This window comes from Sparus aurata, chromosome 4 (genome assembly GCF_900880675.1).
Source record: "Sparus aurata chromosome 4, fSpaAur1.1, whole genome shotgun sequence".
In the NCBI taxonomy this organism is placed as follows: domain Eukaryota; kingdom Metazoa; phylum Chordata; class Actinopteri; order Spariformes; family Sparidae; genus Sparus; species Sparus aurata.
Window position 1 is genome coordinate 29,713,449 of NC_044190.1, and position 109,237 is coordinate 29,822,685.

Here is a 109,237-nt window from a genome sequence, read left to right on the forward strand (position 1 = left end):
AAAGGGAAGTGTCTGTGCTAATCAAAGAGCAGGATGAGGTGACATGTACCTGCTGAAGAGCTATCAGCATTTTTACTGGGCTGTTTCCCCCAACCACACAGAGGCAGTAGTGTGTGTATGTGTGTGTGTGTGTGTGTGTGTGTGTGTGCGTGTGTGTGTGTGTGTTTGAGTGTGTGTGTGTGCGTGCGTGCATCAGGCGCCTCACCATTACAAATTTCCAAGTGTATCATCAGGATGCAAAATTACCACTGTCGCCATTGTCACTATGGTCTCAGCAGCTGGATCTCTGCCTGGATGCAAATTGAGGACATTTTTTTGCAGTCCATTGTCCCTTACCGCATCCGCCTGCCCACCAATATCTACTGTGTCTCCTGCTAATCTGAATCATAACCCTGTAGTTACTGTGAATATGGAAACACTTTAAATGCCACTATGGAATTCGAGAAATTCCAGTCCTCTCTCGCTGTAACAACCAACCTGCTTTTAGCTGAATGACAATGGCTCTGGGGTGTGACAAGAAGGAGAAGTATTACAGCACTATACAGCATCAGAAGTTTATCTCTTTCTCACAATTGTCTCTGGAGATCACATTCCCAGAAAACTTTAAATAAAAAAGCTTTCCTCATTGCTTCATCCAAAAACTAGATTATATATTGGGGACCGATGTGCTCAGCAAAGCGTATGTTTCTCATCTGTATGACCTGATATACAGAATTCACACCGTCTCCACATCTGTAAGACAGCAGTAAGAGACTGATTTAGACTGTGATTCTTTGGATGATAAGTGGGGTGAAGTTTTTGGACAGAATGCATCAGCGATCGTCTCAGCCAGCATCCAACATGAGCTTGCTCTCCAGATATGCTGGCCTAAATTCAGGCTGTCTAAAGATAAAACTGATGTTGATCCACTATGTGATAGATGCAAGCAGGCTCCAGCTAGGTCTAGAAAAGGAAGAAGAATATGTGGAACAAATGAAGATATATCTCTGGCTCTGCTGTATTGATATTGATAATTTCATTAAACTGGCCATAATGAGTCCAAGAGTGTTAAACAGCACTAGACCAGCGCACTAGTTTTTAAAACCTGGCGCCTATATTATCCACAAAGCAACTTAGACGCTGAGTGACATCACTTGATTTAACAGATCACATGCAGCTTCTCCTGCAGCCACAAAAGGCTTTCTACTACTTTTTTTTACACATATGCTGTAATACTCCCCAAGACCTGAAAACACACTGTAATATGTCAAATCTGAGGCGTTACTCTCTGTGTGTGTTGTAGTACTGCTCACACTGAAGTGCTCGGTCTGCAGTCTCATTTGGTAACTCTTCAACACATAACGTAGTCTTCTAAATTCCCCCAAATGTGCCCATGTGTCCACTCGGAAAAGGATGACCTGGCAACACATCTTTTCACTGTGATCAAAGAGTTTCCAGTCGGGCATTTACAGCCGCGGCTGTGATTTACACAGAGGAAGACGCCACCGTGGTGTGACAGACTTTTAAAGGCCAGTTAAACTGCAGCTTTTTTCCATTTTTTCCTCTCTGACAATAATGCATTTTAAATCACGCACCATATGTGTCACTGAGCACAATTTTCACAATCCAGCTAGCTTGAATTGTTGCCATGTGGACAAACTGGCAACATAAATTAGACAGCGCTGTAGTCAGATAATGGGAGTCTTCTGAGACAATCTACAGAAACATTTTATTTGAAAAAGAAAAAATGCACACACACACACACGCACGCAAACCATCTGTCTCAGCTTATTCTCTATGAACTCTGTGTGTATATGCTATGGATGGTATTTTGTGTTGTCCTTTATTCATAGATTCATAGACTGACTTGTGTATTCAAAGCAGTTAACGTCTTTTACTGAGTTGCTCCTGTTGCACAGAAAACCAGCTGTTGCTCACAGTGTGGCAATAACATGGTGGAAACTGGTCATTTCTCTGTACATGTCATAGTCACAAATGTTGCATGTGGAAGTTAAAAAGGAGTCATCACCAGCAGAGAGTCCCCTGTCCCCCGTTGAAGGAGAAACACTGGACGAGCTGCAGATGAAAGCGTGTTCCTGAAGCAATCATCCCACAGGAGCACGAGTGTCCCTGCATTGAGCTCTGGGATTTCCCTGTTATCCTGACCTTTGACCATGACCCCCTATCCCCACCTCCCGAAACCTGCCTGCTAGTTAACCTGGTCGTCATGCGTGTGACCCGTCAGCACTTCAGAGGAAGTCCCCACACACAGTCATCTGCGGCGGGTTAAACCGTTACGCGGAGAGGGAGAGAGAGAGAATGATGCGAATGAGAGTGAAGGAAAGGAAGAAAGAGATGCAGCGAGTCAAAGTGTCATGATTCATGCATTAACACAGGAATGCCATTGAGAAGTGGAACAGGCACAGTAGTTTCCAGCAGCAGGGGGGACGCCATGGGCATGCAACTGATGGTCTAGTTAAAGGGAGAATCCAGAGCAAAACAAAACCCATGTGTGCTGTTGTTCCTCTGATCTTGTAGGGCTCAGGAAAATAGAAATTAGTGATGTGACCATATTGCAGGACATTGACAACACTTCTAATGCCAAAAGATGTCAAAGTTTTGTATACGTTAGATTTTGGAAAACACAGAAAAACAGATAGCTCCATCCACATCTGTATACGGATCTACTGTTGAGTTTAAATGAGCCTTAAGTCAGCTGATCCATTGTTGCTATAAAGATACTGATTGAAGCAGCTGTCAAAGAGCCCAAGTACCAAAAGTTCCATACCTTTTGACACTTAAGCAACTTTCCTATTCAAATCAAAATGTTGAATTTGGGCCCTGATATTATATATTAAGTTATTTTTCCTCCTTGCTTCATCCAAAAACTCTCCTAGATTATATATTGGGGACCGATTTGCTCAACAAAGCAGATGTTTCTCATCTGTATGACCTGATCATAGAATTCACATCATCTCCACATCTGTAAGACAGCAGCAAGAGACTGATTTAGACTGTGATTTTCCGGATGATAAGTAAGGTGAAGTTTTTGGACAGAATGCATTCCTCCTCCATCAGCGACCGTCACAGCTGGCATCCAACGTGAGCTTGCTCTCCAGATATAATGGCCTAAGGTCAGGCTGTCTAAAGTTAAAACTGATGTTGATCCACAACGCGACGGATGCGAGCAGGCTCCAGCTAGGTCTAGAAAAGGAAGAAGAATATGTGGAACAAAAGACGCAATATATCTGGTTCTGCTGTATCGCCTGGCCATAATAAGTCTGACAGTGTTGAACAGTACTAGACCAGTGGACTGCTTTTACTTTTACCTGTCACCTATATTACCCAAAATGCAACTTAGCCCCTGACTGACATCACTGGAGGCAAGTTATCAGATAACATGCAGCTTCCTCTGGAGCCACAATAGGCTTTGTAGTACTTTTTACACATGTGCTGTAATACTCCCCAAGACCTGTAAGCACACGGTAATGTGTAAAATCTGTGGCATGACTCTTTAAGTGTGTCATAGTTCTGCTCACACTGAAGTATTCAGTCTGCAGTCTTATTTGATAACTCTTCAACGCATACAGTTCATTCCAAATTCAGTTCAGACTTTGGGAACAAGAAATCCCAAAATACCCCGAGAACAAAGACTGTGATTTCCATATTTCATGAGCAAAAGAGAAGTAAATATGAAGAGTTTCAAGAAAGCCTTTGTAAGCCCAACGCATGCTGCTAATATAATACGCATAACCCTTATGTGCTCTCACTTATTGTGGATTACAATTGTGGGAGCAAAAAAACCCACAGATGTCTGCGGAGATGACTGTCTTACAGTGAGAGACAATACAATGCGTTTTATTTTTTCATCATCAGGGTGAACAGAAAACAGCTGCAGATGGAAGCAGTCACTGTGTCAACATGCGCCGCACGCACACTGTGGCTCACCGTTTTTTCAGAAAAACTAAGTAAACACAATTTGAACTGCTGTGAAGTGTGCGTAGAGATTCAGACTGCACGGTGTGTGTGTGTGTGTGTGAATGTTTAAACACGTGTGTTTAAGACCTAATGGGTTTCTGTGGAAGTCCAACTAATAATATCCCAACAGACAGGTACACACAGACAAACATTCCTTTCGTGACCCGGTGGAGAATAAATTATCTCAACCTCTTTGCTCAGAGCAGAACGAAAGACTTATATTTATAGTTGCAGTGAGGAAGGACAGATGTCTCTGCACAGTTGTTAGGACTGTACAACTGCGCGGAATTCCACAAAACCCCACACACAGATCAACTTAATAAAGACGGGGGAGAGAAACGTCGAACGAAGAGGAGGAAGCTAAAGAAGAGAGAGAAAGTGGCGAGGCTGATCTCAGGAAAGAGCAAACAAAACAAAGGAAGACCTCAAGATGAAAAGAGAGAAATAAACAACACAGTCAGAAAGTGGTCTGAGGCTACAAGAGTCTGCAGCGAAAACGCTCTCGATCACACACAACCAGATGTGCTGCGCAGCTATAGCTCGCATGCTTTCGTACAGAATGCAGAGAGACGTCTCGGTGAACCATAACTAGTTGATGATACTGTGGTCAGTTATGCTGTGTTTGCTGAATAGTTTCTATGATTCAATTGTTGTTGCACAATTCTCTAACCCCCCCCCCCAGATACACAGAGATATATGGTCTTCATCATCATCGTCATCATCATCTGTCAACCAAGATAACTTCACAACTGCTCAAGACAGGGCCAAGAAACGGAATCTGGAAAAAAAACGGAATTAAAAAATGAATCTGCAGTGTGTATAGAAACACTTCATGATATTATACATAAAAATATATGTAATCAATATATATAATTTAATAAAATCCCTTATTGCACAGGCTAACTGTGTGAGTTTGCCACTAAGTACAGGAGTTCAAAGATGAATGAGGATATGGGTCTGTGATGCTTGGTGCTCACATGCAGTCAAAGTTGATGGATGGTGTTAACCATGAGCTGCACTTTTAATGTGAAGATGGATATTATCACCACCATCTCTTTGCTTACATTACATTTACATTTATTGCATTTAGCAGACGCTTTTGTCCAAAGCGACTTACAGTAAGTACATTTGTCACAAGAAAGAAGCCACAACATATCACTGTCGATAAAGTAAAAAAGAAAAAGTAGAAACAATTTTCAAGCCCTCATCTGAGCATCGTAGCTGCAATTTATCAAGGATACCTTAAGTGCATAAGTGCTAAAATATAAGGGCAAAGGATAATAACATACAAGTGCATAGACATTTTTCTTTTTTGCTGCTTCTGCTTTTGACATAGACCAGGGTGCTAATTCAACAAATGCACTAAATGTTTGTGTATGTATATAAATGCGTTATGTGTTCATGAAGCATGAAGTTTAATTTTGTTATGCAACCGTGCAATGTGTTGTATAATGATCGATAAATTACCTCGAGCACATTACTTTACATCGTCGATGTCATATTAATATTATCAGTGTTACCGAAATCCTTTGAATAAGATGTTGTATTACTTTGTTGCTGCTAAAAGTAGCTGGCAATGATAGGGGGCTGGTGATGGATGTGTAGGTAGAGGTTCCATTGAAAAAGAATAACTAGGAGCAGACTCTCTGTGTCAGATGTGTTCTCACTTACTTGATAAATACTCTGTTTGGTAGAGCAAGCAGGAGGAGGAGGACAATCACTGTTTCTGCATTAATATCAATACTATATGACAGGTATATAATGCATTAGCTGATTATCATTCAACCTTTTAAAAAGCAGATCATTTCTGTTGCTTGGTTATTTGGGTGAACTCACCCTTTAGTGAATAACTGAAAACTTAGCCATATGTCCTGTTTTTTTATCCACCTACTGAGATTTAAGGGTGATCACACAGGACGTTTGTACAAGTGAACCCTGCTTCCCACACACACACATACAAATACACACACACGTACAAATACACACACACACACACACACAGTCACACACACAGTCACATACCCACAAACAGGCACACAGATGTCAAGCAGACGGACTAAAATGCACAGACACTGAACATGTCTTTTGAATCAGGAAAAAAACCTGACTCTTGTCTTGTGGGATGAGCAAAACACCACTAGTCAACATTAACACTAATAACAAAAGCATTACTTATGGGAAACGTAACTGTATATCTGAAGCTCGTCTGATAGTGGAGACAGTGGTGAGAGACCAACAAAATGGGAAAGAATTTAGGTGGTTGACATCGAACCAAGATCATAATTTGGGCTAAAACTCAAAACACATCAACATGGAATGAGTCTCGGCCTCTCGCTGCCAAACAACCAGGAGGCTCCACTCAGACCCACACTGTTGTAATGGAGGGGATCCCTCTGTGATTAAAAAAAATACAGAGTACATTACTATGTCTTCAGTCTCAACATACACAGTTTTTATGCTTTAATATGTCCATAAAACATCTTCTGACGGACTTTTAGACATGTTTGAAGTTTGTCTATAACTTTTAATAAGACTCATCTAAACCTCATGCTATCCCAGCATGATCACAAACATGATTACGCCTATCGAGTTGTGTTTACGTACAGAGCTGATGTATGTATGTATCATCCACCCGTCCATTTGTGGTCTTACTCTCCGGATCTGGGTCGCAGTGGCAGCAAGCCATGCAAGGTGGCCCATCTGTCCTTCTCTTTAGCCACATTCTGCAGCTCTTTGTAAAGGATGCAGAGGAGTTCCCAGGCCAGATGGGATATGTAATCCCTCAAACGTGTTCTGGGTCAGCCTCTCCTTTCCACACGCACAGAATACCTTCACAGGAAGGCATCCTACTCAGATGCTTGAAGCGCTGACTCCTTGACACGAAGAAAACAGCGATTGTACTCTGAGCTACATCCAAATGTCCAGATGTCCGGCCTCTCACCCTGCCTTTGAGCCTGCCCCTTTAGAACAACTAGAAACAAAACTGTGTTCGGAAGACAATGCATCTTAAGAATGAGTTCTGATCAAGTATACCCCAGCGCTCAGACACAAACACGACTGTGCTTTTGCCATCAGGGGCTTTGGAAACAATCTGCCTGAGGAGATGAGGCCAACCAGATCAATATCTTCCTTAAAAATCACTTCTTTGAACTCATTCTAATAGACTTGCTTTAATGTGAAATAGCTTTTTTTCCCTAAATTCATTTCAGTCTTTCTATCCTTTTATCTGTTTTTAATACCGGGACCCCGGGAAGACTAGAGGCACGTCCATGTGTTTCTAATGGGGATCTTTAAATAAACACACCACATTCTCCTCATGTGATGTTGTCCTTTTTTATCATCTTTTTTATTATCGCCTGTATTCTTTCTGTTTGTAGTCGTTTTATGCGATGTCACCCGTTTTACTGTTTCTATTCCTTTGATTTGTGGTCTTTCAGATCAATATTTTGTGTTGTGCATTATGTGTTAATTGATTTCTTGTTTTAACTTCTCCTGGTTCTGGGCTTGTTTTTTTCTGCCTGTCAAAGCAGTTTGTAAACTATGTTTTATGAGGTGATTTATAAAAGAATATTATTATTGTTTCGCACATATTGAATTATTAAAAAAGAACAACAGAGTGATGGACTTAATCATTCCTTCAAGTTCATGGTGTACAAATGAGCTGGGCCCTTTTAATGCTATGTTCAAAGCCATAGCTGTCCTAGCACATAGTATAGCACACAAAGCACGGAGGATTAACCCTCCTGTAAACTGTGTTTAACAGCAGAGAAAACACCTTAAATGTTGTTTTTTTTAACTTGAAATTTTATGACATTTACTAATGTGATCCCAACATTAGAAAAAGGGAAATATTGCATTTATTCATATTTCCATGGAAGCTGTACACCACTTGGGTACAAAGATTGTCTTCGGGTCTATTTTGACCCGGCGCTTAAAATCCCAGTCACAGAGTCAGTTACAGACTACAACACACACACACACACACACACTGATCTCAGAACTAAAACTTTCTCATGCAGGTGCATCATCACCTTTCCACGACCCCATACACAACTTTCAACGATCAAAGTTCAAACTGTTTCAGAAACAACCATCAAGGCCCTGTTTACTAACACTTCTACATTCAGAGTGTAAACGTGCTGCAGGTGACAGAACCCTCAGTTCTCTCTGTGCTGCAGAACACAGGTCTGGGATCAGTGGGTGAAGGAGCTGCTTGTTCTCCTGTAGTGGTCGTGGTCGCCCTCTCAGATTGTCTTGTTGGTTTATGTTGTTCACATTTGACTATTTTTAGAGGTGCCTTCAGTGAATTGCATTCAAAACTACTTTCTGTGCATTTGTGATACTTTCTTGGGGATAAACAAGTACTATCTCTTGATAAAATAAATATAACAATAATAATAATAATTCAAAAAAAGAAAACATATATCACAGCTGTGTTGAAATAAAAACAAGTGTTGTCCACTGAATGAATGCAGTCTTCCTGCACTTTAAAAAGGGAAAACTCTGATGTTCACACAGTTTGTGATGAATGACAGGTTGTGTCTTCATGCAAAATAGATTTGGCATTTAAAATGAAATGAAATTGCTTTATTTTAGATCTTCAGTGAGGGTGAGTCATTTTTGACCCGGAGGACAAGCAGTGTATACAGAATGTAAAGACAACAGAAGGGCTAAATGAATTTTGACAGTTGCGTCGGGTTCACCTTCTGGAACACTACCCACATGTCAGATTGCACTTGTCTTCAGAAATTTGTGAGTGTTGGTGGGAAGATTTCTTCTATCCTGTGCTGTTTTTTTAGGTTTTTTTCTGCCCTGGAACCTAACAAGCCACAGGAGCCTGCTGTATCCAGCAGGTTCACAAACAAACCTGTCCACTGTTTTTACTTCTAAAGCTCGCAGCAGAAAAACTGTCACATTTATGTGTTATTGCAAAAGCACATCAGCGATTTATAGTTCACGCATGTTACGCACCAACTCGTTTTACCATGTTACTATTTACCTCTTCACCTGCCTGTGACGCCCCCTCCCTCCTCCTCACATTCCTCGAGACGGTAGAGATAGTGAGAAAGATGGAAAACACATTACAGCACACACTCATACAAACAGACACACATACAAACACACAGGCACACAAACATACATATACAAAAGAACTAGGGGTCCCTGGAGAGGTATCGCAGAAGAGATGGGCTGACATATGGCCAGCAGACCACTACACTGGGTGGAGATGTGTGTGTGTGTGTGTGTGTGTGTGTGTGTGTGTGTGTGTGTGTGTGTGTGTGTGTGTGTGTGTGTAGTGGGTAGGTGGGGCCAGAGTGTGTTTGTGTGTGTGTGAGGGTGGGGCTGCTGAATGGTCTGAGGGTGCAGATGAATAGACCAGTGGTTAGAGACAGTTGAAACTCAATATTCATTTTCACTGTTGCCCTGCTGCCGTGTGTGTGTGTGTGTGTGTGTGTGTGTGTGTGTGTGTGTGTGTGTTTAAGCACAGGATATGCATGTCTGTTTCTGCAATTTCAAAATCAATCATGTGAATAATTCCAATTCAATCTTTAAACATCTTTAATGTTGCCCAAAACTATTATTCTCTCATTTTTGATGTGATTGAACTGAAGGAAACTCGCTTAAAGTCTTTGGATAATTATACTTTTCTTGAGCTTTCCAGATTAACAATAAGTGCAATGACTTTCTCCATATGACCACAACAAAGCCAATACACAATAAAGGAAAACGCCCTGACAACGGACATGAAAATCAACAAAACAGACAAACAACAGACAAACATCTTTTTCTTCAAACCTTAATAACTGCAAATATATATATATATATATATTTTTTTTTTTTTGTCTTTTTCAAGCGATTGTAATTGTATCCTGGTTTTGTAAATGATCTGGCTGGGTTGGACTGCCTCCTCAAGTCAACAGCTACAGTATAAAAACAAATCGAAATTGATTGAATAAATGGCATAACGTAGGAGCAGGTCATCTCCGAGGGTCAGCCTCATTGCATCAACATGTGGGAATTCCTCCACTCTGCCAGTCAATTCCTAAACATGAACACATACAAACACACACACACACACACACACACACACACACGCACACACACAGAGCCAGGGGTTGTTTGACGGGCTATTTGACTGAATGGCCTATTGCCATGGTTACAGCAGCACTCCATCAGTCCATTCAAGGAACAGATGGCCGATGTGCAACAGGAGGCATATGTTTCAATGAACACACACACACACACACACACACATACACACACACACACACACGTATTCACACACATAAACACACACCCACGACACTCTCTGTCACACACACACACACACACACACACACACACACACATGCATGGATGCGCCCCCGCTCAGAGGGAGGGTATTGAACAACCAGCAGCATATGTTCCACTAGTCAGAGAGCATTCATTCACAGACAGACAGAGAGAGGAGAGGAGGAGGGGGAGGAGGGGGGGAGGAGGAGGAAGAGGAGGGAAGGTTTGCGGATGGGAGAGCGATGGAGATAGGCAAAAGGCAAAAGTGCGAGGGAGGGATGGGTGGAGGTGAAGAGAGATAAAGGAGCTGATTGGAGGAGAAGAAGGGAGGGAGTGGCAGAGGGAGCCGACCCACCGCTGGAGCCAAACACAGCACTGGCTGAGTGTGCTGATGCTGACATGGTGGTGAGGAGAAAGGCCACGCCCCCTTTTGTTGCTGTCCAGTAAAAGCCCCTAAACGACTAGTTTGGGTATGATTTCTGAATTTTAACTAATAAATGCGTGGGGTATTAGCATTTACCTGGGTTTGATTTGAGTCTTTCTTTCAGGGAAATGTTTTTTTTTTTAATTATGTGGTAAAACAAAGTCTTAAGGATATTCATCTTTCACACAAAGCATTTACATGAGCTCCAACTACATGAACAGCTTCCTGTTTACACGCTCCAGCACTCCATCATCATCAGTCTAGATCTTCTATATCGATCGAATGATGTCTTTCCATCTACTCTGGATTTTGTTGAACTGCAGACAGAGCTACGCTAGCTGTTTCCTTAGTTCCAACAGGCTAATGATCCCAAACACACATCAAAAGTGGCAAAGGAATGGCTAAATCAGGCTAGAATTGAGGTTTTGGGAATGGCCTTCCCCATCGAGAAAATGTGGACTGGGCTGCAGAAACAAATCCGTGCCAGGAAGTCAACAAACTTAGCTGAACTTCACCGATTCTGTAAACAGGAGCGGTTAAAAATGTAGCCAGAAGCTTGTGGATGGATATCAGAATCATCTAATTGAGGTGAAAATGGCAGAGACATTTGACCAAATATTAGAATTACTATATGTATCTTTAGCAAGCAGACTGTTCATACACAGACCTATAATTACAATTCATAACTGAACCAAACGTCTTGAATGTTCTTATGATAAAGCAGTTTGTGTTCCACTCATTCCATCACAGAGAAATGAGAGCTGTTGAAATCACTGGAAGTGAAGACTGCCATGATGTCCATGTTCTTTACAAGGCCATGTAAACTTTCGACCAGGACTGTATGTAAGTTGAAAGTTACCGGTCACATGAGCCATCCCTCTTTCCTTTACCATTATCCAAATCAAGGTAATCTCCTCCAAAGCTGCAGCGTTTTCAGTTATAATTTCTCTCTTCTGGTTTCAACAGACGGAGGTGTACATCCATGACAGTTGTTGTGCGTGTATTTGGTGCAGTGACAAAACACCTGTTTTGGATGTTGGAGTAGCAATAGTGGAGGAAGTCGCTTCAAGGACAGGATGAAAAGGATGAACGACTTACTGCAAATAAAAACACTTTCAACATACATGAGACATTTGAATATTATATTAAAATAGACTAAAATTGAAAAAAAATATATATAAACAAATCCTTTGACAGGATGACTTCAGTCACTCTTATAGTGGTGAGGAAGTAGAAAATGAAAAAAATATCAAAACATCATTTTAATAGTATTGTTTTCTGCTGATGAATGTTTGGTACATCTTATAAAGTCTCAGTTGTCATTACAAACGGACAAAGAATCAAGTGAATGGAAGTTAATCCTTCACGATCAGCTGCGGACATGGTTGGTGTTTTAGTAAAGGAGGCGAGAGAACAAACACATTTTTAGATTACGGCGGTAAAGCGGAAGTCAGTCCTGCTGTTTTCTCCGCGTTTGTTCAGTTTTCTCTTTTTTTCCCCATCACATTTCTTCCTTTCTTTTAATCCCCTCCTCTCCTTTTTCTCTGTCAGATTCCACTAAGTACTACATTAAGCAGGACGCAGACACACACACACACACACACATACAGAGAGAGAGAGAGAGAGAGGTAGAGAGAGCAGTTTGGGAGTTGTTCGCTCTGTGTTTTGGCCTCAGCTAAAGAAAGGAGTTTATATTTATAGACCCCCGCTGTAAATACAGCCGGGTTATATTTGGTCACTATGGCCGGTCGTATTTTTGGACGCCTGTGTCTGTACGGTGCGAGCCTCTGTAAAATCGACTAAAACAACTACAAAATAACAGAGCCATTTCTGTCGCCGGGGTTCTTTCTCTGTGTTTGTATACAGGCGCACACACACACACACACGCAGATAAATAAAGCGGTTCATTTAAAAAAAGATCCCCTGAGAATGATTTGCAACCAAATGTACTTCTAAATGTGTTTGATGAGTCTCCCTCTGCGATCCTGAAGCTCACTCTGTGTGTGTACGAAGGTGAAAACACCAATTGGGAGGTTTGTACATAACAACACTTTAATCTGAAGGTACTTGTTAACTCACGAGAACACATGTTATTCGACATATAATAATAACAATTAGCCTGTACAACAGCGTGTTTGGTGGCACTCTGCTCATGTGTTAACCAGCGGTGTTGTGGTGCAGCTAAATCTGTGTCTCCTCTCACATTTTCTCCCGAAACGCTGTGATTGGACGCTGCTCAGAATCTGAACAAACAAGGGAGCATCATCTGCCTCGTACATCACTTACTGACAGCCCTCCTCCTCCTCCTCCTCCTCCTCCTCCTCCCTGACAGTCAACAGCCCTGCTAGTTTCTCTGCGAGGCTGAACTCAAGCTAAGTGGTGCTGTCAGCTAAATGTCAAGGTCAGCACGCAATGCTAAGACACGGATGCTGAGCAGGCATAATGTCTGTCGTGTTCACCGTCAGTGTCAGCACGGTCACATGTGCTAATTAGTGATGAACACAACGTACAACGGAGGCTGATAGGAACTTCAGTTTTGCAAGTATTTGTTCATTAAACACTGTCCGAGAAGGTAATGGACGAATAACATTTTTGGCCAGATGACAAGAGAATGCACACTGTAAGGCCATGAGCCACAGAACGGAGCACTGACTGGTAGCTGGAGAGGAGCCAGCTCAACACCTGGGCACTGCCGAGGTGCCCTTAAGCAAAGCAGTGAACCCCTTACCGCCCGGGGTGCACTGCAATGTGTCTGATGGTCCTGTTTGTGCATGTCTGCAGTTCAGTGAAGTGAGTTGGGGTCATGACGGGATCCATTCAGGTGCCAGCCTTTGTGGAACCACTGGACACCATAAATCAAATCCCATTGGTCCAGTTGGGTCACACAAATGGGTGCACCAGTTCGGCGGATTTGTCAAGACGAAAGCCAAGTAAAACTTAGATAAGACGGAACGATTGCGTTGAATGACTGCCACCGGAGAGGAAAGGGGCCTGAGCCAATCCCTGGGAGGAGGCCTCCAAAAGGGGGTTTGACTGTTTGTCTCCCTGTTGCTGGAGGGACCACGCCCAGACCTCCACCGCACACACACACACACACACACACACACACACACACACACACACACACACACACACACAGGCACCGACGCAGGAAGCTGATCTGTCAGGCGGCCAGCAGGGTTTCCTGTGGTTGGGGCAAGACTACCGACTCAAATTGCTTGTGCTATTAACTCTTCAGTCTTACCCTTTTCCTCTCCTCTAAATCCACCTCCTCCTCTTCTCTCCACTCTCATCCTGTTCTCTGTTGTTTTCTCTATTCTTAGCCCTTCCACCTCTCCGTCCCTCCACTCCTCTGATGTGTTTCCCCCGCTCCTCGCCTTCTCCGTTTCCCTCCTCTCCGTGTTTACTTATCCTCTCTCCTTTACACTCCTCCATTTCCGTCTTCCATTTTGTTTTTTTCCCCCCTTCCTCTCTTTTTAACCTTCCATCTCTCGCTTCCTCCTCACCACAGAAAACATCCCTCCTCCTGTTATTGTTATTATGTAGACAGGGGGCAACTGGACCAGAGTCGTGGATGTGTGTGGCGTGCCCCACCCTTGTCGCCCCTCCTCACGTATACACACCCACACCCACTCCGCTCCGCTCAACCACAGCTACTAACCCAAAACACACACACACACTTCTTCTGAGGGTCTACTGCCGCTGGATTGAGAGCAAAGACAGGGAGTGGACGTTTTGGTCACAACCCCTCACAAATGTTTTACATGTGATACTAATAATCACTTAGATGCTCAGTTCGTCGTCCCTTTGAAAGGTTCAGGCTGGCTGGACCAAATGGTGAGCTCTCTATACGTTAGAAAAAACAGCGATAACAACACATAAAACACCACTTGAGGGGTTACAATTTGTGTGACCCGCCAGCAACGAACTCTACCACCTGGTTATACATTTTCACTGTGATCCGACATTACAGTGGAGATGTTAGCCGACATGGATATAACAGGGCGCAACTTTCCATCTTTAGTTTCCGTCTGACTAAGAGACAAGTGTTTGAAATCATTCATGTAAAAATTACATACAAATTACAACTTGGAAAGCAGAACGTGGCTCCTGCAACTTTGATCTGAAATACACCAGGCAGAAATACACAGAAATCTTCCTGTAACAAATACATCAGACACAAGATTATGATATTCATTGACACAGAAATGTGCTTTAAAATATCATTATTAATCAGCGTTTGGATTGGTTCCCATTAAACCCCTCTTTCACTATGCAATTTTGTCAATTTTGGGCGAAATCTCCTGGATCAATGTAAGTGGTATCCAGTCAGGCAGAGAGCCAGCCAACCATTCCTGTCTGCTTCCGTGTCTCCATTGTGGACTAAATAAATTAATAAACTCATGTTTGGTCCCGTTACTGGTAAATTGCAACCCAGGAAAATGGAAATGATCCTGTTGTCTTCGCAGCAGTGGCGCCAACAGTAATAGCGCTTGGAAACGCTAGAGGGGCAGCAGTTGTCTGTTTTTCCCTTTAAATGTCTAATATGTATTTTATGTTGTTGTTCCTATCTTGTTTTTTTTTTTGTTTTTTTTTAAAAACTATTTTCATCTTAAATCTTTTTTTTATTTTTTTTTAATTATTATTATTTATCTTCGATACTATTTTATTTTATTTATTATTATCTTATGCATTTTATCCTTTTAACTGTTCACTTCATTTAACTATCTTTTGTCAGGGTTTTTATCCTATCTTATGTTTTTAGTTTTTAAGGGTTAACTCCAGAGTTTTCTCAGGGGGGTCCTCCACACTGGGAGCTGTGTCTGGGCTGCTGCTGGGGGTGCTGTCCCTGGGTCCCTTTGGCCCAGCCAGTCGTTGTCTGTCAGGGTCGGGGGGCCTGGGCACTGGTGCCCCCCGTGGCACAGCCTGTGATTCCTCCCAGTGTGGACGGCCCCAAAGGTGGCGTTTCCTCAATCCTCAGTGCCTTGCCATGTCTCCTTATTTCCTGTAGTAAGAGTGTGTGTGTGTGTGTGTGTGTGTGTGTGTGTGTGTGTGTGTATGTGTGTGTACGTATGTGTGCATGTATATAGTACGGAGGGTGGGAGGGCTTTCTTTATTATTGTTTTATGTTTCCTGTGTAAAGCACTTTGTGCTACATACTCATGTATGAAAAGTGCTTTATAAATAAAGTTGATTGATTGAATAAGCCTCAACGCTCAACTTTAACTTCTCTGTTGGTGCTGCCACTGGAATGAAAACAAAACCCCTCGGCCTTACATAATGCCAGAAGTTTCACGTTTGGCAATGACCGAGGAGGGGGAATCAAACAGAAAGATCACTGTTAAGTATTTAGACTAATCGATTTATTACATACAAAATTATATTTTGGTCCGTACAGTTTGATGAAGATAATAGGGACTGTTGGCTACCGAGTGCCATCTAGTTCTTTCTATTGTCTCCAAGATCTTCATTCCTGCAGCTTGTATGTTTGTATCACTGTGTCATGAGTTGACTACAGGGGGCAAGCCAATAGACTGTCACCTCAGTCGTCATGATTTTCTACAATTTCTTCCCTCATTTGTTTTCATTTGATGAGAAATTCACTGACATTTCATTTCTGCTCTGTTTACAGGCAAAGAGAAACACACACGCACACACACACACACACACAGGAATGGCAGCACTTAGGCTGTGGAACTTTCTCTGCATCCTTTTCCTCTCTGGTGGGTTTTACGACGTTCACGTTGCTACAGGAAGACAGTCAGCATGACTGTACAGACTATACATTCCTCATCGACACACTTGCATGAAAGGTTGTTCACATACATAAAAAATTATGTGCCAACATTCAGAGTTTTTGAGTTTACCAACAAGACCTAGAGGAGGCTGGATTATTGTGATATTTACTTATCAGTCCTTGTTACTGGAGTTATGTGATGTGTTATATTTTCTTTTCCTGTCGTTTCAACCACAGGAATTAAATTCTATTACATCAAATTTAAATATTTGCAACTAGAGGCCTCTATAAGTAGAGTTAGCGTTGTATAGGACAGCTCAGTATCAAGACAATTTATTTGTGGGCAGTAGAAAAGAGTTACAAATATAATCCTCTTGTTTTTATTAGTTTCCATTACATTACAGCTCATGTTCAAAAGCAGGAACTCGTGTTGCTTCACTTTCTTCACAAATGGCTCTTGGAATCAGTTTATAGAAGTGTGTTAATCTCTCATACTGATGCCCGACTCTTTCAGCTGAAACCCGATACCAGCATTACAGTTTCTCCAGTCCTTTAAAAGGATTATGCCACTGGATACACTCGGCTTTTAAGATCTTTGCTCTTTTTATTGTCACAGATAAGAGGTAAAAACAGGCTTGAGGATTAAGCATTAATCCACTTCTCAGTGCATGATTGAAGAGGCTCATTTCTGTTTGTTTTGTGAGTGCTCACACACATTCTCCATTTGTATTTACAGTAAGACAGGTAAGTTGCCCTGAGACGAAGGAGAGGCTTTAAATTGTTTCAAAGTATGTCCAAAAAAACCATCAACTTAAAGTTAAACTGGTAAATTAAATGATGTTTCGCTAATCTCTTCACTCTGCCTCCTCATGATCCCCATTTCTCTACTCACAGCATCCTTTGGACAAACATTCCTGACGGTTAATTCACTAATCAGTTTGTTCAGAGAAATTTGATTCCTTCGCTCCTTTCATCATGTCTTTCCCATCCTCTTAACTCTTCAAATCCTCCCCTCTAATCCTCCTCTTCTCTCCTCTTAAGTCCCTGGTGCAGGAGGCTGCGACCATCTGAGAGGAGAGGAGAGGAGAGGAGAGGAGAGGAGAGGAGAGGATAAATTATACAACAGTGAAACAGAAGCAACATGAGAGAAGAAGACATTTTAGTTTCGTGCTGGTGTTACCTCGGAGCCAGCCGATATCTCCCTCTTCTGTGGTGCGATCGACCTCCTGACTGTTTTGGAGGACGGCTCGTGTTTGGCGGTTCTCCATCGTAGAAGTCAGGATATGAATGAGGGTGAAAATGTTGTCCTCCTCCCTCCCACGGTCTCCCCCTGTCTTTATATTCACTTTGGTCTTGTTTCGCCTCCCCTCTTCCCCACCATCCTCCTCTGTGTCGAGGGCTTTGTGTCATTTCTCCTCTTTCCCTCCAGCTGTCACCGCCACCTGAAAGTGAGAAATGTCATATTTAAAGGAAAGGAGAACTTGAACACATGAACATGATATTTTGTGCCTTAGTTGAAATAATTTGGGTTATATCACATACAAGAGTTCAACTACTATCAATCAAAACTGACCACTGGAAGTCAAGTCTGAGTGAACAGCACCAAGATAAAGTAGATATCTGAGGTTTGGCGATTTAAAACTATTTTCTCCACTCAGCGTTTATTTTAATTGTTGCTTATTTAGTCATAAAAATTCAGAAAAACAGAGAAGAGATTTGCTGCTTTAAACAGCAAAAGGCTGCAGAGACAGATTGCAAAAACAATTCTGACATATCATCTAATCTTAAGTTATATAAGAGAAACCTGTTGGCAAATAGTCTCCTTTTTCCATCTACTTTCAAAAGAAGAACTTAAATATGACACTTCACATACTTAACTTGTGAAGTTTTCTTCTATCGTGTCGAGTCAGTGTGAATAAATTACATAACTTTTATCTGATCAAATTAAATCAACTATTTAGTAATGCGGATGACCCCTTTCACATTTGACGTAATTGTATGATCCCTGTTATTATACACATTGACTGGTGCTGCTCTACTTTGCTTGTTGCTTATGTAGTAATAAATATGAGAAAACATGTCAGATTTGAACCAAGTGTTCACAAGCTTTAAGGATAACATTCTGCTAGATTCACTTTGTTGTTTCTTACACTCTGGACAAAGTCGTCAGCAGTCACCCATTAGATTTTAGTTCTTACTGCTGAAGTTTGACTCGATACGAGCCTGAATTCTTCAATGAGTCTGGGAAAGACTAACAGAACTTTTAGAATTCAACAGTCTGAGTAAATCCTGGTTAAATGTAGGGCAGCAAAGAATTAAGCAATGATTGGTCCAAAAAGAAGTTAGTACTAATTTAAATAATTGTTTCAGCCATTTTTAAGCAAATATGTCAAATATTTGCTGGTTTAATCTTCTGAAATAGGAGGGTTTTCTGCATTTCTTTTTAATGTATGACAGTAAATAAAGAGACTTTGGGTTTGGGGCTGTAGTTGATAAAAGAAGCCATTATAAGATGTTGTAACAAGAATTTTCACACATTTTTAAGGCATTTTAAGGACTAAACGATTACTCAGTAAGAGAGATAAATCAATAAGTTGTCAACTACAACATTAATCTCCAACAAATTGGTTTGAGAAATTGTCAAGGAAAAAAGTCTCTCTGATTCCAGCATCTTAAATTTTAATATTTGATTTTTTTTTTTATCCCATTTTTAAATCACTAATCTAAATATCTTTGGGCTGTGGACAAAACAAGACACTTGAAGACTTCATCTTGGGCTCTGGGAATATCTGATCCATTTTTTTTCCTGCTATTTTATAGACAAAACTGCTAACTGAACCTTGACATCTTTGAAATAATCGACAATTAAATAATCATTTGTTCATCACTAACTAAATGCCCAACTCTCTACAAAAAGTACCATTGTTTCTCTCTCGCTTAAACACATATACACACAAACACACACACACACACACACACACACACACACACACACAAAACATGCCTTTAAAGTCTGTCCTCAATTATTTCAAGGCTACCCACAGAAAAGAAATAAACAATGAAAACAAATCCTATATCGCAGCAGACGTACACACTCAGCAAGTCTGACAAACGCTGGCAGTTAGAGCAAAATTATTCAAAGAAAGAGAAAACTTTTGTGAAGCTGAATGCTTACAGATCTCCATGTCAACAGTCATCTGACAAAATAAAGAAAACCTCAACTAAGATGAAACATATTTCTATTCATGGTAATACGTAACCTTTGCTCTACTATTTGTTACAAAATTGACTGAAAGAAAAAGCTAAACGTTTCCCTCCTCTTGTTTAGCTATTGTTAAAATCTGTCCACATATTCAGAGATGCTTGTGACAGATGCGGCTGATTCGAGTGCTTGAAATGGAACACCAATTCCAACTTTAGACCCCACCAAATGGGAGCTGCTGCCTGCTCGACCAGATCAGGCTGCCGTTCTCCCATCAATCCACTCACTGGGTGTGAAAGTGCAGGGAAATGAGCATGTGAAATGCCATGCATAAGTGGATGCGTCAGTCAGGCCACAAGCACCAAAACGATTTAAAGCTCGATTGCTGTCGTCGGCATGTCTTTCTGAGACAATTTCACAGATTGAGATTCCAACTGAGGGAGACAAATAAGATCAGAGGTAGATGAGCTAGAATGTGTTGTACTCCAGAACAAATCTAAGATGAGGTTGTTTTTCATTGACTTTTTGTCTTTTTGAGGAGACGTGGGAGAGCAGCTAAACTGGATTCCCTGTTGGAGTGTAATTGCAAGGGCAGGCGGGCAAGGGAGATATTTGCTGAGAAGACTAAACATCAGGCCTGATTCCAAACAAAAACCAAACCGGGCCCTCAACGATACCACATAGCGCCACCACTGCTCTCACGCACACACATACTCTCTGTCTCTCTCTCTTCCCCCCTCCCCTCCCCTCTCTCTCTCTCTCTCTCTCTCTCTCTCTCTCTCTCTCTCTCACACACACACACACACACACACTCCATATCCCCCAAGTTCTGTAGTAATGATTGGTGTCTGCGTCTGGCAGAAATGAAACACTGAGGTATAAAGAGTGTATAGCCTTCCATCTATAAAACCAGAAACATCCTCATGAGACCCACAAGGGTTGACTTGGGCAAAAAGCAGACAGTTCGGCGCAATTCGGAGACTCTGCGCCAACATGGCACGCAGAGAAAATGCTCCCAAAAGGTTTATAAGTCACAGGGTTGAGTAGAAACTATGGGTTCACATTTCACAAGCTGCTGCTGAGTCGTCTTCGGAGACTGACCGCTGAGCCGGACGGGAGTCTGTGAACCACAGATGAGCCTTGTACCAACAGGGCACACAAGAGTGACGGAGCATCAAATACAAAGAGGTCACATGAACGCTGATCGAAGCGTGTAAGAGGCTAAATGTGTTTGAAAATGGTCAGGAGATTGTGACGGCTCGGCATTCAGTGCCAGAGAGAGAACAACAGAGAGAAGTAAGAAAAAGAAACAGAGAGAGGGAGAAGAAAAGGAGAGAGGAAAAATAAATACAGTGGGGGGACGACTGTGGGGAAGGGGAGCAAAACGAGGGGAGAGACAGAAGAAAGAAGTCTGTAATCAGTTCGTCTTGTTGTGTGTCTTAAAATAGAGCTCTCTCAGCCTATAAACAGAAACCTACTATTACTAGTGCACTGACAAAGCAAGTCTCCGTGCACGTGTGTGTGTGTGTGTGTGTGCGTGCATGCGTGTGAAGGCCGCAGCACACATGGAGCTTGTTACAGCACGGCCCTCTGGGTAATGTGGTACTGCGAGGGGCACCAGAGAACTACAACCACAGATCGACTGTCAGATTAAAGTGCTGCTTCTTTGTTTGGCTCCATGAAAAATGTCATCAGTTTTTCATACGAGCGTCAGTGTTTTTCTATCGCTGTGATCACTGCAGGCCTGAGTAGTTTTTGGTTCTCTAGACGGTGATTGGAAACGAAGACTGAAAAACATGAATTCTGGACCAGTGGAGGCTTAAAAATAATACAGACATGATAAAATCACTTTTATGTTTTGTCTTTGGCATTTTTTGTCTATTCATTGGCAGGTTTACTGTCTAAATGCAGACGGGACACATGTCAACAAAGCTCCCTGGGCAGATCTGTACTGAGGACTTTGTGGTTACATGGTATGCTTCCTAACCACTAGGCCACCAGCGCACCCTAGAAACACCATAACATTTCTTAATTCAGGTCAAAAACATTTTTCTCTCTCTGACCTTTGTTTAACCAGGATGGTCTCGAGATCAAAAACTTTTTCCAGGCCAGAATGGCAGCATAATTATGTTAAATGAAACGACACAGAAACAACATCCACAGGCAGAGTGCAGAGCAAGAAAGGACGAAACATAAATCACTGTTAAAACACACAGCATCTCAATAAATATAGAGCTTTTAATCAAAACTGGCTCATTTCAGTACTTAAAATACCCATGATTTAGTTTTATTTGAAACTATGGGTGAATTTAGCTCAGACACTCATGCACGTGTGCTGGTGTCTTTGGCTGGAACAGAACTGTGAAAATGAATTTCCCCTCGGAGACAATAAATCATGAATCTGAATCTGATTTAAAAGACACACATGACACTTTGATCACGCAACATGGTTTCCATTAACAATGTAACAGTTGAGTCATTTTTAAATGTTTTATATATAGACTGTCCCTTCATTTTCAGTCATAAGGTTACAATTTATGTTTAATGTGGTGGTCTGACCAATTTGATGTTTCTGCTGCGCTTGTGTTTTTACATGCTTTCCAAATCTACCATACAGCGACAAATCAACACAGGTCAGACTAACTGCTACTTTTGAGTGGCCCAACATTTATATAAGGTCTCCAACCTGGTGTTGGCAAAGAATGTTGTGACAAATGAGATGTGCATGAACTGAACAAAACGCAGTTAAGTTGTATGTCAATTGGTACGCAATGCAGGGATTTCCTACATTTAAGCTATTATAAACAAACAGTGTGATTGGTTGTATATAGCAACAAAGTCTCACCTGTGTGTCTTCCTCTGAATCCAGCTCCTGATGCAGTTTTATGACTTTGTTCTGGCATCATGGATCTGGACTGCAGGACTCTGCCCCGCTTCCTGCAGGTTTCTATAAGTTTCTCTCTCAGGCAGAGAAACTGAGACAAACAGGATGACTGGAAAAAAAGATAACACAATTTGAATTACACATGCATTTTAGATATGTGTAAAGGAACCGTTAAACCATCAATGGAAATTGAGTCATGACTCACCCCCATGCAGATGGAAGGTCGATAAAGTGGTAAAGTTTCGAAGACCACATAACATAACAGAATTGCAGCATTCTCCTAAACAACTGAAGTAGATAGAAACTTTATACTATACATTTCTATTAGCCAGGCCAAAATGGAAACTAAAAACACAGCTCGCCTAATGTGATCTATGTATCCAGAAGCCCCAAGATCCCAAACTCATTTAAATGTGCCACAAAGCCTTTTTTAAGCTAAAATCTTCTTCACTAGCTGATAAGCTTATATTGTTTGCACACAATCCATCTAAAGTGGGTGCACAATCGACTGTGTATCAAGTGCGTAAATAACCTATTTTCCTGGGGCTTCCAGAGACTTAGATTGGACCAATTTACCTGTTTTATGTTTCTTTTTGATGTTTTTTGATATTTTTATATTTTATATGTTATAGTTGAAAAATTCCTTGTGTACTTCAGCTGTTTAAGAGAATGCTGCAACCCTGGTTTGCTGCAAACCTCCAAACAAGTTTTATTAATGAAAAACAACTTTATCCGGCCTTCCATCAGTGCGCAGAAAATTACTGAATTTTTATTTTAGGGTGAACTTATCCAAGGCACGTATCTAAAAAGCATGTTGTTTATATGTGGTAAGAAAACAATACGGATCAAATCACACAAGTACTTAGTTGTAACAGAAAACAACTTTTTTTTCCCTTTTTTCTCTCTCCTCAAAATCTTGCCACACACACACACACACACACACACACACACAAATTCCCCTTTTTGTTTGTCTGTCTCCACTCACATCGCCTTCCAACAACACAGTTTTCTCCACGCCGCTATGTGCCAGCAGGTACTTTGAGTGGAACAGCCGTCCATCGAAGCTGTGCCAAGGCATCAGGGCGGCGCTGGGCAGCGGGCAGCCGCTGGCACAGTTAGCACCCAGCAGGTGGCTCAGTCCTCGGACGTAGAGGGATCCCAGCTGCACCGCACGACTGGAGAGGAAAGGCAGCTGAGAGCAGGGGAAGGAAAACGTTTGGTTTTACATTTGGTTGGTAGTACATTTTAAACCGCACCGCCATGAATGAAGCAGCAGCATCTCTCTCTCTGAGCTGCCATCAGGTCATACTTGACCTCACCAAATGTGATAATAAATTCCTTTAGCTAGAAGTTCATACAAAGCAAACACAGGTCATCAGCCCCCCACAGTGGCTGACCACACAGCAGATCACTCCACCACACATGATGAAAGACATGAGGCCTGTTCCATTCAGTAAGATCATTAATAAATAATTAATTAACACATCTAACTGTCTTTCTCATCAGTGTGTCCTTATCATTGTTCTACATACAAGTCATTTTGGTTCATTCACCTCAGACACATATTAACAACATATTTATCATGACATTCACATTAATAAAGCCTGTAAAACTTAACTTAATCAAGAAGTGGAGGTCGAGGCATCCTTAACGACGCTGATAACATGTTCTTGTACCGTATCATTATCTGAACAGTCCTGTTGTAAAGAGACATCTGTTTCTTCAATATTCTTAGTGACACCACCCGCAACACATTTCTCCCACTTTTGCTCACAGCTGCTAAAATAATTAAGTGTTTCCCAACCCCAATTTGCGCAACCTTATCTGCTCGATCCTGACACATAAACCACACAATTACATTCCACTCAGACCACCCACTTCTCTGTCACTATCGTTTTAGATTGGTATGTTAAGGTGACAAAGTTGATTGGGTGTGGTGGTTGCTATATGTGACAGTAAAAAATAAGGCAATATATAACAGATTTTTCGGAGTATTTTTTAAGATTAAATGATGCACAACAAATTGTTTCAAGTGAGATGAGAGGTGGAAAGGTGAGGGGGAAAAAATCGTTTTGGTTAAATATTTATCTGAATGTAAATTTCCACGAGTTCAAGGAAAAAAGTAAGTTTTATTATTTATTATGTTAATATTTTGTAAAAGTAACAATAGTTATCCCTACTTGTCACTTATTGATTGAGGTATTTGGTAAATAATAACGTGATATTTGAGTATGTCACCCACTCCAAGAATTTATCAAATGGATCTAATTTAGCACTCCAAAGTGCTTTTGATGGGATTTTAGAATATAAAAATAAATATTGTGCATCACATGTGTCACCAAATGGCAGACTAATCAGACCCATGATCAATATCTGATAAATGAATGAGAAAATGCAATAATCATCACAGAACATTGTTTTTTGTTTTTTCTCCTGCTAGTCGCAGCTATAAACTTTAGGTACAGCTAATCCAGTTAATAGAGCGATTGGTAACTGGGGAAGAGATATGTGGGAATTTGTATGGAGGAGAACAAGGCTCGCTCGAAAAGAAGGAAAGTTGACAAAGAAAATAGAACTTGAATGGACAGACCAACATATGTTAATTCAGGCAGACTGTGCTAAACTGCTGTGTCTCCTAAGTTGTGAAACAGTGGTGTTGATCAAAAGTGGGAATGTTGAGCAGCACAAGAAGACCAAACATGGATCCCTGGAGGAAATATATCTATATATAAGATGTGGTGAGAGCGCGCAAAATGACCGAGCTGAGAGGTGTTGATTTTATTTTATAGACATAGGGGTCGGCTAATGGATTCAATTTAGACTTTCTGAGCTTTGGATCTTTGCTGGGAAGAAATTTGGGCAACTGGGCATTTAATTTTCATTAAAGACCTCTTGTGTACAGGGATAAAGCCTAAAATTAACCCAATATGATTTTCAGGCCATATCATCCAGCCCCCACTGAATGATAACATCTAATCTCTAAATAACTGACCATAAAAGTCAGCAGCAGAGAGTAAGAAGAAAGAAACTGGAGGAAAATAAAGGAAAAAGATGCTGATAAAGAGGCAGAGAGCATACTAACAGTAACGACAGCAGGCAGATATTCTGTGTGTGTGTGTGTGTGTGTGTGTGCTTTCAGCTCGCACCTGTCCTCTGGCAGATAGCACTGATAACAGTGATTAGGTGTACACACACACACACGCACACACACAGCCCTGCCTGCCACCTGCTTCCAGTCAAACACAGCTTCACCTTCTGAAGACAATGAACCACTGGACAGAAACACAAAAGCCCGAAGGCGCACACAAACACACACACACACAAAGAGAGAGAGAAAGAAAAGAGATAAAGAGCAACATGAAGAAAGACAGAAAAAAAAGAAAGTGGTTGAGAGCAAAAAGTAGAAGAACATGAGAACACGCAAAGTGAGAGGGACAAAGACAGAAACGTGTGTGTGTGTGTGTGTGTGTGTGTGTGTCCAGCGGGGCGGAGTGTGCTTGGTGTAAATAGCTCCATGTGGTGAGCGTCAGCCAGGACAGACAGGCGGCTGTCGCCAGCACACTCTCTCTGTCACACACACACACACACACACACACACGCCACAATCACGGTCCCATGGGGAGGAATGTTGCAACGAAACCAACACATCCCGAAACCTACCCACAACCCCTTTCCCCCCTAAATACACACACACACACACACACACACACACACACACACACAGTCTGACTCATTTTTTTTACTCAGCTGAATATACTAATCATTTTTTTATTTTAAAAAGATCTTTTATGGGGAGGGATGAGGGGTGGGGAAATAAAGAGAATAGATTTCAATTTTAGCTTATATCTCACAGGCACACACACACACACACACACACAATCAAATATCAAAAACTGTGTGAACCACACACATCTGGGTGTAAATGTGAGTATACTCAAGCGGTATGTTTGTGTGTTTGTGTGTGTGTGTGTGTGTGTGTGTGCGGAGTTAACCCATACACTAGTAACTCAGTTAACCTCCCTCCTGCAGCTCTGAACCTCTCCCAGACAGCATATTCAAATCAACGCCCATCCCTAATTATTGTGTAGAAAACAGACGAGCAGCAAAAATACAAATTACTAGACACAAGTATGGTAATTAAGCAGTAAAAATAAATGGGGCTACAACAAGGCAGCAAACAGCAAGGCCATTTCCCCAGAGAATGGAAAAGCACAGCTGAATCTCAAATTCTCGCATCTGTAAGATCAACCGAGCTCACTGAGGACTGTGAGAAGAATGAACGTTGCTGATTTGACACTTAGGATCACAACTATTGAGTGTTGCCACTATCGATTAATTCATGAATTATTGTTATCATTCATTCAGACCAAGTCATCACCAAAACCAGGGTGTATCGAGACCGGTTCTAGCCGCACAATACACAATAAAATGTGGAACACGCAAACCATGGGCACTCCTAAAATTGATCTGGTCTGATCTTGGAGTAAATTCCAAAGTGCGCTTTGTCTGAGACCAAGAACAGACTTTGTAAGAATACGGTCGGTTCAGATACAAGACTAAGAACTTTAAATCGTAATCTTGAGACTAAGACCAATCTCAAGTACTATAACACCACTCAACAGTTTAAAACCAAAAGATGGTCAATTAAGGGTGATGAAACACAGAAAAAAAAGAATAAAATCCTCACATGTAAAGAAGAAGAAAACGCATTCTCAGCATTTGTGTTTGATCAACAACTCGACTTTGGTTTGCCATTATTTGATCATCAGCAATAACAAGCTTACAAGCTATCGCAGAGAAATAACTTGACCTACTTCAGCTGTGGCAGCAAGAACATAATAAACCATCAACCCTTATGTTGTGTCTGCAAAAATATGTGTATTTATAATCTTTTGATTTATTCTTGAAAAACTTCATAAATCAATTTTTGTAAACCTGGAAATGTCTTCAAAATGACCATTTGCAACTGCAATACAACTGCAGTTTAAACATTTGCCTGCTTTTCTGGAGACTCAATCAGCACTTTATTTGTATTTTCTCCCCGTTTGTGTCCTCACTTTCTATTACTGGAAACATTGTCTGAGCTGTGTTTGCCACAGGAGGACCTTGTTTACTGTAAACTACGGGGGACATTGTGCTCTTGCAACAGCAGACTCGAAAACTTTCAGGGCTTTTTCAGTGAAAGTAAGAAAACAGATCTGTTCCTTTACACAAAAAAAGGCTATTTTTGGTTGAAAATCTGTTAAAAAATCTAGGGTGGGTGTGTGAGTTTGTATTTGTATCTAACCTCGATCTGTTGAAGCTCCCGAGAGGATTTTAGTCTCAGACACACAGCCTGACTCAGGTAAGCATCCAAGTCCTCTTCAGACAAAGTTTGCACCTGAAAACACACACACACACACACACACACACACACACACACACACACACACACACACACACCAATACAGAGATAAATATATGGTTAACCAGTCCAATCACATCTCAGTGTGTCTTCTGCACTGTGGGTCAGTTTGTTTTGTCTGCTCTCTGTGCAACAACTCAACAGAGAGAAACAATGCGGGATGCAGAAACGAGGCTGCCCAGTTGTGTGTACAAAACAAACAAACAAACCCCGAAGCTATTTAAATAGAGGACGGACGGGGGAATGTGAATGCAGCAGTGATCAGACAACAACAGCTACTGTTGTCTGCTCAACTTTGATTGTCCACCCATCTACAAGTCCATCTAACGAGCTGCTCTTCTGTCTGTCTGTTGGTCCTTCATTCAGTCTGTTTACCCAAACCTTTGGAGGGCTGCCTGCTGATCTTTGTTTCTTAAACATACTATTTATCTGGTTTAGTAAAACTTTAATGATGGTATGTTTAACAATAACCCAGTTAGATACTAGTTAAAGTATGTCGGGCTATCAATTCTAAAAAAAAAAAACTAGTTTGTGCCAGATAATGAAAAGGAAGAAGAATATATGTAATTAAATCATATTTCTGGCTCTGGTGCATCCATCCTCATGCTTTTTACCTGTCCAAAAATTCTTAAACTGTGCACAGTCAGTCAGATTAAATAAGCACATTTAAAAGAGCGAAGACAACATTTAAGGTTAATTTCTTTGAAGATATAGCTTTGTTAAGGAGACATTAAAGGGTGACACTTGTTTCGAACGGTTGATAAATGAGTCTTAAGTACCATTTTAGTTTGGCTTCTGTGCCTGTATCCGTGTGATGTGAGCCTGTGATCTCTGTTGTGTTTAAAGCTCAATCAAATGACGTCAATGCAGAATGTACAAACCAAAAACACAAATCCCTGCGCTCTCTCACTGAAAACAAGGCATTACAAGATTACAACAGTACAAAAGTTGATAGTGTAAAATTTACAACCAAAATAAGGGCACGATTGTAGTGAGGTGAATTAAGAAATGTCTCTTAAGATATTCGAAGCCCCTGGATGGTTATCAGAGCACTTGTTGACGTCAGAGCGCAAGTTACAAAGACCGCTGTCTTTGGCTAGACCGGGCACTCAGTGGGTGATAGTGGCTACAATCAAGCCACGACAAAGCAACGCAGAAAACACCGTCAACAAGGGATGTTTGACTTCAAATCACAAGTTGACAAAAGAGCGAAATTACTGTATATGTTATCGATCTAAATCCCAAATCAAAAGCTGACTTGTGTGTTTAATTGTTTCCAAATACATTTGGCCTTTATTTTCTGTTTACATAAATCACCAGGTGTAGCTTTACTACCCTGCCACTGGCATTATCTTGTCTGAAATGCCTAAATACAAACTGATTCCTTTGTGCTTGACTGTTTCATTTAACAACTTAACTTATCCATCACAGGCTAAGCCAAATATGCAGCCCAACCAATGAAAGCCAAAACAGTCATATCGTCTACAGTGGAGATGCTGGAACACCCAACATGACTCAAGAGAAGGCTGTAGTGGACTCAATGCTAGTATCAAATCAGAGATAGTCACTTACATGTATTTACAATTAAAATAAAACACATTTGTGATTGATTACAGACATAAATACTGGCTAATACACGTGGATGATTTATGAGATATGAGATGTTAATAGCTCATTAATCAAATAATTAGACTGCACAGAACAAATCTTTGATTGGGGTCTTTGGTTTCCTTATCCCTATGTCTTTCTCCTTCTTTCTCTCTACTCTGTTGTCATTTACTCACTGGAAACTTGTAAAAAAAACTTCAAATAATGTACATTACCTGTAGGACTATGTAAGTGACCAGGCAGAGAGCAGCCAGCAGAGAGTCTTCAACAGCTCCGTACAACTCAGAGTACTCCCGGCTGTCAAAAATTGAAAGGAAGCACTTCAGGCGAAGAGCAGACACTTCAGGACCAGTGCTGAACCATAACAAGTCCAGACTGGGCTGATCACCTACACAGTCAGAGAGAGAGAGAGAAAATATTATGCAACTTTGCAAAATCACTGTATTTCTTGTGACAAATGACTTTGATGACAACAACCAGAGGCCAAAATTCAACTTTCAGTCATTCTTATGACCAATGATTCCTTAGAGTAATGCAACTGATTTAATTGCAGCAGGAAACATATTTCTAAAGAAACACTGGAAAACATCTCAAACCACAAAAGTCATTTTTGTTTCTTATCTGGAGCACTGCAATTTTTAAGTGCATTACCGAAGAGCGAAACGGTGACTCATCGTCTTGGTGAAAAAAAAAATCAATAGTACTAAGAAAAACACTCTGAACTTGCACCGGCTTGTTTAATTACACTGAAATCAGGATTTGTCTTAAACCAAGCAAAAGAATACAGAGACTGGTGTAAAAAAGAAACTAGAGGGTACAGTACATGGGAGGCTGACAGGGACAGGCTGGACCATGTCAGGTTCCTGCAGAGGGTTTCCAGGAAAGACAAACCATTCTCTGATTGCTGGAAGGTCTACGCTGTTGCCTGAAAACACACAAATGGGTCAAGGTTAGACTTCGGCTGAAACACACAGCTGTCTTGAGAAGACAAGAAAGCATTCATGTCTTTATTCTTTTAACTACAGTATACACAAGAAGACTGTACTTCTTCTGCGGTGTGTTTACAATGTGTGTATGTCTATCCATATACAGTCAGCATACTATGCTAAGGTCTCCGCTCAACAAGTTGTGTTCAAGTGCATTTTTTTTTCTTTTTTTGATTTTTGTGTCCGGGCCCTTTGATATCTGGTGTTTCCAGAGGGCATGAGTATCTGTGCATGTGTGTTTATGATGTTCATGTGAATTTTCCAGTAAGTTGGCTGTCCTACCATCATGCCCCTGGAGCAGCAGCAGCCCATAGATGAGTTGCCTGCAGGGTTTGTAGACGAGAGCCTGGGGCAGCAATTCAGTGTCCTCCTCATCCTCCAGAGTGTTGCTACATTCAGTGACTCCTTCCCACACAACGCAGTAAACCATGAAACCCTCCACTGCTACATGCTTCTCTTTACAGGCCTGTGGAAAACCACAAAGTAAAGCATAATGAGCCCAACGTGTCATTTGGTATTTTAAAAACAATAGATACAGAATGAAGTACAGACCATACCTTTAATATTTCTGGACTAACATATTTCTCAAAGGCTGGAGCAGAGGGAAGTGAGGAGATATCACCTTGTTGAGGAGCTTCCTGTCCAGGCAGTAAGTAGGAACAAATACCCCTCTTCAGGAGCTCTCTGTGAGGAGCTGACAGATTCAAAGACTGAGGGACGAGCCTCGTCTCCTCCTCCTCTCTGCCCCACAAGGAGCTTACAAGGTGGGATACAGCTAGCACCATCTGCCCCTGAGGAGCTCCAGAGTGTGGAGAAGGATTGTTTAACCTGAGAAAAAAAACATATTTAGTATTCTATTTCATTTATGTTTTTATAACAAAACAGAGCCAAAAAACTCCGGACACCTGTATGTTGCCATGGCATCATTCCTGATGTGCTGCATCTTCTCCTCGGACACCACATCATTGCCTAGGAGACAGGCCAGCAGAGGCAGCTGGGTAACAGCCAATCCAATGGTACGGCAGAGCCTCTGTCGGTCGTACAGGACAGTGGTGAGGCTGTCTGTCCGCAGCTTTGCCACAGACAAGTAGGGGGCACTTTAAAAGATAAAACTTTATTCACACTTTCCATGACTTATCAAAGACACAAAGTCATCAAATTCGTCATCTTAACTGTTAACAGTGGTGTAAGTCATTCCGAGGCATTAAAAGCAAAAGTAAAGATTCAAAAAACATTTTTTTTTTTACATCCAACACAGTCTTAAAGTACAACATGATGATATGAACAAACCTGTCGTAAATGATGAAGTCTGAGTCCTGTCCCAGAATGCCCAGACTGCCATGCTGACGAGCATAGCTGGCAATCTCATAGTCTGCCTCCTGTACTGAGCTGAACACTTCCTGACCCAATGACCTGTAAGCAACAATAAAATCTACAATAAGAACAACAGAGACAATAATTTCACATAAACAGTAATAAGAACCATCATCACATCAGATAAAACCCCATTAAATAAAGCCTAGTCTTTTAAATACGTTAAATACATACATAATAAACATATCTCAGTGTGTAAGCTATGTACAAGAGGGCTGCTGCATCTTAATCTGTCATTGTAAATGCTGACCTCAGAGCAAAGCTTGTGAACGTTGCCAGACCCGAAGGAAGACAGAAGAACTCTCTACCAGGCTGCTCTCCATGTGTCTTCATGTGATGAAACATTCTAGAAATCTCCCCGTTTACTCTGCGTCTCCTTTTCACCTGTGGATGAAGAGGATGATGTCGACAGGAGGTGCACTGTGCAGACTTACTATAGCAGTTGAGTAAAATGACATATTGACATCTACACTGTTGTACAGAAAATAATAAGTCAATAAACTCTAACTAAAGTCTTTAAACAGCGATTTTAATAAAAAATATTTAACACCACAGGTTTCAGTTTCTTTCCTCACCCATTCCTGTCTCTTCTGCTCCTTCACCACCCCATCAAAGAAGAAGACCAGTCTGATGCCTGCTGAGGTGAAGGCCTCCACCCAGCTCTTCAACACATCCATGTACTCTCTCCACTGGCCTCCACACACCCAGTCCTTACATGAGTACCAGTGGCGCAGGCAGGCCATACCATCCACAACGAGAGTGGGGCCTAAATGAGGGTGACAATACAAATGTTACAGAAATGTTTTCCTAGTCTTTTGTTTTACAAAGTTTTCAATCATTCCAACATCAAAACCTTTTTTTTTTCCAACTCTGCTGCCATAATGTATGTGATGGCAACACATGCTTCTAAAAATAATATGCTTTAAATATTTACAAGGTGAATTATACAAGAAGGGAGAAAAACGTATGCTTTTGATCATATAACGCAATATTCTTGATTATTATCTGCACATTCCTTTACCAAACAATACACTCATAATAGAAGTTGAATGTTTTGAGCTCCAAATGACATTTTAATCTCCTCTGGAAATCCATACACACAGTTAAATCAACCAGACAAGACAGATGCCTGTGTCTTTTGTTGTACATATCAAAAAATCTTCTGTTTTGCAGCAGTACTATTCTAATAATGTAAGTTGGTGTGTGTTTGGACAACATCAGTGTTAGGATATGTCCACTGCTGATTCCCCACACTGTCATATTGCTTTCACACTGAGATAAACTCAACTGGGAGTGTTGGCTGAGGATGTGCAGTCGTGTTGGCTTCTGGCAGCATGTTGTCTGGCCATTTCTCTCAGGTTCACGGTCACACAGGCTTCTGGGCAGCAGCGCTCCAAAAAGGACTGAAGACCTTTCACACCCATTTCTACAGAAAAGAAACAGAAATACAGTGAGAGTGAATTCACTGCAACTTAATAAGATGCTGATGCTTAAGTGTATAGGACTGACGCTTTAATTTAATGTGTTCGTAACATATAACATTGTAAGTATCTAATGAGTGAGACTGCTTCGGGTTCACCACAAACACAACGTGACGGCTTGTCATGTTAGTCAATGCTCACTGAGAATAGACTTGTATGCTAACAGTTAGCTTAGCTTGGCACCGCTAAAATCATTTATTCCGAGGCTGCGGCGGTTCCTGTCCATTAAAATATAATCCTTCTAAAGAAATACATGTCTGTGAATACGTTAACCCTTTAGTTGTGCATCACACAGAGAAAACTTACTTCAATATCGTGGTGTATGTGAGTAGCATGTATCCCTGTGTTTACTAGACGCAAATTCAAATTGCTTCCTGTCTACGCTCTGCGCATGACGTCACCACGTTGCAAAACAAAGCGCACGTGCTCGGCGCCGGGAGCCCAGCAGGATTACAATGCAGTAAGTTTTCTGTGTGATTAATCCAAATGTGAAAGACAATGTAGCCCAAAAAGTCAAATTTATCGCTGAAACACGAATTAAACAGCTGATTGAGATCTTTATGCTGACGCTGTAATTAACTAATAAACATCTTAAGGTGGACTGAATGAGAGTGGACCATTGAGGGTTTTGTGGGCTCAGTCCTCCCATCATGACTCCCCAGGCTGGGATCAGAGAGGGGGCTAATTGCTCTCCAGGCTCTCCTGGAGAATGGGGGCTCTTTTCAGAAGTCACAAGCTATTAGGTTTACCTTCTCCTCACAAAGCACCCCCGTCCCTTCAACGCCATTGTCTGCATGCAGCAGGAATAAAGAAAGGGACATATGCTGGATGTCAGTCCAGCTGTCAGCATCTGTCGTTCCTCAGCCAGATGCTCTGTGGACGGGGAGGACAATCCACCCCTCCCAGTCAACTGATCCTCGAGTAGGGAGGAGTTGTGTTGTAAATCTGCCCCCCCTGTGAGTGCACTGGAGAGTTATGACCACTGGACTCATGAAGACCACATGGACAGAACACAAAAACGCTATGATCCTAGTTTTGTTTTAAGTCCGTAGGTTAAGGTCACCTTAGCGTTGAGAATGCTTTTTTTGAAAACAGAACTGTAAATCTCTGCAGATGTTTAATCAAAAGCTGCTTAATCACTACTTCTCTTGGCACTTGTCTTAAAGCTTGAGTTTAGTTTGGGTTTAGATCCGTGTTGATAGGCTGATAGTCAGACGGACTCACTATTTGTATTTGGTATGAAAACAACCAAACACAATACAGTACAAACCACAACATCAACAGAACATCTGATAATAGCTTTATAACATGTTCAAGCACAGGTTGTTGATCAGGGATGAAAAGCAATGATGACAGCTGTCCTAGATGTCATGTCATGTTCTGGTCATGTTGGTCTGGTCATGGTCAACTCATTTAGAAAAATTTGAGGCGTACCTGGTCAAACGTTTACATACACTTGTAAGTGTGCATCATGGCAGCCTCCACTTCCAATGATTTCTACTGCTCTCATTTTTCTGTGATGGAATGTGATGTTAATTAATTTATTAAAGGTTTTCTGATAATGTGACCAAATCTTCTGTCTTGAATATATACATACAGTAATTCTAATATTTGGTTAAATGTCCTTTGGTCATTTTCACTTCCATTAGATGATTCTGATAACCATCCACAAGCTTCTGGCAGGTCTCTGGCTCAATTTTTAAGCACTCGTCTTGACAGAATCGGTGAAGTAACTAAATTAGTTGGCTTCCTCGCACCAACTTGTTTCTTCAGCACAGTCCACGTGTTCTCGACATAGTTCAAGTCAGGACTTTTGGAAGGCCATTCCAAACCTCAATTTTAGCCTGATTTCTCCACCACGTCTGATGTGTGTTTGGGATCATTGTCCCGTACTCAATCTTCTGGCTGATGATTTTAGGTTCTCCTGAAGAATTTGGAGATAATCCTCCTTCTTCGTTATTCCATTTACTTTCTTTAGAGCAGCAGATCCACTGGCAGCAAAACAGCCCCACAGTATAACACTACCACCACCATGATTGACAGTAGGTGTGGTGTTCTTGGACTAAAGGCTGATGTTTGTCCATCTTGAGCAGTTTTCTCTCCGCAGCAGGTGATAGTTTGTCTTTTCTCCATGATCGTGGCAGTGACACAACTGCGCCATGAACTTTATACATACGCACAGTTGTTTGTATAGTTGATCCTCTGACCTGTAGCTGCTTTGAAATGGCTCCAAGTGACTTTCCTGACTTGTTCAGATCAATAATGTGCTCTGTCAGATCAATGCTGAGCTCCTTAGACTTCCCCATTGTAGTGTTTGTGGCTGAGTCCAGTGGGTGTGTCAAACAAGCCCTATTAAAATGGGCCCAGAAAAGTCATCAGCTGTCATCAATCATCATCACTCAGAAGAAGTTAAGAGGTCATGCTACAAAGAACATCTGATTCACACAACTTTCTACGACTTTCTGTACGGTTATTTTTGAGCCTGCAAGCTTTAGTCTCAATTTCGGAAGACCCATGAATTCAGATTGTTTTGTGACAAGGTAGTATGTGTTCCACTCACTCCATCACAGAGACATGAGAGCAGTAGAAATCATTGGAAGTGAAGACTGCCATGATTAGCTTTTTCTTTTCAAGTGTATGCAAACTTTGGGCCGCGACTGTACATCTCCAAGAAAATATTAGATCCTGATCCACAACTTTATTTAGTTTACATCTAACTAAACACGGCGTCACGTCCTACCAGTCAAACACTATTGTATTTAACCTTTCTGATAGCACAATGATTCATTCGTGTTATATGGAAGGTAACCTGCCCTCCTGTTATAAAGTAGATTACCTGCCCTTTATTGATTATATGACGTATATAACGTGTCCTGTGATTGTTATAGCGTGATCTATCAGTAAACTGAGTATGTGCAAACATTTTTTAATCTCTCTAATTGGGCATCATGATCTTCTTATCAATCGCTAATCTGTTAATAATTCTTTAGTCGGATATGAAGCGTAGTAAAGTCACCCAGTACTGCGATGGTTGGACAGACAAAAGGGGGTTGCAGACAAGAACTGAACTGGTGCACACAGCCAGAAGGCATGACGATAACTGTACACTGCTGTATATTAGAATGAAAATGTGCTTTCAGACAGAGTGGACAAATCTTAATTTTCACCAATTTATTCTGGCCATTTGAGCCAACTGCTAACATTTCAGCCTTCATCAGAGCATGGACAAAGAAGTAAGGTCTTGTCATTCATATACAGGAGTTGGCAGGCGATTAGCTTAAAAATCTCATGGTCATCAAATTCAAGGTCCCATGCACATAACAACTCTGCCCTGTATCACATTTAAGATATTAAAGATTAACTAGTGCTTTTTATTATCATGTTATGACATTGATATTGATACAGTGTAAACCCCGTCAAGCTCACACACTGTCCAGGCTCAAAGGTTTTGGATCCTGATATGGGTTATAGATGTATAGTATTTATTGTCCAAGTGCAAAATGTGGTTTATATATATATATATATATATATATATATATATATATATATATATATATATATATATATATATATGTATACATATATATATATTCATGTTTCGAAAACACAAAAGACCAGAAGTGGAAAGGGGTTTATATAATCCTGCATCCCATTTTCAGCAGCCAGTGTTTGGGTCTGCTGCCTATTCACGTTGGATCTTTTCAACTTCCTCCTCCTCCTTCACTGACTCTTCCTACTCATCTTCGATCTCCTCCCCCTCTGTTGCCTCCCCCCTCCTGCTCCTGACCAAAGCTTGACTCAGGAGAAACAGAGGCAGATGTTCCAGGAGCACACGACTGCCCTCGGCCCTACCCCCCAACACCTCCCATTTGTACTGGATCAGCAGTTAACCCCCGGAAAGAATTGACCATACAGGCACGCACACACACATACAAAGAACACCGCTGCACAAATCTGTACTGGCTCAACAGTTGTCCAACTGAATGAACAACACACACACACACACACATACACACACACACACCAAGTGCTGTCCAAATCCCCTCAGTGTCCCTGATAGTAGCCACCCTGGGGTCAGGCCTGGTGTCAGCGTCCTAGGGCCCAGGGTCTCTCTGGGCAGCTGGCCTGGCTAATCCTGCTGCTGGAGGCCACTGGTTCTCAAACTAAAGGCCACGGACCCCCGGGGGGCCACAGGGCAGGGATCTCAGGGAGCAGGGAGTGAGTGATTTGTCCAAAAGCAGGGGTTTTTTTGGGGGTTTTTTTGGCTTGTTTTAAGTTCATTAAACATTTAATATAATTCAGATGATTTAATTCGGTGAAGCAAGACTTTCTGTGCTGAAAACGTCATGGGGGAATTTAAAAAGCTGTGTCATCATCATCCCAAACACAATTCATCATCAAAACCAGATTCTTCATGACAAACACGTTTTGTAACAAAGTTCTTCTCAAAACATCCTAAAACTATTTAAATTTACATGCTAATCAAAAACACCAAATCTTTTATGTTTTATTGACAGGGGAACATTATTTTTTTTTCTAATTAATTTAATGCTGTAGCCTTAAAACAAAATTTTCATTTCATCTTGTTTTTCCAATGAATCACTGTTGATGAATGGCAAAAACAATTGTTAAACCACTCTTTTTGTTCAACCATTAATCTGGAATAAGATACAGAACTGTATTAATCCTGACAGACATTGTTGTGCAACTGTAGCAAATGCAAAGACTAATATCACAAAAGACACAGAAAAACTGCAAAATCCTCACATCTGAGACAGCGCAACATAGTTATGTTTGGCAATGTTGCTCACAAAATGTCTTCAATATTTAATCAGTTATCACAAAAGTTTTTAATTGATTAATTGATTGCTTTACTCAATAGAAAGACGCATTTTCAAAGCGTTGGAACAGACTTCATAACCACTAAAATGTCTCCTGCTTTCATAAATATGATAATCAGAGCCCAAACATGCAATCATTATCTAATACATGCATTGTAACACAGGTGTACAATAAGTTTATGTCACACATTGAGGCTAACAGGTGGTGTAAGTTGTTACATTCCTGACTGGGACGGTCAGCAGGCAGCCTCAGGTCTTTGTGTCTCAGATGGGAGGGGACACGTGAGTCTCAAGTTTCTGACATCACACTGTTGTTGTTGCTGGGGGACTCTGATCCATCAAGCCAACGGCTCAGCCACACGTCTCTCCCTTTATCATTATAATCAGCACTGAGGAGATCCTCACCGCATCAGCACCTGTTGATCTATCTATCTATCTATCTATCTATCTATCTATCTATCTATCTATCTACATCTCAACACAGTGTGATGGAACAAAAAGTCATAATGAATGCATTGAATCAGACTAATGGAATGACTCAGCAGGGTCTCTATCAAAGATGTGGACTCAACTCGACTCAAGTTACTGTTTTGATGACTCGACAGAAAATAACTTGACTTGATACTCAGAAAGTTTTTAGTTTGAGGTTATATATATTTCACTGAATGTGAATAAACAAATTCAACACATTGTTATACATGCATTTGAACAAGATATCTTTATAATGAACAGATTTGTTGGTAGATATAAAGTTACTTGACTTGGGACTGGACTGGCCCTAACTAAGGACTAGACTTGACTTGCCTAAGAAAGAATTACTTGGGCTAATTGACTGTAATTACATGTCTGGTATCTATTTAGCTTTTCATAACTCCTTTCAGACTGGGCCCAAATGAAAATATCTCACTCAACACCCTTCACTGATTAAAACCAATATTCATGTTGCACACAGAAGGAGTTACCTTCGATCTGGCTTGAATTGAACGATGTGGGGTCCCTGTGAACTTTGATTTCCGTAACTGACCGGACCAAAGGCTGCCATGTTATGTGCAACGGTGTGTGTGCGTGTGTGTGTGTGTGGATAGCTGGTGTGATGGCAATACTGCGGAGGTTCCCACGAAGGCCATCCATCCAAGTCTTGGCACGCACGCACACACACACAGGCCATATGGCCACCCCATACCCCTTGCATGCCTCCACTGTGATTTGGCCCCGGGACCCATCAAGCAACTAGTCGCTTCACCTACTATGGCGCTTGGTTTGTAAATCAGAAGATGGAGTGAGAAGTAAAGGAGGACAGAGCAGAGGAACAGGTTGGTAAGAGTTACGGGAAAGAAGAAGAGGAGGAATGAAGAGGCATTGCAGGGAGATAGAGATGAGGGAAGCCATTTGGTTAGTTGGTCGGTGTTGTGGTGTTTGGTGAGCAGATGGCCAGGGCTCGAGGAGGGGCGTGTCTTGTCCTCGCGACCCTTCACAAATCACACGGTTTCTCCCCTGAGGGGCTCGCGACTCGCCGTTCAATAAGAATCAATGGGAATTACTCCGCGAGAGAAAGGGATGAATGGGCGGCGGGGCGCGAGACCTCTTCCTTTGTTGTCGTCCCTGCGTGTCACAGAGCTCCTGCTCTCTCTCACACACACACACACACACACAAACAGGGAGCCACACGCGCGCGCGCGCGCACTTACACGTGCACGCACAGACAATAGGAAAGCACTTCAGTTAAACAATCGACCTCCAGTTAAACAATTTTTTAACCTCACACGCGCGCCTTCACGCACGCGCGCACACACACACACACACACACACACACAGGCATCGGGTTCAGATGGGCGCAGTTCCTCCTCTCTGTTTCCTTAAGACACAATTAGAGAAGCTCCTGGCATAAATTATGTTTTAGGGGAAAACGTCGTCTTGAGCGAGGCGGGAGGGGGGTCACTCTCCATCACACCATGCCTTTCAGTCACGCTTTGCTGGCGTAATCGGAAAATGTGTGCCACGTCATGGTGATGAATGACGGATAGTATATTGGCCTAATACAGAGAGGGAGAGAAAGACCTCTGAAAGTCGGGATGAGTGTAAATAAAAGGCTTCAAGAGAGGGATTTTACGCCACGCCACATAGGAGCATTGTATGGCATTGAGAAGGGGGCTGAAATCAACTGGTTAAATGAAATGAGCAGCTCGGAGCAGCGTCCTATAGCTAAACACACATACGGGTATCTGGGAAGACGATGGCAGGCAGGAATAATAGTGTTAAAGCTTTAAGGTTAAAGGCCCCTCAATCAGCCTGGAGGGGTGTAAAGAGCACATCATGGACACGCAACCACATTAGACATAGGCTTTTCATTTATCTATACGTCGACCCGGAGGGAATTACAGCCAAGCAGGGTCATCCAACTTATGCAATGAGGGGAACACCAGCTCCACACAGTGTGCGATGATAGGCTGGAAGCTGTCCACAGGGATGAAGTTAGGTTGTAGTGTGTGAATGAAAGCCTTGTTTGGGGACAGCAGCAGACCCCAAAACACTCTGAGTGGAGGGAACAGCTTCAATTAGAGCTGTTAATTAAGACCCCCACTTGTGCTCTGTGTGTGTGTGTGTGTGTGTGTGTGTGTGCTCATATGTGTAAACATTAGAAGTGGTGTTGTTGTGCTCATTAAAATAATAACCGCGTAAGGCAGAACTCTTACCATTTCTGGAAATATGTGTCAAATTATATCTCAGTCCTCTCCATAGAAAATTCCGAGCTGTTGTTGAACCATTTGGAGTACAGGCGTGGTTTTGGCCAATTTTGAAAGGTTATAGTTGGATTTTTTCCCCCAAAACACACTGAAATATTTATCATTTTCTCACTTGAATTTTTCAGTGCAAATATAAGCCTGCAGATGACCTACGACTGCCCCTATTAGCTGGAAAGTACAATGGTTCCACATCGAGCGTGTAACAATATCGCAATATTCAAAATTACCATGATGTTAAAAAAAAATCATCTCTTCAGTCTTTCTGATCACTTTTTTTTTTTTTTACAGTTATGGCTTCAGACTCTCTCTACACCGCCTTACACTCATCATTTGAGGTTTATTTATTTGCCAAAAAAGGAGACAAAACAAACTGTGAGCAAAATTGAAGTTACATTTGATTTCTAAATGAAACGAAATATTGATATCGTCTCAATGATACAGAGAATGTTATGGTTACAGACTGTCTTTCTGCCTCCCTACACTCCAATTTGCAGGTAATTTATTTGCTATTAAAAAAAGTGACAAAACACAAAGTAAGCACAGTTATAGACTTTTTTTATATAGATATCGCAATAACAACATTATAAAGAACTGGTTTGGCCAAGATAATCAGATCTGGTATTGTGACAGCCCACAATTTGAACACACTGAAATATTTTAAATGAAAAAAACAGCCTGTAGATGACCTACAACTGCCCCTATTAGCTGGGAAACAGACTGAGTCCATATCACATAGTCTAACATGGTCCGAGTTCAAGTTTAATAACAAAGTCCCCGTAAAGGAACACTTAACAAATGTTTTTCTGGGGAAATATCCAGATACACCAGGAGCATAACTGACCCAGTGGAGGAATCACAAAACAGTTGAATTTAAAGGAAAGCTGGTCAATTCTCGTGGTACACCAACATCTCCGGTTATTTCACAGCCAGAGATAAGCTCGTAATAACATCCTGCCAACAAGTGCGAATTCTTTCCCCACATTTTTCTGCGGATGCACACAGATATGCAAATTGGACAGTGGGGTCGGTCCACCATGTGTGCAGTCAGTGTTGTGTTCCCATACTGACCTACAGAGAGAGAGAGAGAGAGAGAGAGAGAGAGAGAGAGACTGTCAGGGACTCAACGGTGTCCACGTAGCTGCAGTTGTAGTCTATAATTGTTTTGTGATTGTGTGCAGGGAATGTGATATATTATCAAGCATATTGTAAAGATTACTGTTTACGTACCGCTCTCTCTCTCTCCCTCCCTCTCTCTCTGTCTCTCTCTCTGTCTTTCTCTTTCTCTCTCTCTCTCTCTCTCTGGTGCTGTATTATTGTGAGAGAGCAGGTGCTGCCGGCCCAATTACCATACAGCTGAAAGCACAAAAAACTTTACTCCCTCTATGCCTCCCCTCCTCCCCCTCCTCCTCCTCCTCCCCCTCCTACTCCTGCTCACAAAGTCCCTTAATGACAGCCACGCGAGTGACACACCACCAAGTCCTTTTTTACTGCCTCTACCAAAGAGCAAGCAAGGGAAATACAGAGGCATGCAGTGGAGGAAAAAAAAAAATAGGTTTAGGTGTGTTGGCCTGCCGCCAGCGTGTGCGCGTTGTGGTGCGTCTTTACGCACGAGGTTTAGACTTTCTTTGGGCGCATACAGTCGATCGTCTCCCATTTTAAATGTTTCCAACTAGAATTTAAGAGAAAATGTAATGTTGTTAAATCAATGGAAAGTGGGGAATTGATCACCATGAACATAGAGTCGGATTTGTGGGATTAAGCCGCATTATTACTGGCATTAAATGTTTTTAAATTAAGTCGATCATATTACTTTTCTTAACCGCTGACTAGTAGATCAGCATTTTATCGTAATCACACGTTATGTAACGTGGCGTAATGCATGATTATATGATGAGTGCGCGTAAAACTTGGAGAGCACATGAAGCCAGGCATTAAAGATAAGTGAATCGGGACAGATCGACTTGTTTTTGGGGGTGTGAACATGTGAAAACCACGGCAGGGGTAACACCATAGGAATGTGGCGGAGCAGATGGTCGTTGTAACGCAGTTGGGACGGCTGGCTGCCGGCTGGCCATGCGGGGGAAACAGGCCAGCCAAGGCTTTAGCATATCCCCAAATATGAGAAGCCACCGTCGGACTGGCTGCTGCGCGTATAAATCACTCTGCTGTCGCGATGTTGAGGATTTCGTGGAGCGGTTTGAAAAAAAAAAAAAAAAATTGTCGGAATGTAAATGGGCCCCGTGTGTTGTGTTGTGTTGTGTTGTGGAGGAGGGAGGCGCATCAGGGGAAGCAAGGAGTTGTTGCACATTTAACAGCTCACTAGCCATTTGGTCTGTCCCTTTGAGAGAAAGAGAGGAGGAGGAGGAGGAGGGGGGTTACAAAAGTTGTGCGCACCCCCTCCTCTCCTCTCCTCTCCTCTCCTCTCCTCCCCCCCCCCCCCTCTTCTTTCTTTGTGATGGCACCGGGGCGGACTTGTGGTGGTGGTGGAGGGAGGGGAAGAAGAGGAGCAGAGGGGCTCATTTGCATCTTATTACCCCTCGCCTGCTGGCCCGGTATAAAACCCTGTGCAGGGCAGGAGACCCATCAGACATACGCACTGTTAAACCGAGAGCGGCACAGAGACACGGAGACTTTAGGATCAGCATATCATTATAAATCAAGTGGGAAAATAAACAAGAGAGCTGCTCCGTCTCCTGCAACGACTGACTGGAATTAACTCTTATATTTCCATCGAGGGATTTCACCCACGCTTCTCCAAGAGGATCCTTCTGCTGAGGATTACTTTAACACCATTTTCTTTTCTTTTTTTTATTTACGTTTTTTCTTTCTTTCTGCCTCGTATGGGAAAGTAGAGGAGGCCGACGAAAGGAAAAGTTCCACTTCACCTTCTCCTCCTGCGCGTCAACGCTTCACCTTGACTGTGGCATAACGGAGAGCTTTCAAAACTTTCTCCATGATCGTTTGAGCCGGGCTACACGGACCTGTGGAGCTTTCACTGCTTGTTGAAGGGCTGTCAACACAATGGGACGCCTGTGTCTGCCCCTGGTTGTCATCTTCTCTCTACTCACCTGCCAGGTAGGTTCCGAGAACAAGCAGGCTGCTGCGGTTAGTGAAGAATGATGCGTTTGGGTACTTTTTTGCGCCTGTAAAAAAACAACAACTTTAAAGTACTTCAAAGTTACCTGTCTCAAACACACTGTACTGATCAGGCTTTGTGTGTGTTTGTGTGTTATAGGTTTTGTGCTCCGGAGTGTTTGAGCTGAAGCTGCAGGAGTTCCTCAACAAGAAAGGCGTACCGGGGAACGCAAACTGCTGCCCGGGAGGCGCCGCTCATCAGCAGGGCCAGCAGCCGCAGCAGCAGCAGCAGCAGTGCGAGTGCAAGACTTTCTTTCGGGTTTGTCTGAAGCACTACCAGGCCAACGTCTCCCCCGAGCCTCCCTGCACCTACGGCGGGACTGTGACCCCCGTCCTGGGCTCCAACTCCTTCCAGGTGCCGGAGACCAACGCGGACAGCTTCACCAACCCGATCCGCTTCAACTTTGGCTTCACATGGCCGGTGAGTGTCTGTGAGGGAATGTTATCGACATGCGGGGCATCGAAAGTTGTTTTTTTTTTTTTTTTTTAATTATCATTTTGTTTTTTATTTTATAGTTTTGTTGTTTTTAATTGTGTCATGTGGTGATGAAAAGCCACGGGCAGACTGTGAAGTCATCGCAGTCTTATTCCATCGGGACATGTCAGCTTTGAAGAGTGCAAAACGCAACAGATGCTCCCAAACTCAACACTTGTGAGGGTCTTTGTCAGCAGCGTGTGAGAGGGGCTATTGTAGTGTTTCTGTGCTCTTTGGTGGGATAAAACGGGGAGGGGAGGAGGGCGTGTGTGTGTGTGTGTGTGTGTGTGTGTGTGGAGGGGAGGGGGGCTGCTGTTTTCACCAAACGCTCGTCTCCTCTCCTCTCCTCTCTCCTCTCCCCCGACCTGGCGTGGTGGGAAATTTAACATCCTCTGAGTTGGCACATCATTGGCAGCCCAGCGTGAAATTCCGCCTCGTTTGGTTTTACGGCGGTGTCAGAGTGTGATAGTAGCAGGGGTGTGAAAAGGGAGCAGGTAGGCCCCTAATCAACACGGGAATTAGGCTGTGAAGTTTATTGGGAGGCCTCCTAATAGCCCTCTGCTGCTCCGCGGAGGGAGGGAGGCCTCCAGGCCGAGCAGCTGTTGACTCTCTCTCTCTGTGTCTGTCTCTCCTCAGGGGACGTTTTCACTGATCATCGAGGCTCTGCACACAGACTCCCTGGACGACCTGACAACAGGTGGGTGGCAGCCACAGAGGGCAGCACTGTAATTCAAAGACAGGCCAGGAGGCTAACAGTGGCTTTGTTTTCATCTCAGTGGCATGGGGTTTTTTTTCCCACTTAATGCTAAACAGGCCAAGACAGGTTGACGAGCGTTTTTAAATTCAAGAGCAAAATACATTTGTGTGGCCTTTTAATGATTGTATGAAATGCAGCTGTCAGTGTTGCATTAACTTCCAGAGAAAAAGCTGCATATTTGATGATGAATAACTTTAGCAGGTGTTGGAGAAGGCCACCAACAGTTTTTTGAGATGCGCCCTTATCTTTACGTCCCGCTGTTATCACTGCACTAATGGTGACTAACTGACCACACCGTGAGACTGCAAGTCTCAGTTGGTGGTAGTGGAGATGATTAAAAAAAAAAAAAGGTGGCAGACACCAGGTGTAACCTGTGCTCTGCTTCTGAAAGGAGTGAGGGGAAACTTCACACCTGAGAAGTTTTCATTCGTGCAGCAGAATCCTTTCTGTCTCTTATTTCTGGCACTAAACCAGTTTCCCCACAATAACAACAAATACTCGTATTTCTACAAAAGGAAAACAAATAAGTCATCATTAAAAAGAGAATTCAAAGGTCTCAAATCTAGCAAACACATGAGATCAAGCTATTAAGACAACTCTCGTCATGCTGTTCACTGACAATAACAACACTCATTGACATTTCCAGACAACCCGGAGCGTCTGATCAGCCGGATCACCACCCAGCGCCACCTCACCGTGGGAGAAGAGTGGTCCAAGGACATGCAGACGGCCGGCAGAACCGAGCTGCGTTACGCCTACCGCTTCCTGTGTGACGAGCACTACTACGGCGACGGCTGCTCGGTCTTCTGCCGGCCCCGGGACGACGCTTTTGGCCACTTCACCTGCGGCGAGCGCGGGGAGATCATATGCAACTCCGGCTGGAAGGGACAGTACTGCACTGAACGTGAGTGGGTTTGCTCATTAGTCCGACACTTATCATTCAGGCTGTGTGGAGCAACATGAGTACAAGTCGTAAAAAAAAAAGGGGGTCCAAGAAGACAGAGGTTCATTTGAGTTAATATTTGATTACACTGACAGCTGCTTGAGGGAGAGAGGAGCAGCACAGTCATTAGAAGAAGTAGTGGTGTGAACATGGCTCAAGCGATCACAGTCAGCTTAAAAACACATTATTTAAGTGTCCAAACCGAGGAGCTATAAACTGACACTGATGAAAAGTTTATAAATTACTTTTCAAAGCGAATCACTTCCCTATCTTTATTGTTTAGGGACTGTTTCCACCTCCTAATGCGGGGCCCGTGTGCAACAGGCGTCAGTTAGTTATCCCATAGCACCAGAGGCCTCCATTCTAATGAGCCGCAGTGGCTCCTCAGTAATTCACACGCCGCGTGCCTTCCATTAGACCACTGGGGCCTCCTCGCCCCAAACCTCCTCCCCGATTGGCCAAGTGGGGGTCCTGTATTGTTGCGGCCCGGGCTGGTGATTGGCCGAGCGGGATTGTGTATTGTTGTGGAGGGGGCAGCTGCTCGGTGAGCGGAGACAATGGAGCAGCTGTCTGGTGGTCAGCTCCACACAGACCAGCTGGCCCTGGGGGGGGAGGAGGAGGGGAGTGAGGAGAGAAGGGAGGAGCGGAGGAGGGAAAAGAAGAGGAGAGGAGAGGAGGAAGAGAGGAGGAGAAGAGAAGGGGATAGAAGAGGAAGGGAGAAGAGGAGGATCAAAAGTTGGAGGGTAGAGGGGGGAGAGAAGGAGAGGGGCCAAGGGTGAGAAAAGGGACTTCTGACCCACAGTCAAGGGGAGAAAGGAGGCTTTGTGTGGGATGCTTTTGTGTTGGAGAGCAACCATGTTAAAGGAGAGGGCTTGTTGGCTGGCTCCCCCAGTTTGGTGACCAAAAGCTGCCGTATCTCACTCTGGGGCTGAAAGGTAACTTTTCAGCAGCTTCTGAAACATCGACACAATTTAGACGGCGGTCAGGAACGACCCGCTGACCTGTGATCGACATTTTCCATCAAACATGAGTCAGAGGCCTCTCATTCCCTCTATGACAGAAAGGGAGACTGTAGACAGGCAGACAGACAGCTGGGCAGGTAAACAAATTGGAAAAACATGCAGGCCAGCAGACGGGCTGAAAGACAGGCAAACAGATCAGAAGGTTGGGGCGCCGACCAGACAGGCAGTGGTTTGAAAAGAGCCTCTGTGAATGGGAGACTGATGGAGGGCAAACACATGTTTTCAGCACTGGATTTCCCATGATTAACCGGTCACCGTTTGTTTCCTCCCTGCAGCGATCTGTCTTCCTGGCTGTGATGAAGAACATGGCTTCTGTGACAAACCCGGAGAGTGCAAGTAAGTCAGAAAAAAACATGAAAATTCATTTTTGGAGATAAATGTAACAGCAAAACATTTCGGATCGTCTCTGTTTTTTTCTTATGAACAGTATTTAATGAATGTTTTGTCTCCAGATGTCGTGTGGGCTTCAGTGGGCGTTACTGTGACGACTGTATCCGTTACCCGGGCTGCCTCCACGGCACCTGCCAACAGCCCTGGCAATGTAACTGCCAGGAGGGATGGGGCGGGCTCTTCTGCAACCAGGGTGAGTTTACTCAGAGATTTACTCGTCTGTCGGGGGCCAATCGTTCCTCTTTGTTTCGCATTTAAACTGTATTGTTTTCTAAATATGCTTTCTCATGATTGTCTCCAGATCTGAACTACTGCACACACCATAAGCCCTGTCTTAATGGCGCCACCTGCACCAACACCGGCCAGGGCAGCTACACTTGCTCCTGTCTGCCTGGGTACACAGGCGCCAGCTGTGAGACCCAAGTCAACGAATGCTCTGGAAATCCCTGTCGCAACGGAGGCAGCTGCACTGTGAGTATCAGCCAAGCAAAGTGACAAATAGGAACGAGAATATTCGTGCGAACGGGCCTGTGTAATCACTGTTTACGTTATTTCCACAACAGGACAACGACAACGGCTATAAGTGCACATGCCCGCCTGGTTTTTACGGCAACAACTGTGAGCTGAGCGCCAACACCTGTGCAGATGGGCCTTGCTTCAACGGCGGCCGCTGTGCTGACAACCCCGAAGGTGGCTACTTCTGTCAGTGCCCGATGGGATACGCCGGCTTCAACTGCGAGAAGAAGATCGACCACTGCTCCTCCAATCCCTGCCTAAACGGTGCGTTGTGCCGTTTGTTTTATGAGTTCACCTACACCTGCAGTTACAGCTCGACCTAGAGTTAAAATACCTAGAGACTAATCCTCTTCATCTCCATCCCTCCACAGGTGCAGAGTGTGTTGATCTGGTGAACTCCTACCTCTGCCAGTGTCCTGAGGGATTTTCAGGTCCTAACTGTGAGGACAGCAGCAGTGTCTCTGGATACTGTCTGTCCTTTCCCTGTGACAACGGTGGGACGTGTCAGGAGGGAGTGAACGGCTACACCTGTACCTGCCCCCCAGGTACGACAGCACTCGAACAGATGTATCTTGTGTTGACTTTCATTGTTTTTTTAATGTAGTTTTACTCAAGGTGCTTAAACTCTCCTTCTTCTGCAGGATACACTGGCGAAAACTGCAGCTCCCCCGTCTCCCGCTGCCATCACAACCCCTGCCACAACGGAGCCACCTGCCACGAGCGGGGCGGTCGCTATGTGTGCGCCTGCGTGCCTGGCTACGGCGGTCACAACTGCCAGTTCCTCTTGCCAGAGGTCCCCAAGCGTCAGCCGGTGGTGGAAGGACCGGATCGGCGGTATTCCTCCCCAGACAGTGAGAGTGTTGAATACGAGGCGGATGACGACAGCGGGTTCCCCTGGACGGCCGTGTGTGCCGGCGTCTTCCTCGTTCTTGTGATCCTGATCGGCTGCTCAGTGCTGGTGGTCTACATTCGGGTCAAACTGCAGGAGCGGCACAGTCACCACGGCGACAGTGTCCACAGTGACAGCCACGAGACCATGAACAACCTGACGACCACCAACAATTGTCTCCGCAGTGACAAGGAGCTGGGCACTCTGATGACAACGTCAATTAAAAACACCAACAAGAAGGCGGATTTCCATTCAGACCTCGGCGGGTCACTGGGTGGTCTGAGCGGAATCAGCGGCCTGAACGGGTCAGAGAGGAACGGCTTTAAGACTCGCTACCCCAGTGTGGAGTACAACCTGGTCCATGAGCTCCGGCCTGAGGAGCTGCCGCTGTGTAAGGAGGAGGAGCGGGATGAGCCACAGGTTAAATGTGAAATGCTGGACGAGTCGGACTCAGAGGACGGATACAGGAAGAGGCTAAACAGGTACACAGCTGACAAAACACGTTCTTACACTGGTGGAAACTTGAATTGTGCAGGTCTGAAATTGCAATGAAAACATGGGTTGTGTAAAGGACAGCGATTCTAAATCTGTTTCTTCTTCTTCCAACAGTGATGCATCAGAAAAGAAACAAGTGGAGGACTCACCGGGCTGCAGCGAAGCAAAGTATCAGTCATCCTGCGATTTGAACTGTCACGCAGCAAGTGATCTCCAGTACCAGTCGACCAGTGACGTCAAATATCAGTCGACCAGTGACGTCAAGTACAATTCGACCTGCGACGTTGAATACCAGAGTTCCAGTGACAGCAGGTACCAATGTACCCCTGACACCAAATACCAGTCCGTCTACGTCATGTCGGACCAAAAAGATGAATGTATCATCGCTACAGAGGTGAGTTCACACAAATAGGATCATCCATGTGAAATGTATACGGAGTGACTGAAACGTCTCCCAGCACCCGTCGAAAACATTCAGAACTGACTTTTTTTCTTTGCGTATCACAGGTATGATACCAGTCCAGACCAGACCAGCCGGGACCAGTTTCCTCTGGCGGATGGCGGTCCACACACACCAGCCCTGAGCAGTAGAGCTCAGCTAGTCTCCAGGAGGTTTTACTCCTGCTGTTTGCTGCTGTTCCCTGGGATTTACCGGAGGACTTTGAGCCAAGGTGCTACTGAGCCAGAGCGGAGTCAGTACCGAATTGGCAAGGACTTAGTACTACAGTAGTACTACGGGTGAATGCTAGACGTTTTCGACCTTCGATGAATGGAGGCCTAACGCTGACTCAGTGCTACGGATGAAGAAGACGGCGCTCGCACTGGTACAAACTTTGTACAGAAACAGTGCTGATGAGTACTCACGCAGTCAAATGGTGACTGAAGATTTACTGCTCGTACCAGGATGAACTCCTCTGGAATATTGACTTGGATGTTGACAAATGATATTGTAGTACCATGGAGTACTGATTGAATGAACAGTATAGTACCTTTGGAGTACTGAAAACTTTTGAAGTACTGTTGTAGTACTGTTATGTGCTGTGGTTTTACAATGCAGTGTAAAAGCTGTCGTGGATATTGGACAGTTCATGTTCTGGGCAGTGCTGCAGAGTAAAAGATGAACAGCGGTAGTCAATGTACTCCAGCTGCTGTCGTAGTCAATTTTTTAAGAATTAACGAAAAAAAAAAAATCTCAATGGGAGCTCTCTGGACAAAACAAAACAATATTAACAGCAGCTGCACATCTGAAACTCTGCAGCACTGACAGAGATAGCATCGGCTGAGCTGGCTCTCAGCAGAAAGTAGAGAACTGAAGACTCCAGTAGTGACTGCAGATCGATCCAACATGGATCCTGTTGGGCCATACTGGCCCCCTGACCCCTGAAGGTTGTGATACACAGGGCAATGTTTTGGGCAGGGCGACTTGGGAAACACAACAGTCGACATAAGAGACAGGAAGAAACGGAGAAACAAACCTGATTGAGGTTTAATGATCCAATTACATACATTTTCTTTTCTTGGTTTACTACGTTAAAATGAGTTCTCCTCATGACCTAAACATGTTGCTTAGACCTAAATTAACCTCTGATGATGCTGCTGTGTTCCCAAGTCAGCTGAGCTATAAATTACTAGTCTTAACTGCCAAGACCTCATTGCACTATGGAGGTGCGAGTGTGTGCGTGTGTGTATTTGTGTGCGTGCGTGCGTGCATGTGCGTGTGTGTGTGTACAGAAGAGGCCTGTGTGTGGTGTCAAGTGTATGCACTGCCCACTCCCGCTCCCCTCACTCCCAGTCTTCCACTATTAGCCAATTGAAGGACACCCATCACCCTGCCGGCCCGTTGGTTAGGATCAGTTGTTTTTTATTTTACGTGTTATCTAAAGAAAGATGTATTCTCTTTAATTTAATTATGTAATTATTTGTGTTCCATTCTGTTGTGATTCTTTTTGTCGTTGAAACCTTTTATAATTTAAGTTGAATTTGTTTTTTATTTGGCAGATAACGTATGTATGTAAGTATGTATGTATGCATGTATGTGTTAGGCACTTGAGACCCCTGTGACTGTGTTGTATTTAAGAGAGAAGTCGTATGTACAGAGCCTGTGATTTTTATTACTGGAAAACAGCGCAATATTTTTCCAAAATAAAAGAGGAATGAAATGTAGCGCGACTGCTGTTGAGTGATTTTATGTTTTCGATGTGCTTCATGTGCTCTTAAATGTTCCACCTGGTGTTTTTTTAACAGGTCTTTTAAAGTGGTACGCACACTGAGCTACAGAGGTGCCCCAGTATAGTTATTGTTAATGCCTGTCTCCGGGTCGGATTAAGACGTTTTACTGGTTTGATAAATCATGAAGTTAAAACTATAAACTGAAAGAAGTTCTTGTCCTCTACCAAGAAACAAAACATAATAATGACAGATATCCAACTTCCTGCTGTGTGTTGTGTTACTGGTAGCGGCTTCACCCCACAGTTGTAGCTGTTATTTTGCATGTCGACTGTGCACCATTAATGATTCATCGATATTCAGTGGATGGCAGCGAGAGCTTTGCATCACCACAAAAGACGGAAAAGCCAAACTTCAACAGAAACGACTCTCGCCGTTCAACCGTTCCTACATGTGCAGTTCCCTTAGAGGGCAATCTAACAAAATCAAGCTGAGGGATTTGTTGTCACTAATTGATAGTGTGTTGGTATTTTGCATGCGTGTGTGTGTGTGTGAGTGTGTATGCGTGTATGTCTGACGCAGCAGAAGACTGTCTCCTTGTGGAACCACTAAATGAGACAAAGACACACCCCATAATCATAGAGCGCTTAGCTAGCCTCCTCTGAGGCCAGAGCCATCTCTTTGTGTGTAAGTATTTGTGTATATGTGAGAGTATTTTTATGTGTGTGCATGCATGCATGTGTGTGTGTGTGTGTGTGTGTAAGAGAGAGAAAGGTTGTATGTGTGTTTGTGTTCACATGTGCATGGCTGTGTGTGTGTGTGTCTATTTATATTAGTCTGTGTTTTGGTGTATTTGTGAATGAATATGTTTGTCTAAGAGCCTCTGTACATGAGTATCTGTGTGTGTGTGTGTGTGTGTGTGTGTGTGTGTGTGTGTGTGTGTGTGTGTGTGTGTGTGTGTGTGTGTGTGTGTGTGATCGTGTTTTAAGGAGAAGGGTATTTATAGCTGGAGAGAGAAACCACCAGTCTGGATTTAGTCCCGGTTGCCCCTGCCTGACTACTCTCTCTCTCTTTGCGTGTGTGTGTGTGTGTGTGTGTATACAAGCCATTTAGCGACCACTGGGAGTGTAGAAGCAGTCATCAAAGAAACTCATCTGGTTCTCAGTCTCATATAAACACACACACGCACGCGCACAGGACGATGAAATTGGATTTCAGATGATCAGACATTTGCTTCAATTACAGAGGACACACTGTATTAAGTGTCGACATGGAACACACTGGCACACACACACACACACACACACACACAAATACAGATGATGGACTTGCTGACTGAAGCTACAGTCACTCAATGAGGGTAAAAAAGAACAGCCCATTTATTTGTTTCTTCACATGTAAGTCGAGTGACCTCCGCGTCCTGACTGACTCCACAGGCCGACACACCGGAGCACTGACCTGCCCGGCGGTCGTAGACACAGGGACGGTTGCCTTTTTTCCAAAGACTGCAACTGTGACTGCTCAAAAAAAGTATTTGCTTGTATTACACATGCGGCAGGCAGTTGTTAGCACATACCATGCTAAGCTTTTTAACTTAACTTTTTTTCAGGGGCCACAATGGCTTTTCGCTGAGTTGGAAAATCACAGGAGACAGGCTTAAAGCTGGTCCTTTGTTGTTGTTAGGCTGTCCTCCGGCCCCGAACAGTCGCACACACTCACATCCTCCCTCTCTGCATCTCTCTGGTGTCAATAGTCAGACAAAGCCCCGGTCACTGGCTGCCATATGCTGCTCTGCTGCACATAAAGAGCAGCACTCTTTGAACTCCTGAGGGGGAAATCGAAACTTCTTCATGGTGAACTATCTGGACAAGTGTTGTGATCAGCCACATTACTATACATGAACTGTTTTTGCTCTTCAGCCACATTCCATCTTCTGCCAACAAATATCCTGCTTCAGGATGTCTAATTTCTACCGTAATCTATATCGCACGATGACAAACCCGGCAAACGAAACAGACACGAGTCGAACCAACACAAGATGTGAGCACAAATTTTGGAGTGTGAGTCCGATAACATGTTGGGGTTTTTTTTAGCCTCCCCCTCTTTCTCTCCCCACACACACTCTCTCACACACACTTTTTCTTCTGACAGGGAGTAGGCAGGACCGTAGCTAATCCAGAGAACAGGCTGTTTAAGTGTGTCTCTGCTATAATCTGATTAATCTGTCCATTCATACGCAGCTCTCCTCCTCTCTTCCCTCCTCTCACAGATCTGCCTGAACGTATGTTTGTGTGTGTGTGTGTGTGTGTGTGTGTGTGTGTGTGTGTGTGTGTGTGTGTGTGTGTGTGTGTCAGTGTGTTTATGTGTGTAAGCATGCATGTCTTGCCGTTGGTCCTGTGTGTGTGTGTGTGTGTGTGTGTGACAGAGACAGAGAGAGAGAGAAAGAAAGAAAGAGCAAGCAAGAGAGAGAGATTGCTGGAAAGAGGGGACTAGGGGGGAAGAAAAGAGCTCACACTTGGCCACTGACCCTTCTTTTGTCCACACACTGATCACCTTTCATACACACACACACACACACACACACACAGAAGGCAGTACTTTGCTCAGAGCGGTTGAAACTGGAGAATCTGGGGCAACCTCATGGCACTCAACATCAGATAGATAGATAGATAGATAGATAGATAGATAGATAGATAGATAGATAGATAGATAGATAGATAGATGCTACTAGCTACCGAAAAAAAGAGGCCTTTTTTTCAAAGTTTATTTCTACAGTAAAGACTCAAAAAGCCTTATAGGAAATAATGCTCTAGATAGTCTCTCTAAGCAGTCTTTGTAATAAGATCATTTGTATTGTATTGCATTGTATATTTCATTAAACATACCTAGAAACACAGGCGTCATTTACGTTTGGGATGCTGCGGACACGTCCCCACATTTGCTTTTTAAATAGCAGATTTGTTTCTGCACGCTGTGAGGCATCATTTGTTAAACTTATCTTGAGTTCAAAGACAGAGTCAGGCCAGAAACATCACATGTGGAGGGGAAAATGTTCATTGGAGCATTATCTTGTGCAGTACTTTTCAGATCCTGGTCCTGGGGGCCTTGTGCCCCCGCATGTGTTTTCCCTTCTCCAACACACCTGATTCAGATGAATGGGTTGTTGAAGATGGGCTCTTGAGTCAGGTGTGTTGGAGCAGGGAAACATCTGAAACATGTAGGACAGGACGATTGAGAAACACTGATCTGGTGTGTGGACTGTTACGTTCAGCGCACACTGATGCCCTTGCGTGAAAATCACTGCAACCATATGGGTTTCATTTATTTGGTGTTTAATTACTCGTACATGTGTGAGAACAGATGCTCAGGACAATGTTACATAACAGTTTTTTTTTTAAATAAATTCTTCATCCCCATACTGTGGGAACCTTTATCCTGCATCATCCACTTCCAACACATAGATGTGTCTGTTTGTTTCTTGCTGACACGTGTCGATTTTCTTTATTTACTAAGAGTTTACGATTCTGATTCAAATGCCACTCCACCACTGAACGCTCAAACGCAAGAAAGTCTTTTCTGCATTTTTTTGTTCTCCTCACCTCCTTCACCTCTCTGCTGATTTGCAGTTTCGGTCACAACCGAGCAAACAGCATCATAACAGTGACTCGGTGACTTCGCACCTCTCTCCACTCGGTCATTTATTAGCATTTCAATTTGTCACCACGACAAATCCGCTCACACGGGGCATCACTGACTGGTGATTTTTTTTTTTTTTTTTTTTTTTAAATCTTGTGGGAAAACAGAGATTTCTCTCTCAGCCATCCTCCATTGTTGCGTTTGAACAAACGAAGTGACCAGTGCAGCCCGAGTCACACAATGACAGACAGCTTATTCAGCTACTTCATCTGTCGCTGCTCCCCAGGGACCGGGCTCTGATCTTTTCCCAGAGCTCCATCTCTCTCTTTCACCGACTCCTTCTCCCCCTCTTTCTTCCTCTTTCCCCGATTGACTCTGTTAATATCTACACAACATGACTCTATTAAATTTCTTACCCCTTCTCGGACATTATCGGTCTAATAACGCTTCGTTTGAATCATACTTTTAGGGGTGCATGTGGGAGTCAGAGTGATAAAAGTGGGGCACGTTTCACGGCTCTCTTTGAGGCGATGTTGGAGCATTGTTTTTGTTTTTTATTTTGTTTATTGTCGTTTCTCCCTGGGGGTTAAAGCGGTTGTAAAGACAGAGTCATTCCTTCAGAGACACCAGCTCCCATCAGCGCCTTCTGGTCATTACTGGTGCATCGTGGGAACAGCTTGGTCGAGGACAATGATTGGCTAGAACAATGAGGCAACACAAAGGACACGCCCACTGCATGATGGGAAAGAGCAGCGGAGGAAGCAGATGTTGCCACAGAGGACACACAGGAGGGCAGAGAGGGAGAGAGAGAGAGAGAGAGAGAGAGAGAGAGAGAGACAGCAGATGTCTCTCTCTCTCTCTCTCTCTCTCTCTCTCTCTCTCTCTCTCTCTCTCTCTCTCTCTCTCTCTCTGTGGTGAGCTGGGTTTGTGTTCAGCCGGTGGAAGCAGGTGAGAAGAAGCAACATCTGTACCTGCTTTTGAGCCCAGCGGGGTACTTCTCTAATGTGGTCCAGTCCGTCCGTGGCGGCGCTGTGAGATAACCACAAGCTTCCTAGAGTTTCTCCTCAAAATGCCCCCTTGTTCCTGGAAAAGCATGACTTTCAAATTAAAAGTCCTTTCATGTATAAAACGCGATAACAGTACTACAAAATCACAAACAGTTGACAAATTAAAAGAAAGAAAGACTGCGGAAACATAACAGTGAATGGTGACGAGGCTCCGATGCAGGCTGCAGGAGATCACTGAATGGTTTGCTGAGTATGGAAATGCCGGGACTGGATGTCTAAACTGCAGAAACAATGTGTCGTGTGAAGGACTATTTCTTTGAGGAAGAGTGAATGCTATGCTATGCTAATGCCTGGTGACTCTTTGTGGCCTTAACACTTCATTTATCTCTGTGTATACTGTGTTCTCCCACCACGTGACCTAATCTACAGTATATGATGTTAACAATGACAAAAAAAAACACTCAATCAGAATGTGTTTGGCTCAACATTCAACTATTAACCTGTTCATGTCTTTGTGCATAATTCTAAAGCAATTCCCCTTACATGTTTTGTATCTTAAAAATGGCTGATTGCAGGTTCTGTGTGTTGGAACACAACTAGCTAACTAGCTGCTCACACACATCTTCCAGCCTTTGTGTCTTTTATAGGGCGGCCTGAAGTGAGAAGAGGGTTTCTACAATCTTACCAGCCCCAGTTTTGACTTTTTAATCTTTGACATGCATCATGTTATATTTTGTGAGTATGACCAGCATAACAGTTTGATATATGGGATTGAATCTCGAGATAACATTATATCTCAGCTTCTGACTTGGGCAACTCTCTGCTGATAGAAGTTGTGGCTTCCTTGGCATCAAAACATAAGTCGAAAGTAAAAGTTGCATCTGAAGTTAAGATGTTGTTGCTCGCTATCCATGATAAAAAAAATAAATAAATACAGCAAGCCATCAAAATAGTCTGTGGTTAGGCCACAGGAGGAGGAATTGACATGTAGCCTCGATCGTCTCATCACATTCTCTGTCCTGCATCTGTTTTCAAATGTACCAACTTACAACATTTCACTTTGTGAAGCTTATTTCAGCAGTGAGCTTCTTCTGTGTTAGACCGTGTGAGCTGGTTGGACTGTAGGTGCGTTGGCTGGTTGGAAGCATTTATCTTTGTTTAATTCACATGAAAAGCGGAGAAGGCTTGGAGAGATTACATTGAGAAATTGTGATCTCATGACGTCGGAGCTTTCATGTGTGCATGGTTGGGCGACAGCAGCTCTGTCTCTTCCTGCCTCAGACAAAGCTCATTGACTTAAAAATGAATCACTTTAAAAATAAAGGTCAGATTTACAGCTTCATCTCAACCAGTAAATCCCCAAAAATAACATCTCAATAACTCATATTATTCTTATTTCGTGTCGTAGCTGAGTGTTGCAGTCTTTTGCTCATCAGTTTCCTCCTTGGAAGGTGCTCATTGCTTTCATACCTTCCTCATATATCTTACTTTTATTGTTTTAACAACTTCCTGTAATGCACGACATCTACGTTCTTTTATCATTGCAAATTCAAAGTCGGAATAAGCTTTTACTTCCTAATATGAAGGTGATTGGGTTCCTTCACGGTCCGCAACAAGGTTTGCCGTTTTGCCTTTAAGCTCACATTTAAACAAGGTAGTCAGTTCATGGGAATACACTCTCCGCTTCAATGTGGCCATTCATGGTGGCTAGACAAATTAGATAACAAATTCACACAATAGTACTTGCCAATTCATCCCATGAAGAGAGAAAAAAGGAGAACAGCTGATGGGAACAAGTCTCCTTGTGTTCACTGACGGTGCCACGAGGGAACAGTCATCATTTAAAGCAAAAAGCCAATTGAGACATCACTATAGGTCGCCAGATTTGATGGACAAAAAAATTTGGATTGCCAAGGCTGATCCTCTGAGACGAGAGGTGTGGTCGAGAGCTACTAAAGTGTGCTCCGGGATGTTTTCTGTGACTGGCCGCTGTGTCTGTGTGTGTATGCTCTTTGTTTTCATGTGTGTGGTGTGTATGTGTGGGAATGGACCCTGGTCTGACTTGTTGATTAATGGCCAGTGTGTGTATGTGTGAAAACGCTCCCGGTCCTGTTTCCATGCTAATGAGTAGCGGCAGATGGGAGAGAGGAGGCCGGACCAACAATGAACAAACACACCAGCCGCCGTACAACTTAAATAGACCGACAGACCTTCCTGTAGGCTGTATCCACACACACACAAACACTGAGAGACACTATGACTGTTCTCCTTGTTGTCGGGAGCTTTTAAACAATGAATACAGTCGATTTATCCCAGATATGATCCTGGTATGTTGGGATGTGTTGGCAACATGCAGGATACTGTAGCACATTGCTAAGACACTTCACTACTTCAAGTTGACGTGGAGTATAAATCAGTTTATAGTAGCAGGCAGTCAGTCCACTGAATTACACACCGGAGAATTTCAAAGTGGACTGTCTCTAACAGCATAATTACTGTCTTTAGACATTTAATCAATATCCTTTACAAGTCTTGGTTTGGCTATAGTCTGTTCCACTTGATAAAAACATGAACATTTTACAATTATCATCCCACATATTCATGCAATTAAGAAAAACAATGGTTTAGATAGTGTTGTTTGGATTTATCTCACTACACTGCAATTGATGCATTTAACAGGGTCATAGTCGTGAGGGCAGCAGTGCAACTAACTACCCTGGGCCGCAACATGAGGAGAGTCCTTAAGATGAATTTATGTGCAATTTTATATCATTTTAGATTATTATCCTTGTAAGTGAATTGTTATTGTTGGCCGAATAAAGGGCTTGAGATACAATTCATTAGTTTTACAAGTGTGTAATATGGGTGTATAGATTAAACCTAGTTTACAAACATGCAGTAGTTTATCTTGCTGATTATCATTCTCCTCCATCCATCTTCTCATGAGGATGTGAGAGAGGAGCTTGTACAGTAGTGACTGAAAGATATATCAAGTGGTCGTTTGCGGCAGGCAACACTAACAGGGGATTTTGCATCAAACATAAAGTGTAAAAACATGTAGCACTGTAAAACATGACTGCGATGCTGTCTCATTCAGCTGTTGATTAGCAAAGGACAGCAGGGTGTCACTTGTACAGAGGCTGTATCCTCACCGCAGAGCCTTTTCCTGTCATCTGTTAGACTATCGTGTCATATAAAGGCCCAAAACATAAATAATAAAAATGATAACAATAAAGAAATAGAGTAGCACTTCCTCATACAGCACAGTTATAGAGACCCTAACCCTGATAATAAACACCTAAACAACCTCGTATGAATAATGCTCTAAAATACTCTCTCCAAATCATAAAGTATCACAAATTTCTTGGAGTAATATTTGGTTCAACATGCTAAATGTCATTGATAATCACTAATTATGCATGTGTTTAGTTGTTATCCAGATAAATGTGAGGATTGATGTATGAGGACACAAAAGGAGTGAGCTGGTTGCTTATAATCACAGGGCTCACAGGGCTGACGATAACTCCGGGTCGAGAAGACAATGCAGATGGAGATACGAGAGGTGTGCAGCGGGAGAGGAAGGAGAAAGACTGTTGGAAGTAATGAAGAATGAAGTTTGTCCTCTGTGACGACAGTGTGGGTCATCAAGCTCATCTTAGTTATGGATAAAGAGAGAAACTTAAACTCAGTCTGTGTACACTTGAATTCTTCTGTTTAGTAAGGATAACTGTTGTAAAAAATTTTCATTCTTGACATTTTGTGAGTTTAATTTATTTACTTATTAGATTAACTGGTGAACTCACCGCTGTAAACATCTCCTAGCTGTAACTGTGGGGGCTAACGGTTAGGAGTACATTGTGGTATTATGAAACGGGATGGTCCTGAATTAACTAACAGCAGTAGACACCTCTGCACAGTACATAGACGTCTTTGACGTGATAGTAGTGTGTTTAACTTTAAATATGTAATATGTTAGCATGTTTGTGTGTGTGTGTGTTCATGTGTGTGTGTGTGTGTGTGTGTGTGTGTGTGTGTGTGTGTGTGTGTGTGTGGGCACGCTCTGGGGTCGAGTGTAGATTATGTTTTAATGCCTTTGAGGTTGTGTGTGTCACTTCCAGCACTGTGTGGTGGTCCAGCCTACTAGAAATAAACACTTCCCTCCGTTAGGCCAGATAATGCTGCCACTGATTAGAAACAAGTGTGTGTGTGTTTGTGTGTGTGTGTGTGTGTGTGTCCGTGTGTGTGAGTGTGTTTTACCACCACAGGAAGCCATGCCTGTTTCCTGCAAAGAACCTTTATTATTTTTCAAACTTTCTTCCCCCGTCGTCACTCATTCTCTTCCTTCACCGTCAGTTTTTCTCGTTCTCTCTCAGTGAATTTCTAATAATCTCTCATCTGTCAAACCAGACTACGACCAGAACACTCTCCTCTCTCTTGAAAAATTCTCTCTGACCCCCTAACCTGTGCAGCGTCGGGCTGGGCCACAAGTGTAATCAAATGTTTGTTGATGTGCAGTCCCAGTCCGCTCTCTTTGTCACCTAAAATTGTCTCAATATTAACCTACAGCAAAAGTTTGACACTTATTTTATGAATGACTGGCCTACAAGACATGTTTAAGTTATATGAGAGGACTGCTGACAGGGGAGCCCTCAGCCAAAACACACACTAACGAGCCAGAGTCAAAGGAAAATAAATCACACACACCAAACACACAATGTGTGCTCTAAGTCAAACCTGTCTGCGCACACACATCATTAAATGCATGGACACATGTATTGTGTGTGTGTGTGTGTGTGTGTGTGATAGAGTGACTACTGAGGAATGCTCTTAGTGCTGTTGTATTAGCTGCGAACAGGAAATGGATTCCCAGAGACAGGAAGTAACTTCGTGGAGAGAGGAAGTGTTTGCCAGCATCCGCCCTCTGTCTGCTTGATGGGGAAGGAAGGCGTGGGGGAGAGGGGGGATGAAATAGAGAGTTGTTTAAGGAAGACGAGAGGGAGCGATGGAGCGTGTTAGTACGTGTGAGGGAAAGACAGATGATGTCTGACCTGTCCATGTTTTTCTGTAAGGCTGTGACATTTTTTTATCTCCTTTATAGGCAGTCCGACCAGTGCATCATCCACTGTGTCTGATTTATTCTACAACATGACCGTCCTCGGTGACTCCAGGTGGATTAGCGCTCAGTTGGTTTACCTTTCAAACGCCAAACCATCAAACTGATGAGAAGGAGAGATCTGATTCCGTGATCTGTACTGATTATCTAGTCATGTGAAGGTTTACAGATCCAGTCTTAAGCCTCCTGAACTGCTCACGTACTGATCTGGATGATTGTGTCTGTACGTTACGAGTCTGATCACAACAACTGATGAGAGAATCTGGGAGCATCTGAACTTGCCACAATGGAACAGCAAACATTCTAGCCTTCGACAGTAGTAAACTACAGTAGTAAACTACTGTTGGCAGAAACTTAAAATGTCACCTCAAGTTCTCCATTAAGGAAAAAAAAACAAAGTTGACCACATCTCCACACTCACTGAGACTCATTTTACCTTCTGCTATTGTTTTTATTTCTCACTGCAGCTCTTTACCACGGCAAACTAATCTCCATCTTGTTTACGTCTGCTTCCCCATGAGATCATGAGAGAGGGATAACATGTGGGCCCACCTTAAGTCTGCAGAGCCATGAAGCCAGAGCGCTGAAGCTACATGCCGGCTGCTGCACAGAGCAGTGTTGTCTGTATTTATGTATTGATATTGAACATGTTGCGTGCACCAAATTCAACACTGCACTTCGCCAGTATCAAACCTGCCAAGTGTGAAATAGATCAGATGATCAGCCTGATATAAACACAGATGACATCTAGACAGACAAGTCTGAATCGCCTGAAGCCAGAAGGATAGAAGCTGTTTGAGTGGATGATTAATGCCCTAAACTAAACTAAAGGCCTGTTCAGGTGTCTACATATTCTCTCTGCCATGTGATGTAGTTATTTTATCACCTCTGAGTTACACCACTGTGAACCACAGCACTGATGAAAACATGTCTATGTCCAGGTCACCTCCTCGCTCTCACACTCTTTAAAACTCCCAAGAGAGAGATTGTTTGAGGTGAAAGGTCAGCAGTGTGTGTGTGTGTGTGTGTGCAGGCCTGTTTTGGTAAGTAGCTGAGGAACTTGAGTTTGCAATGGTAAGAGGGGGAACAACATACCACACACACACACACACACACACAGACACACACACACACAGTCCGGTGGAAATTTCTGGAACTTTCACTGTAAACAGCCAACTGACACACACTGAGTCAACCAATCAGTCAGTAGAGAGGAAAAAACTTTTTAAAAAAAGTTCTTTAACAAAGCTCTGTCGAGGCGTGTGTGTGTGTGTGTGTGTGTGTGTGTGGAGATGACACTCGGGGGGACAGATGGTCTTTTGTGATTCCTGACACCTGCCAGCTGCTGCTCTGCTCCTCTTCACCTCTTTTCTAGCCTCCTCTCTCACCTCAGCATCTCCCTCCTTTTCTCCTCTCCTCTCCGCTCCACTCGTCATGCCTTTCTTTTCTTTCTGCCCTCTACTTCAGGTACTGAATTTAGAACACCTGAGCATCAGTGAGGGTTGGATATATCCAGGTGTTACAGGACAAATTCATGTTCACAAATTTCTTCAACTGGTTTATGAAGCAATTTGTTGAGACGGAGGACCGGAAGGCTCTACAGCTTATTATGTAAACTTCCCAGAACATAATCAGTACCCATTTATAGAGCATCACTGAGGTGAGGTGTCTGTGCAGAGGCCAAAGGATACTAAAAAACCCAACACCCATCCCAGCCTCGGCCTGTTCACCCTGCTGCCGATTGGCAAGAGATACAGAAGTATCCGCTGCCGTACCACCAGACTACAGAGCAGCTTCACTCCTCAGGCTGTGAGACCCCTGAACTCATCCTCCACAACCCATTGAAAAGAATATTTAACTTTTATGATTATTCTTTCAACAATATTTTTTTTTTGTTGTACAGTCATGTTTTGTAAAATGATACATTAATTAGGCCTCAAAATAGTTGTTACAGGTGAACATGTTTTCCTGTGTTTTGAGGACTACGATATTTTGCTGACATTTAATATTTGGAAACCTTTAAAAATTGTGATTTATTTATGTCCGCCCAAAGACAGGCAGCAGTGCAGTCAGGGCCGCTGGAAGTGATTTTGAACAGGGGGTGCTGTGAAACAATTGTTTGTTTTTTTGGACAAAAAACCTATGAGCCTATAGGCCTATTTAAAATCAATTTTAAAAATAAATAAATGGATATAGATTCACTACTTTATTGTCATATACACTTCAGTGCACACAGCCAGGGTCTGTAACTATGACAATGCAATAGATTTGGTCAGCTGGCATGAACCTGGGTCACTGCACCATATACGTTTATGTCACACGCAACTCTATTTGCTCCAAAATCCTTTTACGCACACCACAAGGAAATAATCTCTAACTGAACAGCTCTCCACATCCATTACGCAAAGATCACACGTACAAAATAAGACTTTCTTTCTCCATCTCCACCCTTTTTACGCAAACCACAAGGAAATAATCTCCGACTATTTAAACGTTATTTAACAGTTCTCAATATCCATTACATACTGAACACACGATCAAAATAACACTCTCCATCTCCATCCCCACCACCTTGCAAAAATACTATAGTGTGACGTTAAACTGCATGAATAGATATGAAGGCACGCGGCGGCACCATGCTCTTACTTTCTTTGACAATTAGGCCTAGAAATAATTTAATTAAAATCCAAAATACATGCAATAGCCTACGTGTGTCAGAATCATTTCCCAAAATATTCATAAGGAATTTATAAACTTTGCAAAATATTTTTAATACATTTGTTAAAAAATCTCCCTCTCGCCACTAGGGGGTGCTGCAGCACCCCCAGCACCCCCACTTCCCGCGGCCATGAGTGCAGTTACACGGTTGCAGACATCTAAAAAAAAAAAACATGTCACAGTGAAAGTGAAGACAGATCAAATGTCGTCGACATTCAAAACTTCTACAGCCAGATGTTTCCTTCTTCATAGTCATTTAAATCACTTTGAATGCGTCCACTGACACCAGCTCCTGAAGATTCAGACAAAGTAAGTGGTTCCAAGCAGAGGGAGCAGCGTATTTAAATACACTTTTTATAAGTTCATATACAGACTAAAAACATACAGGCTACAGGAAAGTTAGTAGAAATAAATCCTCGGATCAAAGGCTATAACTCTCCTTGTTTTTTTTGCATGATAGTTCTGTTGGTAGGATGGAAGCAGGCCAACAGCCACGTGGATAAAAATATGCCACTGGTTGAATCAAGGCAGAACATCCAACCCGAGCCTTGACTCACAAATGGTGAGTAAAGACTTTAAGATTAAAGTTCTTCTCGGGTAAAACACAAATAACATGAAGTTCAATTGACTTGTATGCCCAGTATAACCATGATGTATTTAGCTGCAGTTTAGTGGTGCAATAAATGAAAGAGTGGGTGAAACTGTGTGATCCAAATGTGCGGCGCAGCGGTGGTTATCTTGATTTTAACCAAAAGGTTTCAAGTTCAGACTCATCAAAAATCCTGTCTCAGCACCAACTCAACATGCTGTTGATCAAGGCGTTATTTAACACTCACAAACCAAAGGCCACAGCATCTGAAAGTAGTGTCATTGTTCAGTATGCAGTGTGGGGACCGCAGGCAGGTTGCAAAAAGCACTGAGCCAGTCCAAGAAACACACACTAATGTGGCTAAATCTGAAATGTTAAAAACAGTTTTTATGTCCTCATTAAGCTGGTGTTTTCAGCCGCCAAAAATAGACGTTTCTTTTTCATCAAAGTGGATGAACTCGAAAACGGTGGTCTGCTGCGGGATTGTGGCGGGGGATAAAGGGGTTTAACAAAAAATGCTGAGGTTTGATGGTCATGTGATCACAGGCGTTTAACCTGTTTCGAGAATCCTGAGTCATTGGTGTTCGTAGGTATGTTTGTTCTGTAAACAACAAACAATGCCAACGAAACAGCAGAAAGCCGCTTGGCTGACCATTGCGAAAGAGCTGTTGGCTGATGTGTCCTGCACATTCCCAGTAAGAGAGATGTTGTTTGCAAAAGCAAATGTGTTTTGTTGTAAGATTTCAGAGAACATAATGTGGAGTACATTGTGGCTACAGTATTAGGTTAAATACAGTCATATCTTTACAGAATCAGTGATGGATTTCATGTTTCATGCAACAGTAACAATTTTGACATCAAGCAATGACTGAAAAACTAACAACGCTGAAGTCAAAATTCTTGTTTCATTTTGTTGACGTATAAGAGAGTCAAAGGAGTTTATGGAAAGAATTTAGCATATCTCCTTTCATCACTCAATACAATCAAAAAATGCTGTCAGAAAAAAACAATTTTGCACCATGGCTGTAGGAACAAAATGTGATATAAGTCAGGCTTCAGATTATAGATTGGAATACAATTTGATAGTTTGGTGTGTGTGTAAGTGCTACTGTACACAAATATGTATTGTAAATAGAGTAAAAGTTCCCCTTCTTATTACTTACGTAAAACAATGATTTTTGTATTATGTTGTGTTCAAATATGCAAAAAGGGGTATCAAACTAACAAGGAAAAGAATCAGAACTGAAATAAATACCGACGTGTGGATTTGGATGTTTTCTTTCCACTAGTCCTCAGCACCGAATATCAAAAATACCAAGCGCATGAAAAAATGAAGTGGGCACCGCATTCAGATGGAAACATACATCATGACTGTGAACACTTCTTTTTAGCAATATAAGTAGTTTATTATGTCTGACATTGTCAGCTTCAACGGCAGCCCGTTAAAGGTGAAGGAGGTTTTTCTTTCCTCCTTCATGACGTCAGTGCGGTATACAGTCGGAGGACATGTTTGAAATGGGAGCAGAGGGTGTGCTACTGTGTGTTGCTCTTCCCGCTGGGTGACACTTGGGTTTAAAAAAGTCAGAGTGAATTCCAGACTCACTCTCACAGCCTGAGAAAACAACCCAGTCTGACTGTCACTCTCACCTCCTCTCTCCTCCCTGTCTCTGTGTGGGACAGTCAGCGAGGACAGCTGGCCGGCTGAGCGTGGATGTATATCTGCGTATGTGTAGGTATCTGGGTTCGTGTGTGTGTGTTTGTGTGTGTGTGTGTGTCTTTGTGTCTGTGTGATCCTAAGAGGTCGTAGGTCAATCTGTGGTTCACAGAGAGCCACGTTGTTCCCCTCCCAACAGGAAGGGAGGGCACTGTCCATATGCTGTCTTCACTCACACACACATATATAGGTTCACACGCTCACACAACGCACAGATCGGTACAGTTACACATTCCAACAGGTATGCACACGAGCTCGCACAGACACACGCACACACTCAGACACAGTACACACAAGCAGATACACTCATCCTCATGCGTCAACACGTTGATACACAAATACGCACAGTTTTACGGCACATAGATGTCAAACACATACAGCCTTCATCCAGGCTTTCAGTCCACATGAAGTCGGTATTCTTTACACTTTAGACTGAGCTTTAAAGGAACCCCGAAGAGTTTTTGACCACCAGCACCGCTATGGAGCGATGTTTTCACCCGTGGGTCCAGATTTTATTTGTATTGTATTGATTTTATTTGTATTAGGACGCACTTGCATGGGGTTGGTAATTCAAAGTCCTGCTGGTGGTTTTGGGCCAGTTGGTGGCAAAGACACACAAAGCAATGTGCCCGCAAAGACAGAGACAGAGAAAAATAGTTCAACACATTTATTTTACTTCAAAGATAAACCTGAAAAGGCCAGCGTCATTTTTATATTTCATGGACAAAGCTGAGCGAGTGAAAAATGGTGATACAAAGGCCTCAATATGTTTCCAACAACTGTCCATGTTTGTTTGAAGTCATAGGTGAAGGCTGAGGATATGGGAAGGCTAATATTTGATCAACGATCATAGTTGTTTTAAAGATCATATATTATTATGTTTACAAGTAAACTGTCATCACAAAACCTATTTCTTAATATTCTAGTAACGTGTCAATCAGATCATTCACAATAATTGCTCTAAATCAACAGGGTAAGTGTGTTGAAACAGCTGTTTAAAAGCTTAAAGGCAGGATCTGGGATCGCAAGTTAAGCCCTTTCATACAAAGTTTTTCCTTTATTGATATATTTCAATGATATGAGAGGACTTTCAGTCATTTGAAACATTTCCATGCATGCAGTAATGTCACTGCAGCAAATACTGTGGGACAATGAAGCAGCAAATCTAAACGTTGTTTTATAACTTGACAGGACAGAGGAAACTCTCCAGAGGAAACACAACTCAACGTTCTAATCACACAGCACAGGTATTGTCTTTATGTTATTCATGTGTATTTGTCAGGATGTGTTTCGCTGTAATCAAACACAGCGTTTATGATAATGGAGAGGAGGAGGGGACAGTCCTGAGGTTTCAGCAGCTGAGTGTGAGCAAAGTGTCCGCTGCACTCTTCACCATGATGCCGGCCGTGATGTGAGGTTATGTTGTTCCCAAACTCAAAGAGGAAGAAAACATTTTCCTTTTGCTCTCGCGTTTCAGTGCTGACAATGGTTCTTTATCAGAACAACTCGAAGATACAAGTGTGGTTCTCGCAGGTAAACAGCATCCACATCAAGGCTCAGTGCTAAAGCTGTTTAGGACAGCAGTGTGAAAGTTTGGGACTCTGGTGTAAAATGAAGACACTCTCTTCCTCGACCTGCTGTTTCCAAATTGTCTCCCCTCCCGTCAAACACAAACACTTTCCCTTTTTTAACCACGCTCACTGACACTTTCTTGGCTCTCTTTTTGTTGATTAGAAACTTATTTTGCTTTCAGATTACTTTATTTTCTCTCTCTCCCAGCAGGATGTGTGCAGCCAGCAGACAGCTGCATACAGCTGTGTCTTTACAGCATTTGACAACATCTTTTACAAGCTTTAAAGGTTTTACATACATACACACACACACACACACACACACACACACCCATACACACACACACAGAGACACAGACACTCTATCTCTCTCTACGGGTATTGAGTTTAGTGGTACCTTCACACACTAACAAGGGGAAAGAAACGATGTCAGCTGTGTTCACACACCTTGCTTCTAAACACACATTTGAGGAGGTTCGGAGCAGAAAATGACAAGGTGCCAACAGACTTTCGATTTGGAAAGACTCAACAGGGTTGTTTTTTTTAACCACACTGCAATCAAAGATTATGTTTCAACACACATCATAGACACCATTGACCAGGGCTCCTGGAGTGCATTGTTAAATCATCGCCCGAAGAAATTTTTTTTTATAAAAGCTGCTCCTTCTTGTCTGTACAACTCTGAAATACAGTGTTTTTGTCCCCATTGGAGTGATTGGACAAGACTTTTAAGCACATGTGATGCCTGATTCCGTCATCTGCACCAATTGTCTTTTAGCATCTTTTACTGCAATACGACCAAAACATTTGCTTCAAGTAACAAAATGCAGCTACAGCCTGTAAGGTCATCATTCTCACTGCTGGCACACGCAAACATAAACAATGACAACAAGTTCTCACACGTCTCCATCTGGACGGAGCGGTTCTGTCACAACAGGCAAGACACACACACACACACACACACACACACACACACACACACACACACAGACACACGCCATTACAGGAATGCTAAAACAAATGTTTACTGTTTACCTTGGACCTCTTGTTATTGTTGTTATTGTTTATGTACTTTCACTGTCAATTCTTGTGGTTGTAAATCAGACATCAGCAATCACAGTTACAGGATACATCTTCAACTAGTTTAAGTTTTTAAATAAAATTAAAATTAGCCTCAACAAGCTTTTGTTTTGTTTTTTTGTGTTTAATCTTAATATTTTTGTAAACGTGATGCTTGCAGATGTATTTCTACATGCTGGATATTGATACCAAAAGACCTCTTTTCATTAGCCCATCTTAGTCTGGAATAGGGGCTGTCACAGCAGCATTTTCAACTCTACACCCTCAAATTAAATATTATCTCTCTAATAAATCATTTTGTGCAGCCTTACCTCCACATGACAGCTATATAAGTGAATAATAACCCACCAGTCAAAAATTCTTAGCATCAAAAGCATCTCAAAATTATTTTTCAGTCTGGAGATGTTGCTCTGTAATTATTAATCCACCCTGCTATTTTGCTGAAGTTTTCCCTCACTGGTGATAGTAAAATACTTAATAACTGCTGTGATGAAGTAGAGAGTAAGAACACCGCACAGGACAAATGGATCATTTTTTTAAACACTAGCGCCCCCAAATGGTCTCATCATGTACCTGTGAAAGACCAAGCAACACAGCATCATATCCACAGATAATGAATAAAGCTACAGAGATCTACACAAAATAAAACTGACGGCATTAAATAAGGATATAATGTTGCTGCCTCCACTATTTGAAAACAAAAAAGGTCTTTACACGAACAATCACACACACACATACATACAAACACTTGCACGGCATTTATTCTTTTTCTTTCACAGCAAACTTCTTGACCTGTCATAGTAGGAAAACTACAGTTGTTAACTATAACATTAACAATGTCTGTGTTTCATTCAAATGTCCCATGTGAGCCATGATGGTAAGACACCATGAAATATACCAGGATTCCAAAACTGAAGCAGCTAAATGGAATTCATCCATCACTGATTTAATGAGTTACGCCTGAGTACAGTTCCTCGTTTAGATGCAGACCTCTGTGATGTTCCTGCTGCCTAATTGTGTAGTATGAATCAATCATTACAGAGGTAACTGCTTTTGTGCATGTTCAACATTCAAAAAGTTTTATACAGTTAAAAAGTGAAACCGTCATGGCTCAATAAAACAGCGCATTTTCTGCCAATTGAAGGTCCTGTGTGCTTAACATGTCACAATAGTTTCTTTATTAATTATTGCAGTCTCATTTGACAGTCCTGCAATAAATGCTTGCTTCATAAATGTTTGTGGTGCTGTTGAATCATACTGACTAACACAGAGAGGTGTTTATTATTTTGCCCAAACCACTTGTATTAACAAGGGCGGGCTAAATAGAACAACCCCCTGGTACAAAAGTTAATCACCGCAAAATACAGCTTACAAAATGTTAAAAATACCAATGGTTTCAATAAGAATTAACATTATAACCATCATGGAGGATTTATGCGGGGTATTATTAGTTTTAGCTACAGGTGTACCCAGTAATCGGGCAACTGTTTGTTTCAGTTCAATCATGAAACAAGCTCTTGTTTGAAGTGTGGATGGATGAGAATGGGTGGGAGACTGTATATTAACATGCAGAGTGCGCCCTCTGCTGGGTGTCATGATACCATGAACACCTTAACAATGCAGTCTGATGAATGACCATGAAAGAAATTATTACCTTCAAATTACAAATAGTGAAGAAAAGGGAAAAAGGGAAATAAGCTGAGGTTTTTAAGCAGTGAAGTTAAAGGTACGAGGAATTGGAATAAAGAAACCACCTTAATATTAAAGGGTAGCTCCAATTTTACACATTAAAATGTGTTTACATGTCTTGGAAAGCATTACTGCATATGTGGAAAGTAGTAATATCATTTTGTGGCTCCAGAGGAAGCTGCATCGGGGGTAATGTAGGTACAAGATTTTGAAAAGCAGTCCACTGGTCTGGTGTTGCACTCCTAAAACACTGTTTGAAGTGTTATGGACAGAAATCAGTTCAGCAATAGCAAAAGGATGACCCTTATTTATTCCATGCATGCTTCCGCTTTTTTCAAAACCTGGTGCACACATTACCCACAATGCAATGTAACCACTGAGTGATATCACTTGATGTAGTTCATGTAATTACATGCAGCTTCCTCTGGAGCCACAACAGGCTTTAAACTACTTTTTACACATATGCAGTAGTTCTCCCCGAGACCTGTAGCTACACTTTATGTGTAAAATTGGTGGAGTTACCCTTTAAGAACACATCGGTTCAACTGACACAGAAAAAAAAAAAATCAACCCGCTTTATTATTTACATTACATTATGGAAAGGTAACTTGACTATCGAGCTAATGTTACTGTGGGCTTTATCTTAATTTATCCCATTTCATGCAAAAGTTGAAGCCCTGTGCTTAAGGAAAAGTAGTTTACGTTGTTTTACAATATTTACAGACTTTGGAGCGTCAATTCATTGTTCTATCATTTACAAACAAGATGAAAACTGAGCCAACAAACTACTTAATATTCAGTAGGAGAAACTGCATTGTGCTGACTTCTAAATGCATCATATCTGATTAATGTCTGTAAAAATGCAAGTTCAGTTCAGTGAGGCGCCTTGTTGCAGACTTCCCCCACAGCCTGTTGCAGTTTCTTTACGGACTCCATCACCAGCCGGAAACTTTCATGGAAGCTGCCATTGCCTTCCTTCACCCAGGCCACCTGGAGCTCTCTGACCCAGGTCAGGATATCATCCAGCTGCTTCTGCACCTCCCTCTGCTCCTCCAGCTCAGCGAGCAGTGCCTGCCTGGCACAGACTTCAGCTTCATAAGCTCTCTGAACGTCAGCAAGGGACGACTCCAGCTTCAGCACCTCCTGGATGGAGCAGGACCACAGTCACAGACAGATACGTAGCTTATAACCCCGTTTTCAACTACGTGCAGACACATTTTCTTATATTCGCAGTAGGGATGTTAACGATTAATCATTAATCGCCAATCAGATTGATTAAATATGTCTTAATCGACAATAAGAGATGGGCTCAAATACATCAAATAGTATCTTACAATAACAGATTACAGATACTTGTTTTTCAAATATATCCAAATAAAACACATACTGGTATGAAACAATTTAATTTATAATCTAAAAATACAAAAAGACATTTTGAACAAATTGATATCACATTATCGCCATTTAGTTTCTTCAGCATTGGTTGGTTATTGAACAGTGACAGAAGGCAGCTTGGTGATTAAAACGAAGTCATTATTTTGTGTTACTTCGTTTAAAATTCAATAACTTTGTTTTCTTTATTTGTTCTTTTAGCTCTAAATGCAGCCGATTCAGACTTAACATCAAACATAGATCAAGTCAGTGGTAAAAACAGTTTTCTAAAAGGAATGATTAATCGACAATCGATTGTTAAGGCAGCCGACTATCGACTAAGAAAATAGTTTGTGGTTCATGACACTATAGAAATTAGACTTTAACTTGAATGTGTTTACAAACATACTGGGTGAACAGTACGGAAGCTGTCATTTCCCTTCTGCAGTGTTGAAGCTCTAATATCACTACGTGGGTACTAGTTCACCTCCTTCTGACCCACCTGTATGTCCTGGGTGTGTTTGCTGTGGGACTTGTCCTCCGGCAGCAGGACACTGGGCGGGACGGTGAAGCAGCGGTTGACCAGCAGCACCTCCATCCGCTCGGCTAGCTGCTTGAACCGCCTCTCGAGGTACTGCTGCAGCTTCCGGCTACACTCCCTGGCCTGGGACCGCAGCAGCTCCTCGGCCCCGTTCGACTCGCCTTTGCTCAGCTGCCTCACACACACCTTCTCTACGACGGGTAAAATGTCGCATAGGGAGTCCCGGAAGGCGCTGTAGATCCGTAACATGCAGGTCTCCGGTGTGAAGCCGAAAAACTGTGTCTCGTACAGTTTTAAGGTCGAGGGGGAGAGAGTGTCCGCTTCCTCGCCAGCTCCTCCATGGGCCTCCATCTCCATTTCTTCCCGGGTTTCCCGCGTCATGTTGAACCGCTGACGTTTATTGTTTCCCTTCTTCTTGGTGTGACGTTTCTGGCTGTTGGTGAAGCGAAGAGGTGGCGCATTACCGCCACCAGGTGGTGGGGAGTAAGTCATGATATGAGTAGACAAAATATCACGTTGATTTTATCATACTTAGTAACAAATTATTCTAGGTGACAAAAAAATGCAGCAACTAAAAAGTCACGAAAGAAAAGGGTGAGCAGGATAAAATCGTGATATGATTTGATAGAAAATATCAATATGGTAGGCTATTAAACTAACAAACAAATAAATAAATATTGTTAATTATGTCATAAACTCAATAAAACACCTGCAAAGTAATCTAAACTTTCTGGGAAGTTGTTTGACAATATTTCTTGTGTTCCTTTTGGTTGTAAACTATATGTGGGGGGTTCATGCAGATCAAATAACTTAAATACTATCAAACAATGTTGTGTCCCTTACTTCTCTCATTACCTTCCAATCCTGTTTGTGGCACTCAGGATCATTACTCATGTGTTCTAACTGAAGTTTTGAAAAAGGTCTCAGATAAACTGTAGTTTTCAGCCAGTTCTGGTGGTTTGTAAATAGTGCATTTGTCAAGGGCTACTTTCAGCTGTTGTTTATATATTTAGGCCCCAGTGCACCAGCAAGTTGTGTGTGTAACTGAGCCTAGAATAAACTGCAGTGTCCATGTTCATTATAATAAAGAAATATCTGACACAGTGTTGTGTTGCCACTTACTGATGTTATTTTAAATATTTTTTAGCCAGCAATGGAAATCTATGGTACAGACAAATAATCTTTAGGCTACAGACTTTGGCTATAGGGACTCTATGGAGTTTATTGATGGTTTTTATTCTTTGTTTACGATACAAAAAATAAATTTTTTGACAATATAAAAAGACCCTATCACTTTTTTGTCTGTTTGTGATTTTTTTCTTCTTCTAGAATTGTTGCTCTCACGCTCTATTATTTTATTTTGTTCGTGTATTTCTTCTTGTATCTATTTTAAAGGTATATTTCCTGTATATTGTATGCACTGCTTGTACGTTGTTGTTGAAATGTTTGTTTGTTAATAAAACATTTTAAAAAATGGACACGGTGACGTATGACGTACGCATTGGTCACGCCCCCTCGATCGAGCGAAAGGGACATGCGCGCGTGCTCACTTCCTCCACCGCTCAAGCTTCTTTTTGGTCCGTCTGTGTTGATAGCGGCTTTTGCTTCCACACGTGTAATCTTTCCTATGTGAATCTCTCTCTTTGAGACTCGTTCATCAGCTCATCCTGCTCTGTCACAATAGGTAAACTAACCGTCTGTATTCAGGGTCTGATCTTTTTTTGCAACTGCGCAGCCGCTTGCATGGCGGGGGCAGAGGTTACGGCTGGAAGTTTAGCCGGGTTTGCTCCTGTTAGCATGCTCATGTTAGCTAGCTGATGCGTCTACTTTTTTTGTTGTGGTGAGCTGTTGCTAGCGCTAGCGAGCTAGCAACCGCAACCGCTCGAGTGGTTTTAAGTGTGACAAATGCGCTGGGCTGTACGTGTGTCTCTTTATATGAAGCTTAAATGTGATGTTTCCTACGTGTCGTCTTCTCTTCAGGTGTGAAGCCATAGAAACCGACGACCATGGGGGCTTATCTGTCGCAACCTAACATTGCCAAGACCTCTTCCGATGGCGGCAACGGCACCATGAGCTACGGTTTCTCTGCCATGCAGGGCTGGCGTGTGTCCATGGAGGTGAGGCGGAAAATGAACGAGCGGATGGAGGACAACCATGTTAGCCGCTCTGTTTCTTGAACATTTCCCCCCCCCCCCTGGATTGTAGCTTAAATGGCGGGATAAAGGGATGTGGTGCTCTTTCCCGTGTAGGGTTGTTTCCATGGAGCTGATTGGTGTCTCTCCAACACATTGAAAGTTTGTCACACCCCCAAACTGGCTTTTTCCGAGGCGTCAGCTGCAGTGATGGATGAAATCCATAGTTCATCCTGGGGGTGTTGTTTAGCGGGCAGAGTTGCATTTTAATCAATCTGCCACAGCACTCAACAGCATATAACTGTGGAGTGGAGTTTGCATTTTGTCTGCACCCATGTGGCTGTCACTGTCTTTTTCTTACTTGAGCAAATCACTTGTGATTTAAAAAAAAAAAAACCCACACATTGGCCAATAATGTGTCTGCCAACTGGCAATGATAAAATGGCTCTCAACAGTGTGAGTAATTCCGTTAAAAGACATCTATGGACATGTGCAGTGATAATAACACAATTCTCCTCAACTGCTAGAGAACAGAAACTTGTCACCAGATTAAAGGTATCTGACTAATACATGTATTTACATCAAACAGTGTGAAGATTATGTGTTATCTCCTCTGGCTCGTCTGTCCTGAACACAAATGTTGCTTTTTTCCACCGAAAGAGGATTTTGATTGCTATGATTGGTCCCATTTGTAAACTGTCACGCTATCTGTATTTTAATGTGCATTTTTGTGTCTGTTGTGTTACAGGATGCCCACAATTGTATCCTAGAGTTTGATGAGGAGACGGCCATGTTTGCTGTGTATGATGGACACGGAGGTAACACACACTGATCAGTCTTAAATTTATAGTTTTTTGGGTGAGCCTTTGTGCCACCTGCAGCATTTAATCACTTACACTTTTTCGAGACACAACTTTATCCTTGTCCTGACTTTGACACTGCCCAAAACACACAAAACCTTTTCCAAAACGGTTTGTTAAAAAGAACAAAAAACTCACATTTGACATCTCAAACAGCAGTCAAAGAAACATGTTTTCAAATGTGTTATCCACAGTTCCCCCCTTTTTTATTGTTTGTTTTGTATGCCTCTCTGAATGTGTACACACCTATGCAAAGAATTTATACAACCTTTCTGTTCCCATGTAGGTGAAGAGGTTGCTCTGTACTGTTCAAAGTACCTTCCTGACATCATCAAGGAGCAGAAAACCTACAAAGACGGCAAACTGCAAAAGGTGAGAAGCCATGCAAGCCCACCATCATGGCCTGTCATGAACAAGTTTGACAGAACAAAGGTCTTCATTAGTTTATGATGGTATTAATGTGGTCACCACTTCCATAGTATAGACACATTCCCAACACTCTCTTAACCGACACAAATATGAAGGATCAAGATTGATGAAATTCAATCTTGAACCCAACACAGCGTCACATGACGATTACCGACACACAATTTCACGTGTTGTTTCCAGGCTCTGGAGGATGCCTTCTTGGCCATCGACAGCAGAATGACCACAGAGGATGTGATCAAGGAGCTGGTCCAGATCGCTGGGCGGCCCACTGAGGAGCCTCCAGCTGAAAAGGTGGCAGAGGAGGACGATTGTGAGTAAATCCCAAACAATAAAAGGTGTTTAGCAATGTTTGGTATGAATGTGAATATTGACAGTCAAAATAATGCAGTAAAAGTGAGAAAAGTCATCCTGACCGTAAAACAAACATTGCACAAAGATATGGTGCCTCCTGGTCAGACTGTGCATATATTGTTATTATATATATTTGTCATTTATTATTTTATATTGCCCAAATCTCAATAAATCCCAAATTGCATTGGCCATAACTATTAAAGAAAAATACCACTATTACTGTCATGGCTATACAAATAAAACACAAAGCTATGATAACTAAGACTTTCAGAACTGCATGTTTCTACATTGATGCTAGATTTAAAATGTTGATATCAAATGCTAATCCATGTATCTGCCCTCCTTACAGTGGAGAACGAGGAGGCAGCTTTGCTCCACGAGGAAGCCACAATGACCATAGAGGAGCTGCTCGTACGATATGGCCAGAACCGCAATGCTGTCAAGCATGCAGCTGCCATCAGGTAGTCCAACTTTCTGGCTTTTATTTTTACTTTTCGAACAAGGACAACTCATTTTGTACAGGGACTGGAATTTCTTGGAAATGTCTCTTTGCGGAAATGAAGCATCTTTCGTCGCAACCTCATGACGACACATAGTCATTGCAAATCTCACAAAGAGTCCTCCCTTTCTGGTAATTTCCCTTCAGAACTGACGGCCCATTGGTCTGCACATAAAACTGATCATCTTATTGCACAGTACAATGTTTAAGCTGGAAGCGTGTTACATTAAGGAGGTATTTATAGCATTTGGTGGCACCTTTTTAAAAATATCTTTTTAATATTTCAAACTTTAGGCAATTAGCATTTCTGTGTAGTTTGTTTGTTTGTTTGTTTGTTTGAATTCACTGGAACTAGGATTTGTAGGCATGGTTGGGTGAATATGTTAACATTTTCCAACCTACCGCCGTCATCACAATAACCGGCAATGGCTGATATATTCACGCAGGTGTGTGTCTGCAGTGCCCCACCTGTAGTATCAGTGCAGGTAGTGAGTTTAACCAAATAATAAATAACACACTTTTTTTTTCAAATTGATAGAAACAAAATGAAACTTAACCTAAAACCATTTTTGTTTGTTCAACTATCACAAACTCTGGTTTGGTTGTATTACATATGTAATTCACCAAGTTGGATATAAAGACAACTGGGGCTGAACTTGTAGACCTTAACATGAACAAATGAAGACTTGTTGATTGTTGCATAAAGCAAGAGCAGTTAAAGTCTTAAGACTTGTGTGATTGACTGATCTTTATTATTTCTTTGTGTTTGCTCTCAGTGCGGCTGCTAAGAAGGCAGCTGCCTCGCAAGCCGAGGCCTCAGGTGACAAAGAGGAAGGTGGGGAAGGACAGAAGAAGGAGGGGATAAATGGGGAGGTGGAGGAGGAGAGCAACGGGAAGGTGAAGGAAGGCCAGGGATCCGCATGCGGGTCGAAGCTAAGAGCCTGCCGGAGAGCAGCAGGTGAAGGCAGTGCTGCAGGTACAGAAACAATTTATTTACAGTTTGCACAGTGTACTCGCTTTTTTGTAATGGAGGTTGTACATGAAAAATCAGTCTCTCCTCATCTCACTTCACTTAATTCCATTTTTATTTATCTGTTATGTTTTGTTTCTTTGAAGCAGCTGACTGTGGAGGGTCAGGAAGCTCCAATGGAGAAGAGAAGGCTGGTAAGGCTGAAGGAGACGCAGGTCCCTCCTGCTCTTCTTTGGCCTCGAAGGCTGCAGGGGATTCTAAGTCCAGGTTCTTTGATGACAGCGAGGAGTCTGAGGAAGGAGAAGAGGAGGAGGGCAGTGATGAAGAGGTGTGAGGAGAGCAGGAGACCAGAATGAACCATCCTGCTATGCTGTAAAGCCCACCCACTCTGGCTTGAAAAGCATTGTAACTCTTGTTTGATTGTCTGTTAGGATGGCAGCGAGGAGGAAGAGGGTGACAGCAGTGAGTTGGAAGAAGAGGAGGATACAGAGGAGGGAGAGGAAGACTCTGAGGATGAAGAGGAGGAAGAAATGTGCCTACCTGGAATGGATGGCAAGGAGGAGGTGAGTGTGTGGCTAAAACAAATGTAATTAACATATTCACGGCATATGCAGTAGCAAACTACCGCTGTCATTTTGGGGATTAGGCAGTCTTGACATCTTACTAACCGTTTTTGATGTCAAGTTGAAAGATGAATCTTTGTGAAAATGTCTTTGGGTTGGAGGTGATTCGGTGAGGTATTGAGGTTTTGGACAGACAGCGTCTGCTTTGAAGCATGAGACGGATCAGATGTTTGTTTTAGAGCAAAATATGATAAAATGCTCTCTGCTTCACAAACTCATGGCTGGCTGCAAGTAGAAAATATTTTAACAATGTGTAATAAGAACAAGCTCAATCAGGAAACATTTCCTGAATGAAATATTATACACAATGAAGTACAAGAAAAATGAAATCATTGAGTGTGAACTAGTCGACTTAAGAGTGGGAACAGACATGCAGTGTTTCTGGAAATAATTGACTGATGAATTACATTTCCATTTTCATATTAACCTTACATTGATCTTGCTCAGTTACCAAAATATTAGGAATTCTTATCATAAATTGTCAAAAAAGTGTTGGATAGTATTCTAATATGGTCATTGGTGTGATTCATCATATGGGAAGCATTTATGTAACACATTCCAGCCATAAGGCCAACTAACAGCCTGCAGTTTGTTGGAGGGCCACATTGCAGCAGAGGCCAAATTAAGTGATTTACGTTGTTTAAATGGAAGAAGCTTTCGTGGCCGCTTTCAATTCTTTCTCCGCAACCGCTTTTGTCTATGTCATGACATAAATGTGAAATAATTAACGGGGAATTACACAAAAGATTCACATTCCTTGTCTTTTATGGAAAGAGGGTCTTGGTCTTTTATAGTTGGTGTAAAACATCAGATGTGTTAAAACAGTGATCATGTTTCCCATGTTCATGCATTCACAGCCTGGCTCAGACAGCGGCACCACAGCTGTCGTGGCTCTGATCCGAGGAAAACAGCTGATCGTGGCCAATGCTGGAGACTCGCGCTGCGTGGTGTCTGAGCGCGGTACGTCCAAATTATTTGGTGCCTATTTACCTTGATGGAAGTGTTGTATTGTAAAGGACAGTTTTGGGAGAACATGCATATCATGGCAGTCTTGAGTTCAATTTATGTCTTTAATTGAATGAGTGGAACACATAATACTTTATCTCAAAAACACATTCATGAGGTTTGACCAAATTTGGGTTAACCACAGCAACGTATTTACAAGGACCTGCAAGCAATCGGACACTCTTTGCTTTAATAAAATGCTTTGCTGTAACTTTGAATGAAATGTAAGAGCTGTGCACCCGTGTGTCTGTAGGCAAAGCTGTCGACATGTCATACGACCACAAGCCAGAAGACGAGGTGGAACTGGCTCGCATCAAAAACGCTGGAGGGAAAGTGACCATGGATGGACGGGTGAATGGCGGACTGAACCTCTCCAGAGCTATTGGTATGGCTGATGTATTGTGTGACTTTGTGAATTGATTACATTAGATTAAACTCACTAGCAGCTTCAAGCTGAAATATTAAGGAAACCACATATGTGAGAAGAACATATTTCTCTTAACCAGCTGTTAATGTGTCTCTCAGGTGACCACTTCTACAAGAGGAATAAGGTTCTTCCTCCAGAGGAGCAGATGATTTCTGCAATGCCAGACGTCAAAGTTCTGACCCTTAACGATGACCACGACTTCATGGTCATCGCCTGCGACGGCATCTGGTGAGTTTTGAGGGGTTTCACGATTACTTCCTTACAATTTTACACTGGATAAACATCTGTGAGGCAACTACAAGCTAAACAATTCAGTTTGTACCTCCTAAGGCTAACAAACACGCAGCATAAGAGCTTTTGCAGTATTGCCAGGATTACTGCAACAACAGGACATTCTTATTAACCAGTTGCCATGTTAATGCATGTGAGGGTTTTTTTTTGGATATGTCATCCATGTGTTAAGCTTTATTAAGCCTATTTCTATTTGTGCTGCGTGCAGGAATGTGCTGAGCAGTCAGGAGGTGGTGGACTTCATCAGTGAGAGGATCAAACCAGACCAGACTGGCAAAGTCAGAGCCCTCTCATCCATAGTGGAAGAGGTGAGATGGTGATCTTGTTGCACAACTAATAATTGACTGAGAGCCCAGGAATCATGTCAGACAAAATAAACTGACTTCAATGTGTCTGCACTTTACTCTGTATAGAAAAAAAATCTATTTAACTTAATCAGTCACTTGGATTTGATTTAAAACTAGTAGTCAGATAAATACAACAAAACAAATACATTTATGCATCTTTAATTTTAAATCTCAAATGTCCTCTTGACAGCTGTTGGACCACTGTTTGGCCCCCGACACATCTGGAGATGGTACAGGCTGTGACAACATGACCTGCATCATCATCACCCTCCAGCCACACCCGTCCGCTGCTCAGTCAGACGACACAAAGAAGAGGAAGCATCCGGAGGGGGCAGAAGGGGCCAAGCTGGAGGAGAATGGAAACGACAGCAAAAAGGCTAAAAGTGACTAAAGGCGAAGAGAAACTGTCCCAGAGGAAGCAGCTACACCACAGACACATTCTGTTCAAAATTAAATTCTGACCTCACAAACATCAAGTCACCCTAAAACAGAAATCACAAATTCTATACAGATGCTCAAAGATCGGCTGAACTGAGATCATTGGTATAGTGTTCTTTGTCTGTTTTAGGTGGATTCTCACCTTAACACCCCCTCCAGTTGTTTCTTTTGTTCACTCTTGTTGGAAAGAAGCTGGACACACTTTTTAATTCAGAAGAGGCAGACTCGCCACTCACTGGCATGCTGAATAGCACATTAATTTTCATGTATTTGTAACTAGAAGGAAGATGCAGGATCAACCAGCCTACAGAGACCAGTGTTTATTTCTAAACATTTTAGAGATGTCTCACCATCTCTGCAGACATGAACTGCACTTTTTTTTTTGTCAAAATCTCTTTTCCACACAACACATTCACTCTGTTTTGGTGGCAGTTTGAGGATAGCTTTCCACAGTGACACATTTTCATTGCAGTTTTGCACCCTGAAATGTCCACTTTACTTTTCAAATATGAAATGCACAATGCTCTCTGGTTGTGCCCAAATTACAAGGCAGTCATTGTATTGCAACAAAGTGCCATAAAAACTCTGAATTCCTTTCATAGATTTCCTCAAAGTAACTCAAGAGAAGGGACCCAAAAATGTCTGCAGATAGATTTAGCTTTTGCATCAATATAACGGATGAAAAAATTATCTAACGAGGGGATGTTTGTGTCCTTTTTAGCCCACATTGAAGATCAATATGCAGTGAGGAAGCGTGTGCTGGCCTAGTGTTGCACTGAATGTGTTGGTACCCTGTTTCAGGTTCCCCTCTGATGTTGATAACCCACCCTGAGTTTGTTCAGGGACAGTTTGTGTGACCACCGCCAGAGGAACTGAAAGTATTAGGGGTACTCATCCAGTTGCCCATTTTTTCCCGCCACTTATATTTTTTCCCATTTAGCACCAATTCACAAGTGAGATTTTACTTTCTGTCTTGTCGGTCACATAACAGCCCAATCATCAACCATACATCACCGTAATCTTGCCTTTTTTTTTTTCATTCCTTTTTTTTTCATCTGTAAATTTGAAATCCGAAAAGATGCCAGGGTTTTGGAAGCGAGTGTACTTTTCATCTGTAAGATCTGATAGCAGGGAAACTGGCAGCAGGGAAAACACTGAGACGTAAAAGGATAGCTGCCTTTTTGGAGGTGGTGATCATTTTCTTCTTTCTCCCAGAGAGGCAAAATCAAGTCATGTTGCTCCTCCAAGCAGTGTTCTTGATGTCAAACCCTGTAAGGCCCATCCCAGACCCTTCACCCAAACCTTCTAGGGCTTGACATCAAGAGTGTTTGTTGGTTCTGATTCGATTGACAACGTTTTTCGTGTTCAATGATCATGATTTGAGAGAAAAAAATTCCGCCTGGACTTTCTGGCCACACACCGCCGTCTCAAGGACTCCACCATCTACCACCTCACATAACTCTCCCTGTCTTTCCTCTGTTTCCATTGTAACACCTTTTTAAGATCTATAGGACGTGTGTTTTAAGTAAAAAGTATTTCCACTCAGATTTCTTTTTTTCTTTCCATTTCTGGTGAATCTGTTTTCTGGCATTTATTTTTATTTTTTTTTTTAAATCCTTTTTGTGAGCACACTCTGTAAACACCTTGGCGTTGAACAGAGGAGATTATGCACAAGGTTTTTTCTTTTTTGAGTGGAAATACAATTTGAAGAACAGAGCACCGAGACAGTGTAACTGTTAGACCTGTTTTTTTTTCTCCTTATTTGCAGACGCCTCATTTAAACCATACTGTGTGACTGTAAGTTTGTTTCTCGTGTACTATCTCGTCACCTCGCCCTTTTTTCCTGTACATAGTTTTTTCAATACTTGTAATTGAAGAAAAAGAAAATGCTTTTTCTTTGTAATTGTGAGTCAACGTGACATTTTTGGTGCATACTCTTTTGACACCAGTATGTAAGTACATACAAATACATTTTTTTAGATAACGAGTCAACTGTGTATTCCCGTGTGTTTTCTTTAACAGCAGGGTTTCTGTAGAGCTCTTCTGTTGTGAAATTCTGCTCAAAGATTTGGTGTTTGCAGAAGTTGTATTGAACAAAACTTTTTCATCAGACACAATTTGGTACGACCACTCGGACATTGGGATTAGTTGATGAGGACGCAGGGCCTTGTTTGAATATCAGTTTTAAGTATTCAGTTAAAGTCTGGCTATCTACTTTTTAAGAATGCTGCTGACTTCTTTTAATTTTTCTCTCACTTCTCAAAGCTACAGTATGCAAATATGGGTCCATTCATGTTCCTCAGAGGATGAACTCTTTATGAGCTTTGCTTTCATTTCGTCATCAGGCTATAATGTCAACTCTGCACATGACATTACAATGAGAGATGGAGAAGTTGAAAACCACATGTAACAGCACAGTCGCTCAGGGAATGCATCATCTCTGAATATTGGGATTGAAGGTGTGGGGAGATTATTGATGAATGTTTACCACGCTCGTCCTCATAGATTGTTAGCATGCTAACATTTGCTAATTACCAGGAAACACAAGTATGTCTGAAGATGGTGGGAATGTCATTAGTCTTGCTCTTGACCTGGTGATGGCACAAGGTACAAAGTCACGGCAATTGATTAGTTTTTCCTGGCTTAAGACTGGGAAACCATTTTTAGCAAAAAAAAACCACGCTAATTTAATCTCACAGGTAGTTTAAAAGAACAGTTCACCCAAAATGACAATTCATTCTCACTGGCTCACACCCATGCAGATGGAACGTCAGATAAAATTTCATAGTCCATGAAACATTTGTGGAGGTTCACAGCGAAAATCGGCATCTCATTATTCTCCAAAATAATTGAAGTAGATGGGTACTTGTATAAAACAACACATAAAATGGCTCTGTTCAGTTAATTCTGTGTGATCCTAGTCTCCAGAGGTCCTAAGGTTTTTTGTACGGATGTTACTTGCACCCTTTTTTAAGTTGAAATCTTCAGTGTAGCTGCCAGGCTAAAAGTGTTAGTACGCTGACGTTGGTCCACAAGCTCAGCTGCATGTGGAGGCTATTAATGTCGTCAGAATCAGAAGCAAAACCATTTATTCCCTATACATTAATGAAAATGTGTTTTCACAACTCAAAAGTCTGTCGGAGTGAGAAGTAATTGAGATGATTATAAGAAAAGCATCACTATTTCAAGGTTAATATGAAGACACAAAGGACTCAGTGCTATATCACACATCATGAAAAGATAGTGTCAGATAAATGTGTGACTTTTAACTGTATGGTGTGTGCTGATCATTTGCAGGAAGCAACATGGCCAGCAATGACATGGCCCCTTGTACAACCTCATGTCTGCAGACTTCCTGCAGGTGGCAGCAAAGACATTTTTGGACCACTTTTGCTGACAGTTAAAGATTTTAAAGCCACGAGAGGTTACCATGTGTCATGAAGGGCAAAGAGCCTGTAAGGTTTCATCCCAACCAGAGACTCACATACACATCCTCAATCAACAAGGACACACTGATCAGATGAACATCTGAGGACTTTTTGCCCTCCATGGGACAAAATCATAGTCCTTCTCATGAAAACGCAGTGGGTGTGTTATACTTTAAATCCCCATAGAAACTGCAAAGCAAAAGAGGACAGACTTTTTTTTCCCATCAGCCTTGGGGCCCCTCAGTTCGGCCCAGCTATTGGCTGCTGCCCGGCAGTCCTGGTGGTTGCTCTGCTCCCGCAGGATCACTGTTGCTGCAGGAACAATAGAAAGCAGGAGAGGAAGCACACCCTGTCCTTGGAATCTAAAAATGTCATCACACACACCAGAATACACACATTTTCTCCCTGTCTTTAACAGGAAGGATGTTTTAGCTGGGGTGTGTGTGGATACGAGGAGTGCGTGCAAAGTTTGTTAGTCTGGGTGTTCGTTGTCGTGCGAGTGGAGACAGAGACACAAGCCAAAAAACACACTTGGGTTTGTGTCTGTGTCTGTGTGAACGTAGCTGTTTTGTCCTCGGATTATAAAAGCAAGACCCAAAAGTAAGAAGCACGGCTCCTCCTTCACCAACCAGTGAGCGCACAAGTCACAGCTATCACGGCAGACTCGGCTACTGAAAATCAGCTGTTACCTATAAAAATGCTTGGCTGCCTCACATATAGTAAGGCCACTGTAGGAAGCTGTCCCAGGCTGATTTTTCACTACAGTCACTATAAAAAATGCAGCTAAAAGGCGACCACTGTGGGGCTCAATGGCGTCCTTGTCCAGCTGTGTGTGTGTTGGGGGGAGCTGCTTCTGTCTCCAGGCTCTTAAACTTGACTGATGGCTGTGGAGGAGAACCACAGGAGTCCAACTAGACCTGGCCTGCGAATGTACAACTGTGTGTGTGTGTGTGTGTGCGTGTGTGTGTGCGTGCGTGCATGCTCCAGCCAACAGGTCTTATATAGAAAGCTGGACCACAATAGCAGGTAGTAGTTAGACACTGTAAGTATTCATCAAGATCTTTTTCTATCCACAGAGTTCAGCAATGTCCCAGCATGTGAGCGACACATACACATAGACACACACACACACACACGCTCACACAAACACACACACACACACTCACTCACACACACACACACACACACACATTCCAGTGGTCACTGCAGTAGTTTAAATACTTGCTGTGACCAAAAATAGTTAACTATACAATCTTTTACACACACCTTTCAATCTGGACCCCAGCTGTAATCAGTGGTTAAAGATTATTGTATTAAGACATCACAAGTTAAAGACATCGTAGGTAACATGTCTGAAGCGTAAAAAATGTATAATTGTACTCTTACATTAGCCCACATGTTTCCAACTATGTTCAAACTCAGAGAAATCTCAAGCTTCACTCAAGGTGACAATGCGTTCCATTTGGTCCTCACATTAAAGCTGCTGTACGATGCCTTCGTCGTCTTTAGCTAACTTCCTGTCCATGTTGCAGTTAGCAATCCACTCCCTTCTCTCTGCGTCAACACAAGAAGTTGCAGCAGTAATCACCCGACATAACGGCAGTGGGAGGATCCTGCTCTCTGCGGGTTCACCAGCATCTTAAGGTAGAACTCTGTCCTGATTGGATAAAGTAGGCAGGGATAGTAAAATAAAGGAGGAAGTGTTTTTTTTTTTTTTTTAATGATGCACTTGACGAGTTGAAATGTCGAGAATAAACTTGACATCTCAAGATTAAAGTCAACCTTTTCAGACAACATGCTTTAGTAGCTGGCTGATGACTTGAATTACTGACTAAACATTCTAAACAGTTAGACAACAGATTACTGTTGCCCTTTATACCTTTGTAAAAGAGTCCTAATATATATACATATATACTTACAGCAGCTTTAAATGTGTCAAATTGAAATTGGTGGAAAGTAATTGGAGCCTTAATACACACACACACATTTTGCAAGATGCTCCTAGCATCAGCATGACCCTTTAACCTGACACACACGCACGCACACACACACACACACACACACACACACACACACACACACACACACACACACACACACACACAGACAGACAGACAGACAGACAGACAGACAGACAGACAGACAGACACACACACAGACAGACAGACACGCGCGCGCGCGCGCACACACACACACACACACATAGAGGATGTGTCTGGAACTGACATGCTGGAACATCCTGCCAGCAAGAACAGCTGACTGTGACATCTTCCTATATCACTCTGTGTATATGTGTCACTCTGTACTCTGTGTGTGCGTGTCTGTGTGTGTGCGTGTGTGTGTGTGTGCGTGTGTGTGTGTGCGTGTGCGTGTGTGTCTTCATGTGAAATTCATCAGCATCATGCTAAGCATGTTGCATAAACTGATAGCTGAGTAAAAACAGGAAAACTCCCCACATCCCTTTTTCCCTTTCACCTCCTCCCTCATTGCTTCTCCACTCACTGTCACTTCCTGTCACCTCTTCACTGCACTTCCTCTCCTCTTCCCTCCACCTTTTATTCCCTTTCCCATATTTTCCTTTCAGTTTCCTTCCTGATTACTCTCTCTCTCTCTCTCTCTCTCTCTCTCTCTCTCTCTCTCTCTGTCCCCCCTGTGTCTCATCGAAAATGTCCACCTCATGATTTCTCTCTCAATAATCTTTATTAACCTCTGGTGCAGACACAGACAGTGTTTGGGGTAACGCGTTACAAAAGTAACATGTTCCTGTAAGTTTATCTAAAAAGTAGTGTAATAAGTAATATATTACTCTATGCAGATAGTCATATTGTATCATAATACATTACTTTATATTAAAGGTAACTAGTAATATGTTATATATTGCATTTTGAGTCCAACACTAGACACAGATAGCATGCGTGAGGTGTAACATCCACTTCAGACAGAGCACAAAGTCTATAGGTACAAATATGCTAAACACTGTACAATCATTAAAGTTGATATCAGGGTTCATCAGAGCAGCACATTCCAAGAACACACACACACACACACACACACACACAGAAGCGTACATACTGGAACTGATTAACACATATCAGGACATCAGAAAGTACAGTAGGTAAACACACACACACACACACAGGGTGCGGCCAGAGATAAGAGAGAAATGGAAACTGGCAGATGTCTGATCAGCGGACATACTGCTGCTCTGACATCACCTCACATTTCTCCACTGTCTCATTCTTTCATTCTGTGTCAGCTGCAGATTTACCTCTTATCTGACTCTCCCAAACAACATTTTTGCCCTTTTATCACGGAATGGATTTTTATCTCTCCCTCTCCTCCTCGCCAGTCTCGCAGGCTGTGTTCATTCCCACAGTGTTCACTGGTAGGCTGCTGAGCCCGGCTGAGTTGGGCCCAGTCGCCCCGGGGGCTTGCCCATCCGATCAGAGGTCCTGGTCCAGATGAACTCAAGGGCCACTGGCTCCACTGCTAACGGCACCGTGAACTAATTAGCTAACGGTAGCAGACGGTAGGATAGTCAGCAAAGTGCAGCTCAACACAACCTTTGTGAACATTTGTGAAGGCAGATGCTGCCATGGCTCTTATTTCTCCTCCATATTCCTTTATCTCCTTTTTTGACAATAATAATAATAATAATAATAATAGTAATAATTAACGCTGCAAGTAGTGATGATCGGGCCCTCACCGCCCACTCTGGAGTCTGCAGACTCTTCCATGGTGGTCAGATTGCAGTTTGTTTTGCACATGACAGAAACAACAGAAAGATGAGGTCGCTGTGAGAAAATGTGACAGCATGAAGGACTGACCCTTCCAAACACACACCAAATAAGTGATATTCAGATCCTTTATTTAAGTAATGTATCTCAGCTCGGTGTATTTAAAGTATGAAACGTAAAAGTACTCATTGTGCAGTGGTAGATCACAAAGCCACTTCCCCAGTTAGATAGATAACACAATGAAACAAAAGGAACAACCTAGACATATTAATAAAAGAAATGCAATATACAAACATTTATAAAAAATGTATAAATAAGCAGAGTAATTGTAGTGCAGTTGCAGTTGATCACTTACATTAAGACAGTTATTTTTGTGTTGTAAGTTTTATGATTAAATCTGCAAATGAAAAAAATCTAGTTAAAATTTTTTACATTTTCATACATTTGCAGAACATTCATCTGAAAGTCAGGTTCAAAATTCTCACTTCATTTGTTGACATAAAAGAGTTTTTACATCTTGGAGAATCTTGGAGTTCTCTTTTTATCCCTGTATAGATCAGAAAATAGTATAAAGTTTGGTTTAAGTGAGACTTGACAGAGGAAAAAAAATCATTGAGAGGACAACCTTTAGAGATCTGAAATGCAATATTCTATACGTTTTTAGATATAAGGTATCTTATATCCCAGGCCGGGAATCGAACTCAGGACTGCTGCTGGGAGGACACAGTCTCTATACATGGGACAACTGCTCTTCCAACTGAGCTAAACAACGATGAAATTCCAGGTAACAGTCAGTCAGGTGCACTCTCACTCATTTCGTGTCTAAAATAAGTCCCGCCCACAGACTATGTGACGACAGCAGGTGGTGCGCGCCAAAAGGTGCTTGTCGCTCATTTTGGTGCGCAAAGTAAGACCCGCCCACAACTCAGTGAGTTTGGTTCGTGCACAAAGTTTGAATGGCGCTGAATGATTCTTATTCTGATCAGAACAGCGCTTCTCAGGGGACGCCAGCAAGGTTCGTACACTATTCTGTGTAAATCTGCTTTATTTGTACAGTTACCTGCTCAGTAAAGGTGTATTTAATATGTGTGGGAGGTTGACTCAGGAGTGTGTAGATCAGTTATTATTATGTTACCTTCCTGTATCAGTGAGTTTAAGCTAGTTATAACCTTTATGCATTGGCTCAACACAGTAAGAGAACGTTGTGTTTTGTTCGGTGCACCAAACCTCACTGGGATTTTGAAGGTTTTTTCTCTGTTGTGTTTTTTACCAGAATAATGCCGCAGTAAATTCAATTTGGGACACCACCATAAAGCAAGTCGCTAGTTTTGGTGAAGTCAGAATGAAGCATTGATTAATTTATTGTTTTTTTAAGACAGCATCAAACATTGTCCGCTAACCTTTACTGTATAGTTGGGTGGTTATGATCGCTGTTAGCTAGCTGACTTTAAAGTGGGGATCGACCCTTTTTGTCTGCCATGACAGCGACGCGCCGGAGATCCAGCTCCTACGGTGTGTAGTTCAAAAACGTTCTTTTTAGTAAACTCTGCGTACACAAACAATGTTCTCAATGCTCGTGTTAATGTGTAGAGACCCTGATGATACTTCGAGCAAAGTTTCATGTCGTGTCAAGCCTTCTTAGTGTTTTAAGGATAGCAATTTTGATGCTAGCGTACGAGTGCCCCATGCACTCCATTAAAAAATTAGCTTGCCCGAAAACGAAACTACGGTAAATCTTAAAAGTGCCTCTTTCATCGTAATTATGCATTTACACGAAGGTTTGACTCATATTCAGTCACAAATAAAGCCTTGGTTGCTTTTTGGCGAGAGTTTCACTTTACAGTTGTCACAGATGCACTGCAGGGTTTCCTTTCATTTTGTCGTCGTGTTTTTACAGACAGGTGTACATGTTAGTTAACTGTCTGTCTGTGGTGGGGAGTGTTAGCATGTAGCCCTGATCCTGATGTGAGACGTTCACATGGTCATACTACCACTGTAGAGCTGAATATGTGAAACAGCTCTGAATACAGCACAGTTAGCCAACAGGGCCCATGTGTTGTTTAATGATATCTGAGTAAGTTAGCCTCTCTTCCTCTCTTACCACAAGCTAACAGCAGCTCAGTGAGAGGTTTATAACGTTTTATTAGCAGCTGATGTGAAAAACGCATGATGTGCTGCCTGTCATATCAGGAAGCAGACAGATAAAAGGTCGTTTTGTGCAGCTAAAGTACTTTATATGTTCATTCTGCAGCCTCATTGTAGTCTGCACAGAATGTTTGAACTTACAGAGCACCCCAGGACAGTTCCCTCGCTAAATATGTTAAATCTTAATAACATTAATGGTGGTTGAACATTATAGTGGAGGAGAACGTGATGGAAAAAATGAGAGATAATGCCGCTGCATGCAAGTGTGCCGCTTCCAGCTTCAAGCATAACATGATGTTAGCCTCCACGCTGAGGACGTTTACTGTGATTTTGTTAAACTGTGTTCAGAATTAACGGTGTCAAAAATGCGTCCTGTTACCTCAGTCAGTGAAAGAGCTGTTGTTCGGTGGCATTAAGGCAGAGCCGGGGCTGTTCTCTCTGCAATTATCAAGGGTCATATGTTAAGTCAACTCGAAACTGATAAGACACTGAAGCGAGAAAAAGCCTCACAGCGCTAACTGCAGCTGGAAGACAAACCGAATAATTGAGAAATAGATATTTTTTGCACGTCTTGTGATCTTGTGATTGAAAAAGTCTTCAGTTCTCTCCACAGCTGAATCATCTTGTGACCGTGTTGAAAACCACCATCGCAGCAGCAGCAACAGAAGCTCTGTGGTCTACAGTGTGTATGACCAGTTGTCTAATATCTCATGACTGAACCCACAAGTTTTTATTTTTTACCTGCAAATAACAGCTTCAAAATCATTTTGATGCTACAGTGAATGGTGTCTCTCTTTCCCTGCCCCCTTTTTTGCACTTGTTTCTGCATTATGTACCATCAGTGAGAGAGTAGGATCACACATTATATACATGTTTACTCCAAGACACACATATCATTGTTATGACATAATGAGTTTTGTTTGGAGTTAGCGCTTCCATCTGACAAGTTGTCACAGACCCGGGATTTGTATTCAGGACAGCTCAGAAACTGTGGGGGAGGGGGCAGATCACACAAATTGCCAAATTCTGCACAATGTTGCTTTAGCTTATACAACTTTTAGATATTATTTTATCACATCCCTTCTGTGTTTGATAATTAATGGGTAAAAATAGGTCAAATTAGATGATATTGATGTTTCCGATCAGTTGTTTATCAGGCTAAAACACAAACACACTTTTGCTGTGGAGTGTTGAAAAGTGGCTGAACAGGACATTTTACCTGGGAGACATGCATGGGACAGCATCGTTTTCATTGAAAGCATACAGCAACCAATCGTATGGGTATTACAGTTTTGAAGATGAGATATTTTTGCTCAGATACAACTTTTGAAAGACAATTTTTAGCTTTTACAATAGTTCCACTCTGTCTTGTTCTGTTCTATCATCAGTGTTGACATCCGAGCGTGGACGTTGCCATCCACACAGGCACACCGCTAACTAAAGGCTAAAGACAGAGTAGGAAACAATTTTTTTTATTTCCATCCATCACAGCAACAGTGACATGTCTGCACAGATCCCAAAAGATGCTGAAAGACAACATCCACCCCGGCCGGTCTGCTCAACCTGCTGCCATCTGACAATAGACGAGATACAATAGTATCCGCTGCCGTACCACCAAACTACAGAGCAGTTTCATTCCTCAAGATGTGAGACTCCATAATTCATCATCAAAACTCGATGTAGCAGGACTCAAAGGACTTAAACATAGGTCCTTTTAAATCCCTGTCATTTGAAAAGTGGTGACAATAGTGACAACAAAGGCATATTCTATTCTATTTGGTGTCTTGTCAGAGGACACTCTGCCTGCTCTCTCCTCATGGTTTGTACATAATGACTAATTCTGAGAAAATACAGAAACAAGCTTTGTAAATGTTAAAAAAAACAAAAAAAAACAAACATATCTACAATAATTAAGATGTGGCATTATTTTCTACAGAAACTGTGAGGACTCATCCTCCTCCCTCTGCTCTCCGGAACAGCTTCCCATGACTCATCTAGCCTGCCTGGTGAACTCGACTCCCTGACGTTACTACTTCAACATCACATCACACACCCACTCTCTCTCCCCCGCTGTCTGTTTTGGCTTAAACAAACAGACACGCACACCCTGCAAGCAACGCACAAACACGTCCGCTCATACATGTCATCCTTTCTCTCCGCAGAGTCCTCGCCTGCGTCTGAGAGTTTAGATCTCCGGGTGTGTAGTTTATGCGCAGCGTTCACTTGTCTGTGATTCGGGTGTTTTATTAAACCGCCAGGCCTGAACGGTGATAAAAGTCTTCAAGGCACTGTTGTCCTCTACCAGATTCATCGGTTACAGAGACGCATTGAGGCAGCGTCTTTGAACTCTGCACAGCTGAAAGTGAGCCTCTCTCTCTCTCTCTCTCCCTCTACATTATGTGTCAGCTCACACACTTGAGAAAATGACAAAAGTTCTGGCCACAAGCCTGGTCACGGGGGAGCTGTGTGTGCATGTGTGTGTGTGTGTGTGTGTGTCTGTGTGTGCCAGCTGGTTACATCTGGTTTAAGAGGCCACAGAGGGAGGCTGCTTTCTCCCACCTCTCGGTATCAGTTACTAATCCCTGTTTCCCAGAAGTGTGTGTGTGTGTGCGTGTGTGTGTGTGTGTGTGTGTGTGTGTGTGAAAGCATGGGATGGAACTTACAAAAATTAATTGTTATAACAGACCACCATCATAAGCTTGAAACTGAAAAATAAGACATTCAGTCATTATTTCGTCACCCCCTCGCCGGTGGAAAGTCAGGTGAAGTTTTGTAGTCGACAAAACATTTCTGGGGCTTCACTATAAAACGGTGGTGCAGCATTCTCCTAAAACAGCTGAAGACTTGTTTTAAAGTCCAAGTCTCTGGAAGCCCTGGGATCCCAAAATGATTTGAAAAGACGTTACTAGAAACTTCCCCCTGACCTGCCATCCACATTAGGGTGAGTGGATAATGACTTTTTTGGGTGAAATGCTCCTTTAAGTTGCTGAAAATCAAGCGAAATGTGTTGCGACAGCTGCTCCATCCTCCTCTTTGCTCTCGTGCTTCATCTGATTAATCTTTGTGTGACACTGACTGACCTCTCCTCCTTATTCCAGATGTGCCAGCTCCTCAGTTTCCAGCCTCAGCTCATCACCTGAACCACTGAGCTGCTCCTGATTCACAGTCTAAACTTTCTGATCATCTATATTCCCGGAGAGCTGCACTGATGTGAGCATGTATTGTCAAAGTGCGCACAGCCAGTGTGGCTCAGTGAGTCTTGAAGTCTCTGCTCACTTAGAAGAGACTCACACACTACCGTAAAAAGCCGGCCTGTGTGGATTCAAATTCACACACTTAGACATTCAAACTGAGCGGTGTGTAGACTCTTTTCAGTCTGTTAGGAAAAATCACAGGTGTGATTAATAACTTTAATGATGGCTGTATGTCATTGGAGGCGAGCACTCGGGCTAACCGTCACAGCTCAGTGGAAAACCTTAATTGACCGGAGCAATTATTAATGTTATTAGCAGTACCTGTGTTTTTCCAGGTCGTGGGGACAATAAGAAAAAATCTGTAAGTGTTGCTTAAGGCTGGTTCCACAGATATAGACCCTGTGAGCTGACCATAAAAAAAAGGCTGACGTAGCAAAGGCGTCAAATCGCTCACAACCAGCTCTGTTTAAAATCATTGCAAAAAGTCTGAATACTCGAAATGGTTTTATTAGAACTGTTGCGCAGTGTTGATACGCCAGTGCTGCGTTTTTTTAGCTCTCACTTCTCACACGGCTGCAGTTTCCGCACAGCCTCACCTCCTGCAGCAGTAAATCAACTTAGATATTGTTGTCCTCGGCCCACAGTACACACGCTTTGTTATATATATGCTTTATAAAAAATCCTAAATGTTATGCCCTCACTGTTGTGTCAGTCTTTCCCACTGGCATCAAACATGTTATCGTATATTGATATTTTTCAAGATGTTGTATTAAAGTTAGCAATTCCAGTATTGTGACAGCACTTGTTCCTGGTGGAGGAGAATACTGCCTGAAACAGAAAAGACGATGGCGGGCTGATTAAAAGCAACAGTCTACATCTCGCCAGTCGGAATAAGTGTCAAAATATAACATACTGCGTCAGTCAGATGACACACAAAAACGTTTACTGTTTTCAAGTTATTTCTGCTGTTGTTGTTGTTGACACAAAAACTGAAATAAGTGGAGACCTGACACTGATTTATGGGGCAAAATGGTGTTTGACATGTTTTCTGTGTGGTAATATTTCAGTTATTCTAAGAAACCCAAATATAGCTGCTGGGAGGTGCCCATATTATCTAACAACTGTTGTAAATACCGTACCTCACTCTGCTTAGCACATATTCCACAGAGATACTGCGTATATTCGTACGTGCAGGGATGTGGTGAGGATACGAAAACGTAACCCTGAGTGTGATGTATGTGGCTGTTATCTGCAGTAATGCTCTCATGTTAACACGGTGGTCAGCTGTTGTGAGCAGTCCATAGGAGAGACGGCAGGGAGGCTGTGTGGGTGGGTGTAAACAGTGCTCGTTACACTGAAACTGTGTAAATGCCACATGACACACTCTGTGAACTTTGAACACACATGCAAACAAAACGGCAAGTGCAACACACACACACACACACACACACACACACACATCTCATCATCAGGTTATTCGAAGAGACAACATGTAGAGAGGGAGAGGACGAAACAGAGGAAGAGGTGGTGTGGTGAGAAGACGAAGGACAGAGAGGGATGACAGGAGCGTGTTTGACGGGAAAAAGGCAGGAACAAGACAAGTGATAAGGAAAGGAAGGAAGAAGTGTTTGTATGAATGCGAGAGTTGAATGGACAGAGATAAAGGCGGCCGGTTCCCTCAGTCGGTAAAGATGCCAGCTGTGTTTGTCAGTCTTTATGAATCTGTTTAGTTAGCTGGGTCCATACAATAAGTGAACTTGTGAACTATGTGAACACGTCGTGGGGCCAAAGACCTGTTCACACTGTCACATTATCAGGAGGAAGGAAACTACTCAAATAAAATATAAAATGAATTTATAAAATAAAGTGACATTTCTATAAGTTCCTCTAAGTTCAGGATTAAGACCTGCTCGAGGACTTTTGTCTGTTTGCTCTTTTGCTTGGTGCACTTACCCTACTACCAAATAGTCAATGATTATCTTTCCATCGTCATCATAACTATGCTTAAGATAGGCTTAAGGAAAAAGCACAGTTATAAAATTAACAATTTCTCTGTTCTATCAGTGTCTCATAAAGCCTTGTGACTGTACACTGCTGGACACCAAACTGTGACTGAACACAGCCTCCAAGGCAGACTGAGGTCAGTTTGACAACGAGGGGATACGGTACATATAGCGGCTCCGACCAAGACTGTGACTATGGGGACAACTAGACGCAGCAGGCGGGATGGAAGAGGCGTGCAGCAGGAAAGTTCAGCAGTGAACATTTTCACATTTTACTCAGTGAGTTGAGGATTTTATTCTGACCATCAGTCGGTGATAGTGGAACGACAAACTAAGACTGTGTTGGTGAGTTTAGTTTGGTCTATGTCGAGTTTGATAGATTAGTTTCTGTTTCTTAAGGAAATCACAAGCAGGAGTATTTGATTTATGTATGTTTAATCTGTTCATTTATTCCTCCAACAGCTGGCATATATCAGACAGTTGAAACTTCAGGGGCTATCAGACTATCACCTCCTGCCAGAACAAAGTGGTATTTGGAGACAGGGCGGGCCGGGGCTATCTGGTTAGCATGCTCACTTCAGTAGACCTCTCCTCGACAAATTACACCGACCATATCTTACAAACTGTCCCTTTAATGTAGCGGGAGGCGCTTCAAGTGCTGTAACCCTGTCAGGTTCTGTCTCCTTCTGCCAATGTTTTCTATATGATAATTCCTCTGGTGTTTTTCTCTCTCCTCCTTCCCTTCTGTCACCGTCTTGGATCTACTTTATCTTCACTTTCTCTTAACTGCTGTGTCTTTTTTTGGAAAACACACACACGCGCGCATACACACACACACACACACACACACAGAGCAGCTGTCTACACACACATTGATTAGGTTTAAAGCTTGTTAGGAAAGTGGAGATTGTATTTCAGCTCTGCTCGTTAAGAGTCAGCACTGATGTCACACTGGCCGCTCTTTATGTTATGTAACACGCGCAGGCACACACACACACACACACACACATACACACAGATTGAGACAGAGAGAGAGGCTATAAAATTATAAAATGGTTTGGAAGTGAGCCTCAGACCATTGCTCTGGGTACTGGCAGCTCTCTTTGTGTGTGTGTGTGTGTGTGTGTGTGTGTGTGTGTGTGTGTGTGTGTGTGTGTGTGTGTGTGTGTGTCCACACGTGACTGAAATATTTCACAACAAGAAGGTAAATATACTGTAAACATATTGTGTGTTACTTGTTGTTGTTGCTTGATGTAAGTAGCAGCATAAAGCCTGTGTATGATATGGTGATGTGAAACATAATAAATACACATTATTGCACATTATTAGATCAACCACTGGTTTTTAAACTGTTCATTCTTCACAATAAAGTCAGTGGAAACCATTTGGAACAAATACGGCACAGATCTTAGGGCCTTCACGTGAAGATGTAGGCTCCAGAAATCTGCATTTTAACTTTCGTATCCTTTTTTTAAAGAGCTTTTCAGGAGTGGTGCAGTTTGTTTCATCAACATCATCATCTGCCGAGTAATAAAGCGTTTGTGAGGTGTCATTATGTGATTCATTAATAGGCCCGATTAGATTTACAGCCAATTTAAAGGCACATTTTATTACATTTTGACCAAATACTCAATTATTTCCTCTGTTTACGTAATCATTTGCGACCGTAACTGTGAGGTTTGGATTGCAAATCAAAACTGCTGACAGGAAACAGAGATAGTAATTAAAAAAGAAACGTATGTGTTTGCAGTCCTTCAAGTTGAATTCCCCCAGCAGATTTCCACTTCACGGTTATTACACATCATTACATCATTTGTATAATTCCATCACTATCCCACTCACAGAGGAAAGAAACGGTGGGATTGTATCAATAAAAGGGACCTGGCACTGTTTAAGTCACAGAGCAGCTGATCCAACCACGAAAAGTCGACCTTCTCATTATCTTATTGTGGACAAACTCTGTGTCGTCAGGTAGAGCAAAGCGGCTTGTTTCCCAGACATAGTTAAGTCAGGGCATGCCCTCAACCCCCCACCACACATGCACACACACACACACACACACACACACACACAAACACACACACTGCCTCCTAGAAAAGAGACATGCCACTAACCAAATGTCACATGACAGCCTTCAAAATAAAGCTCTTGCATAACCATGAGGGCCTGGAAGCACAAAGTCTGTTTACAATGATCCAGTCTGAAGTTGGATGACTCTCTGTGGGCGTCTTTGTGTGTCTGTGTGTGTCTGTGTGTGTCTGCGTAGTGTGTCTCCATGCCCCCAAACATCGCTCACATCTTTCCCCCCTCTCTCGCTCTCTCCTGATGTGCATCAGCTGAGCGCGGCATGTTTGTTGCACTTGGTTATCACAAATCTCGCCGTCCAATTCCAAAACATTAGGTTCAGACACAACAACGTGAAGTGAACACCCTCAGTGTGGAGGCAGGGCAACCTGCAAAAAGCTCGGCCTGTTTGATCCACGCCATGATAGAAGTACGGTAGTGTTCTGGCAGCAGGGTGCAGCTAACAATACACAATCATTTTCTGTGACTAAAATACAATTTCAGCTTAAACTTTACATGAGATCTTGTTTATTTTGTGGCATATTTTTGTGCAATTAAGGATGTTTACATATTTTTGAAAAAATCAGGAATACGTTTACAGCTGGTGACAGCAAGTGTGACACCCACTAAACTGATAGTGAAAACTGCAAACCAGCACTACCAACACAAGTCGTGCTGTTCTGAACGTCATTCTGAAAGGCATTCTTTGTGAAAGATCCCTTAAGGCTATTTTTTTCATAGATAAAAACTCGATAAAGATATAAAAATAGGAAGAATTTCCAGCTACCAAGTACCTCCATCTTTGCCCCCATGTGTTGTTATCATGCATTCCTCGCTTCTCTGCTAGATGCTTTCCCATCTGCAGGAAGAAAAAAATGATAGTGCAGTCATCCCGTTTGTTGGGTGTCTGCAAATTAGGAGCAATATCAGAGGAATGATTTTACATTTTAAAACATGCACTTCACCCAGTGAACCTGAGTCCCCGTTAAAAACCTAATACCTAAATTGGTCTCCATGTTTGTTAATGTATTCGCAGGTCAGGACTGCTCCACCCACCTGGACCTGGAAGACAGAAATAGCAGAGCAGACACGTGGGCTGAATGTCATGCACACTTGCTCAGTTAGCTCGAGTCGTCAGTTGATCCAGCATCAAGTCACACACAGACTCCATTATTCACGTGCTAAATTACATTCATTCTGCTCCATCTTTTTATCACTGCTTTGCATGATATGCTAAAAAAAAGAAAAGCTGGCTCATATATTCATAATTCTGTATCAAGTTCAACAAATAGTGGCTGGTAGTTTTTCACTGGTATTCAGACGTTTATGGACATTATTTTTACTCCTACTCCAGAAAAAGGCATTCTCGGTTGGTCAGAGCAGCTTGAAACAATTAATTATCCCCCTGTTTTGAAACCGAGCTTACAGAACTTTCCAGTTCCTTGTTTATGGAGAGAGTTTGATATGAGAAGTCAGGAAAAGCAAACAGGTTTAAACAGATATGGCAACCTGACCAAGACTTTATCACAGTGCCAACATGACACCTCAGTGATTTTTATTTACAGTTATACATTTGTGTTTCTGTTTTTCAAAGCACAATGTAACTGCACAAACAGACGACCACAGAAACCCATGAGGACGACTACATCAATTATACATTTTTCTATTCTTTGTCTTGTTTTCCCCCACATGTGTAATGAGGGGTGGGAGGAAACGACCACTGTTCTTGTTTTCTACCCACTTCAATGTTCTGTTTTTTATGTCTCTCTGAAAAAGTCAGAAATAAAATGGAATTTTAGGGTTATTCACAGTTGCAGATTGTTACGTGAATTCAGTCTTCAATTTTTGTGTATTTACAAAAATACAGGGAAAATCTGTAAACAGAAAAGAAAATCTGTGAAATGACAGATTTTTGTTTATTACAGTCCATTTCTGTTACGTAAAGTCTCTTTCTGGTCAAATTCATGAAATCATGCTCATCATCTGACACGGAAACAAACAAATATACAGATTAGCTCGATCTACATGTGTACCTTCAACCAAAATGAACACATTCTCATTTCCAGCCTCTCACAGTGCAGCAGAGGTGAGAGGTTGCACATGTCCAGGAGTTATATACTTAAACACACACACACATACCCAGTCCCCCCCGCTGAGCACCGAGCCTTAAAAATCAACAAAACACAGCATGTTTTATACCAAATATTCTTTATTTCCCAGGGTATAAACTTCTGTACAAACATATCTGCCTGTGAAGGATGTCCTCACGTCAAACAGAGGCTTTCAGTGTGAGCAGATCGCAGCAGCGTGCTCCCTGTTACAATGTTTTTACATGCAGGCAAAATTAAAACACAGCGATGTTTCCTCGCAGGCTGAGTGGGTTGATTTTCCTCAGAGAAAGTTTCTCAGCTGGTGTCTCATCATGTGAGTGCGCTCAAGTGTGCTTTAGTGGGTATAAACCTCAATAAAACAATTAAATCTCAAGAATCTCTTTGTCTCCCCCCCAGGCTGTCTGCTTTTGTTTGAACTGTCTGAACTTTATGGATGTTCTTGTACAATTACAAATGTGTGGGTAGTTTTTTGTCAAGTCAGGTCAAACGTAACTAAAAACTGATGTTTTTACATTACATTAATCCGAGGACAAGCATTTTGTATCCAGACTGGTTTAGGTGCCTGTTGTATATTTTCACTCGCTGCTATCATCCGTACCGGTAATAAACTGTTTTTTATTCAGGCCAATCTGTCAGTTTGAGTCGATCACAATAAATGAAGTCAGCCATCGCAGCAACTGTGTATCTTTCAAATCTCAAAAATCAAAGTGCACCCGTCCCAAACATTTCTGTCGAACCTTCAACCAAACCCTTCAGCCCAATACTCCGACCATCTGGTGGACAGTCACCATCACGTCTCTTCTCTCACCGTCTTTATACACAACAGTTCACTTTCAGAGATCCGTCCGCTCGACGTCACAAGGTCGTTCATCGTCATACTGTGGATTAGCCAACCGAAAAAAAGAAAGAGTTCAAAACAAGCACCGTTGTTCGATTCAGTTCACTCAGAGGAGTCTTATTGCTGTGGCCTTACTTGCTCTGGTAGCTTTTGTATACTTATGTTTGCTAACTTGCTGTAAACAAACAGTGTGGAGGAAGCTGGCCTTAGGACTCTCCTCTACGTGTGTTGCTGTTAAACTAGCGTTTTGAGCCTAACAAGTGATAACTTGTTGCCAGAGTTGATGCTGGAAAAGTTACTTTAAAGGAATTGAAGCATGAGATTAATTGATAGTCATGATGAAGAGATGAGAACCAAAACAAAGATGGAGTCCAATCCTCATGAGAAACATGCTCAATAATGTTCTCTCATTCATTTTGGCAGTCTGTGTTTCTGCAAACCGCTGATCTGTTGCAGTCTGTTCCATGTTTCTACTTAAATCACATTACACACATCACGCAATCACATGTTGATGAGCTGACTTTCATGTCGGGAGAAGAAGGGGATTGTGGTGGAGTTACAGCTCGGCGAGAAGGGCGGCCAAGCCAGTGACCGCTGTTCAAGACTGTGTTTCAACATTTGTGAGTGTGCCGGCACTGGATTATTTAAAAGAGACCTCGGGACAATTTCCGGACATGTTTGCGATGACAAGGGATGTTGATGATAATTCATTAATCGCTGTAAAGAATTTAAATGATTAAAAATATGTTCCTTAGTGCTTAATACATCAAAAAGTGTCACATTACAAATGACAAATTTGTGCTCATTTAAAAAAAAAAAAAAGTCTAAAAAGCAATAAAATAAAATAATATACAAAATACTGATATGAGAAAATGTCATGACATTCTATACAAACTGATATTATATACAATTAAGCCATTTAGTCGCCTCAATGGGTTGGATTTTGTTGAATAATGAAAATAAAGTCATTATTTATTTTTGTGGTTTTTTTTAAGGCTGCCAATTATCGATTATAGAAAGTGCTCGAAATCTGCATCACTAGTGGTGAACAAAACAGGTATTTTGAGCCAAAACATGATCTTTTTCCGAACCCTAACCAAGTAGTTATTGTTTGTAAACCTAACCAGACCATAAGCACAACGCTGTCAAATGATAAAATAGGACATTGACTCGTATCCATGGTTCGCAGAAATGAACACTGGCAACATTTCTTCTAGCAACTAACAGAAATAGTTAAAAATAAGTTTATTCTGGGGCGCCGTTCAGCTCAGTTGGTAGAGCGGGCGTCCCATGTGCAGAGGCTCTGCAGCGGACCCGGGTTCGACTGCCAGCCTGGGTCCCTTTGCTGCGTGTCACTTCCCCTCTCTCTCTCCCTGTTTCCTGTCACATCTTCAGCTGTACTATCAATAAAGGCAAAAAAAAAAAAAAGTTTATTCTGTTTCTTAAGGCCAGAATCACACGCTGCACGCAGACAAATCCACCGTGATGAGAAACTTTTACTACGCTGTCCGTAAATGTACGTGACCTGACAGAGGAAATGCCAGCTATCATAAGGGTCTGCGTGACCTTTACCCTACTTAAATCCATCATCAGCCAAGACTGCACACAAACAGCAAGACAAGCAACTTATTATTCCTTTTCCCCGGCGAGTAACAATGCATTTGCTGAGTACAACATCGACACAGTGAACCCATTCAGTTGTAACGTCTTCAGCAGAAAACAGCTCCATTAACGGTCAGTTTTTGCATTCGGGGCCTGAACTCAACGTGACCAAACATGTCGAGTTGCCATCAAATTTTCTAAATTAAGTTTTAAGATTCTCTGAGAGAAAAACACTGTATGGACATGTATTATTATACAACGTGTAGTCTCTTGGTGCAGATGTCAAGCTGTAGTTGTATTTACTTGCCTTGTTTACTTAATAGTGTGTAGTAGAGATGTTTAAATGAAAGTAGTACGTTTACTGGGTGAAATTATTCCACACAAGTCTGTAGGATTTTGCAAATCCTCCGATATGATCAATCAAGCTCAGGCAGACTACATTTTGTTTCACTTCAGTTTGTTCAAATAAACATAAACGTTATCTTAAATGTTCACCGTACAGATACATTTCAAGGGAATTATTATTCAGCCCACTCCATTTTGTGCCCGGAGACAACTGACTTTGAGCCACTGGAGAAAGATGTAACGTTCTCCTGCTCTTAAGGAAGACAACAGATCGGAAAAAATGGCGTCACGTTCTGCCAAATTACCAGGGCTTCGACTCGAGCCGTCCCTCCAGAGCACAGCGAGGACTTTACATTATTTGTTAGGAATCTCATCAGAAAATAACCGGTGTGGAACAAAAGCAAAATCTATTGTTTGCCAAATGAAATGTTGAGAAAGTGAACACTATAAAGATGTCAGCCCTGAACCTTCGTCTATAACTTTCAGGGGTCATACAAAAGGTTTGGCTTGGCTCTGACAGTGGTTTAGGTCATAGTTTAGATTGGTGTGGGGCTGAGGAATGCAAGAGTGAAAATCACTTTACGTGCTTATGTCTGATCAATATGAATAATTACATCGTATATGCAGTAAATAACGGCAGACTGCGCGGCGGTCGCACCCTTTTTCTTCTCTGCTACAAAGACTCACATAGAAAAGATGAGCTCGGATGCACTGCAGCAAAGTACATGTAACTTGTAAATGATTGGGTTTGTTCTTGTTTTAGCAACTGCCGTGTACAAAGGACGGTGTGGCAGTTAAGTGTTTGACAGCCACACAGTTTGCATGATAGTTCTTCTTTTTATTACTGCTTTACAAACATGCAAAACTTAATCTACTGGACAGAAAACAGGCTTCAGAGGCAGACTGGTAAACACAATGAGCTGTTACCGATGTAATGAAGCAGAAGATCATATTGTGGGTAAAAGGAATAAAAAAACATAATGAAACAAACTGTGATGATGGATCATAACTACTGAGAATAGATTTCACTGAATATGTACACAAGTCAAACTTCACAGTCTTAGATACACAGTTGCATTGAAGGCTCATAGACCAACCCAGCTTTGTTTTTGTTTTTCACTTTGTTCTGAGTTATTTTTCTCACAAACCAACCAAAACAAATTCAATTCTTTTAAAATTAAACACACGCAAAGTGCTCACACTTGAAGCGCTCGGGAAGATAAATCAAGCACACATCAAGCAGTACAAATTTCTGAAACCAATATAGTATTTGCGTGCCTCGAACCAGTAAGAAGTCACATAGTGTCTAAACTGAGCAAAGTTTTTGGCTTGTGGTCGTGATGAAGAGGAGAAAAACACTAAAATTACTAAATGCGCTGCTGCCAGATTACGGTCAAGTGCCAGACTGCAACCCATCGCCACAGCACAAAGATTTTTGTTGACCCAAATCATGTGAATACAGCGCAGACTGCAGAATCCTTCAGTGCTGATGCGGAATAAAACAGGATGGTGAGCAACCGACAGCTACCGATGGAAACTTGACTCCTACATGAGTGTTGTGTCTTCTTGGGTAATGACACAACTTGTGTATTCAGACAGTCGCTCCTTTGTTCAGGATCTTTTGCTCGTACTGAGATATGTGGCAGGTATCATGTTCCAATCACGTTCTGGAAATATCGCTGAAGCGAAGGAAATAATTAAGTGTTATTTCTGACTAAGGCAAGAATGGTTTTGTACCCGCATGGGGGAAAAAAAAGACCAAACAGGATATGATAAGAGCCTAAAGAACGAGCCTCAGCAAACGTATTCACTGCGCTCCATTTTGGGCCAAACAGTCGCCAGGACATGAAGAACACCACAATAATAAACCAAGCCAGACCTTCCATAAATAGTTCAAATCGAGACTAAAATTAAAGCTGACTATGATCCAGGTTTCAGATTAGATTTATATGCTGCACCACAATTATGAGCTGCTTAATAAAGTGTTCTTTTTCTTTTAGAACGACAGCGATCCCAGTTATGAAACTGAGGGCTCTGTGGGCTGGATTTAAATTCATAGTTAAATAATATCCAGTGATTTAATATTTAATCATGAGTGCTGGAAACCACACAGACGTTAGAAGCTAGAAGTTAGAGAAGTACTGTGTTTTTGGCAGTAACAAGCAAAGACTGCAGAGAGTAAAGCTCCTCTTGAGTCCACCTCACAAGGCCACATGAAGGTTTGTTTTTTTGTTTTGCTTTTTTCAGAACACCAGACTAAACCCTATTCCAATGTATGTGTTAAACACAGACAGGGAAACCAAAGCTTCTGTTCTTGAGTAAATCTGGACCAGTCCAGTCCTAAAAACATTGTCACGTCCACCGTGACACGAAGAGGGTCTTTTGTTAGTCCCACAAAAGTTTCAACTCCAATATGCGGCAGGAGGGCTCATACTGGAGGGAGGCTATGACTCAAGCCAGGTTTTAAAAAAAGGACACGGCAGAACCAGGCTGGGTTCAGTAGTAAATCTCATTCACAATAAGACTAAAACTCCTCTGGGAACAAAGACAAAAAGTTTAACATTTTAGATCCGTGACAGTCTTACTTTGGTTCCCAGCAACAGTCCAGTCGAGGTCCTGCTCAACATCAGGCTCGATTAGATAGAGAGAAACCCAAACTGATAGCGAGTCCAGGCAAGACCCAAACCCAGCTGAATCCAGATCGGGAGAAAGTCAACAGAGAATCAGAAACTGATCGCAGGTCTTGCTCTACGCCACGCAGCAGTACCTCTTCCACCATGACTTGGACAGACTCTTCATCTTGTCCGGCGTCTGCCTCTGCTTTTTCCGGTGCTTCTGTTTCCCTCTCGGGTGCTTGTGGGAGCTGCAGCTCTGCAGGCTGGCCAGTATGGCCGTGTCAAACACTTCTTTCAAATTCTTCTGGGTCAGTGAGGAGCACTCCATGTAGGCCACAGCTCCAATCTCCATCGCACAGTCCCGGGCGTCTGCTGGGTCCACCGGTCGCTCCCGGTACTTAGCCAGGTCAATGAGAACCTAAAGGGACGAGGCAACATGTGTGTTGACACACTTTCGTAGATCTTCTATCTGAAATTCCTGATTTATTGTCAAGAAGGCAGAAAACCAAACACAATCCCTTTGATTTCATGCAACCCTACTGAGGCTTCCAGTCAGCTCGCTCACATGATGACATTAATGTCTAATAATTACAAACACTGACATGAGACACGGAAGGGATTCATGCATGTGTTAGTGATGCCCAGAGTATATTTCCTCCACCTTGACGTCTCCTCGGAGGTCACACTGCGTCCCGACGAGGACGAGCGGGGCGAAGGGGGCGTGTCTCCGGATCTCTGGAACCCACTTCTCGGGAACGTTCTGGAAGGATGCGGGGCTGACGACGCTGAAGCACAGCAGGAACACATCTGCACTTGTGTAACACAGAGGCCGCAGCTTGTCAAACTCATCCTGCGGAGGTCGGGGAGAGATCATGTCACAGATATGGCAGAGAGTTATCAGTGCTGACGTGTGAAGCAACAATTTACCAGCCAGCACAATCATGTTTTTAGGAGTATTTGGACGAAAAACTGATGATTTGCGTCCTGACAATCCTGTCACACCGAGTAAGATTACTGGTGTTACTGAGTGATTTGTTTGTCATAACAGAAAATTAACTAGGAGGATATTTCTAGTTCCTCCTCCCTAACTTCCTGTCTCTCCGCTTGATCTCCCACTCTATCCTTCCTCTGCCTGTGATCCTCCCATTCAATCTGTCCTCATATCTGAAAACACACTGATACAGAGAAACAGCTACCTCGCAACAGTAGGGACTCAACTTCTGATTGTTAATAGACTGTAGGCATGCGATGATCTCAACATTTCAAGTCATGATTAATTGATTTTTCACGATATTACCCATATAATCAACAAAAAGACAGAAACCTTCCTCCTGCACCTCATCTGCCAGTTGTTCTCTAGTTTCTAATTATTGATGATTTTTTTTATAGGAGATTCAACAGGCAAGCTGAGCCTTCAGCAAAAGTGAGAAGCTTTGGGTTTTGGAATGACTGGAAAGATGCAGCTCCCCTAGACACAATTCAAAATCAGTGAGGAATTTTATATAGGACTGTGCGTCAACAAGGATATTCATGAGTTTCGACTGTCCAGCTAAGACAAAGTCATCACGATCAATTTATCCTGAGGGTTTTATCAGGATTCAAGATAAAATCTTATAGTGTCTGACCCCTAATATATATTTTTGTCATTCCAGACGAACAGCTGCAGTTGAAAGAAAGAAAGAAAGAAAGAAAGAAAGAATGAAAGAAAGAAAGAAAGAAAGAAAGAAAGAAAGAAAGAAAGAAAGACGGAAGGAAGGACGAACAAACGACCGAAAGAAAGAAAGAAAGAAAGAAAGAAAGAAGATTGTTCTCTCATCGCTACTTCCTTCTCTCTGGGGCATTGTTTCAAACACAAATACAACAGGAAACGCTGCTGGCTGATGTATGTGTGTGTGTGTGTGTGTGTGTGTGTGTGTGTGTGTGTGTGTGTGTGTGTGTATGTTGAGGTCACTGACCTGTCCAGCTGTGTCACAGAGTTGTAGTTTGACTGGCTGCCCATCCACTGATACCACCGCTACACACACACACACACACACACACACACACACACACACACACACACGAACACACACCATAAATAACATGGCCAATTCTTTTCTTTTGGCAGTGTGATGACACCTGATGGGAACTATTAACCTTCTTTAAAGTTCACACAGTAAATCCACAGGATACTAATCTGTTTTGTTTGATAACTGAACGTTTGATTAAGCCATTAAAAAAGGCAAACATCACACATTTACTTGTCACAACTTCAAAGTGGTTGCTGGTTGAAATCGACTATAATGTCATAAAAAAAACTATGTGATCAAAAATAGTACAATTTATCAGAAAACTAAGGTCAAAAACAACTGTGCTGTTTTTAATCAACCACATGGTCACTTAGTCCAAGTGTTTGTGGTCAGACCTGATCATTAATACATGTGTATTGATTGATTACATAACTGAAGTCCATCTCTTACCTGAGAAGTTGTCAAACGCGGTCGGGACGTACTCTGTGGGATACCCGTTGGTGGTGTAGCTGACCACCAGGCTGGTCTTCCCCACGGCTCCGTCCCCCACCAGCACACACTTCACCCGCCTCTCCGCTGTTCCGGCTCCCGCTGACCCTGCCGCTGCCCCGGCCCCGGACCGCCGCGTCCTGCCGGAGCCCCTGTCCCTGCTCCGGACCCTCCTCGGCGGTACAGGCGGAGCTGGGGACACCGGTGCCGGCTTGTAGCCTCCATCGCCCCGCTGTGGCATCTGGCACGGAGAGGAGGGTGACATGGAGCTGGTGGAGACCCGGGCAGGACACTCAGTCCTGGTTCGGTCCAGTTTTCACATCGTCCATTCTTCCGTTATCTGCCGGGCTAACGTTCCAGAGCGGGTTGTCAACTGACTTCTGTGTTGTCGCCGCTTCTTCTTAGTTTCCATAGTTGGATTACCAGAAGTTTGAACTTGTGCCGACCGGCTCACAGCTCAGAACCGAACCTGTGTCCATTTTAAGAGTCACAGTTCATTTAAAATATCAATCAAAGTCCGATTAAAAGAGCGGGGATTCAATTAACGTTAGCCGTTTTTCGGAGTCTGTGTCCGGCCAGTCATCATCGAATGGACAAACAGCCCCGTCCCAAACTCCCCTTCAGATGACATCACAGTGTGTGTGTGTGTGTGTGTGAGAGAGAGAGAGAGAGAGAGAGAGAGAGAGAGAGAGAGAGAGAGTCATCAAGTCTGTTATAATAATTAATAATAATAATAATAATAATAATAATAATAACATATTTTTTTAATAACCTTTTTTTCTTAAAGTTTAAAGCATTGCAGCGTTTGTTTGGCAGTGTTGGGCAAGTTACTTTCAAAATGCACTATATAACATTTTCCTTGTTACCTTCATTTTAAAGTAATGTATTGCATTACAATAGTACTGTCTTCATAGAGTAATAAATTACTTATCAGACTACTTTTTTAAGTTACTTAAAAAAAATGCCTGCATAATCTCTATAGAATATTTAAATAGCCTAGATTTTTTAAATAAAGGAACAGCCTTGGACACAGGGGTGAGCAGGCAAAGTTTGATAAATTAGATAAGAATAAATATTGTTAAATGTAGGCTTAGTCATATGAAACACAACAGACCTAAACCTTCTATAATGTAACGTGTAATGACATGACTGGATAAAAATCTATTTTCCTATATGCCAACACTGTTGTTTGGTACATACCCCAACACATCACTGTGAATTTAAAGGTGCACTAAGTAGTTTTTGTGAAGAAATTTTAATCAGAAGAGAAAGATTTTCACTTACTGATTTCTTTGTTTTCATTAATGCCTAAACAAACTTAACAAACTATCTTCGTTTCCATGACTGAATAAACTGAAAAAAACAAACTGACCTCAAAGGACAACACATATGGGGCAGACCCTGCCTCAAACAGTGTTGTGAGGACCTTATTGTCTTCTGAGTAATGCTCTTTCTTCAGTTATGGAAATAATAAATATTTCTGAGTTTGTATTATTACCTCATTAATATTGTGAATATTGAAATTCTGAGTTTGAATTTCTTCTCCAAAACTA

The 109,237-nt window shown here is 42.3% G+C and overlaps 5 protein-coding genes across 6 annotated transcripts; 2 read left to right on the plus strand and 3 right to left on the minus strand.

The window, feature by feature from the left end:
* Positions 1 to 16,755: 16,755 nt before the first annotated feature.
* fam120b (family with sequence similarity 120 member B) lies at positions 16,756 to 33,734 on the minus strand. The gene is made up of 15 exons (XM_030415608.1): positions 33,637 to 33,734; positions 33,138 to 33,275; positions 32,425 to 32,615; positions 32,100 to 32,233; positions 31,766 to 31,888; positions 31,381 to 31,572; positions 31,033 to 31,303; positions 30,758 to 30,941; positions 30,313 to 30,414; positions 29,705 to 29,877; positions 27,765 to 27,857; positions 23,463 to 23,669; positions 22,439 to 22,586; positions 17,572 to 17,833; positions 16,756 to 17,458 (listed from the first exon to the last, which is right to left on the minus strand). Exons 2-15 carry the CDS (start codon positions 33,271 to 33,273, stop codon positions 17,428 to 17,430), a joined length of 2,247 nt encoding a protein of 748 aa, XP_030271468.1. The 5' UTR covers positions 33,274 to 33,275; positions 33,637 to 33,734; the 3' UTR covers positions 16,756 to 17,427.
* Positions 33,735 to 43,480: 9,746 nt separating this feature from the next.
* dldh (dihydrolipoamide dehydrogenase) lies at positions 43,481 to 51,700 on the plus strand. The gene is made up of 12 exons (XM_030413328.1): positions 43,481 to 43,990; positions 44,151 to 44,471; positions 45,162 to 45,222; positions 45,929 to 46,186; positions 47,523 to 47,583; positions 47,700 to 47,830; positions 47,939 to 48,108; positions 48,201 to 48,417; positions 48,525 to 48,698; positions 48,795 to 49,524; positions 49,652 to 49,931; positions 50,045 to 51,700. Exons 1-12 carry the CDS (start codon positions 43,937 to 43,939, stop codon positions 50,048 to 50,050), a joined length of 2,463 nt encoding a protein of 820 aa, XP_030269188.1. The 5' UTR covers positions 43,481 to 43,936; the 3' UTR covers positions 50,051 to 51,700.
* A 19,409-nt stretch (positions 51,701 to 71,109) lies between these two features.
* mis12 (MIS12 kinetochore complex component) lies at positions 71,110 to 73,129 on the minus strand. Its single transcript, XM_030413435.1, has 2 exons — positions 72,694 to 73,129; positions 71,110 to 71,963 (listed from the first exon to the last, which is right to left on the minus strand). The coding sequence occupies exons 1-2, from the start codon at positions 73,111 to 73,113 to the stop codon at positions 71,694 to 71,696; spliced, it is 690 nt and encodes a 229-aa protein (XP_030269295.1). The 5' UTR covers positions 73,114 to 73,129; the 3' UTR covers positions 71,110 to 71,693.
* A 1,116-nt stretch (positions 73,130 to 74,245) lies between these two features.
* ppm1g (protein phosphatase, Mg2+/Mn2+ dependent, 1G) lies at positions 74,246 to 83,096 on the plus strand. Of its 2 annotated transcripts, none has more exons than XM_030415067.1 (14): positions 74,246 to 74,416; positions 74,713 to 74,849; positions 75,613 to 75,682; positions 76,011 to 76,096; positions 76,334 to 76,463; positions 76,854 to 76,965; positions 77,780 to 77,979; positions 78,120 to 78,301; positions 78,405 to 78,536; positions 79,454 to 79,556; positions 79,855 to 79,986; positions 80,127 to 80,256; positions 80,528 to 80,627; positions 80,857 to 83,096. In XM_030415067.1, exons 2-14 carry the CDS (start codon positions 74,739 to 74,741, stop codon positions 81,055 to 81,057), a joined length of 1,689 nt encoding a protein of 562 aa, XP_030270927.1. In that variant the 5' UTR covers positions 74,246 to 74,416; positions 74,713 to 74,738; the 3' UTR covers positions 81,058 to 83,096. The 2 variants fall into 2 exon arrangements, with proteins under 2 accessions (XP_030270927.1, XP_030270929.1); XM_030415069.1 differs by having other exon boundaries at positions 78,123 to 78,301; positions 80,857 to 81,057.
* A 16,770-nt stretch (positions 83,097 to 99,866) lies between these two features.
* rhoua (ras homolog family member Ua) lies at positions 99,867 to 108,302 on the minus strand. Its single transcript, XM_030414701.1, has 4 exons — positions 107,646 to 108,302; positions 107,142 to 107,200; positions 105,848 to 106,036; positions 99,867 to 105,604 (listed from the first exon to the last, which is right to left on the minus strand). Exons 1-4 carry the CDS (start codon positions 107,947 to 107,949, stop codon positions 105,320 to 105,322), a joined length of 837 nt encoding a protein of 278 aa, XP_030270561.1. The 5' UTR covers positions 107,950 to 108,302; the 3' UTR covers positions 99,867 to 105,319.
* Between the last annotated feature and the right edge of the window lie 935 nt (positions 108,303 to 109,237).

Coding starts and splice junctions, on each gene's coding strand:
- fam120b (XM_030415608.1), bottom strand. CDS start 33,273: ATGGGTGTGAAAGGTCTTCAGTCCTTTTTGGAGCGCTGCTGCCCAGAA. Junction 30,942..31,032: donor TTAGTCCAGAAATATTAAAG/GTATGGTCTGTA, acceptor GGTTTTCCACAG/GCCTGTAAAGAGAAGCATGT. Junction 30,415..30,757: donor GCTGCTCCAGGGGCATGATG/GTAGGACAGCCA, acceptor GTGTGTTTTCAG/GCAACAGCGTAGACCTTCCA.
- dldh (XM_030413328.1), top strand. CDS start 43,937: ATGGGACGCCTGTGTCTGCCCCTGGTTGTCATCTTCTCTCTACTCACC. Junction 47,831..47,938: donor CGGGCTCTTCTGCAACCAGG/GTGAGTTTACTC, acceptor GATTGTCTCCAG/ATCTGAACTACTGCACACAC. Junction 48,699..48,794: donor CACCTGTACCTGCCCCCCAG/GTACGACAGCAC, acceptor CTTCTTCTGCAG/GATACACTGGCGAAAACTGC.
- mis12 (XM_030413435.1), bottom strand. CDS start 73,113: ATGACGCGGGAAACCCGGGAAGAAATGGAGATGGAGGCCCATGGAGGA. Junction 71,964..72,693: donor AACACACCCAGGACATACAG/GTGGGTCAGAAG, acceptor TGCTCCATCCAG/GAGGTGCTGAAGCTGGAGTC.
- ppm1g (XM_030415067.1), top strand. CDS start 74,739: ATGGGGGCTTATCTGTCGCAACCTAACATTGCCAAGACCTCTTCCGAT. Junction 76,464..76,853: donor GGTGGCAGAGGAGGACGATT/GTGAGTAAATCC, acceptor CCCTCCTTACAG/TGGAGAACGAGGAGGCAGCT. Junction 78,302..78,404: donor AGGAGGGCAGTGATGAAGAG/GTGTGAGGAGAG, acceptor ATTGTCTGTTAG/GATGGCAGCGAGGAGGAAGA.
- rhoua (XM_030414701.1), bottom strand. CDS start 107,949: ATGTCACCCTCCTCTCCGTGCCAGATGCCACAGCGGGGCGATGGAGGC. Junction 106,037..107,141: donor TCTGTGACACAGCTGGACAG/GTCAGTGACCTC, acceptor CGACCTCCGCAG/GATGAGTTTGACAAGCTGCG. Junction 105,605..105,847: donor ACCTCCGAGGAGACGTCAAG/GTGGAGGAAATA, acceptor TCGTCCCTTTAG/GTTCTCATTGACCTGGCTAA.